Genomic DNA, 144,179 nt, shown 5'->3' with positions numbered 1-144,179 from the left:
TGGACATCAAGTTGATCATGAACCATTAATGTGCCGTGGTTGAAAGGAAAACCAATAGTGTCCTGGGCTGCATTAAGAGGATTGTTGCCTTCAAGTTGAGGGAGTTGTTCTTTCGCCTCTCTTCAGCACTGGTGAGGCCACACCTGGAGTACTGTGTTCAGTTCTGGGCTCTCCAGCACAAAATACATATGGATATATGATGAAGGAACTGGAGCATCTCTCCTATGAGTAAAGGCTCAGAGAGCTGGGACTGTTCAGCCTGGAGCACAGAAGGCTCATGGGGGTATCATTGTGTACAAATACCTGAAGGGAGAGTGTAAAGTGCCCAGTGACAGGACCTGAGGCAATGGCACAAACTGAAACATGGGAGGTTCCCTCTGAATATCAGGAAACATTTTTTCCACAGTGCAGGCAACTGAGCACTGGAACAGGTTGCTCAGGATTGTTGTGGAGTCTCCATCCTGGAAATGTTCGAAAGCCATCTGGACAAGGTCTTTCTCAATTAGATCCAGGTGACCCTGCTTGGGCATGCAGTTCAGCAAAGTGACCTCCAGAGATCCCTTCCAACCTTGACCATTTTGTGATACTGTTCCCAGATCCATTTAATATATTGTATATATATATGGCTGATATAACAGAAAATCAGAAGTGTGACTGAATCTTACAATATAATTGAAACTTGTCATAGTCTTAATCTGATGTAATTGCTTTTGGACTCTATTTTAGTATCCATGGACAAAACATCTGTGGATGTTGCAAGCGTCAAGATTAGGATATGCGTAAAAACCTTGTTATCTGCCGCTATTGTTACTAAGACTTTCTATCTTAATGATGCAGTGGGGTAATGTTATCGTATATGATCTAACACTCACTTAACACTCATTGATTTTAGTGTGCGGAGGGAGTACACTAGCCTGAAAAATCTAATTGTTATTCATGCAAAAAGATGCACTTTTGTGCAAAAATCATGGGAAAAGAAAATATTACATTGTTATTGGTAAAGGTAAGCTCACCTGAATGGTGGACCTAGGCTGGATGTACAGGTGACTCCCAGGCAAACCCAGGAATGTCATTCTCCAAAAACCCTGATCCCTCCAAGAGTTTGCTCAGCCATCAGAGTGGCACTATGGAGCTGTCACCAGGCACATCACACAGCCCCAGCCTGGGAACCTTGCTTGAACCCATTCATCAGCTGCATACAACTCAAAATTCACTTGCTGGCCACCCTTGCAGCATATGAAGAGAGTTTTGAAAACATGCAGCCAGAAAGTGGCTGAGCAGTTATATGTCAAAGAGGACTGGAGAACATGTCAGTTTCATTTGGAAAGTGTTTCCTTTGGCTGATTATTGTGTCAGAACCTACTTGGAATACCCAAAGAAGCAGGAAAAGAAGTATTATTTTTTTTAATGTTGTATAAAATCAAAATGATTCATTGGAACTTTGCTCCAAAGATTTTAACCAAAATATGTCTACTATTCTCCTTTTTTATTTTATTTTTCCTGAACTGAATCTTAATTTGAACAAGTAAATATATTGAAAAGAGAGGTAAAGCTTTAGTGAAATATGTACCATGGAAAATGTTCTTAAGTCAAACCTTTGCAGAAAAAGGATAATTTTCAATCTCTGAGTGACTGGAAGTATGACTACAAGTCGCACTGCACTGCGCTACACTAGGGAGCGTGAGGCAGACACGTTTCCTTTAACAAGTGTCAGATCAGCGAGCCCTCCCACCACAGAACAGTTCTGTGGATGTCTCTGGAGCTGCCTTCCCATGGTGCCATCACCAAGCATAGGCCCATAACACAGACTAGTCAGTTCCAGCTTCTTGACCCTCAGGGTGCATGAAAATCTCTTAAATACTCTGGAGAATGCCAGTCAAATACTTCTGAAAATACTACTTTCTGTCTGCCATTTATCATGGAAAGCTTTGTTTTTGGGAAAAAAAGTCAGCATGCAATGGAAAAAACGTGTGTTTGTAAACAAGAGATGGGAAAAATCTTTAGGCTAGGCTTGGAGCTATGTTGATAGACAGCTATCTAAGAATCTAGTCCTTCGAATTTGTTTGCTTTTAGAAACGACTTGCAGTGGGTTAGTGCAGCATAGGTCAGATATGAAATGACAGTACTAGCTTGGCATATAGCTGCATATTTACTTCAAATACACATGCTTCTTTTGAATATGAGTAGGATCAAAATTGGATGCAAGAAAGAGATACAGAAAGTTATTTTTATGCCTGGATGGCACTACATACCCCTAAAACATTGTAGGCAAGTTTTCCAGCCAGATTTTTAGATCACTGATGTTGAAATAGATGCACGTATCTTGATTTTATCTTCTCACCAGATCATTTCTGTGAATTCACAAAAGTGATCCTTTCCACTAGATAGGAAAATTCACAACAGAAATTTGATTTTTAACTCAAAAAATTCTAAGAATTAAATGTCCCATAGATGGAATTTAGTGATCACTCTGTGAACATCCTGCAGCCTAATGGTCTGATTTCACTGTATATTTTAACTGACTCGTGCTCGCTCTCCACCATCTCTTTTAACTTGCCAGACCCATACGTGAATAGATGCAGCACATTAAACTGTCAGAAAACTATTGCTCTCTCTTTTTACTGGTTTATTTTTCTGCCAGTTAGATGAACTGAACCTGTTTGCAGTGGGGTCAAAAGGATATCAGGACCACTGAGCTTCCTGACCAAGGGGAGCAGGACTACCTCTTTTTTGGTGGTAAAGAGCTATTAAGTCAACTCAACAGTTCCATGGTGCATATCTTACCCAATTTGTGGAGTGAGCGGCCTTTTAGGTTTTGACAAATTTCTAAATACATACAATGTATACAAATGGCCTTTATCTATGAATCAAATACAACTGAGATCAATCAAATTAATTCTAGCTATATGGCAGTGGCCCCACAACAGTGTGTTTCTGTGAGTTTATTTTAAACAGTACTGTCCCTGTATGCTGTGTCAATGTGTTATTGGTCAAGAAGGCCGAAATGTATGTCTTGTTATTTCACAGCCACTATTGTTTTGGGACTTGACTCCATCTGGTTACTGGAGGTGCTTTGGAAGGCAACAGGCAGAGAAGCACACAGCAGTACAACATGCTCAAGACAGAGATGCAGCACAGGAGCAGTCAGCTGGACGGAGATGCTGAGGGCCAACCTGCCATGCTTCATAAACCTCTGCAGGTGTAGGTGCATAATCAGTGATTTCCTGAACCTTGGCCTTTGCTTCTGAACATATTTGTGCACTCTCAGTCCTTGTCAGGAAGGAGGCCACCCTTCAGAGGCTCTTCTCGACTGCAGCGACTACAATGGTCGCACAAGGCCAAGTAGCAATTTTCTGCATGCCACTGATAGCAGGGCTTCCTCTTGGAAGTATTTTCCCTGGCAGGAAAGCCAAAGTCATGGCAAGGTCACCCTATTGGAGCTGGATCAGAATGATTCAGTGCAGTACTGGAATCTGGGCCACTGTTTTTAATGAGAACACATTTAAATTTCTTTGATATTTCTTTGTGGTACAGTATTAAAGCCCCCAGGGTGCAACATATTCCATCTTAGTTACACTAGCTTTGTTAAATAAGCAAATAATCAGTTACCTGTAAGCAAAAGAAATGGATTGTCTACGTGCCATGCATTACCACCTTTGCTTTAGAAATAAGTAGCTTTTTCTGCCTATGATCGTTTTATATTAGACAATTAGATATACTGAATAAATGTAAAAAATATAGTTATTATGAAAATATGTTATGGCTGCACATGTAAATGACTTCAGCTTTGTTTTAAGCGAGTGCACAGAATTTCTATCTTGTTTTAAGAAGAATAAAGATGATAAAAGCATGATTTTACCCTGCACCCTGCAATCTATGGGACATAAATATGTATTGCAATGTACAAAGAAATGGAGTCTGGGCACAGGATACCTTGTAAATGTCTAACTTGAAGATTAGAAGGAGGAGAACTCTTGAAGTGGAGGAAAAAATACAACAGTTCTGAAATAAATTACCATAATTTTGTTGCAGAGTCGCTGAGGCAAGCAGCTTCAACATAGTAGAGCTAAAACATAGAGAATGCCTTTGTTCTTGGGCCAAGAGCTGCTTCACCTGCTTGTAGTCCCAATACACAGAAAGGGATCATTGTAGAGAGTTATCCAGGCCGTATCCTTAAAATGACTCTAGACTTATGCAGAAACAGGTCACATCTTCAGGAGTTCAGAAAACTAGTTACTAGCAAAACAAACCTTTTAAAGGATTTGCCCAGCAAGAAAGCCAGTGTCAGAAAGGCCCGAACACCTTCACAGATTGTCTGATCTCTATGTTGGGAGAGATAACTGACTTATACATTCAAGACTTTGACATGCTTTGATTACTGGTGCTATAGGAGTGCACTAAACCAGGGCAATCAGAAGGAAGACTATTATGAAGAATAATAAATAAACTAATGCATGTTTTCTTTCCCTGCCTTTGCCCTTCTCTTTTTCTTTCCCTCATTTCAGGGTAGATAGGCAAAAACACCGGGGAAAAGTGAAGTATTCCTGCTGGACTTGCTCACCCTTCAAACCACACAGTTCAACGTACAGGGCTTATTGCTGAAAGTCATCAGTGAGGTTAGGTGTCAGTACAGAGCTGGTAACGTTCAAAGCTGCCATACCTAGGGAAGATCAAAGGTGGCAGAACTGTGATTGGGATAGCATCCTACAGAGAGATTAGTGTTCTTCTTCTTAGCCTGTTCTTCCCCGCAGTGCCTCTTAAAACTTTTCCCCAAAATACTTATCTCTTATACCTTTAGAAAATAAGCAGATTTTAAAAAATCTAATCAAATTTCAATAAAACAGACATACAAACCCCAACAAAAATCAATCACATACAATATAGTAACTAGCCAGGGGTTTAAACAAAGAGAAACAGTGGTTAATATAGGCTCTTTCATGCCCTATTACTTGTCTGCAGACTGCCAAGCAGGGCCCCAATTCATCAATGGCTAATAATGCCCATTTTTAAGCATACACAAATTAATGTTTTAACTCTGCAGTGTTGTCTATGAAGTTGTTGTCATTATAACAACAACATTCTTAGCAATGAGAATATTTTAAAATTAATAATTCAGACAAAATGGATATTACAACATGCTCATAATTCTACTGACTTTATTTATTCAGTTTTTCACTACAGCTATTTTGTGAGAAGAAATCCAGATATTTCCCTCAAGGTGTTCTTGTCTCATAAATACTTTATTAGGGAAGCAGACAGTGAATAGGTAAAGGTGCTTCCTACCTGGACAGCCTTTCATAAAACATGTTCATAAATCAAAGTATCAAAGACAAACAAAGATGTCAGGCTGATGTAGGTAACAATATTCAGGTTTGTGCTTATGAATACAGGATACACAATCTAGTGACTAAAGAATGTCACAGAGCTGAAGTTATTTACAAACTGTGTCTGGAAGCACTTAAAAATCACTTTACCAATTCAGGACCTACAGAACAGGTGACATATTGTTGATGCAAATGAGCAGAAGAATGCCATAAATAGGAGCGAGACAGTAAGCCCTGGTTTGAGAAAGAGTTGTTTGAAATCCGTTAGAATCCACTTGCTTATTCTGCTTGAAATGTACCCGTCATGGACAGTCAGATTGCCCTGAGAAGGCAGGATCTTTTTTGTCCATATCAGTATGCAGCAGTGGAATGTTACAGCCTGGAATATTTGCTGAAAGGGATGCCACTTCTTTGGTTCCTAGAAATCTTGAGTTATAAATGTGTATGCACACGTAGGGAGACATTCTGCTTTCCTAAATTTCCTCTCTTAATGTAACATACAATGAGACAAAGGGGAAGAATAAGAGGCATTGTGGGAACAGAAAGCAGTCTATAAACAAAGACAAGTCCAAATGACGTATGCAGTACTGAGCTCACTGTATTTTTTTCGTGTATTCAAACTGTTTAGTGTCATGCAACTGAAAGCAGATTTATGCCTTTTAAGAGATGACATATACGTCTGAAAAATGGCAGCACATTTCCCCATCAGCTGTGATGTGCTCATTTGGCACTCTGCAACACTGCTGCTGCCTGCAGCGCACATGGCTCCCTTGACCTTCCACCCTCTCTCTGATCCTGCTTGGGAACTGCTGCTCTGTGAACTCCGAGATACGCATGGACGCTGAAGGACTCAGGTGGCATTTTGTTCTGCACTCCCTGACAGACCAAATTTTCCTTTTCTTTGCCAGATTCCCCATAATTGTCTCTTTCTCTCCTACCCTTCACTGCCCTCAACTTTCTCCACTTTCTGGCCCACTGTAATTCCCAAGGTGGCCAGTGCGTGAGCTTGGCAAATAGGCAGTCCTGGTACCCATTTGGTTTGTTCTGCTGCAGTGGAGGCTTCTGCATCAATATCTGACCTTCTCTGGCCCTGCCATGGGCTGTACAGCACAAAACCCCCTTTTCCTATTTATAACAAAACTAATTCAAAATGGAAGATAATTTCCAAGTTAAAAATGAAGGCCTAACCGTATCCTATACTCGCTGAAGACAAACTGCTCCAGTACCACAGAGTATGCTTGCACTGATGTCACTTTCAATATATATCAGCTCGTCAGGTAATGAGATTGCTGCATTCTATTCTTTTACAGTGTATTTTGCAGTCTGAACTGTCTGATGTATAGAAGAACCTTTCATCTGTCCATTTTCTTCTAGAAGTAGGATGGTGTGAATTGTTAACATACCCTCATACCCTAACAGGGCGCAGACAAAAAGCTGCATGGAAGTCCAGGATAAGACTCAGACTGTGGCCAGATAAGCACGCACATTTCTAGTGCTTTTCTGGACCCTTAAAGAAAATGTGACCATAGAAACTAAAGAAAAAGAAATTCAATCTCTCTTCTCAAACTTGCACTTTCCTGTTCAGATTATCATGGCACACAGTTCATACATTTGGTAGTAAGAAGGAAGAATTTTTTTTTGTTTTTTTTTACTTCTGCTACCACTTTAAATTGAAATATCAATTCAGAATTCAGCTGATGTCCAGTGATTGTATACATTTCAAATGAGAATATGTGAAAATTCTACACTATACTGGAATGATTTACAGCATTCATATTCAGTACTTGGTTGTACGTACATATAACCAGTTCCTATTTGATGCATTGCACAGTTAAGTCCCATGCAACAGACCAGGGTATTTATTATGCCCCTTAATGAAACAGTACAGGCAAGGTATATAAAATGAGGGACTTTAATTAAAAAATGCAAGCTCAGAAAGCAGGAACAAGTTCTGAGCACCATCTACACATTACAGAAGTTATTTGAAAATATGTCCATTATTGCTCCTATCAAACTTTAAGACAGCTCTTATTAATAGAGCTTTGAAAGAAGCAAAAGGCATGCTTTAAAGTGATTGGTCCAGAATGCCTCACTGTTCTAAATTAAAATTTTATTTTTAAGATTGTGCTATGATCTTTATTGACATAGTTATGAGAATACTTCCAAAATGTGATCTCTTCACTGGGGAGGAAATACAGGCCTGTCAAGAGAGGTCTGCAGCTTGAAGTCTGATTTGGAGAGAATATATATAAAAGATTCTTTCAACTTACATATTATGGTAAATACTGTGGTGAAGACCTATGGGATTTTCAACCATGCATTCTCTCTGCTCCTTCAACTTTCATTTTTTATAATGTGTTAGTGCTCATTTCTTAAGGTGCTTTTGCTAAGAAGGTTCAACAGGAACAAACACAGGAACAAACCTAATTACTTTTTTTTTTTTTTTTTGACATTCATTGACTGGGCTGAGTTATCTACATTTTTTAGGAATAGTCCCTTAAGGAAGCATAAAAACATCTTTGTGGACAATGCTGAGAGGACCACTCTACGATTGTTCACTGACTTCTGTCCCCATCACTTCAGTCTAGAACTTTTCACAGGTTCTTAACTGAAAGAAAATATGAGTTAGGGAGAAAACCAGTAGAAGATAAAAAATTCCTGCTTTGGTTCAGACTGGGAGGGTTCGTTCTGTTTAGTCTTCATTTTTTGACTCAAGTTTTCGACCTTGACTTTTTTGCTTATTTGGTACAAAAGTTATTTTGTACCTCCATAATCATGACAACAGCAGCATGACACAAAGCTCCAACAAACTTATTTTCTGTCACAGGTGGTTTTATTTTTTTTTAGTTTTCCCTTACAGAAAGGAACTCTCAAACCTTATATCAGATGCAACTGCTAGACTGGAAACCAAATAGCCAGTCTTTCTGTGTCTTGCACAGAAGTCTCATCTCTTCCACAGATAATCCTCCATTACCATACGGAAAACCTTCTCAGCTTTGGTAATAATTATGACTCTACCAACACTTGAACTTCATTTCAGGAGATAAGCAGCTGTCTTCCTCATCCTGCTTTCTTCAGAAGAGAAATATTAGAGCCCCACTACCTGTGAACCTCAACATACTTCAATAACTTTCCTTTCTGTGCAAGGGGAATATCAGCACACATCCCAGCATGGAATCTAAATTAAGTCAGAGTCACTTTTTTTTTTTTTTCAATTATAAACCAAAACCATAAAAAACCCAGCAAACAAACAAATAAAATAAAATCCAAACCAAAAACAACCCCCCCCCAAAAAAAAAAAAAAAAACCCAACAAAAAGCTACAAACCAAAAAACTACATAACAGCAGAAAACCTACAGCTTCATTGAAATAATCCACTTGACACTTCTTTGTAGGTAGATCAGATGGGGAATACCCTTAGTAATTGTAAACCTGGTATTTCCTGGGCTCTAACCCTTGCAAACACCCTTACCTCATTAGCTGTCTTAAAAAGAGGCTCTGATAGATAAAACCAAACCATGCAGTCTGTGCCAAACATAATTCTCATCAAAGCAAGTAAGGAAGCCAACACATCACCTTTCTCATGTGAAATGGGCAGAAAGAATTAAATAACCCAGATTAGCCTCAGATTTCTGTATTTGTGACATGTACCTCTCTGTTCCACGCAAGTAGCCTTTAACTGGAACCAGTAATGCAGCTGACAAAATAATGTACATAATAACAGAAATTTATTGCAAATACCTTTCAGTCACAAATTTTGTGAACAAAAAAAGCATATTTTAAGTAATGATTTTGTTTTATGGTGTTGTTTGACCTTTAGAAGTGACAGAGGGATGATGTATCATTTAGCATTCTCAGGTACTGATTAGTTATAAATATATTTTTGACTTTATAACTATGAAGTGTCTTTAAGATAAAGATATATTAACAAATATTTAAGGGAGAATGCTTTAGGAGGACAGATATAGAAAAAAAATCCACATATCTGTCTATGTGCCACAATAATTTCTCAGATCTAAGAGGTCAAAAGGAGGAGAGAATTCACAAAGCTGTTCTTCATTGACTGTTTGCAAAGAAGATATTAAGTGTTCCTTGAATCTTCCTTTATTTTGTCAGAACTACAACAACAAAGTACATTGGTACTGTTATACCATATTTCTTTGGATGCTCCAGGTCACAGATTTAATGCAAAGGGCCAATTTGTGATTTTGTGTATTTCGGCAGGCCAAGGACAGACAGAGCTTAAAGGCAATATCAGAAATTGTCTTGTTTAATTCTTTTTTACTGAACTAAAAGTCTTTTTCTGATGATAAGGAGTTATGTTCCCAAGCCATCTACAGTCATAAATGGTTCAAGGTTTTCCCCCAAAATACTGAACTAGGTTTGAATCCTACAGTAGTTGACTTCAATGAAATTCCTTTTATTGTGTGGTCTAAATTCAGACAGTATGAATCCAGATGTAATTTTATAGGTTTTTGAGGTTTTCTGTTTTTTTTTTTTTTTTTTAAAGTAGAAAATAAGTGGGAACTTACCAGTATTACTGCAAATCAGATAAAATAGTATAATAACCAGCTTTTTCATCTAGGAACATCTTTCAAAATTGATTGCTTCAGCAATCAATACTAGCTTCTGTTTCTGTTGCATGACTAGATACTACTGTAATGGAGTTTGCACTGGAAGAACAGTGGAAGATCAACAAGTAGATTCAATAACATATACTATGAAAAGAGCTCAAAAAGACTCAGAAGAATCCCTCCTGTTGAATGGAACCTTTTTAATTGTCCAACTTTGAGACTATTTTAATTCCAAGATAAACTATAACATTTTATATGGTACAGGAATTTCTTCCAGTGAAAAAAACCTGGAATATCTAAACGCACTTCTTATTTTAATCTGGGAAATTAGCTCTGCCTATAACAAAGCAGTATATTTTGAACCACAACTGCTGAAAGCTTGAAAGAATTAACAAAACCAGCCTTTATTATTTGAAAACATTTATGTACCCCATGAGCCTTGCCAAGACCTATTGCACAGTCCCACCAGTTGACCCTCAAGGGGCCAGTAAGGTCCATTCTACCTTTGGAGAGATGAGTGCAGTTAATAAGTACTTCGTTGCTGTTTCAGAGAATCTGGCCTTCAGGTGACTGATGAGACTGTTAGAGTTTTTGGACTTGTTTCTTTTCCACTTATTTTCGATGCATGTACACCCATAAAAATTTCTGCAAAAGTTATACTACTTGTAAGAAGAGGCAGCTGATTTTCACTCCTTAGATATGTGAACACAGAAAGATACAAATGATTATTTTTCGTATTGGAGATCTCAAGATTGATCCTATTTAAAAAGAAAACTTTTTGAATATCTGCCATAAAAGCTTCAGTATCAAGGTTGTAGCATCCATGCCATGCCATGCCATACCATAAAATAACAGCTTTTCTGAGATTCCTGAAAGACAGAAAAACATCATAGATAAACTCCTTCTTTTGAAGACAGAAAATATCTTCAAATTTTCATATTCTAAATGATATAAAATTTGGCTTTAAATCATTCTTTAAAAAAATGTGGCCTGCTTTAAATGCACTTACCTTCCCAGTATTTGATTTTATGTAAAGTATAGATTCAAACCCACACATGGCTTCAAATACCATCCCCTCTCAAATGCCATGCAAAACTGTTCCTAAAGTTTGCATCATTCTCTGATTTACATCTCCAGTGCTGCCTGTAAAAAAAAGAGTGAGAGTTACACACATACCAATTCCTAACTGTACTAGCATTCCCTTTTTTACAAATTTCTCTCTGCTGCTCAGTGGTGTTGCCTCCTCCTGCCTCCAAGCCATTCATATAGCTCTGTCTTGCTTATTCTGCTCGGGTAATGATAATTGACATTTGATGTTACGAAAATTCATATTTTGGATGCAAATGCTGGAGCCATTTCTTTCTGATCTCCCTCTCGTGAACTCTTCCAAAGCGAAAGCAGCAGCAGCAATCACAACAATATTTACCTGCCCCATCCTGCTCCTGCACAACTCACATTGTGACCCTCAAGTGCACAGTAGGATTGAAGAGAGGAAATTAAATGAGCTGGTAGGGAGAGGAAGGCAAGCAAAGAATAATGCTCCTTGAGATGCTGCTGACTGTTGAGAGATTTGCAGCAATGGCAGTGAATTCTGTGGGTCTTCTACGATCGTTAAAGGTCTTGGGGCAGGTGCCCAAATAGCAACACAATATCAAAAATTGCAGGAATTGTCTTGGAGAAGGTTTTCTTCATTTGCTTCTCACAGTGACAATTTGAAGAAATACAGATTGGTCTTTTGGATTGTTTGCTCTCAACATTCATTAATCATGGTGTTTCTACATACGTGCTACTGAACAAGCATATTCAGTTGATGCACCTGCATACCCACAAACATAAATCATAGAATCATAGAACATCCTGAGTTGGCAGGGACCCACAAGGGTCATTGAGACCAACTCCTGTCCCTGCATAGGACAAAAGATTATCCAAAAAAGGTTAAATGATCTACAGAAAGAACTTCTGCAATAAATATATATGTCCCCTAAAATCTTGTCTGAAAAGTCAAAACTTAAATACAGGATGAGATGAAATTAGTTTTTAAGTTATTTTGGTATATTTCAGTTTTAGAAGTGATTTAACACATTTTTATTAAAAAATTGGTGACTGCTACTTTTGCAGTCTTGACTTTTTCTGTGTAATATTGGCTATATTTAATGCTGAAAAGAGATGGTAGATGAAGGTGCCTTTTTCATCTGTTCCCTTAAACAAACCCCAGTGGTTGCTGCAGTTCTTCATGTGGAAATTACTGTTTTGTTGCCAGCTAGAATTAAGAGGTAACCCTCAGTTTGGAGACACAAATTTTTTTCTAGACTCCTTAGAGTACTCATCAGCTTTTAAGTGCCAAGCAATGCCAGATGACCACATAACATGGGTAGAGTGAGAAGCCATGGTGAAATAGAAATGGCCAAGGGAAGATGTTCCACACAGCTGTGCTGTCTACTGGACTGGAGCTGCTGCTCCAGAAAAATTGCATTTTTGAATTTTCTGAGTGGCAGCAGATCTTATACCTGCATTGGCTACATATCTTCTAGTTTCAAAAGCTGGCTACATAACATACAATAATACATTTCTATCATCAATTTTCGAATAATACAGACATTCAAAAAAAAAAAAACCAGAAAGCAGTTGAGAACACAAAAAATAGTAATGTTTTTTTAAAACCAAGATTTTACTATCGTTTCTAAATATTATCACCTCTGAACTCATATATTATTGCTGTAAGTTTTTGTGTGTTGTTTTCATAGCTTTTTAATCTGCTTTTATTTTGCTACCAGAAAACTAAAGACTTTCCTTAGGCTGGTAGGAATCAAAGTTACCTCTGCCTTTAATCAACAAATTCTGCAGATGAATTATCCACAAATAAGCACAGCTCCTTCCTAGTAAAATTTTATACTAAGACACTTTTGTGCTAATTCTCTAAATACCCAAGAATTTCCTAAGACAGATGGAGTTATGTTCTATCCTTTCAGCCACATTTTCCAGTATGTCATACTATGCTTCCCTCTGAGTTTTGATGTATGCCAGAGCTTCATTAGAGTGTATATGTATTATCCTACTTAGTAGGATTATTAGTGTAATTAGCATTGTTGTTGCACTGCTGTTGCTATCGCTAAGCAAGAGTGTCTGAACAGAGGTCTGGGAATTTGTTTCTTGTTGTGATGTGTGCTGACACTAGATAACTTTCAAAAAGTTCTTAATCCTCACTACAAGGGAAGTTTCTCGGTGCATCCTTTTGATTATTACTCAATATTGCTGGAAATTGACATTCTGCTCCTAGTCTGTTGGAGAAAAAGCCAATTGGATCAGACTGTAACAATACAAAAAAAATCATTCCCACAGACTGCCACTTGCTTCATTAAATTGGTACTGAAGTTAATTTAGTGCCAACTTCTCACTGAGGACTTCTGCAGTCAGGATTGCAAGCCGCATTACTGGCCTTGATTGTTGGTCTGGGAAACAATATTGCTTTAATAGAATGTTACAGTAAGGAGTAAGAATATGTCTAGACATCAGTTGCTTTGTCCTATATTATGAGTAACAATTTGTATTAAACAAAGCACTTTTAATCTCACAAGTTAAAGATGAGTCTTCATCCATGAAAACAGCTCAGCAACAGTATTTGATGGTTCCTTATATACTAACTACTGAGAACCACAGACATATCCTATTTATATTTCCCTTCATTTATGCAACTCTGTACTTATGAACTATGTGATTATTATTTTAATGATTGCTGAAAAGACCCCAGAAATTATAGTAATACTTTTATATCCATTCCAAATGAAAAATTTAATCTGAGGAATGTTGTGAAGAATTTGAAAGCAGTCCATACAAACTGATCCTAAGCAAAACAAAACAAAAAGTTATTTCAGCCTAAACCATGGGGACATAGTGCTACAGCATAGTGTAATGTGAATAAATCATGCATGATTATTAACAGCTCATAAAGAATCCCGAATCCTGGAATAACTTATGTTCAGAAGATCTTAAGGTTGTCATCTGGTCTAATCCTTTACTCAGAGCAGGAGCAACTTAGATCAGGTTGTGTTTTGAATATCTGCAAGGATGAAGACTTATTCATTTGTTTTTACAAGGACAGAAATAAAATTCCTTTTATTTGAGTAGGACAGTTTGTGTGTAAACCTTCATTATCTAGCAATTTGCAATAGTGAAGTGTCCAAATATGTATTTTCTGCGAGTTTCCTGAAATCTGAAAGCAACCAGCAGGACTTACATTGTTTTTCACTTTCTTTTGAAATTTAAAGTAAGTCCATCAGATTTTCAGTCTCAGATGTGAATGTCAAATAAACATTAAATTCTTTTACCATATCATTAAAAAATAAAAATGAACAATGGTTGATGTTGTGAACATGAATGTTTGTGCAAGCATGTTATACTCTTTTTTTGTTTGTTTATGAAGTGTGTAAAGGCATTTTCTACTATAATTACATATTTTAGTGACATGGCTAGTTTAATGAAACATTTACACATAATTAACTGTACATAACATTTAACCGATTTGGCTACATTGAAAAAACCTGGAAGAAGTCACAATGAAAGTGTCATGAGAAGGGTGATAAGGCTGAAAGGAGGCTTAGAACTGATGACAATTCAGAAGAATAACCTTTCTTCACCTTGCCACTACACAGTGAAGTTCTTGCAGACTCTACAGAAGGTGCCTTATTTTATCCTGGTGTATTTTAAATCACCTTTTGCAAACATCTTGCTATGATGAACTTGACTCTGATGTTTTCAACATTGATATGGTATTGGTTTTGTGGATTACATAAATGAAGTTTTTAAACCACTAGTGCAGCACCCTTAATTTCTTATTCAGCTATATTACACCATCAGTATCTTTGAAAAAATTATCTTTCAGAAGTTCTTAAAAAATGCAAATATATAAAGAGATTTTGAGTAAACTGTGTTCTTGAAAGGTGAAAAACAGAAACAAGGGAATACTGGCTTCCCACATACAACCTTGCTTGACAGAAGCTTTCACAGTAAACCTATCTATGCTAACCTCAAACCACATGCTGAACTTGAAGAGATTATTCTTTTGCAGGGGATATACTAGATGACTGTCTCTGGCAAATTGAGCTTTTGCTTAGGTGTTATAAAACCAGTTACAAAACTATCATGTCTGGAGAGCTATTTTGTATACAGAATGCTCTTTCCAACAAGAGGTGCAAAAATCCTCAAAGATATAGTCAGTAACTGGTCCATATGGGAAACCTCATCTTAAACTGGAAGTAGTAGTGGGTTTTATCACTCCTTCATGTTTCAACTATTCTCATTGTGCTATAAAAGTTCTTTTTTTTCATTGTAACCCTCAAATATTTTTATTTATCTATCAATCAGAATTGTTCTCAGTGAAGTCTTGTAGCTATGAGCTATATTTCAATAAAACATCAAGATAAGCATATTTATTTTTTCATCTGTTTGTCTCAAAACAAAACAAACATACGTCTTTATCTGTGGAAGCTTCTGGATGTTTTTTGGTATTTCTGGGTTCTTTCTGTTTCTGCCTTTTCCAATTTTCTTTAGCTGTTCAGAAAGGTAACACATCAACACATACACTAATTTCAGTAAGAATTTTTATTCTGTAAAATATCAAATTAAATTTTATCTAACACATTTACTTTGACAAAAAAGATAAACTTACAGAGAAGCTTATTTTTACCTAAAGCATTTCTAGTTTTTAGCACACATGATCTCACATAAGTCTTAATCATTTCAGTAGAATTCAGCCATGATAATTTTATGCCAGCACCTTGATTATTTCACTCAGATAACTGAGTAGCTAATTATGAGTTTGAATCTGATGACCTTCCTTTTAAAGTAATTTTTTTTTGTTTTGTTTTGGTTTTTTTGTTTGTTTGGTTTTTTTGAGTGAAGTAATGGTTTGATACTTCATTTTACATCAAAGAACAGAAGATGAACTTTAGTTACTCTTTTACTTCAAGCTTTGGAGGCAGGATTCAAAACTGATTTATACCTGAATGCGTGTGTTAAAAATAGTTGCACTAGACTTTTAATCAGTATGCTTTAGAACCACTCTTATTAGTTCATCTGCTATTTGAAACAGAAGCTGATAATCAAAATGTTAATCTACACTTTCTCTTCATAATCTAGTTGTTTTTAAAATGACAAAAAAGTTATTTGTTAACTTTTTAAAAATATCCCTTGCATTTCTGCTATTAGTAAGAAATAAATAAAAGACTTTCAAATGTCTGTTGTAAAACTAAGTCCTATCTCCTTGTGTTCTTCTCTCATAAATCCTACCAAACAGATGTATATGCTTGTTGTCAGCTGTATTTGTCACTGTACAAGCTGTCTCTTGCCAGTTTTTCAGCATGTTGTTAAACATGATTTATTGTGTGCTGTCAGTCCTGCAGTTTCTTTACAGAGAAGCAAAACTGACTACCATTCCTGAATGAAGAAGTCATCGAAATAGTAGTCAGAAGAGTATAGCACTTATCTGATCATCTGCGACTTGATATTTACTTAGTCTCTTGGTTTTCCATTGTAGCCCATTTTGGATGGGCGAAAAAAAAAAAAAAAAAGAACAACTTATACTATATTCTCAAGTGAAAAATAATCACACATTTATACAAATACTCTCATATTCTATATACTTTTAAACAAAAGGCTGTGTTTTTCCTGTGGTTCTTAATGTCCTTTATTTCACTGGAAGCTAATCTCCTTAGGCTATCAGAGTGCTGAGTTATTGGCCAATTATCTCATCATAAAACTGTTCACAAGAGATAATACATGGACAGTGCATAAATCTTAAGATTGTATTCACCATCACTTCATAAATCTATATCGGGCAGAATTAATCATAATAATCTAGTTGTCCATTAACATATCTGCAATGGAAAACTGTATTCCTTTCACACATGCACATTTACACATCTTTGACAAACTGATATAACTCAGTCATACAGACAGTGATTTATACTGGACCAATGACTTACAACAAGAAAAGAATGTGGTATTTACATTAAAAAAAATCATTTACTGAAAATACCTACAGTCCCCACTTCAAGAATTTATCAGCTGTGGCAAAAGATACATGACGCTGTACAAGGTCCACTTTCTCTTCAATGTTTTTCTATACTCAGTATTCAGTGATACCAATCCACTCCAAATAGTTCTAAGTAATGCTTATAACTTTGGAATGTAAAATAGCTACGCTCTACAACACACATCGCCTTATGAAAGAGAATTAATAAGCATTACCGTTTATAAGCTGTTAATACTGTCCTTTCAAACTGTACATTGTGAACTTACTTTGTGTGTGACAGATTCTACTGCTATTGTCAGAAACATACGGGTTTTTAAGGTGAAAGCAGCAATAAACAATAAAAATGTCAGTTAGACACTTCCAAGTGTTCATAATTGTTTTGCAGAGAAGTTTCTGGCCGTATAAAATCTACTAATGTTGTTTCATCAAATTAATTCAACATTGATGGATGCTATTTTCTCCCTTCCAAGTATACTCACAAAGCCTTTGAAACCCGAACACTCCCATTTCTTTCTGAATGTACCCAGATACATCTCACTCTACCAGTCTTCTGAAGCAGGGAAAAAACAAATGACAGTGTTTTGTCACACTGTCACTTGTTCTTACTGCCTTACTCCATTCATGTCATAGAGCCTAACTTCTTGGGGAGCACAGCTCTCTGCTGCTAATATACCCAAATAAGAGTTACACCTGAGATGAAGATTCATCCAGGAATTGTAATATATCCAGTACAGCTGGTGTTGCTGTCCATGGAGAAGATATCCTGCATTTTTTCACGTACAATAACCTACCTTTGTCTGTTCAAAGCCTTAATCATCATTAATCATTCAGAGTAAAACATCGCTGCATGCATTCTGAGACTGGGATAGCTAATTTGGCTAGCCTGTGGTAAAAGTAATAATAATCATAAGGAAATGACTGAAAAAATAATTACTTTGCAGATCTTGGATTTGAGCCATGGGTGTCCTTTTCTTCAGGAAAGCAACAGTTGCTGTTTCCATGAAAAATACCATGAAAATTTCACCTAAGTTTTAGCCTCTGAAAAATTCTGTTTTGCATGTTTGGAGAAGATGCAATAGAGCTTTGTCAGAGTTTTACCTCCTCAGCTGGAACTGTGAGGCATAAGAGGCTGCCTCTCACCTCCCAAGGTTGCACTGGTGCAGAAGATGAGTCTAGATCCACCGACATCTGAAGTATTAACAGGCTGAGCATGGCAAAATGTAAATTTCCTCACATTATTTTTCCCTAGATATAGTCTCTAAGTACAATGCTTGGCAAGAGCAGAATTCACATGGAACAATCAACTCAATAAAAACAAGCTGCACTGGCATATGCCTGAACTAGCCATTAAAAATAGATAAAGGGAAGTTTAGGTTAAAATGCGTCCATCTCTCTTGGATTTCAGCATCATCCTTGTGATATTCCCGCTTGGAGTTTGGAGGCACAACCTGACACACTTGCCTTGAGTTATGAGACTCAGCTAGCACTCCTCATAAAACAAATGCAGAAGAGACAGTGGCCATGCTTCCTTCTTCTTTATATACCAAGGTTCAGTGAACAGAACATTTATTCTCTTCCTACAAAATCTGTGTGTAATTCTGTCTAAAAGCAGGTGAATACATAGATGTCACACCTTACAGGGAGGACGCTTATGTCCTTTATGTTGAAACAGTTTCAGCGTTAAAATAAAGAGGTTTTATTTAGACAGTGGAAGAAAGGGGATCATTCCATTGATTATTTATCAGATTCAATTGCTCAGTGTTCTCATATGCTCCAAAAACCACAAAGGAAGTTATTTCATTATTAAATACTACAATGTATTCTTGTGTGCTAATTTATCAGCTCTCTTTGAGGAATCCTGAACAATCTGGTCAATGGGTTTTTGACCATTGACTTGAAAGGAGTTGAGATTCTGCAGAAAGTGCTAACTTGCAGAAAATTATCCCAAACAAAGAAAAAACTGGGTTGTTTTCTGCATTTCTGACACCTGTCACTGAAATATATTCTCTTCGTGCAATTTAAAATTACATAAACTAGTGTTGTGGAGCAATTTTTCTTAGATAAGTCCAAGAGGCTTCATCTTTATCATGCCAAGAAAAACAAGTAGGTGAAGACGAATTTTCAAAGGGACGAATTAGGTGAACAAATAGCACTGCTATGAAGTCCCTGTATAGCAGTCATAAATTAGTCTTATCACTTAGCCTAGGTGCCTTCTTCCAAGAATCCCTGGTCTCTGATGAAAACAAAACAAAACTTTCATCCTTTTTAGTTTGTTTTTGAGTATTTTGGATTCTGAATGCTGTATAACTTTCCTGCATACAAAATAACATTACTTAATATATTTAAAAGGTCCTGTCAGATCTGATACTGTTGCTATTTTAAAGTCTTCCAGGAATTTTTTTTTGAAGTTTTATGATGCTAACTTAAAAGACTGCCAACAACAAGCTAATGAGCTTCATTCATGTAATCCTAGGAAATGAAAAGAAGCTGAAGTATATTTTCACGAGTGTCAAGTACAGTATCCAACTGCACATATGCAATCTCAATAGCTTTGGCAAAATTAAAGAAAAAATATGCATGACCAAAGTGACTCAAGTGGCAAGTGTGTGGCAAATGCAAGAGAAATAGGATTTTGGTATGCAGAGAAAAGGAAGCCTACAGATGATTGACTAGACACTGCAGCTTGCAGCACACATGGCTTGCTGCACTGACAAGAAGTTTTCTGATGTGTGTCTCCTTAATTTTGTAAATTTTTACAGAAGGAAGAAAAGCTGAAGCTGCATTTTCCCAGGTATAATTATGAGTTTCTGAAGACACCAAAATGTGAGAGATTATTAAGCTTTCACTGAACTCTATTGTATAACTTGTGTACACATGATACTTTTCTGTCCCATTGGAGAAACATGGTCATCTTCCTCTAGTTTGACTGTAGGTCTTTGCCTTCATGTCAGTGAAATTATATTGACCTAAACTGGTGAATATCTGACCTATGGTGCATATCTCCTCATATGGTATTGTTTTAGGAAATAAGCACCAGCAAATCTGGTGTTTCCAATCTCTACGTCGTTTTTTTTTTTTTTTTTTTTTTTCCCTCTCCATATCCACTCCTGTTTTCTGGGACCACATTTCAATAGTCAGTCAATAGTGCTGCTGCTCCAACACATCTCACTTTAAGGCAGTGTTTCCCTATGGTTAATTCTTGTAAAACTTGGAGTAGTCTTCCACTGCAAAACTCCAGTTCACTTCTACAAGTGTATTGGTAGGGCACAGATTTTCATAGGGTGAGAATAAGAATAATGCCTTGGGATTTTTCTCCTCCTATCTTTATATATTTTAATAAAGGAAGTTTGTGCAAAATAATGCTACTGCTTGAACAAAATGCCAATAAGCCTGTGAATAAAATAGGAATAATTCCCTAAACCTATCCCAGTGCTTTTCATGTATATCCATGGATAATTTATTTCACTTTGCCAGAGGTAACATACAACCATGACCTAATACAGACAATGAAACATTCCATGTTGTGAGTTTAAAAGAATGTTGTATAAAGAACAAAGTACAAGGTGAGATTCTGTGCAAAAGCGTATTTACTTTCTCATAAGAATGATATTGCAGGGGAAAAAAAAAAAAGAGTTTTCAGGGAAACGTTATGTTTACTGGATGAAGAAAGCAAAAAGGATGGACAAAACAGATTAAGAAATTCATACCAGTCTGAACCTAAACACTGACAGTAAAAGTCTCTTAAGCATGCTGCCAAAGTCAAGAAAAGCTGTTTTTTTTTATAACAAAGAAGCAATCAAAGACTTTAAAAAAAAAATGACAAGTGTTTACAAAGTCTGGAAGAAAGCTGAATAAATGTCTCTGTTCTCAAGACAGTCTTATATACTGAGAAGAAACTGTGAGCAAATAAGTGCATAGATTTGCCTGCTACAAGAAGAGACATTGGTACTGAAGTATGGGTTTAAGCCAGGTCCTTTTTAATGATAGTCCAATGGGTGCAGTGAGGTGGTAAAATGGTATGAAAATAATGGAAGTACTCACTCATAAAGCTGTGGAACCAGGCTGTGGTCTATGCCTCGCACTGTCATCTTATTGAATGACATCAGTGAAGACAGGGATGTTAGCTGCTGGCATTTTGTTTGAAGAAATAGAGAAATATGGAATACTTGTGCTGATGACAAGGTTACTGGTGCATTGTATATGTACAGCAAAAAAGAAAACCAGAGACACTTCTGTGATACAGGAAGCTGGGGGTTACCGTTTCACAAGAGTATTTCTGTATGTGTCTTTGATAGGACAGGCATTGTATTTCAGGAAGATTAATTCAGTGTCCCCTGAGGACAATGCCACACCCTGTAGAAGAGTGGGTGATACTTTCTGAAAATGTTAGTCTGAGGTTGCCTTTCATTTAAAGGGTTGTTAGGCATTGGAAAAGTCAACCCAGGAAAGTGGTTGAGTCACCATCCCTGGGTAGATGAGGTTCTCACGGACATGGTTCAGAGGAGGATTTGACAGTGCTAGGTTAACTGTTGGACTTGATGATCTTAAAGGTCTTTTCCAACCAAAATGATTCTATGATTCTATCCTTTTTTTTGTATTTCTTTTTTTTTTTCACTTCAAATCCCCTGCTGTGATTAATAGTTTGCTATCAATATCAAAGCTAGATAAGCTAAACCTTTCCCATAGAAGTGTTTATAATACTGCAGTCACAATAGAATGAAATATGAGCAAGTAAGTTAATTACCAGTTTTTTGTTGCCCACTTCTTGCCCACTCCAGCCTAAGCCCTAGGAGAAGCAGAGAGGAAAATGTATGATGCTTTGATGCTGTGCAAGCAAGGTTCAGCAATAGCTAAAACACTGACGAGTTAGCCAGTCTGGTTTGCTCACAAATTTAAAGCACAACACCCTAAGGAAAATTAACTCCATCTCAGCTAGACCCAGTGCAATAGGAAAAGGAAGCACATGTCTAATCCTCCAATAAAAATGACCAGTGTGGCAAAATAGTCCTTCAAGTAATTAAGACAGACCAAAAAAACCATTAAAACACAAAATCAAAAAACATTCCAGGAGAAACAGCTTATGTAGGTTGAAACAAAGTCCTGTGAAGTCTGGTCTGCTTCTTCCTTCCTCTCGTCTTCTTTGGAGGCTAGATATCTTTCACTTTTGATTTAATTGTTCAGAACATAACAGCACAATAAAAGTTTTTTTATCAAAATTTCTCACAGTAACACCATCAATCATTTTTCCAACTCGTGCACCGTCTTAAGCCCCTGAGCCTCAAAGATTTCTTTTCTATGGAGCTTACTTGTTAATTTAGCACTGATCAAAGGCTAAAACATTTATCATGCTTATTAGTGAATAAACCTAGCAGCAGGTATCCCAAGTGAGGAAGCAAATCCTCATTTCCTGCAAGAATGAATTGGAAATTATCCAAAGTGCTTGCAAACATTTTTCAGGAGTGACGAATTGTCAAAAAGAAAGCAGCTGCTAGATGTGGCAGCTCTAGGGTTAGGAGGAATGAAAAAAAAAAAAGAAAAACATCTTGCAAAGGTATCCTCAGACTACCCCATGGGGATATTCTACAGTTTCATTTACTGTAATTGCCTCTGAAATCCTGTATCAGCTGACCTTATAACTAAGTTACAAAGTATTTGTATAAACTATTGTGGCTGTTAATATTCAGATAAATGGGAAATACTTCACACTTGCTCCTCTAGAGCCCGAATGTTTTTTAAGTCCAAAAAATGCATGCTGATGTCTTGGAGACAGTTCTCTAAAGAATCATCTATACAAACCTTCTCCAATTTGACCTCAGGAGAAGCAGTAAACCCTGAGGCATGTGGACCTACCTTTTCTAATAAGTGGCAGGGGGAAACGAGGACTGCATTGTGCTCAGCTCCACCACTAAAGGTTTGGATTCAGTTGCAAATAGGGGAATAGGGCCACAAAATTTTATTGAGGAGCTGGGTACTTGATAAACCTGCTGAGCTAAAACTCAAAAGTAAGAAGGGACTTTCTCTATCTGATGAAGGCAATTCCCCCAATAGCTTTTGATTTGTCCCACTTGGTATCTAACCCAAAGCTCGTGTTTCACATCTTATTCATTGTTCTATGCTCTCTCGCTTGCTTATTATCACTTCAGTTGGACACAGTTTGGTCTTGCTTCATCTTCTACCCAGATTCCAACCTGTCTTGCTCCTTTGTCTCGGTTTCATTGAAAGCTGTGGGCTTCTAAATACTTCAGTGTTTTCTCTCTGCATTTATCCTTGGACTCCAGTGCTGTGACTTAGCTAACTACGTATTCATCTTGATGTGTGGACCAGGAGAGTAAAGAATGTGGAATGATTGCAGTATTTACCTGTCAAGTTTAAGAGTACATTGCTGCTTTATAGTAAAAATACATTACTGAATGCCTACTTTTTCAGCTGCTGAACAATCCTTACAAAACAAGAAAGATATATGTACACGTCTACACATTGCGTAAGATAGGAAAACTACCATATGGAGGAACCAGCATGTGTTCTGGTTTCATATAGCTGCTTTTGGTGAAGTGGTTTTGTGTATTGATAACTTTTTGTGTATCGATAATTTTTTTGTGGATTGATTTTGTGTATCTGATAATAAGTGATAATAAGTCGTGAAACTAAGAAACTGTACAGCATACTGACTGCCACAGACAGAACTATGGCTTTAAACCATTCTTACTAGTGGATTACTTTATGGTATTAAAAAAAAAATTCCTTTTACTTCATTGCAATATGAGCTCAACAGTGTTCTGTGCACCAGCTCACTCATGCGAGATGCTTCAGTCTCTCAGTCCCCAGTGAGAGTTTGCTCTGGAGAAGTTTTTTGCTTAGAATTGACAGGTATGAAAGATCCTTGTTGCTGTCCATGTTGGCCAGTATCCCCAAAGGCAGGAACTTGTGCTGTTTGAACATACTTTTCTGTGTTAAATCAAGTTTATTGGTGAGAATATAGTTATTATTTTCTATAATAAATATTAGAAAACCCATAGAAATTAGATTATGCATATCTCTCCCTCAGCAGACAGTAAACTACCCGCAGCCAAATTTTCTCATATTTGTGGTTATTTTATTTTTCTCTTACTATTCAGTGCCTACTTTCAAACCAAGGTGGGAAAAGGCAGGGAAAACACAAGAGTTTCAGTTTTTCTGCTGAATGTCCTATGTAGTCCTGAGCAGCAAGTATGTCCAGGAATAGTGTAGGTGAATTCAAAAGCTATGATACATTAGTTCAGAGGTAGGATTTAAATGGCAAATTCCTCAAATGTCTCCACATTGTCAAAAGTTCATGGGTTTAACTATGGACTTTCATCAGTTACAAGAAGAGTCTTAATCATACAGACAAACATGACAGCTAAAAAACAGACAAGAAAAGATTAGTTTAAAACACATGGAATTTTCTATTATTTATACAGCGGATTGTAACTCCTGTTGAAGAGAAGTGTGGTTGTAATTTGAAAATGTGTTGCTTTGTCTTCTATTTTATATTCTCTTAAAGAGAAAACAAGAAGTCACATGAAACAAAATCAAGTCTATTTCCTCTGCTGTCATCAGAGCTCCTCCCTGGTAAGGATTCTCTAAGAAATACAGATAATCTGATTGAAAATATGTGAGGTAACAGCCATTTACTCAAAAAAAAATCCCAACAACAAACTTGAGAAATCATGTTTAATGTTCCTACCTCACTTTCTATTTCTATTGTCACGTACATCAGTACAAATTGAAATGTTAGATATTAGAAGCTAACAATAAAAACTATTAATGTCTGAAAAATAGTACTATGGATATTAATTCCACAAAATGCAGCATTTTGGATTTATTGAAACTGATATAATATTTGCTCCCTCTGTTTCTTAAAAATCAGATAACTTTGCACAAACTAAGGCAGAAATTCTATAATAACTATTAATTCTTAGGTAGGAATATGAAATTTTGGAGATTATTAATGCCTAGGTGAGGCCAGAACAAATTCATATAATTCATTACTTTTCTTGAGTATTTTTTGAGTACAAACAGAGGCAGAGCAGAGGTATTTCAGTGCTGTAAGCCAAGTAGTTCACATCCTAGTTTTAAGTTTAGAAAATGAGTATACAACATATCTGATATTGTTACTTAAAATGCATATTGAAATACTATTGTTATTATGGTCTGCTAAACAGATAAATAAAAATGTGCAAATATGCATTTTGACAATTTAATAGAATAAAAACCACAAACTTGACAGTGAGCACTATTCAGATGTGAAATGATCTCCCTTGGGAAATGGTGGAAAAAAAGCTCCATCTCTAGGAATATTTACAATTCTACTACACAAAGCATGGGAAAATATACTGTGGGAAGCAATCTTGTACTGACAGCAGCCTGGACTAATGTGCCATTTGCTTTCTGCAACTTCTATAATTTCTACAAAGCATGTGTTTCAGTTACTCAATCTTAAATTCTGCTTTGGATCTCCCATAACCTACCACAGACCTTGATTGCAGCATACATTCTAGTGATCAAGAATATGGACTTTGAAAACAAGGAGTTGTATAGTAACCTGAAAAATAATGTAAGCAATGCTGAACTATAACCATGGCAAATGAACTAAGTTTCTTTCAGGCCTATCAAACATGATTGCACATTTATCTGAACATGATATGAGTCATTCATATAGCATTCCCCTCCTTTCAACAAGTACCATGGTCTACCAGTTAAAAACAATATGACATTATACGAGTTATTCCTGCCTTGTGAATTACTGTTGCAAATATAATAAGGGAAGTATGAAAATGCCTTAAAAAATGACTATCCATTGCCCCCTCCAAAAGAGACAAATATTTTTGTTCCACAGAAATCAAATATACACTTCGTAAATTGTATTTTTCTGGGAAAAGTTCTCAGTTTCTCCCCAAGTTTTTGTGCAGTTACTAGTTCTTTCCCCAAACTCAGCTTCTTAGCTGGTTTTGAAATTGCAGTATTTTGTACCTTTATGTCATTCCTGTGTGTGATTAAAAGGACAGATTACAGAAGAGATTCCAGATTAGCCACCAGTGTACGCCTAAATGCTATCCCATCTGGGGAAGTGTTGAAGGCAGTCATTCTGCATTTCAAATACCTGTAGGTTTCTGTTAACCCATCCTTAATTTCCTTGATGGACTAATAAGATGGGCTGTAACATTGGTTTCATCCCCAGTCTCTTTCTCCTTTTTACTTTGCCCTCACATTTCTGTATATTTCTGAGTAACCATTTTATTTTCAGCTACTGCAGCCCATCACAGTGAAGAATCAAGAGCTGAGTCCTCCCAGAGCTAGGTCTAGATTCCACAAAAGCCAGTGGATCATTCCAGTCATGTCAGCTGCAGCTATATCAGGCTCCAAGGAGGAATCAACTTTTGTTGTTACCTACTATTTCATCTGTTATTAAGGAAATTATTTTATGATATGCACTTAAAATCAAATAACAAGAAGAAGAATAATTTCAGCATCAGTGACTTGTTTTTCACGGGAAACCTGTTGTTTTTTGGGTCAGTACCTGGTAGGCACAGATATGAGAGTGGTTTTTCTACCTTACTCATTGTAGCCGTTGATTACAATTAGTTGGAGCTTATTAAGGACAAGTACATATTGTGCAGCAGTATAATAATTTGTCTTGGGGAAAAGCCATCTAATTGGTGCTCTTTTGGTGGAAGAGGACTTATGACAAATAAATAATTAGTACTCCATAGACCAGTGCTTCAGGGCACTGAGGCCACAATGTATTGATCTTTGAGATATGTCTTTATGTTTTCCTCATCTGTTAATGACAGAATAAAACAGAAGAAGGTGTGTTTATCGAACCAGCTAAGGGCTAGGGTTTTTGTAGAAATCTTTGGAAAATAATAAACAGTCATATGGAGGTGGAAGGCTTGGTGTTTTAGTGAACCAGATTATATCAATAATAGTAGCATCTGAGCCCTTGCTAGCCACAGTCAAGCAATGGGGCAGCTGATAGACTGAGTAACTTTGGCAAAAGAGGCTAAATATCATGTCCTTAAATACCAATTGCATTACTCATGCAGTCACTGCATTGTCACTGGTCACTGGTTTTCACTTCCAATGTCACTTTCTTGTCCGAAAGGCTGAGATAACATTACCATCCTTTTCTTCAAGAATATGCCAGGCAAAGGATTGGGAAACTCAGTTGCATTTTTGAATTTTTTTCCAAGTTACCCTAGGGTTCAGTTAGTATTTTTTTCTTTCCTTCTTTTTGTTTGTTTGGTTTTATTCTCTGCTCAATAGCAGTACTAATATCAGAGAAAAAGCCTGCGCAAACAGCTTATGGCTGTTCCTCATCTGATGTCATAATTCAGAATGTTTTTATGTCATTACAGATTTGTTATCATAAAGATGAGCAAACAAGCAGAAGCCGTTGAGACTTCTTGTTATGTAGCTAGGAGAAATGTAAAGAGATATATAAAGTGGAACATGTTTTGTCTATGTGCATCTGAACATTAACCACTCTTCATTCACATGGGATAACTGACAATAGGTGAGAGATCTGATTAATTTGAGTCATGGCTTTGCTTTTTACTTAATTGTATCAGCTTAGAAGAAGTGTAAAATACTGTCTTGTGAAATTCAGCTGGAAGTCCTAGTAGGAGAGAATGCAGAGATATTTCAGCTGTGCAGATAAAAATAAGGTAGACAGAAAGACACAGGGGTCCTCACAGCAGATCCAGTTTAAGGAGAGTCACTAAACAAGTGCCTGAGCCTAGTTTTTGGAGAAGTATGAGGGTGCAAAACTAAGCTTACTATTGCAAATTAATTAGTGTGCTTGCAAAAAGCAAAGGAGAAAAATCTCTCTGCTGTCATGGGGAAGGTCTCAAGTAAAATTTTGATTACACTCATAAAAGGCCAGATCCATATTACAAATCTGTTGAGAGAGATCCAACAATTTGATATTGGAGCAGTTAAGTCCTTGTATTCACACAGATGTCCAAGACAGCAAAGTAACTTCTACAATGATCTTTCAAGATTATTTTTCTCTTTAGAAATATATGTTTCTTCTCATTGAGTTTGATTCTTCTCTCTGAAATCAATAGGAGCTTCTCTTTTGACATGAGAGGATGGGCTTTGTGTGGTCTCTTTTACTGTGGCTGTACCAGAAGTCACACATGCTGCTCTCACTCCTCAGACTCAAGAACTGGGTCATGCACATTAGTGTAGTACCCAAAAACTACATCAGGAGTTTCTGTTACAGGAACTATGGTAAACGTACTTTTTAATATTTCTGTGTCTTCTTTCTTCAGATTCCTTGAGACCTGGTAGATCTACTTCTTGCTCTGGAGTTTTCCCTGTTACATTGAATTTATGGTGTTCCTGTTTGCATCCTTCCCTTGAAACCTTCTCTTACATAGATGAGTGAATTATTCATGGTGCAAGTTGAATAGGTTGAGACTCAGGGTCAGTGAATTTTAGGGATCAAAAATAAAAAATTATCAGTGGTGAAAAACTATAATCAACATTAAAAGGGAACCTGAACTTGAAATAGCTGAGACTCAGTTTGTGCAAAGTCTGTGCCAATGCTAAGGGACTCTTTTAAACCCTGTTAAGTAAAACAGAATTATAGTTGAAGAATGGCTTGAGGCAAATAATTAATGAAAAAACTACCCTGTTGTGAAACCCAGAAAATTAGGAGCTACAAAATGGGTATTATATTTAGAAATGTTAAAGCTGTTTTGAGTTTTTAGATTTCAGAAGGGGAGGTAAGATGTACTCAATAGAGTACATCTGTTACCAGTTAGCTTAAAATAGTCAACACATTGCTGACCTTGAAAAATGTCCAAGGAAAAAAACAAAAGAAATTAGTATAGTGGGAAGGTAAGTGAAAGTTCTGACCTCAAAATAATTAAATGAAAGTTATTCTGTTGGCTGATATGATTTTCAGTGTCCTAGAGCCTTTTGCTCCCTAGATTGTTTCAGAAAAGTTAAAGTTGCTATTGCTCAGGGAGATTACATATTCTAATGAGAATGACTTTTAAACAAGCACTTTCAAAATCAATCAAAACTGTCAACCCTTAACACTCGAATTATGTTTTTATTTACTAATTTAGATATTATTTTTCATAAGTTCAGCACTTCCGTGAAGAAGAGGCATTCATTTTGTGTTTCTTCTTTCAGGCAGAAGAAAGAGAGAGGTATCTGGCAAAGCTCCTGTGATTTGGTGCTCAAGTAGAGCAGGGTCAGTAAGTGGTTAGTGGTGTGCAACATTCAGCAAATGTCAGAAGCAATTAGAAGGAGAGGGCAAAAACACACTGCAAGAAGGAACAGGAATCGGCTGTTCACATCTGCAGTCATCAGCTCTAGAAAAAAACATGGAGACCTTCATTCAGTTACAATGTCAGAAAAGAAACTTGAATGCAAGACATCTGTACTTATCAATATATGCTGGTATTATAATAGCAAAACACTACATTAGAAAAAAATAACCCTGTCAGCTGCCCAGGATATAGTGAACAGAATGCAGATTTAAAATTTTATGCAGAAAAAAGGGAAGGTGATCAATGTAAACTCCAACAGCAATGATCTTTATATACATACAGTGCAGGTGAGCACTGATGAATGGATATTGAGCCAATATGAGTTGCCATACTTCCATGTAAGTCAGTGGTGATGAGCAGGGAAGTCACTAATGTTAATGAGTCTGTCCTATTGTCTAGCAGTGTACACACCACACCAAGTTATGCACACCCAAATGAACATGGCCAAGTGTGCCTGTCCAGATGAGGCACGTGCCTAGACGGATGAGGCATGAAGATTCATTATAATCACATGTACTTTAGCGCACAATGAAAGCAAAAAACCTTTAAATATGATGAAACACATCAATTACCTTTATACTGCTTACCTTGGGCACTTGAAGTATCACTACATTCAAGTCAAAAAACAGCTAAACTGAACAAGTTTTATCTTAAGTTCTTGGAAGGCAACTAGGACAGAGCAGGCTAGGTTTTCTTTTTATATAGTTTAGTCTGAAGTAAGACCCTAGCATGTGCTACAACATTAAAGACTCTTTGGCAGGTTTGCATCCCTTTTGAAAAAATGCTGACAGATAGATATCATAGAATTGTTGCTTTCATATGCAAATCTGAGCTTTTGCGCCTGGATCCCATCAACAATTCAGAAAATAAATTGCAGACTTTTTTAATTAAAATGTTTTAACAATAAATCCTGAGAAAAGCAGTCCTGAAGTCTCTTTGATGTAATAGAAGATAAAATACAGTGACAATTTTGCTAATGGATGTGAAAGGTGCCATTTTTTTCCTTTTCCAATAATTGAGATTATGTCAAATCACAGATCAGTTCATTATCAGTCAGGGCTAGAGGCAACATCACCCACTTGAGTGTATTTTGAACTGAGGTGTAAATCTGAGGTGGGTTTGAATGGTCATGTTTTTCAGATAGTCTCAGGCAGTAAATCAGACACTTCACTTAGAAACAGATTTATTTGAATGGTGTAACAAGCAGACATTGATAAATAAACTTTTCTTTGTCAGGAGGAATAATTGCTGAGAACCTGAGTTTTAACACGAGGCAGGAGCTTGATCACTGAGGTAATTTATTTAATCAAGGAATGTTCCTGAGACAAAACTACTGAATTTTGAACGTAGGGCATTCAGAAAAGGTTACAGAAGGATGCGTAAAACTTAAAGTATCTGAAGTGAATTCGGCAGCAAATCTAAATAGAAACTTGACACAGGATAGTGGAATATGAATTTTATGTGTTAGCTAAATGTATCCAAAATCTTATTAGGTTCTGATCCAAAAATGCCATTTTTCACCAGGCAAAGGGTTGATAAGTCAGTAAATTCTGAGAAAGGGAAAGCAGCTTGACAAGAAAGTCTTGCAGCTCTATTCAAAGACTATGTATGAGCAGGGCTGGTGTTCTAAATGTTTAGTTATAGTTCCTTCTAGCAAAATGTAAGATATAAAGTTAGCTCAAGAGATTTTACTGCATGTGACAAATTGAGACCATATAACCTTCCCAGTTTTCAGTTACTCCACATTTTGATGCCACTACTATTTTCCAATGCTTCCTAGCTTATGAAAAGGATTCAAAATAAAACTGGATGCTTTTACCACATGAACAGCAAGCAAAAATATCTTCCCCTGCTCTCTATGAATTTATAAACACAAATTTGTTACACAAAGCAGCATGGGGAAGCAACAGGTCTAAGCTAAGTGTCATTCATTTCTACATATTAGTATTCTTTGAGATAATCAATCAAGACAAGTAAAGGAAATAGTTGAAGTGCCAAGAGGAGCAAACACAAGACATGTACCAAAAAAACCCCATAAACCCTGTTAAGCAAGTGAAATATCTGTTACCCTTTGGTCATGCACTCCATGGTGAATAAAAGAGGAAAAATGGGAAAGCAACAAGAGGATTCATTTTTGTGCAGATATGAACTCCACACAGGACTTGTACACAGCCTCCACCAGAGTCCTGTCTGAACAATTAACTGTTGTCTTCACTCATATCTGCTGTGTTTCCTGAAGCTGATGGTGGCAGCTGCTCTTCACAGCAAATCCAGCCAAGGGCAGGAGTAGTGGCATTCACTCAACCACCTTTGCTCAATTGACACGAACTCTACCAAAGGACAGCAACGTTAATCTACAGGGCCACAAGTTCCTGGAGGTCATCTACATTCCCTTCAGTGCATGAGCTGAACTTCTCCATCCCTTCTCATTCTTTTTTTTCTGATGTATTCTACGATAAAGGTGTTGAGAGAATTGTTAGACTTCTGTCTGTTTTTTCTGTCTGTTCACTTGGTCGTAGTTTTCACAAAGTGCCTTTGTCAGAGAAATTCTCAACAAATTGATGGCAGTATCCAAAACGCTTGGTGGAGGGATATGTCTAATAAATACCAGTCCTATGATGAAAAATTAAGTAAAAATTTGTGCAGGAGTGGAGTATAAGGCAAGATAGTCAAAGCTGTTGCCTGTGAGATCATGACTCAGTGCATCAGTAGTATTGCAACTACTACCTGATTCAAAATAAAGAGCATGGTGAAAACTCTTGTCACACAATCACCTAGAGAACTAGACATTAGAGAAATAAGTTAAGCAATTAAAAACATGTTTGTTGCCTTAGGCATGTTTCACGTCATTGTTTGTCAGCTCCATTGCTCTGTCTGTTCCACTTAATGGTTCATTTGTCTGAATTTAGGACCAAAAAGAAAGAAACAAATACACTGTACAAAAGAGAAAATTGTTATGTTTTCTCAGGGTATGCTGGTTGGAGGTCGGAAGTCCTAAGGTGACAACTACCACTATGCTGTCATATTTAGTATATGGAGACATATAGATTTGGGGAAACATTTTATATCTAGTATTCTGGTCACATTTACTTTAGAATATGGTTAAAAAATCTCAAAGGCAAATGGAGAGTATATTAGATCTCATTAGCAGTTGAATTTTAAGTCTGGGCCTTTTGTCACATAGGTTTTAATAAAGATACTCTGTTGTCAGCAACATGAGAGAGCAATAAAGCTCTACATATTTTACTTTTGTCCACTTTACACAAGAGCTACTCTATGGAATCAGATGAAATATCTCCCTGGCACAATATCCTGCCTCTGATAATGGCCAGTGGTAGGCACTTAGGAAAGAAACAAGCTCATGTCTAGCTAATCTTTGACCTGATATACTCCACCTTTAACATATCAGCAGTTTGGAGACTAATGTCTAGATTGTCTAGTTTACATGACCTTGATGGAGTTATTCTCCCTGAAGTTATCCACCCTCATTCATCTCTCATCACAAATGTGTTTTGGTTTCAACGTTTCCAATAGTCCAGGTAAAAGAGGAATGAGTTTACACTCTACTTGTAAAGCTTAAGATGTTTTCTTTATTTTGACTTTATTACAGCCACCAGTCAGTAGAAGGTACCATCAATTTCAGTTGAAAATGAGATCAAAAGTGGATTCCCCAGCTTTCTGATGTACCACAAATTCAGTTATCTACTTTCATTTAGAAATAGGTACCCCAACTTTGCTATGCCTCTGACCATCTCAGTAGTCCCATGAGGGTCAACATACTATAGTAGCATCCGAATCTTCTAGGATTCCCATCATGAGTACACAGAGAACTATTACAAATCTCAAGTCAAAATCCATTCTCATGAGACATATGATTTTAGTTTAGAGACCAAAGAGAACTGCTCCAAAACCAAAATTTTAGCAGTTTTCCACAAAGATCGACTGAAATTATATTTTTCTTTTTCATTACTTTACTGTTCCTTTCCCCTGCTAAATGAATGCCACAGCATTTAGTTCTATTGAGAGAAAAAGATATTTATTGCCTAATTTGAAAAGGCAAAAGTTCGTGAAATAGATGATTCTGTAAGGCTTTTTATTGTTTTTGTTTTGCTGTAATTAATGCAGCTGTTGTGCATTCTAATCAAACAAATATATAATTTGGAATCTCAAAAATTGTTATGAAGTTATTCAGACATCTGCATACCTACGTCAGTGTAATAAACCAGGAAAATAAAATTGCTGTCCAATAAAGCATGTTTCTGCAGTATTATTAACTCTGTTGCAGAGTTCCTGTTATGTGAAAGATGATTTACAGATGCCTGAGGAGACAAACTCCCTTTCCAAACACTTGAGAAGATTAGAATGGGTATGAAAGAGGATGTTGTACGGGAAATTCATGGGAAAAATATTCAGTCTCAGACAGAATTCCTTGGACTGGAAATGTTATTAGGCATAGCAACTCCTTGCTTTAGTAAAGACACACACCATTTCATTCCTAGCTAGTGCCTATGGACACAGCAGAATCAAGTCCTACCTTTTTTAACCGCATGCATTGCTCTTTCTCAGCCAGTTCATACTTCCTGGGGGATAGCCACAATGTGATAACCCCCATAGAAACAAACCAAATGAGATGGTTTTTGTTTCATCATTTTTAAGAGTTGTATGGAGTATGTCCCTGATGGCAATCAGGATGAAGGACTTGCCATGTAGCTAGTTGCTGCATGCTGCGAAGTCCTGTTTAAAGTCTTGCAGCCCTGATGATGCTGAACTAATTCATTTCAGATGGTGGACATTCCAAAATTATGTCCTGAGCCTGTTTGGTCTTACAGCTAAAGTGTGATGATTTTATTCCCTCAAAAGGTATGAAAATCTCATACTGACATTTGTAAAATGCACACATAGGTGTAAATTTTATAATACAGGATAGGTAGTTAGGCTGGACAAAAGTCATCTCTAAACATGGGCCAGAGGGTCTTTTTGCGTGTGGAAGGTTAGGCAGCAGGAGCATTCATATAAGGGGTTATTGTTTCACAGCAGCTGAACACAAACTGTACTTAGACTCTTTGCCATTTGGTCCACCTCTTTGTTCCCCAGCCCTACACCTCTGTACCCAGTCATACACCTTATGGTGTATGGTACAATATATGGTACAATTCACTAGGTGCAAAAATTGATCTTTCAGGGAGAGTTTTCTCTTGGTCCACATGGTCAGGTTACAATCTATACCATGAGAAAGAAGCAGGAGGAACTGCACCTGACAGTGGTTAAATATATGTTCTTATAATCCATAGAGAATCTAATGCTAGGAAGTTGAACTCAAAGGGAGGAAGAAGGATGTAATGTAAAAGCACCGGGATTGAGGTTTTATGTACAACACACTTTATCTGATTTCTGGGTTTCACTAACTATTTTTTCAAAGTCACTTAGTTATTTTCAGTTTTCAAACTACAATTTGTGCTAAATGAAAAGACATACATGTTTGTTTCTAGTAAGATTTATTTTAATATAAATGATTTTATGTAGATCTAGGGGCCTTAGGCTCAGAGTACAAGAGAAGAGGAATTAGGAAAACATTAAAAAAGGTGAATGAGACTTGAGAAAAGCTTGTCAATGTAAATTTTAAAGAGATCTGCAGGTTTCCCAGTGGAAAAGGAAAACAGGAGGAAAAGGAAAAATTTTGAGGATGGGGAGAAAGAGGATTGTGTAGGAAGATCTGAAAAGCGAACATCAAATAGTTATAGAAGATACAGATATTGATAACATAGGTGAAACCAGGCATTGTTTAGTTGTGACTGAAATGAGGTGGAATTTAAACAATGGATGCCATGACATCAGTTATTCTCTTTTGAAATACATTTTCAGTTTTTTTCTTTTGATAAAAATGCCTTACTTCTGAATGTAAACCTGAATATTATTTATTGAAAGTGTATCTTGATTGTTTATAACTGAATACTTCAAAATTACTGTCCTTTGAAAATAACTGATCATAGAAATCAAAGTTGTCCCTCCATTAATATATTTCAGATGTACATTTTTTTAGTTGCATATTCATACAACATTACACTTTCCTAAAATAATGAATTGTTTTCATGTAGTATACAAAGTCTTCAAGACTTTCATATTCCTAACAGTATCTATTGATTCAAATTGTTCTTCAGTACGTAGAGTGGAAACTGTTAGTTTAACACAAGCACTCATTATACTATTTAGGGCTGACTTAATGCTTAAATAATGTACACTCTTCCTAAATAATGTACACTCTTCCTACCTACTCAATTATATGCTTTCCACAAAATGATTAACTGTTTCAGATAACCAGTTCGTCACCCAAAGATAAGACAAATTTGTATTTGAAGTCCTTACCAAAATCAGACTGATAATTTTGTAAATAATCCATCTCAGTGGCAAATTCAGGACTGGTTTCAATTTTTGGTACCGTTCTATATGGAATGATAGCTTAGTATTATTCTAGTGTCTCCACAGGCATTCACTTACAGGCTGGAAGAGAGTGGGAGACATGTAATAGATGCTTATCTTTGATACGTTTTTCAGTGCTGCTAGCAGGAGGGCTCCTCAGGTAGCCAGCTGAGAACCCAGCTCTCTCTGATCTCCTCTCAGGTTATACGGCTTCAGGGAAGTGACTTGCTGTTGCTGATGGGGCCCTGGCATTAACTTCTGAGGTCATCCACTGACCGACTTTTTTTCACTGAAACCAGCCCAGGACTGCTCTGTACACTAGTGGCATTTTGTACATTATTCCTTTTTCGGTCACAGAAGTTTAATATTTCATAAATGTGGGAAGACTCTATTTGCTGTTCAACAGGGTTAGATAGGTACCTAGTCATTTTAGGGCAGTTCATGCCTCTGCAGTTCTGGTTTGGGGGTAATTAAAAAATAATCTTTTTCAGTCTATCAAGTTTGATTTATTGTTGTTGTTATTATTATTATTTTGCAGAATGACAAGTTTGGGGAGGTAGAGATGAATTTTGCTTTAGTCATTCCAACACATATTTTTTCTAGATTATTTCTAACATTTAAGATACTTGGATTCTGTTTGCTCCTTGTACCACCTCACACCCTCCCACTTCCCAGATACAGGCAAGCATTTAGGATTTTAACTGTGGGGTAAACTGCCATCTCACAAGAAAATAGTAGAATGGAGAATTCTTTGAAGATAAAGCATTGCAAGATTCCCTTCAGAGAATCATTCTTAAATCTCACGATGGTGTAATCTGTTCTGCTTAACCCATCTCTGATGAACAGTGTTACTACATGAAGACAGGAGAGGCAAGTTAATACCTGTCCTTCCAGTTGTATTCCATCTTTGCTGTTGTTACGATTTATCAGCAACTGTAGGATGTGGACATTCTTCTTTAGCCTCATATGTAGCTTCATCCCATTCTTTAATTCAGTTGTGATTTCTTCTGCATATTGCTATCACATTCATTCCAGCTACTGGCTACATAAAACAGGGAGAGATTTTCATTTTCATATAGATGCATTAAAAGCATGAGCACCATAAAAGCCTAAGCAGACCATACTAGGATCTGACACTGCATTTTGTTCAGAATTCTGAAATTAAAAATAATTAATTTAATCAGAAAATTAATGGTGAATAATTCTGTGCATATGAGTTCTCTCTGTCAAAATAATGTCATTATTTGCAGGCAAGTAGGAAGTTTGATGAACCTCAGAACCTATGTGTACGGCATTTTTGAATACCAGTTTTGGGACCAGACAGGCTTTTGTGGAGCAACCAAGTCTCAAAATACCACCAGGACCTAAAAGCTACTGAGGAGTCAGTGATCTAAGGCTGTCTAGGAACAATCGTGTAGTCCCAGAAACCCAAAGCCCAAAGTTGCAAGCTATTTGGGCAGTTTTCTACCAGTAACTTTGCCTGCTGTTGGAAATATCCACTGAAAGATTTTAGTTTAATATAGCTGGCATTCTCTTTCAGTAAATAAGCTTCTAACCATCCACTGCACATTTTTAATACAGAATTAGGACTTATCCACCTGAATACAATCTCACCAGAAAATCCACAAACTGATTGCAATTAGTACAACCACAAATACTGAAACAGGCTTAAAAATATGAGCATGGTATACAATAAAATTTAAAAAAGTAAGCATAGATCTCTTATTTTAGATCAGAAACATCAGAATTAAAAGGTGTTGTTTGGTTGTTTTTGTTGTTGTTTTCCCTTGAAGTCCTTGCTCTTTCTCTAGAGAAATGTGTCAAAAAGATGGAGGAGCTTCCTTGTCCCGTAATTTTTTCTTGGTAGTTTCAGTGGCAATCCATTAGACTGAAAGGAAATTTTTCAAAATTGTGCACAGGGATTGTGCTATGCTGGGATCCTGGAGGCTAAACCTCCCCCAGCTTTGAAAATATATCCTAAACTATCAGTAATTTCCATTTATCTGTGCTTGAATTAGCTGGATGATCCATAATATTTCATTTCTTAAATACTATGATTACACTTTTGAGTACCAATACAAGTGTGTTTAAATGATATAAGTGCATTGTGAAAATCCAAAGCAAGCTCTATTTCCTTTGTCATGTAGTAAGCTAATAAATACACAACATGTACATTTTTCATTAATTATATTAACTAATTATCACAAAATAAATGACAGAGAAATTGCAGTCATAGAAAGGATCATTCCTTTTTTCTGCATGAATTGCTAGCTTCTAAAGGAAATAGTTGTCATGAGCTAATGTGAAACCTTGACAAACTAATAAAACTAATAGATATTAATTATAATACCATGTAAACCATTATTGGTAGTTCTGAAAAGTTATTGCAAATACAGGTGCAAAAATATCTCTAGAATTCATTGAAAGAAACGTTGTAAGCAGTACTAAAATTGAAGAATTAATGTGATTAGTTCAGAACGATAAGCTGTGGAGCTGGGCAAGTTGGTAGTCCGCAACATAACACTTACATGTATTGAGAGTGTGTCAGCCAACGTAGATGTAAGTGGTCTTGGAATACGAAGCCTATAAACACCCTGTTTTCTCACTTGCAAATGTTTATTTGACTTTTATTACCAGTGTTTGACTGAAACTGATGGGTTACTTGAGCACACTGTGAGAAACAATCTTTTCATATGCATCTTCACCCTGTAAACACATTACTCTGATAAATACAAGCCTAAAAGGTGATTTGTGAAAGTCTTGCATAACTCTGAAATGTAAGGGGCAAAAGTATGATACATGAGCAGGATTACATTATATTAATTTCCTTATATGTCTCTTTGTACTGACTTAGACTTTAAAGATTCCTTCACATATCTTAAAATAAGGTTTTGATTAGAATCACACTACATTCAGAAGGAAGATGGATGTCAAAAAGTTCAGTTAAACTGATTTATTATCAACTTTAGATCCAAGGATGATTTCAAACCAGAGCCAGAATCATAATAACCCTATAGTTATAGAAGCCTTGAATCCTAATCTGGGTCCAATATTTGTGAGCTGGTTAGTTTGTTTGTTTGTTATGCTTTCCAGTTGTGAAGTTTACATGAGATAAAGGCTAAAATCCACTATCTGTCTCCTACTTCCCAAGGATATACATGTACAAAATAAAAATATTATCATCAATGTAACTTCAAAGGGACAGATTCACAAAAAATGAAAGCCATTTTTCTAGTAATCAAGGGGTTTATTCTGGATGTAATAATCCTCAAAAAATCTAAATTCCATCAATATTCTGAAACATTTTGGCAGAATCAAAGGAAAGGGAAGCCAGCAGAAAAACAGAAGCAGTATCCCACTTTCTCACAGCTGGAAGTAAATATGAAGCTGATCATAAAAAAAAAAAAAAAAAAAAAAAGAAGAAAAATGGGCACAAGGAATCTACTAGAGCCAAATGCCAGAAAGAATAATTTTTCAGTTTTTAATGCCTGAGTTTCTGTGATTAAAAACAAAAAGAAATGGGAAAAAGATAGTGGGTGTCAAAAACCATGCTAAATTCCCCAGTGCAGCCATGTTTTAAAAGGCCACACAAACTAAGGGGACAAATCAGCATCACATACCTAGAATGAACATAATCTTGTTTAACTTATATGGTAGCACAAAGATGCAGCTGCAAATGGTCACCCAGGTGTCCCGTCCCAACAGATGGGATGAGGGATGAGTTAACTCTAAACGGGACACGCGCCCTGACCCAACAGATGAGATCAGGTGCGAGTTAACTCCAGGTAATTCTGCGCGGCAATGCGAAGTGAATGACGAGAATCACTCCAGGGGTCCAATTATGAATTTACTAAAAGCACATGGTGGTATACAAATTACAGCCATTAGTGGCTTGGCAAAAGTATGTTATAGTAACACGAAATTTATCAATACATTGACAGCAAAAGCCCTTCTAAAAACGGTAGATTGGCAACAGTTAGTAACTGTAATGCAAAACTTAACAAGACTTAACTTAAAATGGGAATCAGAGTGGGGAAACCAGGTGTCTGAAGTCAGAAACAAACAACATGGTCACTGGATTCTTCTTGCTTGCATATATGCTAGAGTTCTTAGAGGGACTGAAAGGGGGTCATCATGCCAGCAGAAATCCTTAGAAATGTGTTTTTACAACTCTGTTACAACATACCATAAAGTATGAGCTACTAACACTGTCATGTAACTTAAGATCTTCCTCACTCTATTTTAACAGTAACTTGATATGTACTCCAGGAATATCAAAAAGTGTTAGATATAACTCAATTGCAGAGAAGGTCACCTTCTTGAATTTGTTAAGAGCTGGTTTAAATAAAAGCAGTGTACCTGAGTACCTTTAAAATCTGAATTTTCCTTCCCTGTCTTTATAAGCCTAAAAAGTCAAAAATAGCACAGTGCAGTACCTGCTTCAGCACAGGTGTTCAGATTTGCAGTAGCTGTTACTATAATACAGATCTCTCAGCAACCTTAACAGACTCCATAATATAGCTACTGTCTGAAGTTAAGGAAATTTCTTTTAAGTATACTGTAAATAGTAGAGACATCTGCTTACACAGATGCCTACCAGAATCATCTCTCGGACCTTTTATTTCTTGACCCTTGTGTCTCCTATTTAGCCATTGCTCACACATAGATATTTGTCAGGTGGAATAATTCTGCTCTGTGTGTTCACTGTGCTGCTGATCTCAGTTTATCTTGGTCAGGTAAGATGAATCCTGCTCATGTATAACACCAGTTGGTGTGTCTCATCCTCTGTAATGAATTTCCTATTACTTGCACTTTGCATGCCAAGATGACAATCCGATAACAGGGACAATGCAAAAACTCAATTTGCTTGTGTGGGTTTCAAGTTCAAGTCCGTGAAGAGAAAGCTGGAAATGTGTAAGAAGCCAGCCGGTCTTATAAGTTGTTTTCCCCAATTTTCCCCTTGGGTGCCACTAAAAAAGAAGCAAGTTGAGTTAAACTTAGTTGAACATCCTTCTTCTCCAATACCCTTTTTCTTTCTACAAGTCTCCATGTCCCTTCTCCCAGGTTTTACTTACCTGATGACGAAAGGGGAAAAAAAAAATGTTAGTAAGTAGCAAGTGACTTACTGTTACCTGGAATGATCATTTGCATACTATGAGATACAGAAATACAATATGAGTCAGAGCGTCTACAGCTCTGGTCCTGTCACTCTGGAGACAAAAGTAAGTACAAATTAACTGTTACTTTTTCTCTAGCATTTATCTGCCTTCTACTGTATTTCATTTCTCTCCTCTTCCAAAGAAAACCAAAACCAAACACTGCCTCCACCCCATAGCCCCAGTAAAATCAAATCAGCAGAAAACCTCAACTGCCTCAATCCCAAGGTATTTCATTTTGTGGCTGGATGTTCCATGTTAAAAAAAATAATATGTTGATATTGGAATTAGAAAAATCTATTTGACCTACACAGGAATGACACAGGGCATGCTTTTGGCATATCCAGAAAATGAGATACAAGTGTTAAAAAGTTTCTTAGAAATTAATGTTTGGTAGTAACACTTTCTCCACTCCACCCATTTACAACATGGATAACAACCGTCTTTTCCCCAGAGGAGGCATCCAGATATACTCTGGATTGGATTCTGAAATGTCAAGTTTTGTAACATTTTTCCACTATTTTTCCAAAGAAGAGGCAAGACCAAAAATATCCAGAGAATTTTGAAGTTCTTATTTTCTTGGTTTTGACTGGGATAGTGTTAATTTTTTCCACAGTAGCTTGTACGGGACTATGTTTTGGATTTATGCTGAATACAAAGCTGGTAATATAGAGATATTTTCGATATTGCTGAGCAATGCTTCTGTAGAGTCAAAGCCTTATCTGCTTCTCACACCACCCCACCAGCAAGTGGTCTCAGGGAACACAAGAATTTGTGAGGGGACACAGCTGGTACAGTTGACCTCAAGTGACAAAAGGCATCACAGAATCATGGAATGGTTGGGATTGAAAGGGACCTCTGGAGATCATCTAGTCCATTCCACTTCCTAAAGCAGGTTCACCCAGAGCAGATCGCACAGGAATGCATCCAGACAGGTTTTGAATGTCTCCAGAGAAGGAGACTCCACAACCTCTCTGGGCAGCCTGTTCCAGTGCTCTGGCACCCTCAAAGTAAAGAAGTTTCTCCTCATATTCAAATGGAACCTCCTTTGCTTCAGTCTGTGCCTGTTGCCCTTCATCCTATTGTTGGGCACCACTGAAAAGAGTCTGGTCTCATCCTCTTGACATCCACCCTTGAGAGATTTATAAACATTGACGAGATTCTATTCTTCAGGCTGAACAGACCCTGCTTAGTTGCCCACTGGGGTTTAGCCATGACACCTATACAGCTGAAATATAAACAACAAAGAGTACAGTTTTTAAAATTTGGACCTAAACCTGTCTGTTAGACATTTTTCATGAGCTTTTAGGCACGACTTTTGAGACCTGCAATCTTTCATCTATTGAGATTAAAATCAAGTAATCTGTTCAAGATAATGACATATCCTCATTCCCAGACTGTAAGCAGCATCACAATTTATAGAAGGTTTAAGACTTTGACATAACCTTTATGAACTCTGGTATTTCCCTCTTGTGTATTTTTTAACTTGGCTGCTTCAATTCTATATCATGCAAAAAGCAATAAGTAAATCTACTTTTTTCTTACTGACTTCATATTTTAAGAGAGTCCCATCATGTTGGCTTGAAGTTGCAGCCCAGCTATGATTCTTAAGGAGTTCTTCTTGGAGGAAGGAAAATGTTTATTATTGTGACAAACATTCTTTATTGTCAAATGTAATGAGTGCCCAGACATTTAGGCCCCCCTTTAATTTTTTAATGAAATTTGCTTGTATCAAAACTTAAAAAGGATGAAACAGCTCACACAGGTCTAGGAACAAGAGCCCTGTAGCACCAGAGTGACACCCTCAGCTATTTCTTTGCTTTTTTCAGTCAGCTTCTGTTACTGAAATACCGTGAAAATAAATGTCCCTTTCCCTATTTTTTTTCACCAAATAGAATGATAGTTCTCATACAGAAGGGGATGAATCACTCTCAGACTTTGAGCCATATTTGTGTCTCAAACTGTGCCTTTTGTACACAAAAATTATGACTGAAAGGTCTGAGAATAGATTTCTAAAACAGGAGATGGACGTAGCTCACATGGCTTCTTTTATTTTATTTCACTCATATCCCTTTATATATGGCATCCTTCACGGAATCATAAGATATGTAGTAGAAAACGTAGCTCTTTTCACATAGGACATACCTGATTTGCCAAAATGACATGATACTGTTGCATTAGTAAGATGAAAGGCTTTTATCTTGCTCAGAGACACACATACTGTAGTCATTTCAATAGATGAAATGTCAAAATGCTTGGGAGTATCAGTTGTGACATACAGACAAGTAACTGCCTTGGGAAGCTCTGAGGTAGTGAGTCAAAGATACAGAAGGATGCAGATCTGACTAATGCAGATGCTGCATTTTACACCTTGTGGGGAGTTTGAGGAAAAAAAAGAAAGCCCTAGCAATTTCTGTGAGAAATAAAGTACAACTGTAGGTATTTAAAAACTAAAATACCTTCACATTTAATCACAGACCTCCCTCACACTCATCCTTGTGAGATTGGTCCCACTTGTAAATATTTTATCAGTTACTATGGATATGTCAGTCCTTATTCTTGCACAGTCCTTCGACTGACCAAGAGAACACAGTTGTGTTACATATGACATGGACTGACCTATTACAGTTTCATAAAATGGAGTAAAAATAACATAAATTTAAAATGTATATTATCCTAAAATATTACTTCAAATAGTTTTTCTGAAATAAAATTTTAAACATGAATATTTTAAACGTAAAAGCTTAGCCCTAAGATATAAATATATTGAACATACTTTCCATACAGCGTGAAATACGCTAAATATTTACATTAAAACTTGGACTGATGCATCGCATTAAAAAAAGTACTTATTTACTAGATATATATTTATAGACACAGATGATTTCAGTATTGATACCTGTGATTAAGCCTTTTGCTCCAAAGTTTGTTTTATTTAAGATGTTTCTGTGTAGAATCTGTGCCCTTAGTTTGCCTTAATTTCTCCAGGAGGCCTCATGCTAAACAACGTGGTAGAAATCAATACAGTTTTTGCAAACTACTTGATTAACTTTTATTGACCTATGATAGAAATGTCAGACTTGTTTTTTTGTTGTTGTGGGGTTTTTTGTTTGTTTAGTTTTTTTGTTTGTTTTTGGTTTTTTTTTCCCTTCTCCTTTTATAATCAACAGTCCTTAAAAAATGGCTATAACAAATGCTAGGATGCAAGTACAAAAGATCATTTGTTTCAAGAATCTCAGATCAAAAGAGCATTAAACTGGTTTAAAATCTATGAAAAAGGGTTAATGACTTTTTGGTAATCTCTGATATAGTGGTATAAAAGTAAAATAAAAACCAAAACCTATGATTTTTTTTAGCATTCTAATTAAATAGAATTTTTGGTTGTGAGTATTAGACAGTGACACATGCTTTTGTTGGTATTTTGTTTGGAGTGACTTCTCATTAAGAAACCTAAGTAGATAAAATATGTTAGTTACATTGATAAGCCTGTAAAATTCAGGACTTCATAATATAAAAGCTTTGTATTCAACTTCAGCTCTATCACTTATGTTATGAAAAATTTTTTAGTGCTTATAAAACAGTCCTAGTCATGACTATAGCTAAGTTATAATAATTTTACTCGTTCTTCAGCTGACTGCAATTACAACTCAGTTGAAAATCAACTCTGAAGTGTACGTTCTGAATATTAATAAAAATAAATTATACGAGTTTATTCTTTAAAATATTAGAAACAAACAGATCCCTAAACATTTTTTTTTTAAATTTATCGTTTCAAAAAGTTCAGACAAGAGTAGCCAACATCATAAGCTAATTTAACTTTATCAACCTTCCCATTTGTGAAGCTTCGATACCTGCAAAATAGGATTTTACTAAAGCTTATTATTTGAGTCTTCAACATCTACTAAAGCTGAATGACTCTAGTATGACCATCTTTTTTCATCCTCATTAATTCTCATTCAGGATTTTTAAAAATTTTTGCAAACAGAGATATGAATCTTCCTGCACGTTAATTAGTTTAACCATACTGAGATCTAAGTCCCATTTATAAACAACTTGGTAAAATAAATAAACTCAGATTTAGAAATATTTCAAACAATATTCTAAATTCACCTGATGCAAATCAAATCAACCAGGTCAGCTAAATCAATAATCAACTATTTTGTCCTTGATAACCTTGCCAAATTAATTTCCGACCAATCACACTAAGGTTATCACAGGTCTACTTCAGCTGCAATCAAGAGTTAAGGTTTTCTAATCTGATAGAGCATGTGACCAAGGTTGTCCTAAAGTACTACCTGAGGGAAAAACCTGTTCCTCAAACATGCTGATTTAGAACCTAAATTATATAACTTTATGAAGTTATATGAGGTTACCTGGGTTTCATTATAAAAACAATAGGTCGTTTACATCATCTTCACGTTGACAGCATCATTATTCTCCCATTACTTCAGAGATAAAAATGGCCTCATACAGCTACTCCAAAATATTTTACTGAAACTGAGTCCAGCTTCAGAAGTTTCAGCTTAAAATATTTTCTGTCAGTTTATGCACGTCTTGCTGGCCAACATTGTAATCCAACAAATTAACGTATCGCAAGGCTTTATTGCCTATTTTCTGAGCAGTAAATTCCAAATATCCTTTTCTGTAAAAGGTAATAACTTCTACAGTTTCCTCATAAATTCACAAGCAGCACTCAAAGTCCAAGTATTTGTACCACAATTGTCAAAGTCTTATGATAGTCAATAATACCTTCAAAGTAAACATTTAAGTACTCTTTTACCTTATGATTATTAATGTAATCTCAACAGAAGACTGGAAGTTAAAGAAAGTATTTTGGAAGTTTTTACTTGTATGAGAGTCACTCTTCTATTTGTTTGAGAGATGTTTCCTGTGTGTGTTTCCTATGTGTAAAGTAGACACTGGACTAGAAGGTACGAATACCCACACAGTGGGGTGATTTTTCTCTTAATTCTGGTGACAATATCACATAACTGGATGGGAAAATTGCTCAGTTATATGATAAAAATGTGCTCTCCAGTTACCTACAGAGCAAAACAGGGAGGTAATGACAGGTGGAAGACCCTGAATAATACTCTGCGCTTCCTTGTTCTACATCTACCATAGGAGCCATCAGCCTCTGGACACCGCAGTGAGTCAGCTGGAACTGCTCCTCAGGTCACTTTCAGGACTGAGAGAAGTCACTGCCTGGAGGTAGGGGACACACTATTGGATGCAGAGGAAGAGCCTCTTGGGACTGTATAAGACTTACTACAGTATGTCTTGGAGAACCAACAATAGGGAAATTGTGGTCCCTGGGGAGGAACAAGGGTGGCAAAAAAGAGACAAAACTGGATAAAAGAGGCCGGTCATGTGTGAAGGGGTCAGTAAGCTTGTTTGGCTTGCCCTACACCTGATCAGCACAGCCTGTTCTATCTTCTTATTTAATTCCATTTCTAACTCTTTCCTAGGTGACAGCTTTCTATTCTGAGTGCATGTGTGTCTATGGGATCTGAGCACAGCGGCTATTGTCAAAGTACAGGTTGGAGGGCCTGTGTGTTCATGGTACCAGGAAATGGAGCAATTGTGGGTGTGCAACTGTGATCACTAGTGAAGATCAAGCTTCACCAGCTGGTGAGCAGGTGAAGTAGTGTGGGAACAAAGGTTTGAGTGGGTCTTCAATAGTGAAACCATGAAGAATTGGCTACTGGGGGACTATGGGTGTGCCAGAGAGTTTGGTTGGAGGGGGTTGTGTGTTCGTGTAAGTGTATGTATATGCACTTGCCTGTGTGTGTGTGCATGCATGTGCACATACGCATGTAAGTGATGTGGTCTGTACCTGCACCTGGAGCAGTGCCATGGTCTCAGGGGCTGGTACACTCAGGTGCCAATCACAGACAATACTGGGATCCAGTGGCAGCTCCTGGATGCACCAAGTGTTTAAGGCCCACTACTGACAGGGTCTGCATTGCACATATGTATATATACATTTTCACCAGTGGACCTCCATCCTGCTCATTCAAGAGAGGAACAGAATGATGATGCTATTGTTGTTTGTGTTTCCGTGAGTGCTTTACATGTCTGTCTAATATGCGTGGCCAGCCATGTACATCTGTATACCTGTCGTGTACACCTGTGCCTCAGCCTTACCACTGGGGTCATGGATACGTAACATCCTTGCCCCTGTTGGGCTACTAGGCTTGTCAACCTCTAACAAATACAAGCTAATGTTAAAAATTATCAAAAAAGTGGCACACCTTCTTGCAAAGAAGTGATTTTACCCTTTAATCTAGAGAAATTAAGGAAAAAAGCAGAAAGAAAGCATAAATATAGAGTATGTAATTCTGTGTATTTTTTTAGCATCCTTACCCCTTCTTTCTAACCTCAGGACTGTCACTCCTGAATATCTCTCTTCCTTTCTTTTTCTGCATGTTTTTTCTCCCTCCTTTGCCTTAAAGAATGTAAACCATCTTTCACATACCTTTTTTCCTTACTAATCCTAGGGACAAAGTCAAGCATCTTTGATACTAGATATTAATATATATTAAGAACTATCTAAACATAACTCTTTTAAAGAACCATCGTGCATGTGTTCCTTCTATTCTCTTTTGTGATGTCTCCTTATAAAACTTCTCTTATAATACTGCAGCTTCTCAGAATTTGGCCACTGAACTACTATTTGTGACACTTTGTGCTACGTCATGCAAGTGTCCCACCAGTCTCACAGGCTTCCACAGATTTTTATCTTGCAGAAGGTTTCAAATATGAAGTTCAATGAGATTCAAAACACACTTTGTTTAAGAAGAAGCTCATTATTCTAATTTCAAAGAAATCTTAAAGGAGGATATTTTAAATATTTTTAGTTGGTGAATATGTCTGATCTGCTTTATATTAAAAAATAATAATAATAATTTAGTAAATAAAATTAAAACTAGTCCATAGACAATGAGAAAAACACAGCAGGTCCAATGGAAGTAATACAGAAGGAAAATCCCAAACCAGAAAGTTTGACCCTAAAACTGGAAGCTTTCTGGTTTTACCCTAAAGTTTGCTGCATTTTAATGCTCTAGATGAATGACTTGAATCTGGCATGCTGCAGCTGAACTTCAAAAACATAGTTTGGGACGAGGCTTAAGTCTTTTCAAGGTCATATTTCAAAAGAAAAAGGAGAGTGTATAGAGTCAAAGCTAAGGGATTTTGTTGATACCTTTGATTAAATCACACTGATTTCTCCTGATTAAAGAAAGTAAAAACTAAGCATATAAAAATCATCTCCACTCAGAAATGGTGTATTATAATATATTCTAATTCCATAGTGTAAAAAGATATATAAGTTTTCTTATTTAAATCAAAAAACCTTGACATTATCTAGTAAAAAACAAAATCAAAAACAATCAAGCAAGGTCAACTACGTCTTACTACTTTGAGTAGATTTTTCAGTATAATATAATATAATATAATATAATATAATATAATATAATATAATATAATATAATATAATACAATATAATATAATACAATACAATATAATATAATACAATATAATATAATATAATATAATATAATACAATACAATATAATATAACATAACATCAAATTTTTGCCAAGTATTATATGCAACAATTATTATCTTACCAGTAACTTTTTCTCTGACAATAATATTCTTGGCACTTGAGAAGGAGGAGGTGGATTAGATTATATCAGGAGGTCTATTCCAATCTAATTATTCTCTGATAAATAAGATGAAGTTCCTAGATTACCAAATACACATTGCAAGAGATAGTTAATCTACTTATTTACTGGAAAACACGAAAGCTGCAGTAAAGCAGGAAAGACATTTTGATTACATATTTGTCACTAGAAGCAGTTGTATGTAAGTGCAAAGAGTCGTTTGTTCTCCAGGGAAAGGATATCTTCTCTAGCATGACTGAGCCAGAGCATTGTTTGCATTCCTCTCTTGTGTTTTTTTTGTCTTCTTTGCTTCATATAATAAACCTTGCAATAGTTAACTTGCTATTTATCTTTTTTTCTATATCTTTGCAGACATGGAAAATCATTTGCTAATGATCATTCTACCACAGTAGAGAAAACACAAATAAAAATATTCCTAATTTGATTAAAAGCTTTTTTTTTCTTCTTCTATATGTACTCCACATACTTTCATTCTAGAATTCACTGATCTCAGAACTTTTCTCTGGGATTTTCATTTAATACTAAATGCTGGTTTAGTATTGTGCTTACTGTTAAGTTCTACCTAGTCAGAGTTTCTTCTTAAAAAAAAAAAAAGAAAACATTATCATTGTGTTTAAGATTCCTCTGACTTTAATTTACACATATGATAGTTGCTTTTTCTGCCTTGTCTTCCTTTACAGTACTTTGCACCACTTGAGACTTCACCCTACATTAAGATAGGTATTTGCATTAATTGCATGGTCAGTTGAAGGGTTCTATAATGAGCTTAGAATTAGATAAATAACTTTGTTGTTGTTAAATTTAATGTGAATATGACACCCTTTGTATCGCTGTGAAACTTTGAACTCAGCCTGTTGCTGAAAAGATACAATTATTTGTGTTTGCCCAACACTGTCAAGTCAGCCCCTAAAATATCCCAGCTTTTTTTAATTATTATTTTTTTCCCTAAAGAAAATAATAATAACAAGAGGACCAGGTAACTTACACTTTTGAGAAAGGAAAGGTCTTCAAACAGGCGGTGACTCGAAATGTTTGTGAAAGCAAGGAGGAAATATTCCCATCTCCCAGCCACTTTTGCCTCCTTTTGTCTTTAGTGAGAAATAAATGTCGGCAATGTCTCCATGAAACTCCTGATTACAGTCTATGTATAAGTATCCAGAAATATATCAAAGGCCTCCTACTAGTTTTAAATTAGTGAGTTCTGTCTTTGTCCTAGAAGGACTGTAAGAGAAAAGTGGATTCACTTACTCAGTGGTGACACTCTATTATAACACACTATGGATTAGTAGTCGGGGCAAATCTATTTTTGAGGATGAAACCCTTCACAATGCAGTTGACATTTACCTTGAATTCACAGAATTTAAAGATTAAAGTGAGAGAGAGGAAGATGGAAGCTCCATTAGCTTAACCAACTCACCTTCTGCCCACAAATTGTGCTTCTTACAAACACATTTTCTGGTATATTGTGCAGCCTATTTTAAAAATGTGCCAAAGTGCCGGAGCTTATGTCACTCCTTTGGGATCTCTCAGTGCTGCTAATTGGCTTATGGCTTACAAGAGCCAATACTGTAGAACTAAAAAGCTGGAAGGCAAAGTTTAATTTCTGACCTTTAATTTTATTTCTGTAGTTCAAACTGACTTCACTGCAGTAAGACTTAGTGAAATTTTTCAACTTACATTCAGTCTCACCATATTCCCATCAACTTCTAACAAAGTATGCTGTAGCAAAAGTCTGTAGGCCTGCAAATATAAACTTCTACTTCTTAAAAATTGCTGCAAGTACTTTAAATAATTGTCACCTCAAAGACAAAGGGATTGTCAAAAATATGGAAAACCTGTCAAAAGAAGAAATAAAAGCATGAAGAATAAGAACACATGAGGAATCTTTGTACTTCTCAAAAAATTATCTAAATCTCCCATTGGATTCAGTTTACCAATGCTACTTTTACACACAGTGCATTGCTTTGAGCAAGCATTCAGTTTCACTGGAGAATTGTCTTGAGCTTTCAGAAATGAGTTTTCTCTTGCATTAAATCAGAAATGTTTCTGTAATTTAACTTCACTAGAAAAATTTGGTGCATAAGAATCATAATTTGTAATGACACTGTCAAAAGTTTAGCAAGTAAACAGTGGGAATTTTAACCAAAAAGGGTGGCCAGCTCTCCTTTTGCCTCAAACAACTAAAGAGCTTTCTTGGGATCTGTGGTAACACCAAATCAGTTATCTACTCTATCCAATCACAGTAAGAATGTGTCTTCCACACCATGGGCAGATCATCATCTGTTATCCAATTATTCACCTTTTATGCAAAAGCATACATTAAAATAAACATGGAACAAGCCTACCAGAAAGTCTACATGGATCTCTGTCAGTGAAAATGAGCTGAACCAAAGCCATAGTCTACATACAGAAAAAAACAGCTTTCTTCTCAAGGCAGAAATGCTGACCACCCGTTTTTTCCTTGTTGCCTATGGACAGTCAGGATCGCTGATGCTGTCTTTGAACCACAGGATTTTTGGGCTGTATCCTTCCAAACAGCTGGGACAGTTACTTGAAGTGTGTAAACAGATGTACTTGTTGGACCCAACACAGTCTTATTTATTCCTGTCTGTAGAGTAGACAACTATCATATGATCCTCCAGTGCTATCAGTGGTAAAAGAGATGATAAGATTGAAATATTCTCTCCAATGCCAAATGTTTCCACATTCCTATGTCTCAATTCATCAGCTGTTCTGAAGGCAATTATCTGGGTTTGGATTATACCTACACTTAAGCTTCTCTCACCTGAATACTCAGCTCCAGGTAAATCTTAGTCCATTCCAGCTGGAGACTTTTTTTTTTTTTTTTTTTTTTAAAATAAGAGCGTAAAACCTGTTTAAGGAAACCTGCTAAGGAAAGCTCCGTTTGCAAGAGTCTTGTGGGAAAAGTTTTCTGTTCCCCTGGGTCAGTGTGTCTAGTATAGAACGAGATCTAGAAACGTCTCATCTGTTAAACAGTTGAATCTGGCACACAGATGCTTATATTGCACTTACATTCGCACACTTCCATGTCTATAAGGAGTTTCCTTTCTGCCCACTAAAAAGAGTTCAATACTTGTTAAGAAGCCATTTTGAAATAAATTCTTAGAAAAAAACAGCATGCAGGTTTAAAGGAGAGTAGCAAAATGCTCACTGATGCTAGAAAAGGTCTGTTTCTGCCAGTTCAATGCCTTTTTTAGGAGATGAAAGTCTCTGAGTGAATAATTGCTTTGGGAAAAGTTGTGCATAGTCAGCTTTGGATTTTAGAATGAAGGCAAGATGGAATTTGCATGATTTGCTGCACAAATAATTTCCCTTCTTTTAATACTCTATTTTTGAGGTTGTAGATTGTCATAAATAGTTATTAAAATTTATTACTGGGTAATATTGAAACGTTGCTGGAAAATCACTCAGTACTACCATAATATCAGCTCATTAACATAAGCTTGGTAATATTTGTTTATAAGGGAAGACAATATAAACATTTTTAATGACTTGTATCCTAAAAAACTCACAGATGAGTTCCTGTGAATAGTTCCTTTTGGCTCAAGAAAAGGAGACAACCCAGCAAGACGAAATACGAACTGGAAACATGGGTATTTTTAATGATTAGGGTGTTCATTTTGTATTTCTGCAGTAATAAGCCAATTAGCAGAAGGTGGCCTGGACAGGGGTATATGTCTGTGTCTCTTTTCTCACCCATCAAAAAGAGTGTTTCCCATTCCTACTTGTATTTATGTGCACATGCGCATATCTTCATCTGTTTGACTGCCCTGCAGTGATTTAAAATACCACAGGTGCACTAGAGAGCTAACAGTGCATCTAATCCCGCAGCCATATTTCAGAGATTATTAATAAATACAAGTTGAAAGCACGATTGTGCATGAGACAAAATAATGAAATACCATATTAGGAAGCAGGCCCACAGAAGATGGAGAAAAACATTAGCTGAATTCTGTGTGCCCTTCGTTCTAGCAGCGTTAAAAATTGCTAATTTGCTGAGAACAGAAAAGACATATACACTATTCCTGCCTGAAATTAGCATTTATACAGGCACATAGCATCAGGTATATGCTCACAAGGTCTGTGTAACTATAAAAAATAGAGCCTCTCTGTTTATCTGAAAATGGCCCCTACAACCTAGGAAGCACTGGAAAAGCTTTGTGTATTGTAGCTTGATCTTTTCCTAGATCTATTCCTAGAATGGACTGGAGTAGGACTGCTCCTCCTGTACATGTGGACCTGATCATGATAGCACGATTAAAGAAAATCTGGTTCTGATTCATAACTGAAGGTATGACACTGACATTTATTCATCCAGTTTGCTGCTTTCTGGCACTTTGGGGTCACAGCAACAACTCATTATTTTCTGAGAGAAAAGCTGCATCAGAGGAATGAATATGCCAAATCTGTTCCTAACCTTTGTTAAACTGTCTGTTCTTTACAGTCTCCTACAGCATCAACATCACCAAGGTAGTTCCTAGGGCCTTTGATGAACAGATGTATACAAACCATGTGTCTCTGATTCACTGGTGCACAAATAATTTCTTAGTGACTTGCTTCCCTTTGAGAATGCTGTTAACAAGCTGCTTCTGCTTACTTGATCCCTGACCTTGTAGCAGCTTTGGACTTCTTGCTTTCCTTTCCGCTTGTGTCTATAATGGTTTCGTTAGTTACAGGGTTAAAAAGGCAGGTGTGGAGGGATATAGAATTGATCACCTATTACAAGGAATGCCAGCAAACAAGCATGGAGTACTAAAATAAGGTAATATCTCAGTCCAACCAAGCTCGTAATTGATTTCATTGTTAGGGAAGCATTTGAATTTTCCAGAGGTCATAAGCTACATGTTTGCATAAAGGCATCTTTGTCTCTAGGTGTCTGACCGGATGTTTAACCCTAAACCAATATTTTGCTGCAGCAAATTATTTTCATTGTCCTAAAGACTTTTCTAAAAATGGTTGTATAAAGACATTTCTGACAATGATATAGTCACACAAGCTAGAAACAGAAGAAATAAGTGCCTGACTACATCTTTGAGTTAAACAAACCTTCAGTTGATATCTGGTTCCTGCTTAGACCACAGTGCATTTATTGTTGTGCTTATGTGATAATCATTATTAGAACCTATGAGCTCTAGTATAAGTAATGCCAGGCATTGGCCAAATATGCTTATACCTCTTATTAAACACACAAACTGCTGATTTAGATCGATATGTACTCTGATAGCTCAAGTGTCATATTTATCCTGGAGCCTAGCAGATTTTGGCTCTACTGATATATTACCATTCATATTCTCTCAGTGAGTGCTTCAGAAGCGTGGACAAGTGACAGGACTGAGGGAGATGTCTGTATTTACATATACAACTCTTTTTGAATATCATACGAAATGAGGACCCCACAGATATAGAAGAATATGAAGTGTAACTGCAAAAAACACCCACTGTAGTAATTCTTGGCGGATCAACATACATACTGCTATTCAGAAAGATGAAAGATGTAAGGTAATAATGGTTGTATTCTGATTGAAATACAAATTTAGACTAACTCTCCTTATAAAGACTGAAGTACCATCTTTGACATCAATATTTAGCAATTATCACTCTCAATTAGATGGTCGGTTTCTTCCCACCAGGAAATTATAGCATTGAGTGTCATTGGTCACCTGGCAGGGCTTCAATTATGGAAAAGTTAAATCCCTTTGCACCTACTTACATTGTGCCTATGTGTTCACCTCTCTTCAAGAGATTATTTCTGTAAGAGTGGAAAAAATTTTAGGAGGCACTGAACAACAAACAATGCTGAGACCTCCATGGGTTTTTGCAGAATCAAGTCCCGTGCTATTACAGAGTAAAAAGGGAGTAAGGTTATTGCTTGTTAAGTATCAAAGTGGTTGTGTTTACCACTATATGGAGTCATGCACAGCTGTCTGTTGTTCCTGGAGTCATTACAGGAAGAAATAATGAGCAGAGTTAAATGAAACATCACTTTGTTCTCCAGTAGGCCTTGTAGTCTCATTTTTGTCCCAGTAGCTATTGCTGAGGTGCCCTACGTAGGCATCAAGTAAGAGGACTAAGAAATTATTTTCGTACAAATGCAACCTTTTGATTTTACCTTATTGACTATCCCAAAGGGAACTTGGTGAAGATGACAGCAGAGTGGGAAAAACAAATGACTGTGTCATTAGGAGGAGCTGTCTGAAGTATCAGAGAAGATAAAACATTATAGATAATAATGGAGATCCAAGTTCAACCTCAGACTCTCCACATTCTTCAAATCAGGCTGCTAACTTGAGGTTCTCTTTCAACCCTGTCTGTCCTCAGTGGGAAAAGGAAATGCAATATAAAGTTAGTCATTACCATAGGACTCTCCCTACTTCTACTGCTCCTTCACTTCTTCAAATAAATTATTTTTCTGGGATTTCTGACTCATGGGAGCTCTGCCTCTGAGGAGAGAACAACGATTCCATAGGGATACAGGAGGCAAAATGGGAGCAGTTTTGTTTCTTTTAGAGTTCATTAACCAGTGTCTTGTGCTACTATCCCTTTCCATTATTATTACTCCTAAAATTTTTACTCAAGTTGCTAATTTGTTATTGCCAACCTAGGGTCTGTGCAAAAAGCGGCAGACGGAGAACTCTCTTCTAATTTTGATGTGATATCCCAGATGATATTGAGTTCTGTTTTCCAGTTGCCATACAACAGCAGATCCCAGTAAAAAGGCATGAGAAATGCTTTTAAGAATCATCAGATTTAGCAGCAGTAAAGATACCTTCAGATTAAATGTGACTCAAGATTTACGGTTTTGGACAAGAAAATATAAGAAGCAAAGATGAAGTTTAAAACACTGTAAAAAACTCTGAGAAAAACTTATTTAAACCCTTTGCAGTTAACAAATTGTTGTATTGGGCAGGTACATAAAAGCAGTCCTGAAATAAGCTATTGTAAATAAAACATAAGTTTAACAAGAAGCAAAATACTAATAAACTAATCATCATAGGCTGGTAGTTAAAATATTTTCATTTTTTTACAGGTTCTGGTTATCACTCCAATTCAAATATTCAGGATTAGGGATCAGGATTGCAGAAATGCCTTAAAGATGGTTTTTTTTGTTTGAATTTATAAAAAGAAGAATTGTCCATTTTACATGAGGTATTACTGTATAGGAGTTAGAAAAAAGCTTTTCTAAAACATACATAAACCCCAAAACTTTTTGAAAAATAAAACATTAATAGAGGGGAAATTTTCAGTGATAAAGACAAGGAATTGCACAAATAGCCTTATTCTAACTCTACTGTCCAAACAGAAACGTACCACCCAGTCTGTGTGAAAAGAGGGAGGAAGGAAGTATTAAGAATAAAGACAAACATCCTATGTGTAATTAATTATTTGTCCTAAATGGACTATCTCTGAACATGTTTCAGCATTCTTTGGTATCTTTGAATTTGTGCTGCTTAATTTTTGCAATCTTTTGTCTATTTCAGGTGCAGTATCAATCTATATGAGTGCTAGCGGAAGGATCCACAATCTTATACAGTTTTTTATCATTCAAAAAAATCACAGCCTGATTTTAGAACAGCTGAGGTAGAGAAATGTGCTCCATGGAGCCCTATGGGTTTGTGGGGTTCTTTCTGGCGATTTTATTGTCAATTAAATAAGGCCATGAACAGTCAGATTTCAACTGTCCTTTATCTGAGTGAGACGTTATACAAAGTTACCTTCAGAGGTTCCTTCCAACTTAGAGTTCGTTAAAGCTGTCTTCTTCTGGGACCACACAGAACTCCTTACTTCCATAGGCTTTTTCCCATCATATTCTCCAAGCCACCACAACAGTTAGAATCAGTGAGGGTACATGAACTTTAGGGCTTTGGGTTTGGGGTTTCCCAGAGAAATAGCAAATCTCACAGTCAGTTTTGATATTCCCTTTGGAATTAATTTGCTTTGATAAGTTGCTCAGAAGTCAAAGGCAATTTAAACATTGCACAGACTCAGGCAGATTGAAACACCAAGATATGTGAGGGAATGTTCAAAAGCATAACAAAAAGTCAGAAAACAGTACTGTATAAATTTCTTTAACCCTTCAGAGTCAGAACCTATCTTTAGATAAAGAGGTGATTTCATATCTTTTATAGCAGCAGATAGAGTTGACAGTGCTTGATGTCAGTACTAGTTCTGTTTGTAAGCCTCAAACCTAAACTGGTCCCCTTTAAGGTTACACTCAAAGCAGAGTGTATTGGGTATGCAGGTAATCCCTTATACAACAGCTGCATTCAATAGTAACTAAATGCACAAAAGCAGATTCATGACATGATTCTGTTTCCTAGTAGCCCAGGATAAGTCTATGCAGTTACTGTTCTAGGCCATGTGAACAGTTCAACAGCATTCTAGTTTTTTAATGAAGACTTTTTGCCAAAGTGCCTTGGTTTATTTGAACGTTACAGACAAATAATTTGAGATGTGTCTGGACCTAGTGCTATCCTGTCACTAAGCTAGCTAGAATAGCTAGAATTAACAGGCTAAATCATTAACAGGTGAAAAACTTTAAAAAATTGAAATAATTATCTATTATATGGTTTAGCTCTGAAGTACCCAAGACCACCATCATTTTGAGAAGCAGAGACCGTAACTCTTTAATAACTCCAGTGTCTTAACTTTTAAGAAGAGTCAGCACTCAAGTAGAAGTCAAAATCTAATATTAGGGATGCTCCCTTCATAAACTGGTAGATTGTTTAGAAATAATATGAAATTTCTTAAGATTAAGAATAAAATATGTTAGATAGATTTAAATTAATGCTGGTGCTCATCATTCAGCACTTTTAATAATGAAGCCACTTTCTTCAACTAGACATGGAATTAAGAGTCTAACTTAAGGCATTTGCTTTTCAAAAAGAAAAAAAAAAAGACAGAAAGTTTATTCAGAAAGCCATGGGGAAAGAAAAAAGATCTGGTGAGATTTTTGGGATTCACAAAGGACTTTTTTGTTGAACCTTTTATTTCAGCAGTGTCTAACAGCTAGATTTGAAAGAGCATTTTAATTACACCTTGCAATCCAAGCATGATTCCTGTAGAAACATGCAAGAAATTGCAAAATTCTTTGCTGAAGAGAAAGTATATTTTCTATATTCCACCATTTTCTTTTTATTTGTAGTACTAGAGGAAAAGAAATTTACTAAGTCCAACTAAAGAAACTGTTACACTAATATCTATTTTTAAAGGGTCAATGGTTTAAGAAACAGAAAGATGTAGTCTGAATCTGCATTCAAGCCTCATGAAGCCCTTGAAAAAAGGAAGAGATATTTGAAAGATCAACCAAAACTTTGCAGATTTACAATACGGCTCCCTTTTGGCTTGTAAGCATTTGCCTCCAGAGATTAGCATTCCAGTTTGTATCACTGATAGTCAAGATGTTGCTTTACTTTTAACAAGCTAAACTATGATAATAAAGAGGAATTTAGCTTTTATATACTAAAGAACTTATAATCTGGAAAATTTTAATTGTGCTGAATCCTCAATATACCTTAAAGAAGATTTTCCTTGTCCAACTACTTTTGGACACTAGGAAGCATGAGCACAACAGATTCATTAGAAACAAACAGATCTCGATTTTTTTGGTAGTACAGAAAATACTTTCACATTTGCTTTAAATGTAAAGCAACTCCAGGTAACTTCACTGAACAAAGCAGGATGAAAACACTGAGCCTAATTAATTATTTTCCATCCTCATCCAGGAATTATCAGAAGCAACTAGAAGTTTCAGTTTACTTTCTCAGACGAATCAACAAGACAAAAAAGGCAACCTTCTTTCATGTATCCAGCCCTGAAAGTTTAGTTTCAGCAATAGCAAGGCAATAGTGACAGGAATATGCAACATTCTGACACAGAAATCAGTGTTCCTAACAGACCATCCTACGAACAACACTCAAGCTCTGCTTCTTCTCCCTTAGATCTATACAAGTCGAGCAGTGTAGGGGAAAGGGACCTGGGGGTCTTGGTGGACAGCAGGATGACCATGAGCCAGCACTGTGCCCTTGTGGCCAGGAAGGCCAATGGCATCCCGGGGTGTATTAGAAGGGAGGTGGTTAGTAGGTCAAGAGAGGTTCTCCTTCCCCTCTACTCTGCCCTGGTGAGACGACATCTGGAATATTGTGTCCGGTTCTGGGCTCCCCAGTTCAAGAAGGACAGGGAACTGCTTGATTGAGTCTGGTGCAGGGCAACAAAGATGATTAAGGCAGTGGAGCATCTCCGTTATGAGGAGAGGCTGAGGGAGCTGGGTCTCTTTAGTCTGGAGAAGAGGAGACTGAGGGGACACCTCATTAATGTTTATAAATATATAAAGGGTGAGTGTCAGGAGGATGAAGCCAGGCTCTTCTCGGTGACAACCAATGATAAGACAAGGGGTAATGGGTGCAAACTGGAACACAAGAAGTTCCACTTAAATATGAGAAGAAACTTCTCAGTGAGGGTGACAGAAGACTGGAACAGGCTGCGCAGGGAGGTTGTGGAGTCTCCTTCTCTGGAGACATTCAAAACCCACCCGGACACCTTCCTGTGTAACCTCATCTGGGTGTTCCTGCTCCAGCAGGGGGATTGGACTAGATGATCTTTTGAGGTCCCTTCCAATCCCTAACATTCTGTGATTCTGTGATTCTGTGAAGTCCAGGAGAAGGGCAGACAGGAAGGTATGCATGAATACTGAACTTCACTTCATGTCAAGTAGAAGTCCTTTAGCTTGTGGAAAAGGGGACAGCCTAAGAAAAGTAATAACAGATTTTTGCTGAAGTAAAAGGCAGCCTAAGGTCCCGAATTCTGATAATTCTTTTTTTTAATGCAAAATATTTTTCTTCTAATATGTTTTAGCTATAGGATGCCTCTGACATATATTTTTTTTTCTTAAAGACAGCACTGGAAAATTGGCATTTTCTATGTCTGTTTTAAAATTCCAAATTCTTTCACACCTTCAGAGTTTTAATAGAAAAATACATTGCTTCTTATATTATGTACCTTTGTGTATGCTTTTCAAATAATTTAACCTTCCAGTTTTTCAGGAGAGGAAAATCTTTGTTTTACTAACCCAGGTGCTATAGAAGATCTGCTCCTCAGGTGCCAGGTGGTCTGGGAGAGACTGTGTTAGTGCAAACGCATTTTATACTAACATATCATCAAAGAGTTCAAGAGAGCAAAGAAGTAATTTACTTTAAATGTCCGTGAACACCTATGGAGAAACATATGACATCTCTGAATACCAAATGAAATCATTATGATCAGAGATACACTAATGAATACCAAATGAATCTGTAATGAGAAGACCCTAGGCATTATTTTGATCAATTACATCACAATACTATGGGTCTATACCAACAGTATTTGTAGGGTGTAAGCTCTACTCTGACTTTTAACTCTATATAACTCTATAATATTTAACTATATTATTAATATACAAATATTTTTTTTCTGTAATGGAAAAGAGGTGCAGAAATTACTATGTATTTGATAACTATTCATACCAAGACGCAACTCCTTCATTCTGATCACTCTTTCACTTGCTTGAGACATATGATCCTTTAAAATAGAGGAAGAAAAGGTAAAAATAGCGTGAACATATGAATAACATTCAGTTTTTCCATCAGAAGGTACAAGAAGATTGTCAGTTGGATACAGAAACTAGGACTGAAAAGAAGGATCTGTCAAGACATAGTGTGTTACATCTATCAAATAATAAACATCCCATTAGTACGCATGTGTGTCACCTTCCAAACTCAAGATCAGTCGCTGTTTGGAAATTAAACAGATAAGCTTTATCTTTCTTTAGGTCAGATGAGTGCTTTTCATGTGTGCTGTCTCTATCTCCTCCACCAAATTCCTTGACAACTTAGAATGGGAACATCTTTGCTAAATGTGAAAGCTATATACTTAACTCATAGTCACAAATACATTTTTCCATAACCCTTTAAGTATTGAGATTACAAAAAATAAACCAGACAATGTCTGCCCTGTGGCTAAAGAAATCACATGTATTTCCAGTTGTGCCATGACCAGTGTAGCTAGTGGAACTAATATATTTGAGTGTTTTTTGCTAGTCTTAGCAGAGGTGCTTTACCTTTCTAGTAGAATTGCTTCAAACTATATTTATTTTTTTTCTTAAGCTGAAAGGCAAAGTGAACTTTCCTATCATTATCTACAGAAGACTGAGATTGAATTCATGGAGCTGTATATCTGCAACACCTACTGACTTGGTTTATGCTTAAATACTCTGTGCTTCTGAAAACCAGACTTCTGAATGTTTAAGAGAAAAAGCCCTAAAATGCAGCTTCTTAATGTAGCTTAATTGCACAAGACAATTCAGGTGCATTTGAAAAGGGAGTGAGCTGAGGGAAGAACAAACTTTGATAATGTTCACATCAGTAGATTTATTGCAGCAAAGCCAAACGCAATAGAGTCAGAGTATCATTAGGGACCATCCAGTAGGCTTGTTGCAAAGATCATCCAAAAGAGACTTTCAATAGAATTACATAATGAAGAATAGATTTAGCTTATAATCTGTTATTCATGTTGAAGTTTATCACTGAGAATTTGACTTCCCGTTTCTCTGATTAGTTTGCCAAACTTTGTCATAAAATGTGTCCCTTTGAAACAAGTTTTAAGTCAATGACATCAGTCATTTGCTATTTTTCTGCCTGCACAGTAAAAAAACCTCAAGTAGCTAGTTATAATTTTGCAACAGATATTTTCAGCAATGATGCTCTGATAATTATGGTAAAAAATAAAGCTATAGACACCACCAGGCATTAACTTGTTGATGACACAAGCAAGAGATTTTTCAAGAGAAACCATGTGTTCAACAACACATTTTGTAAGACATTGAAAACTGAGACACTGGCTTTCTTAACAGCATTCAGCCTTGCTTTTCACTTCTGATTATCTGCTTTTCTTACTTTTTCATTCTTCAGTACAGTATCCATTATCTTCCTTTTTTCAGTTCTTATTCACATTCTACTCTATGCTAGTGCCAGATCAAAGTTCTAATTCTTCTGAAATCTCTCTTTATACTAACCCGCATTAAATACATTTTCTATTCTACTGTTAAAAAAGCAAGAGGATATTGAGGAAAACAAAATCACAAATGAATGAAATTGCATACATAATAGTGAATATTTCATGCACAAATTAGTACCCTTCTCCAAGTCTCACTGTTCCTCTTGCCTTAAACTTCCCTTATTCTTTATCAGCTGGTCCTCTAAATCCATACACAGTGCAGCAGCATGAGGACACCACAAAAGTAATTCTGAAAGTTATCCAAATCAGTCAATCAAAATCAATTAAAATCTGCAAATGTACATCAATTCAGGCACTAACTTTATGCTCTGTAAACTAGACACATATTTCGACCACTGTCTTTGGAGAAAGCTTTTGAAGATGTCTTGTGTTTTAATGCTATTTTCTTGGCATTGTTGATCTTCCCCAGCCTTTCCATATGTACATAAATATCAAGTTTGAGGAAGCAAACTAATGCCTGTTTTCACATTTTTTCCCTTTTCTTATTGTTATTTCAGAATTTTAAAGTTCTACAAAGGAAATTTTTAAAAAGTCATTTGAAGTTCACAACAACGAAACATCTCAAAAAAAAATCCATCAAAGAAATCCCACACCTCATATTCTGTATAGTAGCACAGTATCTTGAACCTTGCAGGTTTTTTGTAATCCATTGCTTATTCTGAGGAACATCTAAAATAGAGGTTTTCCTGAAGTTGCATAGCAGCCAGAATTTTTATGTTCTTAACCTGTATGAAGAAGGACTTCTACAAAAGTGCAAAGAAATGGCCTTTACGTAGAGCTTTTTCAGGAGTTTCTAATACTAGTCACTTGCACTATTTTTTTTCCCAAGACGTTGCGACTTAAATTTAATCCTTTGGTTTTAATGGCCAATGTCACATGCAGGTCTTTAGGAATTTTTCTTTCAAAAAGCAAGAAGATAGAAAAAAAAAAAAAGCAAGCAGGGAAAGACTGAACTGACAGATTCCTCCATGCCCAGTAGCATTATAACATACTTCTGCAGAAAGACACTGATCAGCTACTGATTTCCACCAGCTTCCCCATGAGGCAGGCAGTCTCTCTGCACTTCATACAATCATTGCATTCCCATCTATGAGCTCTTTGGGACATGGGTCAGGTCATAAGCAGTCAAATCATATTCCTTTCTTCTCCCCGAGACACAGTCAGCTATGATGAGTTGAAAGCACCTGTTTGCTACTCACAAAGGCTGTAGTGTAGCTGCATTAGCAATTCCCTCCTTTAGTTTACTCAATCACTCTATTCACCAGGTGCATCAAGGAATCATTCCCCCTCTGGGCCAGTGCAAAGTATAGATTAATTATGCTAATCATCCACTCTAGGCAGCAAATGTACAAAACATCCACCCTGTCTATTCCTTCAGTCAATCTTTTCCATCTACATTTCTTACTTCTGGGTCTTCCCAGTGTGCCTGACTCAATGCACATCCAGGATTTGGAGACAGATTCCAAGATTTTCTGTAGTCATCCGCTGATGTCAAAGCACATTAAAAAGCTTTGCTTCTTTTAACTACTTTGGATATTTGTAGACTTCTTGGTTTTTCTACTTTGTCTTAATAAATACTCCTAGTACTTGTGCATCATTTCTTTTCAAACTAGTTCCTTGCTATGCTACTTTTCTAAACCTTCCATACTATTAAAGTTCAAGATTTGGATGCTTTCTAGAGTCTTCTCCTTGTTTATCAAGTAGCTTTTATTTCCCTTCTAGTAAACTATAAACCAGTGTATTGTTTTCTGCAAGGTTCATGTTTAAAAAGCTCTGAGTAACTCCACTCTTTTTTTTTTTCTAAAGCCAATCAGGTTTACACATCCAATACCAAGCTACACGGCACATGGTATGTGCATTTCACTTCACAAAATACAGTATTTCTTGAAATTCTAAATATCATTGAAAAAAAAAAAGTAGTATATGGATAAAAATGAGTTCTAATTGTTTATTTGTGGGGTTTAATTATTTTTTAATTCTTTTTTCATGGATGGTTTTAATGTCTCTAAAATTTTCAACACAACTCCACAGTGGAAAGTTTTTTCCAGAAATCCTGTTCCTTGTTGCAAAATTTTGTGTCAGAATGATGTCATCTGTTAAAAACAATGAAATTTCTCCCATTTGGTGTTGGAAGAACATCTATAGCAAACTGAACAAAGATGATAGACTGGATTGTGAACAGATTTCCTAATTATGATAATTTAAAGATCAATTTTGTTGACTATTTGCATAGTGGCTGTTTTAGCAGAAGCTTTTAACTTCTCACTTTTGACTGGGTTTCCCAGTTATAGGAAGTCTCACTAGCCAGCTCCACAATGAATAGTGTATTCCCACCTCTTTATAGAAGAGTTCACATGTGGTCAGTATAAATCTCCTCTGGATACTAAGGTCTGGGAGACATATAACTTGAACTCAAGTGAAGGAAAAATAAAACTAAACCTACTTCCAGGTGCTTTCATTTCTGTGTTTGACTCAAAACCCACACATTTTTTAGATATAAATGAAACTGACAGAGAAATGCCAGGCTGTCACACCCCAGCACAACAAAACCCAGGCATCTTGCCATCAAAACTGTTCTCTTTGCTAGGGCATTGTCCGGAATAGATGTTTGAAAATATATAATGTTAAATAGAGTTTAAAAGGAAAATATACAGAGAATGTGTTTGTCTGAAAACTGAATATAATTCTTTTAACACTGGACTTTGGATTCACTTAATTCAATGAATTAACTGGTGAACAGCACAATAATTAAGGTACTGGCGTCATTTTGTACATGTTTGTTCAGATCAAATATTGGCAGATTTTGAATCAAGTGACTTTCTTTAACCCTCATACCCTGCTAAGCTGGGGACAAAGTGAAGAATCAAGGTCATTTTTCAGCCTATGTTAACTAGAATGTCAATTACTCTTTTGCTGTGCCACAAAGCAGTCACAGAGAGTTAGTGCACAGGCTCAGATGTGAGCACGTAGAGAGGGACAGCCTCAAGATATACACAGTCTGCTGATGTCAATGTTTGTCTTTCTAACCCTGTTGACAGTCAATTTGCCATTCAGTGCTTGATTCACTTTTCAGGCTTTGAATAGTTAATTCAAACACACTCATCTGTACTTCCTTTTTAATTGGATTATTTCCCAAACCTTTTTAAGGAATTTTGTGCAGTTAAAATATGGCTCTTACTTTTCTCAGAATCATGGAGCCACAGAATGGTTGAGGTTGGAAGGGGACCTTTGAAGGTCCTCTTGTCCTACCCACTCTTGCTCAAGAAGAGTCACCTGGAGTAAGTTGCAAAGGACTATGTCCAGATGGCTTTTGAATATCTTCCGGGATGGAGCCTCCAGTGCCCCTCTGGGTAACCTGTGCCAGTGCTCAGTCACCCTCATGGTGAAAAAGTGTTTTCTGATGTGTGAATGGAACCCCTTGTGTTTCAGTTTGTGCCCATTGCCTTTTGTTCTGTCACTGGCAACCACTGAAAAGAGCCTGGCTCCACCTCCTTTACACCTTCCCTTCATGAGATTACCCTGACCTTTCTCTGCTTCAGGTTGAACAGTCCCAGTCCTTCAGTCTTTCCCCTATGAGAGGTATTTCCACCCATTGATCATGATAGTGGTCCTTCGCTGGGCTGTCTCTAGTAGCTGCATATCTTTCTTGCACTGGGAAGCCCAGAACTGGAACCAGTACTCCCAAGTGTTGTCTCACTTCTCCTTTAAATTAGTATCCTTAAGGGCATTAATAATATATACGAGACCCTCTCATTCAAGTGCTGTATCCTACTTACTGTGTAACCACGGCTAAATTGACACAGTCAAAATTTCTATTGCGAGATGGATGCATCTAAAATATGTCCCATTCTGGTACGTAACCAGACTAAGCTGTTCAATGCAAATTAAAGTGAAAGTGAGAAAGGTAATGACTACAGGGTCTAGGCCACTGGGGCACTGTGTGAACAAGTGGTATCAGGAAACTACACTCTGGCATATAGCTGCAGAGAGAAAATCAGTGGGAACAGTCGGGGAGATTTGCAAAGCACTGGTTCACAGGCAAAACATCCTCTTCTGGAGTTCCTCTTTGGTCCAGGTTGAGAAAGGTTGTCATTCATTTAAATTACTGTAAGGTTACCTCGATGTTTTCCACACCACATGCAAGGTAGTCAGGTTGGTAGCACTGTGTGGTCTCTAGCAAGACAAAGTAACACACACATTGGCTGACTCCTCTAATCACTAGTTAACATTTTGAAGGCCTCATGTAGTTCACAGTGAAGAGCTTTGTTTTCTGAAATCCCATCCTAGAACATTTTAATTAAGTTGCAGCATTAAAAGAACTCCATTCCCTCTTATCACATTTTGTTTGTGGTGACAATCACACCAAGATGGAATTATTGTCCCAGATTAGGAAACTTTGAGTTCTGAGGTCAAGTCACCATATCAATATCAAGAAAACTACTTAACAGCTAAGCTATAGACAAATAAAATTATTTTTTCTAGATTAATTTAATATTTAAAAACTACCAGGAGTTGATGAAGGATATATTCTAGAGGAGCTTGGATGCTACCAACAATTTATTTCTGATGCTGCTCTGTAGGGATCTGATTTCTTACCTCCAATCCCACACAGCCTTTGACTTGCTAGGCAACTACACTTATCATCTTCAAGGGAAACCAAAAGAGTCAAAAAAAAAGATTATTGCATCTGTTATTACCTTGTTCCAAAACTTGCCACACAACATTAAACCCTGCTGACTACATACAAAATTCATTACACAGACTTGGAGACTCTTTTATCAGTTTGTGAACTTCTTGATGTAAGCTGGGCTAATGAAAACATACCCTGTTAGTCATGGTGATGAGAGGTAAAGACACGTACTTGTTGAAGCAACTGACATTTCTGACCAGGAGCTCTGGGCTCACTACTGGAGTTATATGAAACGTGTGACTTGAAGCATAGCACAGAAAGACATAAAAAGTCTGTGTGGGTCACTTTCACCCGCATCTGGTGACCAAGAATGGATTATTACAGCTATTTTTATATCTATATGTATTAAGGTAATCAGTTAACAGCTTTCATGGGGCCATTTTCTCTGTCTAAGTATCCACATTATTCTGCGGGAGCAAGTAGTTGCTAAATTAGAATATTTGGAGTGCCTCCCAGGAAATTTAAATAGTTTTTGCTACCCAGACACAATCACCCCATTTTACCCCTCCTTTCAATGTTCGCTCTCCTCAATAAATGTACATGTCCATTCGTGGACTCCCACAGGCTCTGTTTGAACTTTACAGTGCTTCTCAGTACTTGGTCCAAGTTTATTCTCCAGGTCGATCTTGCCACCATGTCAGGGTGAAACCTGCGTTTCACCCAGAGAAACTGTCTTGAGAGGCTTGATTTTTCTGGGGAAGAAACCTTGGCAGATGAATTAGAAGAAAGATAGTCTTATGGGCTAGTACCCACTCTGGACAATCAGGAATACATGCAGCCGAGATCCACAACAAAGTGTATCCATGAAGTCTGGTCTCCATCAGGAAGACTATATTAAGACATGGTGAAGTCCAGTTTATTTAAAACCAAAATTTTGAAATAATGGAATATTGCTGAAGAAAGAGTTTGAAGTCATCTTTTATCAGATGTAATAGTAACTTCAAATATGTAGTATTTTGAAATAACTGAAATAAGAGAAAAAGAAAAAGCTATATGCACCTATTATACCTTCAGAGAACACTCACTAGTTTTCATTAGAAATGCTGTTTTCACCTGATCTTTCCTTTGCATACTTTAAAATTTTACCTTTGCTTCAGATATGTCATTTCACATTACACTGTAAACATAACATGTTCATGTGTATCGGCACTGCCATTCTATGCAGTGGCATTGAAATAATGTGTACAATCTCTAAAATATAAGATAAAATTAAGGTTTACCTGTTTTTTGTTCACCTTTTGCACAAACATTATGAATATGAATTCACTTTTCTTAAATTATTTATTATTAATAACATACTACCTATAAAAATTGAGATGAAATGACCGTGGACTACATGGGAAAACATTTAGAATTGGATTCAGATGGAATTAACTATGATACACAAAACTAGATTAAAAAAAAATAAACTCATCTTTGAACAGGGATCTTGGTTTAACCTTTGGATAACATATTTTATTTCGGTGTTAGTGTCTCACCTAGTATCTCTTTAGTTAGTTTCTGTGTGCTGGAACAATTTAAATAGAAAGTACAAGGATACATTTCTTCCTTCTGCTTTCCCCTAATCCTCACAAAAGTATCCCAGGTATAAGTGTTCAGTGAGGTCGTCTTAGACAGTTTTAGACATTTCTATCAGAAGATTAAAATAATCAGTCTTCCACATTCTCTGTAGAGTGTCTAAGATTTTGAAGGAAGACCCATAGGTAGTGATACTGTAAAAGAAAACAGGAGTTGCTTGCTTTTTGAGATAAAAGAGATTTGAATCTGTCCTCAGAGCAGCTTCCCAGCCTGTTAATGGTGGATACCTGGACATGTCTCCTGGAGCCAGTAGTCAAAAGGCTGATGCCCATGGCAAGGTGTATGAGAATCATCTTCTTGCCTCTTCATCCTCCTCAGGAGGCTACCTGCTCTGCCCAGGCTGAGTTTCTGTGGTTCACTGTTTTTGAGACTGGTCTGGACATCACTTTAAGGCACCTAGCTTCCCCCAGGCAAAAGGAAGGTCTGCAAAGGTTTTTAGACTGGAATCTAGGAAACCTGGTGCCACAGAGTAATGTATTTCAACATCTACCAACCTTATTACCTCTCTGTATTTTGTCCTGAGGCCTTTTCTTCTCTGAAGGTCTGCCTTCGGTTGCAGACAAATTTGTGAGCTGATGTCCGATTCAGCATGGTTTCAAACATTTCATGGGTACAAATCACACCTTTCCTGGGAAATATCAGGAGTTGCTGAGAGTATGGTGGAATGGCTGGTGAAAGGAGCTGGGAACTGAGTACCCTGGTCTCATGGGGACCTGGAGTAGGCCTTAAAGACTGAAATGTCTCACTGGACATCTTGAAAATTTCCATCACATGTTTATCCCACCAGTGAGTTTGCATTGTGTCCCAAGACTAATTTTTAAAGCATCTCTTAACAGCAGCATTTTTATTCCCCAATTAAAATAGTAAATCATGATTATAATATTGTCGGAAAAATTGCTGCTCCCTGAAGTCTGAAAGGAAGCTTGTAGTAAGAATCCATTTTCTAATTCAATGCACTTCATTTGTGATTATTGTATGCAGGTTTTTTTTCCTTTTTTTGAACAATTTCTTACCATATCCCATAAGGCAATGATTAAAACTTGAAAGTTATAAAAGAGAAAATAACTACTCAAGAAACACATAGAACAGTTTAGCCAAGTGCTTTGGGCTCTGGCTGCCTTGTTCTCCCCGCTCTCTCTTCCCTCAAATGTTCTTTCTCAAAGTCTGTTCTTCCTCAAGACCAACTATTCCTGTCAGACTGCCTTAAAAGAAAAACCTCATCCAAGATAGGGGTGTATTTTATTTCAATAATGTGAATAAAATTGCATGCTTGTTGCCAGAATTTTTACTCTGCCTTCAATGCACCCTTTTATTTGTAATGTCACAAAAAGCATTGGGAGAAATTGTTATAACATTGGTAAAATTATGATGGTGAAATTTTCATTGGTTTCCACTAGTGGAGATCTTTAGACAGCGGGCCTTATTCTGCAAACTCTCTGATACTTGAATAGTTCCACTGAATTTTGTTATACTGTGCGCATGTGACAAATCATTCTCATGCATAAATATTTATGAGATTTTGGCCTGAATTTAAAGTGTTGGAGTTTAAAGAAAATATAATTTACAAAGAACACATTCCCATGAGCTGCCCAGCAGTTCCTACAAAGTACTGGGTATCCTCAACTCAATAACTTCAAAAGAAACTGAAGACAAGTGACATGAAGCAAGATTAAGCATCAAAATTCCATCTAATATACTTTTCTTTTTGACAACAACCAAAAGCGAGTCTGATACAGTCTGTTCAGCTCAGGATTTTTGTGAAGCCCAAGACTGTTTTTGTCTCTTTACAAGTGACTGTATCATTGATTCCAAAGATTAGTTAAAATATAATTATTTAATAATGATACATAGTGTTTAAGAATCATTCTGAAGTTAGTGTTCACATATAGAGATAAAACAGATCTCAAAGGCATTTTTAGAAAACTTGTAATTTTCAGATCCTAAAAAAACCTCACCTTTGCAAGTATATTTAAGGGAAAGGAAAAAAAAGTATAAATGTATATGCATATGTGTATAAATGTGTATGAATATTTATGTGTGCGTGGAGATGTACTTTTTCCTTTCACCTCACCTTTACTTCATCTATGATTATATATATAAAAGACTCCCCTTTATGAAGAACTATGCGCTTAAGTATCAGTCACATTTTCTTGAATCTAATATTTGTAAAGTTTTTAGTTTTCTTCAAACTACCAGGACTACCTAGACAGAAATCAGATTCTCAAAGCTCTACCTACTTCAGTTTCAGGTCATTTTCAAAATCAGAATGGGCCTATTTTCTACACCTAATTTGCATGCAAACAAAATCCTATGGGAACAGCTGAACTCAGAAAAATTCACTTCCAAATTGCAGAAATTATCCTTATTATCATTATTATTGCTGTCATTTACACACCCATTAATGTGTAATCTGGAAGTACTTTAAATGGTTGAAAATGTGAGAAACTGATATTAAGCAAATAGGATAATAAAAAACTTAATTTTACAATCCCCATGCGCATGCCCACACACAGAACTCGATGCTCACACACACATGCAAGCACAGACTTCGAAAATAAGAAAATGAAAAAAAAAATTATTATGATAATATTAAATCCAGAAATTGTGGTTAGTGAAAATCTAGGAACAAGACACATACATATTGCTACTGGCTTTAAAAAGGACCAAACTCAATCTCGAATAGATATCTGGTGGGAGGGAATTCCACAGTTGAAGGAGTAAGTAATGATACAGCTCTACTTCTGCCAGCACATGAAGGACATAAACATTCCTGAGGAATGGAGACAGTACAACCTATACCAAGCATGAGCCTCAACTCTTAACTCAACTTCTACAAACCTGTGCTTCGTGGATTGTGGTGGGAATTATGAATTGTGCAAGAACAAATAGACATATACTGTAAAATGCTGAAATACTGTCACATCCTCACCTCAGAAGCAATTATTTGATTACTGGATTAGTCAGAAGTTTCTACTATCATTTGAGCGTAGCTCTATGGTAGAAGTGAGTCCAACAGAGATGTAACTATGCAGTTAAGATGATGCCGTTTCTATGTATCAGAAAAATGCAGACAATCTTTGGCCATGGCATGTCTTAACAAGGTATCTGAATGCTTACACAATCTGAGTATCTAAGTGTAATATGAACTAAGTCCAAATTCCCTGCTACTTCTTCTATCACTCAGTCTCAGGACTGTTATGTTCATTATTTACCTGTTACAGACATATGAAGCAACTTGTTTTTTATCTACAAAAAATATTTCCTAGGTTTATAGTGGAACAATACAGCAAATGAGACACGGCAGAGGAGACAGGTGCTGTATGGCACTATGCCAGTAGTGAAGAACTACATCTCATTAGTTTGCAGGTAGATTTACTCAAATCATGAGCACAATGCAGAGTAGTGCAAAGCCCTCCCAAAGAGGGACTACTCTGAAAAATGATCAGACAAAATCCAGGTCCCTTTTTTTTTCTTTCTATATTTGACCAAATTTTCCTGTGTATTTCTCAACATATTATAATACTATCCATTTTGAGATATACTTCATTCTCTACCAAAATGATATTCTTATTTTTAGTAAAATCAAGAATGAAAATGAATGTACAAACACACAATGCCGGAGAAGTCATCAGGCAGTAAAACTCTTGTCTAGGGTTGTGGAAGGGATCTTCCTCTTAGCACAATACTCTCCTGCACCAAACTCCATGCAGGAGCCTTCCGCGGGCAGAGGTGTCACTCAGGAGGGTTGTAGGTAGACTGCTTAGCTCACCTTGTAAGTGGCCTAAAATTTTATGTCCACAGCAAAATGGAAAGTACTTGTAGATTTACTAGGTTTATCTAGCTAGGAGAAGTGAAAACTCTAGTGAAAAGGCTGTGGTACAGCATTTAGGTATCTTTAGACTTTATCTGTCAAATTTAGGTATCTTCATTGCCCTTGCTAACATGATATAAAGACACATCTTCATATTAACTGTTGAGAAGCAGCCTAGCGGGGAGCCATATGCTTGTTCATTCACATTTGCTCAGTGATGTGGCAGTGATATCTACATACATAAGTCCCACTCTGACTATTTAGATTGTGGAGCACCTGCGTGCAGGGAACCTATTCTCTCTTGCCACATTATGTTTTGTTTTTAAAGTAAAAATGGAACAATCCCTAAATGCAGCCTTGCAATGGTACACTTTGACTTTATTTGACACTAATTTCATAACGCAAAGTTTTTCCTCTTTCTCTTAAATGTTAATGATGTCTGCAGTCAGAGAGTTATTAGTAAACATCAAGGTCCAGAGTATCTTCTACATTTAAAATTATTATTGCAGGACATGTTAAATTTTAATTGATAGGTAAGATTTATGAAACTGACAGTTTAAATAGGACAGCCTGGAGCCTGTTTCTGGATCCAGAGGTTTGAAAGCTGAATGAATACAGAAAAATTACCACTGTGGTTTGCATGTTTTTTGGAGGAGAGTGAACTTTATTATGAGGTGGGAAATAATTTATTTTTGGCACAGTTTTGGTGAACAAGAGTTATGGTAACAAAATTCCCCAGCTGTCTTGTGTATTCCCCATCTATGACTAATGGTGGCTATTGCTTATGAATTTCTTCTTTTTGGCCCAGAGGGGTTTGTGCCAGCAGAGAACACTTGAAGAACAAGACATTTCTCCTTTTACTTGCTACAGCATCCCCAGAGGCCCCATGTGTTACAGTACCTTGCCCTAGCAGTGAGTTAGAGAAATGCTTCTTCAGCTTTGTAGACAGAGACCCCCATGGACATAATTTGGACTATAATTAGTAGCTGCAATTTTCAGGCTCCATTACCCAGTACAATTCCATGCTATAGTTAGTCTTCTCTGATTTTTAGATTCACTTCAAGTCAATTGTCTTCTTCCCTCTTCCACATATTCCGTTTTAGTGAAAAGGCTTTAATTTTGCCTGCAATGCACAAATGCCACTGAGCAGCATTCTTGGATTTAAAAGTAGAAAAAGATGCAATATGACACTGATTCCAGCTCTGACAAAGTGATAAAGGTGATCTTTAGAGATAATGTTGACAGTCAGGGACAAATTCAAACTTTATTACGTAAAGGTAATTGAGGGCATAATTTTGTCCTTAAAACTATACTCTCCCTTAGCTTCCCAATGACTTTAATAGGACTACAGGTATAAATTGAGCAAGGATAAATTCTTAAAAACCAAACACATTTTAAAGCGAAGTCATGTGGTTTTGTCCCTTGTTTAGTTTTAAAATAAAGATTTAAAAATTTTCTATTTGTTTTTTTAGTCCTACTTTTAAAAAAGTTTTTTGTGTTGTTCTTTTCCTTTTCTTATATTTCCCTCCAACAGGTATTGGAATTAAATATACATCTTCATATATTGATCAGAAAAAAAAGGTAACAAATTTAGAAGTGGAAAGAAAAAGATAGGAAAGATTTCTGAGACACAGCTCTGTGCCAGGAAGATTAAATACAGCTAAAGAGAGAACAATTTTTTTTCTTTAACTGGGGTCAGTATTAAAAGCTACTTTTCAAGCTCTTTTAGAACATTCCACTTTAAGAAATTTTCTATTTTAAGAGAATATTGTGCTGCAAGGTCCAGGCTCAATTAAAATGATTTTTTGGCTTTTCTGTGAAATACTGTTTAATCTCTGTGGCACTGTGCTGACCTGTGCAGAGAAAGATGGCAAAGCTACCTCTTAGCTTCAATGTCTGTTCCTGTAACACAGCCTCAGCAGTCAGTTTCTAACAGCTTCTCTGACAGCAAAACCTCTTACAGAATACTTTATCATTTAATAGCCAAAATAGGAAAGAAGAAAGGACATTCCCTCAGTCCGAACCTCACCACAGCAGTTCTGAATGATGCCTACACTTGTGTCTTCCGTATTGGAAAGGAGAACTTTAATGGGACAGTAAATTTGAAACATAATTTTATTATCCAAAGGAAGTTTCTATAGAACTGTCCTGTTCTAGCTGATATTGTTATTGATACTTGCATATAAATAATAGCTTTCTGCATCAAAACCAATTTTGTGAATATTTTAAGTGGAGTTACTGTTGCAATAGTTCTAGGAAGCTCAGAAATAGAGTGGCTATCTAAAAATATTATATCTTCTTGAGGAAGTTTGGGCTAATTAAGTTGTATTGAAAAGGAAGGCCACTCTGAAACTATAGGACTCTAAGTCTATAGGACTCAGCACTGGAAGGACCCTCCTCAACCATCCAGTTCTGCCTTCTGCAATTGCAAACAGGCATGTCTCGTGAGCTTTTTCATTAATGATGCTTCACCAAAAAATGACTGTGTTTTCTCTTTATGCTGTTTTAAATATGAGCATTATAGAACACACTAATCTGAGATTTTATGATACGAACTTTCCTCTACTGTGCTAAACAAATTCATAGCCAGTGACCTATTTGTGCTTGTGCCACATAAGCCCTGCTATATTAGCCTCCTCTCAGATGGTATTTTTGCATTCAATTGATCTTCATTACTTTCCCCAAATTCACAGTGATTCTGTTATTTAATAGTACAAGAACGTGTCTGTGATCCTTGTTAATAATATTTTAGATGGGTCTCTCCAGCTTCTTGTGCTGTGTTGTTAATAGTTTTCTACGACCATATGATAATGGGATGGCCTACACAACACCGGGTTTGCTGGCATTGAATGGAATTCACCTTTCTCAAAGCAGGAACAGGGTCTTTGCGCATGAGCTGGCAGGGCTTGTTGACAGAGCTTTAAACTAGACATGATGGGGAAGGGTGATGATGTAAGGCTTGCCAGCACCAAGCTGTGGGATGAAATGCCAAGGATAGAGAGGTGGGGTGCTAGTGAGGACCCTCAGAATGTGTCCTTGAGACATGTTGGCCTTGCTGGAGAACACTTGAAGTCTTATGGAGATGAGCCAGGGACTCTTAGATAATAGAGACCAACAGGAAAACACCAGTGAAATACTTCAAAGGAATTAGGGGGTGTTCCTCTAAGAAGATTATACAGCCAACAGCCCAGCTGAAGTGTCTCTGCACCAATGCATGCAGAACAGGCAACAGACAGGAGGAGCTGGAAGCTACTGTGCTGCTAGAAGGCTATGGACCTATGGCCATTACTGAAACTTGCTGGGGGAGGAAGGGATAGAGAGCAGCCCTGCAGAGAAGGACTTGGATGTACTGGTGGATGGAAGATTAGACTTGAGCTGGCAATGTGCGCTTGCAGCCAGGAGGCCAATCATATCTTGGGCTGCATCAAAAGGAGCATGGCCAGCAGGCCAAAAGAGGTGATTCTGTCCCTCTGCTCTGGTGAGACGCCATCTATAGCACTGTGTCCAGCTCTGGAGCCCTCAGTACAGGAAAGACATGGACCTGTTGGAGAGGGGCCAAAAGAGGGCCATCAAGACGACCAGAAGGATGAAATACCTCTCCTATAAGGACAGGCTGAGAGAGTTCAGGTTGTTCAGCCTGGAGAAGAGAAGGCTCTGGGGAGGCCTTTTTGTGGCCTTTCAGTACTTAAAAGGAGCCTGTAAGAAAGATGGGGACAGACTTTTAGCAGGGCCTGTTGCGACAGGAGAAGGGGTAATGGTTTTAAACTAGAGAATGTATATTCAGGCTAGACATGAGGAAGAGCTTTTTCACAATGAAGGTGGTGAGACAATGGCATAGGTTGCCCAGCAAGGTGGTAGATGCCTCGTCGCTGGAAACATTCAAGGCTAGTCTGGATGGGGCTCTGAGCAACCTGATCTAGTTGAAGATGTCCCTGCTCATTGCAGGGACATTGGATTAGATGATCTTTGAAAGTCCCTTCCAATCCAAACTATTCTATGATTCATGTCTTCACAGAGATATGTTACCCACATCTTTTTAAGATCACATTTACATTATCCACAGCAACATACTCACAGTTCACAGTCATTCTGCAACTGATCACAGCTGTTGTTTTTGGCTGGTTGGGTTGCAATTTATTATAGAAATATTGGTAGCTAGAACATCACTTTGCACTTGTTACTATATATTTAAATTCTGTTGATCCTTCTTATGTTCTATTCTGGGTGTCTCCTGTAGACATCACACAATCTGAAGATTTTCACTTTCTTTTTTTTTTCCTAATGTCATTGATGCAAATATTAAAATGGTTGCCTCAAGATTCAACATTGAGAATCATCACTAAGAAGCTTCTTTGAGCAAATATCTGCCATTTCAGCATCATTTTTTAGGTAAGTTCTTTCCAGGTCATCTACTAAAGCCCATTATTCATGTTTCATTACCAATTGTGTTTGTGATGTTATTTTAAATGCTTAATCAAACTTAAATATGTTATATCTACTGGAATCCTATTGTCTACAAGACATCAAAGCAAAATATCAGGTTAATATAGCACAATTTAGCTACATAACATATAAATGTTTACCTTCGTGCCACCCAAAGTCTTTAATGAACTTCCCCTCAAAATTTGCATAAAATTTCTGAAGACCTTTGAGATCAGGCTAACAGACTTGTATCTTTTTGGATCTTTTCTTTCTCTTGTCTTAACCACAGGTGCTACATGGCCTTTTCCTTGTACATTATTCTGACTACTTAGATTAATTTTTTTAAAAAAAGCTATTTGACAGTCATATGCTACATATTCAGGGTCCAGCGATGTAGCTTCAAACTCACTCACACCTTAATGCATTAAATTCCTTGAGATTTTCTTCTAATTCAGTCCTAGTAACTCCCATTTTCAGAACACCAGTTTCATTTGCCGGCCCACCTTTACTCGCTCTTCTCCATGATGCTAAAACTAAGAAAAACTAAGGCAATTTTCTATGTATACTACATAGAATTTTTAGTATAAAAATATATGTATAATTCTATTTTATGTGAAGCTTTTAAATTTTATATTTAATAGAGGCATTTTTAGTATATTTCCTTGATTTCTGAGACTAAGCATTTGGCGTCTACCACATCCTCACCGCATAGCACCACCTGCCTGAAGAACATTTTGCTTTTGCATGAATATAATTTTCCAAACATGTATCAGTTCCACTTTTGCAATAGTTTCCTATGATTCTTGAATTTTAAGGTATGACCTTATTTTCTGCTTTTTTCCCCCTATGTCTTTTTATGGTCTATTTTTTTTTTTTTTTTGCAAGTATCACTTCAGTTAACTGGTCAGTCTTCTGAAGAGATGTAGACTCCTTTTCTGTACATTTTTCTTGATTGGGAGACAAATTTCAGATATTTTTGCAATTTAAATTTAAATAAATGTTAAACTAACTTTACATTAAAATGCTTAACTCATTAGACTCATTACTTCTGATTAGAATAAATGCTACTCAGTAGTAATGGTTTTGGGGCTTATTTAACCCCGACTTTTAATTTATCTGTGTAGACATGTCTGATGTCATTTCCACAGATTTCCAACTTCATAAATGTTTACATGTGCCATAAGCCCATTTTTCTGAGCAAATATTGTATTTCCCTCATCTTCCCAGAGCAATAAGGCTGACAAGGACAGCTCATCATTCCTTCGTCCAAAGCTATAATCATAACTTCTTGCATAGTCACAGAAGGCAGGAGATCGGCACTGTGCAGCTAAGTCTCTCTCCAGCTCACAACACTTAGGACCCAAGTAAGCTCAACAAGTCACAGCCAGTCCATAGACCCACCGAGTTACAAACTAAAGCAAACCAAGTGAGCAATCAACAGGCAAACCCAACCCTTCCAACCACCCCATACTTAATTTGAAAATATTCCTGACAAATACTGTTGGCTTCTTGATCGTTAAGTGCAAACCATTAAGGTAATTAAATGACAACAACAACAACAATAATAATAACAGAGAAAATAAATTGAAAAAAAATAGATAAATAACCTTCAAAAGGCATTGTAATACATCCTCTCTCATTTCAACTAAGTCTCCGTAATGGAAAGTTTGGAAAATTAAGAAGTGAAAAAAAAGCAATGCGCAGTGGGAATAAAAATATATTGAATGTGAATTTGCTATGAGAATTAATGGTAGGAGCTACCTTTCCTGGGAAGAGAACCATTTCTTGAACATGATTTTGTTCAGCCATCATCCATCCAGCCTATTTTGTTACTGTGTTAATGACAAAGGATTCCTTCCCTGAGCTGAAAGACTGTGGTTATTGTCTTATATCCAAAAGCATTGACTTTAGCTTATTTTATGCAATGAAAACTACCATAAAATATAAAATCAGTAATAAGACTAATTTTGTTAATCTTCCACAATGTTGAACTTAATTACCTCCTTCAGCAGTGAATTTGTCTTTGAATTATTCAGATTCTGTATATTAGGTCATTTATTAGTTCATTTGTTTGTTCTTACCCTACCAAGCACTAGTTTAAAGTTAACAACTTTGTTTATTTCTGTGATGGAACTGATGGATTATGCTAGGATGTACATTTTTTTATATTCACAAATGAGGAAATACAAACTAATGGAAGTGTTTCTGCAAATAACCCAACAGTTCCCCAGACAAGATCTAGCTAGCCTCTTCTGCTTCCAGATAAACCTGTTGAAAAACCAAATATTCAAAGTATACCTGAGAAACTAAATTAGTATCGAATTTATGACCATTTATCTCACTCCCCTCAGCTGGCAGCACTGTAATTAAAAATACTGATCAGCTCGTGTTACCTTTGTTGCTTAAAAAATCTTACATGAGGATGGTATTTCTGGAATAAAAGAGACTGATTATACATCATCGGAGAATAAGCACTGAACAGATTAATAGATAAAACACTCAGTTTTCACTGATAGAGTAAAAATTGTCAATACTAACTAAAGAACAGATCATAAGTGAGATAGATGGTGGTGTCTGATCAGCCAGCAGTCAATAAGTCTTTTGAAAACAATAAGCTATCTCTTGAAATAATCAGTCTAACAGGAAATATCTTTTTAGGTGACGGTAAATAACGGATGATCAAGTTTGAAAATATTACTTGCAGTGTTGGACCTGATTGGTCAAGCTATTTATTGACAAGAACAAAACTCAGCAAGATGCTAAACAACCTTCTCAAGAAAGCAAGAGCGTTATGGCACCTGTAATTTTAAAATAGTAGTTTGAGTCTAACCAACCATAAGGTGATACACACAAAGGGAAACAAGCACATAAGTGCAGAATGCGTGGCTGTTACATCAGATGGCTTGATAAATGTATGGATAAATTAGACATCAGTTTGGAAAACACATAAACTAGGAACCAGAAAATTATGAGATGAACAAATTAAGTATCTATTTCATTTTCATCTAAAACCTGCATTAAAATGTTTTAATGTTTGTAAGAGGGGGGCTGAATTTTATAATCTTCTTAGTTTCAAAAGATGCAACCTCAAAACCTTTGAATATCTGGGGAACAGAAAGTAAATAGCAGACAAGAGTCTAAAAGTACTGTTTTGAGGCCTAGGGGTAGAACACGATCCTTTGGTGCTAAAAGAGCACCAAATTCACAAGCCACACAAGCAACATAAATCTTCAATTTACGTAACATATGCCAGGATGAGCTACAGCAGGAAGCATAACACACATTATGGACCCACACAATGAGATATAAACCTCTTATAGCGTACTACAGATTTATATTAAAATAAATGTACATGTTCCGCATAAGTGATTTATAAAAGATAAAGAACCACGCTATCCCTGTGTTTTCACAGAGTAGTGTCATCTCTGTACAGGAGGGAACCAACCTACACCTGCAGGCAGAACTAAATAAATTAATAGCTCTTTTCAGAAGCTAATCTCCTAGCTGAATTGAGTCCTGGTGTGAAGAATAGTAAGTCATTCATTGAACATAAAGCCATCATGAAGAACTGTAAGAGGAAAAATAATACTGAGAAGCTCACAATCTTTCAGAATTTAGTAGATGGAACAAACTTCACAAAGTAACATGACTGAAAGAAAAGACAAAAATCATTAGCAAGAAAAGTATTTAACAGGATCACAGAAAACAAGCGCTTTCTCCCCAGATTGAGCTTACTCCGGAACAATTCATAAATTTTAGAGTCTCTGTCACAGCGGCAAAACTCTAAGGGAATTTGATAGCTGAATAGCTACAAGGTTACATTTTGTGTTTTCAAAATGCAAAATTAAAATATATTTTGACTTTTCATGGCCAAATACAGAGCTGGCATATATTTAGCTAAGGTCATATAAAAAGCACCAAGAAACAACGAAAAAGGGCAAATTTGGCCTGCTACCTTTGACAAGGTTGTTGGTTTTCCCCTGCCCAGTATGACCTTTCGAGATTCCCAAAACTCCCACTGCTGTTTTGCTGCTGAAAGGAAAGGTGGTCTGGTAGGTATCCAGAACACAATATCTCTTTGTATACACATAGTAATTATAACTGACAAAATTTAAAATTTTTTGAAGCAGGTTGCATCTGGCATACTTCTGCTAGCATATAACTGTAGGCTGCAGTATCCTGTATCCTACCAGAGATATGACAGCTAAAATTTAAACCTTACAATGCAAAGGAAGCAGTAACCATTCCACTGAATGGAAACAGCACAATTTATAGGTGGAAGAACTGACTGTTTTAAAGCTAAATGAAAATTCTATTTTGACTGGGTTTGTTTGTTTGTTTTCTGACTGAATGAGGGATTAATCTTTTCAGCAGTGTTTGTCTTGAACTGAGTTTTGTTTGCATTCGTGGAAAAAAATACTTCTATACATGAAATATATTTCAGCTATTGGAACTCAGATACAAAAATGTTTAGTATCTGTCCCCACACCTCAACCCTGCCCCAATCCAAACCTCATACCTTCTAGGAAAAGACTTAATGGCAACTGAAATGGGAAAGTATTTCCATTGATTACTGTTAAGGAGAGAGTATTACCCTGGCCTTTTTTTTGCAACACATACAAATGTTGTTGAGCATAGATTTGATAATGAATCCAGGCGAGATTGTTTTCCTGGTCCCCATTACCATGCTTAAATGCAATTCATTATGCCCCAGAGGAACCAAAGAGCAACACGGGGGAAAATCTTAGAAAACAGGAGAACTTTACTGGCCAGATTTTGGGGCTCAATCGCCTTAATTTTGGAATTTTATCAGGCATGGTTAAAGGCATATTCATTATATCAATGCCTGGAGATAACTGTCATCAGAATGTCTTGGGAGGATTGGAAAATTAAGTGACTGCAATTTTGAGAGAGACAAAACAGTACATTTTCCTGTTACCTCACATTCAGAAAAAAAAATCACTATTTAAAGGAAAAAAAAGGAAGCATAAATGTGCACATGCACATTTAAATGCAAATACTTACATTTTGCAACATTATAAATATTGAAAATAATTTCTTACAATAGGAAAATATTGGGCACTTTGCTAAACCACTTTATCTGGAGAATGTTTTAGCACACTCACGTAAGACAGCAGTGTTTGTACATTTTAGATGTCAACAACAATCTTAAAGAAGAAAATTATTCTTAGTGGGCCTGTATCTTTCACATTGTTTTTTCTTTGATATTCAGAGATATTGTAAGCCAATAGGAAATCAGCAAATTAATTAACTTATCTCACAGCCTACTATGTCTGTGTCTATGTGAATGAAGTCCACAAAGAACCAACAACCAAAAATATACAGAACCCTGAAACTTTCTTAACATGTTTTTAACAGTATTCAACTCCCCTGTAGAAGACTCCTGTAAATGTAAGTTTGTGCATGTCTCTAGAACTTCAGGTAATTGCATTATTTCATGCATTAACATTTCAGACCTAAGGTTTAATATGTCATTCCCGGGACGGGCTTCTGTCAGTATATCCCAGCTGAATATCCATTCACAGGAAATGAAAAAGTAAAGGAGGAAAAAAAGCAAATTAAAAGTTCACTCGCTTCATGTCAGCCTGTCTTTGCAATCGTTGACCTTAACGGAGAATCATGCTTCCAATTACTTTGATAAATCTACTTTACCTTTGTAGAATTATAACCATAGCAACATTATCTCTTCATAACAGGGAAAAATTTCCATTTTCGTGCCTATAAGGGTAAGGAATGGTGACAAAATAGTGAGAAGGCTAGTTTTACTCAGCTTTGATCTCACAGTCTAGAAGACATACGGGAATGTAAATAGTGATTCATTATCAACAGAGCTGTGTTCAGAATTAAAATCACTAAACTTTTTAAAACTGTGGACTGTACTGAAGGTAACTACCGTAACAATTGAACTGCACAATAAAGTTTGTGGAATGGTAGTTGTTTTCCTAGGTCCATTTTCATTTGAATGGTTTTTTTTCTTTTCCTAGACCAATGGTATCAGTGCTAGAATTTTGTGAAGAACTGTGTTTGTTCCCCTTTGCAATAAGTACTAATTCCAGAGAAAACAACAGTTGAAGTCTGGGTGTCTCTGAAGCCAATGACTTTGGCTGTTAACTTTAATATGACTCAAATATCATCCAGTATCACTGATAGACCTTCTAACATTAAATTTTTCTGCTTTGAAACACATTGAATTGGTGGCATTGGTATGGATGGGCTCTACTTTTTGCTGTTAAGAACAGTGAATATTCTTTTTCTAGAAACAGACATTGAACATAACTTCCTGGGGAGGGAGGGAAGGATGGAAGGAATGCAGGAAGGCAGGAAGGCAGGAAGGCAGGAAGGCAGGAAGGCAGGAAGGAAGGAAGGAAGGAAGGAAGGAAGGAAGGAAGGAAGGAAGGAAGGAAATTGCTTTGATACCATGGAGCTCGTACTGGCAGTTCAAACACAGCTGACTGATTGCCATGCTCTATTTAATTCCAGCATCAGTTTTAAAATAATCATATATTTCACATTGCAAAGACAAACCTGGAAGTGATCTCCTATTTAGTAAGTTTCACCCACTTTTATGACCTGTTCCATTAGTCCTCAAGACTTTGTGGTATTCTGATCTCCAGTGCATCTATAAAGCTTCCCTACAGCATGGTATCCAGGCAATTTACTAGTGTCATGCCTTAGTCGTTACTGGGTCTATTAAACAAGATGAATCCCAAGATAAACACCTAACAATTCTGCCTCAAAGTCCTAACTTCTGTGATCTACCCATTCTGCATCCTCTTCAGACTGTTCCTATGTCCTCTAGTTTTTCTGCAAATCCTCTCCTTCATTTTACTACGTATTTTCCCATAGTTCACTGTATTAAATGTTTCACAAAAATCTACGTGAATGATATTATATAGAAATCAAGCTAACCTTACCAAAGAAGATAGCAGACTAATCTGTCACATTCTTTTTTTGGAATGTTATGGTACATTTTATGTTATGGACATTTTTTGTAACACTGTCGTATTTTTGTCAACACAAAAACACAAACAGAAAAACATTGCAAGAAAGAGAGGTGGACAAGATCCTGTTCTACACATCATGCAGGTGGGGTTTCATAGTGAGAAGAATGATGTTCATCATATCCAGATATGTAACATGCGTCATGTGACCAGCCACAGCTAAACACTTAAAAGCCATGAAGTAATGAAAAGCAGGAGAAAAATGCTGATATAAAAAAAAAATCTCAAAAAGAATTTCAGTTAGTCCATTGCACAGAGGAAACTGCTTTGCATATTGCTATTATGGAGGTTGGGAAAAATATGTGTTGACTCCATAGAATACTTCTCCTAAATTAGTATCTCAAATTCTAGCTGATATAACTTCTTATTCAAGTTTCCTCCACCTGAGAAATTTTACCTTTTGCATGGACCAGACTTTAGTTTCTAAATGAACATACAGCGTGTTTCCTTTAGGTTTATTATTTTATTAGCTTGGGCTGTTATGTTGTTGTGTTAAGGCTGCTTGTCTGTTTGTTTTGGTTTGGTTCTTGCCCATAGTTTTAATCTAGTGGTGTAAAAGAACAGCATACCTCTGTAAGAAATAGTCAGAAAAAAGAGGGAGATGAAACATTAAGGATCTGATGAGAGGCATGTGAGTTCTAAAGAGACCACATAAACATACCAACACGGCGCCTATGAAACCATTCTCATAAGTGTAGCTACACAGTATGCTAAGTCAAAATGCCTGCCTACTTTTGATTTTACAGATTGCAAACTGACTGTCTTGCCCTTAAGCACTATTCCTGTACGTACCATATAAGACTGGTAAATAAAAGTATACTTCTATAAAGACAGAAAGATTTTGGGTAGAAAAGGAGCTTTAAGGCTTGCAATGCAAAGTTCTTCCAAGTATGTATTCCTACAGTATCCAACTTCAGAAGGTTAAACCAGAAACCTCTAGCACGTCTCAGAGTCCTTTTATATTTTATAATTTAATAAAAACGAGGCTCAGGGGCAGGGAGGGGGGAGGTGGGAAATGATTAAAATTGGTATCAAATAAAACAACACCATGATTAAAATCTCTTTTTTGCAGGGTCTTGTCTTTCCTTGTCTTTAGATAACTAGAGTAATAGCCGCCTTCAGCAAAGTGGTAATAACCGTTTCAGTACTAGAATTCTCAACAGCAGGAGCTGTGCCTTGACAAACGAATATGGAGATCTGAGTAGAAACTTATTCAGATCTTGAAAAGAGCATTGTAGCATGGCAAGAACGTGGCTGCCAGGCTTTTTTTTTGCCTTTTTTTTTTCTCCCCATGCTATTTTGCCCTCCCAGCTTCCCCCTCCCCCCAAAACTGAAGGCATATGAGTGCAATTGGCACTAGAAATGCTGAAATGTTCATTTCTGAGCCAGGACTTTCTCTGGGCTATATCCAGAGTTCTGTTGCTCAAACAGAGAATCCACAGTTTCAGGGTGGAAAAGAACAGTAATTTGTGTATTTACCATTCTCTATCTCTTCTTTCACTACTGCAAAATGTCATATTTTTGGTTTCTTAAATGTTATCTGTGAAGAGAAAGCCTGGTGGCATTTACAGCCTCAAAGTAATGATTTGTCTTTTACATTTGTATTTTGTATGTCGAATAAATTTGTGAATTTTACCCATTAAATGTTAATAAAATGGACACATGTCTAAAATGCTAAATATATGTGATGATGTTTTCATTCCAATTCAGCCTGTTTGATGCCTGAAGAAGCTCAGGACATTAATGCACAGTGTGTAGAAGTTTATATCCCCCAGGTAATCAGAAGGATAAGGTAGAAATAATTGGTTGATGCAGTACAAACATTGAAAAATACATTACATGCTGAGGTAGAATTTTGGACATGGAAAAGAAGGTATGAGAGCTGTATGTATGACGACCTGTGAAACACTCAAATACTGTGATAATGGGCATTGAATGAGGTTTCCACACTATACACACTCTCTATCTCCAGATAAAACAACAAAATACCCACTTCCTTTTCTTTTTCATCGTGAGAAAATTCCATGAAAGCTAAACTGTTGAAAAGATTTAAATTGAGGGAATGTTGAGGGTGTTATGGATTTTGACCCTGCCTTCCTCCCTGCTGTTTTGTGTTGGGATGAAGAAAAAGGGCAAGTAAAAAAATTGCTGTAGAAGATCAGCTGAAATAGTTTACTTCTATTTCTTTCACAGGGTGGCCATTCTCTGCCTGCTTGAGCCTGCTAATTCACTTCAAACCATAATGAAGGCCAAATTTTGCTACCTTGTAGCCTCATCCATTTATCCTAGTTTAAATGAAGCCATAATTTCATTGAATACTTACTCTGCAATAGGCAAAAGGCAAAACAGACATAAAATATTAGGTGCAATTAAAAAGTATGGGGAATAGGAAAAAACTGTAAGTATACACAAACCCCTCTGGTAGACAGTAAGTAAATTTACAAGAAAAAGAGATGTAGTCATGATTACCTGGTATTCCCTAAGAACTATCACGTAGCGATACTGAAGATACCGCTCCTTTTCCTTCTTTTTAGAACAGGCATTATCTTTAGAATTTCACAAATTGTGGCAATAACTTCTGGACACTGCAAGATTTATTTTTAAAAAGGACTTCGTCCACTCAGGGAACTAAGGCCAGACTCAACACTTTGCTGATGGCTTTCCACTCTATGTACAGCTGAGTGCACACAGATGGGATCCATCACTATACTGTATTACTGTTGGAGCTGGGACAGGAAGACACAGTTTTAACTCTGGTCAGTGACAAAGAATATCCTCTCTCTCTGCTCCTGCAAGATAAGGACAAGATATTTTCTCTTTCAGCCAGCCACGGCTTTGATTAGCAATCTCAAACTATAAAAGAAGTGAAGAAGACTATCCACTGTATGCTGCCTTTGCTTGACTTGGATTGCAAGAGAAGAGTTGCTACAGCACTAATATTGAGGCTCAGAGTCATTTGTGGATACCTAAATGAACACCAATTTTTGGCAAAAAAAATCCTGACGAGAAGTATTGGTAGTAGTATCAAGAAGGAATCAAAAGCATGAGACCTTCATGGCAGTGGGAGTAGAGGGAGGGGGATCAGGCAAATAGATCCTGGTGACAGAGAGGAAACCTGTAGTGTGGACTAACACACAGGGGACTTCGGGAAGGAGAGCTGCTGAAGTAGACTTCCCTTCATATTACATGCACTCTAATCAACACAGGAGGTGAGGGACACAGAGACACCTTGGGTTTGTTTCACTTTTTTCAAAGAAACCCCCTCAGGTTATATATCTGAAAATGCAGTGCTGTAGAAAATAGATTATCTTTAAAACCTTATGTTTAATTCTGCTGTGTGCAATGCCTTCAGCCAAGACACACTTCAAACAATAGGTCCTCTCACCTATACTTTTTCAGCAGAAACTCTAACATGGAGTTCCAGTGTTGGGAATATCTGTTATGCATGAACAAGAAAATTAGGGCTGTGATTGGCTGTATCACGTCTTTGAGTATCCTCAAAGAGTGCAGTGCTGCTGCACATTTAAAAACATATGGCACATTCTTAAAAGCTATATTGATATGAATAGATGAGAATTTATCATCAGAGCATTTTAGCTCTGTGAACTGATTTCTGATGAAAATGCATTATTATTATCATAAAAAGGAGGATTAGAAAATTATGCACATTCACTTTTTTTAAAAAAAAAAGAAAAAATATTTTGCATTATTTTATTTGAGAACAAATATATGATCCTACCATCAAAGAGGCAGTTCATTGCAAAGCAGAGAGTACTACATCGTTATGTAGGATGCCTCAGTTGCCCTGGCAGTACAACTCTTCTCTGCCTGCCCCACAGGAAACCTCTGCAGCCCCCAGAGAGCCACCATCCCTGAAAGGGAGTTTGGGCAGGGGCTGACAGCCTCAGGCTGAGCTGAGGTGGAGCCCTGTGGCCTTTGAGCAGGGTGAGGCAGAAGGCCCCAAGACAGGCTGGTCAGGTCCATTGTTTGTGCCACCAGAAGTCTGGCACTATGTGTCTTTGGGCTTCCCACTTCGCTTTCTGTCAGTGTCTTTCTTATAAAGTTTGAAGGTCCTTCCAGAAACAGTATGGCATCAGCAACATACAGATCAGCAGCCTGATCGTTAGCAAGATGACATTCACTCAAGTAGAATGAAATGTGATGTTTTACAGCTACAGCAGACTTGATCTATTAGTGATTCCTACATTTGAGTGCTTACATGCACAATTTTAATATATTACTAAGATACATTTCGAACCAAATACAGGTTTCTCCCAACAAACAAACGAAGTGTCAGGAGCATGCCTCTATCTTAGAGTTCAGCACAGTGAGCTGAGACTCTGTCCCCACTTAGACTGTTTTATATCTGATTTGGGATTAACAACAGAGGTATGGATTGGAACAAAATACTGCATAGCTAACTGCAGTCCCTTTCTAATCTTACAGCTCAAATGTACACCCATTTAGCATCTCACTGCTATTTCACTATCCCTTGTTTCTTTCCTGCCCTGTGCGTCCTACATTTACTATCCCCACCACACTCAAGATATCATATTTTTTGCACATATATAGACAGAAAAGATTTTTAATAACAGACATCAAATGAAACTTAAAATATCTACCAATATCATTAGGAAAATTTTATTGCTGGTCAGTATTTTATTTCAGCTCTGTGAGGCAGCTCTGTCAGTGTGCTGATGATTATAAAATGCTTTAGTTATGACATACCAGACAGTAATGCAAATAGACTCTTGATCTCCTGGCATCCAAGCAGCATCCCCACCTTACACCAGTTCATTTTTTGCATGTTGTAATCATTCTACTGTAGCCTGACGTACATTTCTGCAAATATTATATGTTAACAAGGCTTTTTAGTTTTATTTATTAATATTTTAAGCTCCTAGCATAAATAAATCACACAGATTTTCATGAGCCACTTCTTTAAAAACTATGGAAAGGCTCTTTGATCTTTTGACGGTCACTCTTCTTTTACTATGTTTTCAATAATAACTTTCCTTGTCATTGCTTTTGGCTTTTAGAAACATGTTTGATTTTTATGAATTTTGATGCTGAAATACAGAGTAATATTTTATATTTAAAAAGCTACAATTACATTAGAATAAAGGCATGAATCACTGGGATTGACTTCTTTTACTCTAAATAAAAGAAAACTGTACCACAGTTGGCAGATGAAAAACATCAGTTACACGATGAGATAAAAATTTCTGAAATGTCACCTTAAGAATGTTGGTTTCACTGCAAGCTTAATCCACAGAACACGGTATCAATCAGTACTTGGTTGGTAACATCAGTTAGTGTTTCAGCTCTCCATGGAAAGTAACCAGCCCTCAGAGTAATGAACAGGCTATAATATTTAAGAAGCTGAATCCTGAAAAGCAGTTCATGAAAAATTGATTTCCTTAATTTTTAATTTTTATGTTCTGGGAAACCCGCTGACATGAGAACTTTTTCTACTTCTTTTCTCTGTCTCTTCCTCTTTCCTCTCCATTCCTTTTGTTGTTGTTGTTGTTGATGATGTTTTTTGATAAGAAAGTAGTCAGGGCTGCCAGGCCACACAAAAAACCAGACAGAACTAACCCTTTCCTGCCTTACCTCAAATTCACAGTCACAGTGTAAAAACTGATGTATAGGGTACCAAAAACAGTGTCGATGACTTAAGACCTAATAATAGACATTATTGAGGAATTCTTTGATGCCAGTTGTACTGCCAGACAGGATTATTATATCCAAAAACAGTGCCATAAAATGCAATTAGATGCTCAGTCCATTGGAAAGCAGTGAAAGTTGGTTGCCTATCTGCATTCCGTTCTTTGAAAATTGCCCTCAAGCTTTCTAAGAGAAGGATGTTGTCTTTTCGATTTGTGTTTGTAAAATGAGTTGCAATACAGCAGATCAATAAGTGGCCAGGCAGGCTGAGCAGAAAGATGTGGAAGCCAGAAATGCACACCATTTGCTAGAAAGTAAAAGCAGACTGTTCCTCTCTAAATGAGGTAAATTTTAAAAGCTGGTGGTATATAAGCTATTTCAAAGGAGTGCAAAAAAGCAAACAAACAAAAAAAATCCATCCTTTGCCTCTCCCTTGGAGGGGATCAGTAATGGAGGGATGTGGCAGTAGCTGTGCAGACTCCTCAGTAAACCCAGGAATAGCTGCTTTTTAAAATGGCAACACTTAATTCTGTGAAGGAGAGAACAGCACAGGGAGAACAGCACGTGTGCACCTGCACAAGCTGTCTGGGCTGGAACTGACAGCAAACATTACAGCCTTGGCACAACCAAACCCCTTTGGAGATACTCTCCTTGAGCCTTCTTTGCCAGTACAGAATAAATAACTGAGTAAGCAAGAAGTTACTGGAAAGGAAGAAAAAAATAAACAGTCATGTTTCATCTGCCACATCCTCATCAGCAGAAGTGTTCAGCTTGAGCTGGTTGCACCCAACAGCAGTAACTCTTGAATAAATGGCAACAGATGTTTGCTATCTATCTATCTATCTATCTATCTATCTATCTATCTATCTATCTATCTATCTATCTACCTATCTATCTATCTATCTACCTATTTATTTTTCTTTTTTTGCTGCTGACATGAAACTACCCTGAGACCTTTCAAACTTTACCTTATTTCTGCTTCTGGATAGGAAGTCTTAAGAAGTTTTTCTCTGTCTGACTATATAGGCTCATGTCTGTTAGGCTCACCTGAAATACAAATTTGACAACAAATACTCACACTAAGTTTCTGTTTTCTGTGCACAATATTGCAGAAGTTCCTAAAAACATTTAGCATTCTTAAGTATTTGTCTACTGGAATAGATAATTTTCCATATTCATCACTAGGTGCTGGGAAGATTCACTAAATTTGTTTTAGTTTTCACTGCATTTGAAAGATAAATGAGTCTATGATGGAGAAGATAGAGGAAAGAACTAGTTGAGGTTGTACTTCAGCTCTGCTAATTAAATACCCATTGAAGATTATCATCTGTGTTATGTGTGGGTGTACACACTTCTGTGAACCTATAACCATCGTGAGTCCAAAGAGCAGCCTTACCATCTTCTCTCAACATACCAATATATATGTTGTTTGTTAGCCTAGCAAAAATCATATATTCAGGACCAAACAGGACTATAATATATTTTAATTAATCACAACTCCTAACAAGAATATCTCTCTCCTATTGTAGTGTGCTATTAGAATCGCTTAAAATGAGATCTGAAAATAGAGCATAGCCTTGATAGTTCCAGCTGTGGACAAGCATCATGCTGTAGAGCCCTCTGCTGTTCAGCTGTTTAGCCTTGCTGGTGGCTTTCCAGTGGCAAACAGAGGGATGGGTTTTGGTGGCTCAATAGACAAAGTCAAAGAGGAAGGAAGACATCATGGAACAGCAAGGCTCTAACAGGCACACTATGAGACTAATGAAGTTATGTGATTTAAGTCTTCAATAGCTTAGGAAAAACAAGATATTATAGCAAAAAAAAAGTGAAAAGCGGTATGAAAGAAAAACATTTCATTCTTTAGTGTATATTAACAGTTAACATTGTTCCAAGAGTCTGGCAATGGAAGAATTAAGTATGACAAAAAGTTTTACCCCTATCCCCTAACCTGTATAATTTATGGAGTAGAATAATTAATGTGGAAAAGTTTCACAGACTAGTATATAAAGAAAGGTGGAAGTATATTTGTGTATGTTCGTGTATGTTTGTAAAAATACTCTTTTAGGTCATTTGAAAGAGAAAAAAAACAGTCTTAAAACAACATTGCATGTTGTCTTAAAATTTCACAACATTTTATTTTGTCTTAAAAGAAATTTCACATTTTGAACCAAACAAAAATTATAAACAGTATTTTAGACTTTTCTCACTTTAATTGTTTGACTGACCAAATCTCACTGAAAGTCCTTGTAAGTAAATAAAAATATAAACAAAAAATAAAAACTATGTTGCTCACAATTAGTAGTGAAACAATACACTTGCTGACCACTCAGACCACCAGGATCACTTATGTAAAAAATAATACCTTACAATGTGTAACAAAAATAAATGTAATGGACCCTGTTTCAGACTATAATGAACATTAAATTTCATACTTATCAGAGGTCGTCAACACTGAAAAAAATATGAAGCTAAATCTTGATTTCGCAAATAGATGTTTGTATCTCTTGCATGTCTGAGTGATTGCAATGAACAGATGTGCATGCAGAAGACAAACCTGGTAGCCTGTTAGGCTATGTAAAATGTACATTTTCATTGAAGTTTTGCAAATGTAGATTTAATGCAAGTATCATCCCGCTTAGCCTTCCCTTGCACAACTTGCATTATTAGAGTCTTTGAAATTTAGGAAATCCTTGCTTGGAAACATTTGTAAGAATTTCCACTCTTGGTGCATGCTTCTTGTAGATAAATTAACGGCATTTTATATGACAGATTTTTCAGCCTCTGCCTCATATAGCTGTGCAACATCACTTTTTGTTTATCAGGTCAGAAAATTGTCCTCTCTTAGGCTGATCTACCAAACACAGTTTTCTTTCATGTCGAGTTCCCAGTACCTTCAGAATCTCTCAACAGCACCGACCTTCAGATCTTTCAAAGAGGTTCATTTTCTCCAAAAGGATACTTTCCCACAGTGTCTTAACTGATTTCATCAAAGTGTCTCTGATGAATTTTTTCTTCTGAATGAATGTCATGGTGGAGAGGACCTCAATGGACAGCTCAGTCGCTTCATTGAATCCATTTTGATTGCCATATGAAATGTCAACTAATTTCAAGACTTTGGTTTGCAGTCACTGATCATCCATGTCAGAAAGCCTTAATTTATCTTTTAATTCAGTTATTTTACTTAAAACTAGACCAGCTAGGTACTCTCATTACCAGGAAGAAACATCCACACAAGTATTTCAGTTGCTTTCCCTCAAGTTTCAGAATTGAAGCACCAAGGTTCAATTAAACACTATCACCATTGTAGCACAAGAGCAACCAGAGTTTGAAGTTCAGGTTACATGTTTCTGAATTCAGTGAACACTGCTTATGTATCTGCAGAGCTCACACCTCTCCAAAACCAATCTTCATAGTACTGAAGTTTTCTGGAAATGTTCTGCTTAAAAGGTTCAGCTTCTTGATCCATGCAAGAAAATGACTTCGAGGAGAGTACTGCCTGATCTTTGTCATGATATGCCATTGTAACTACCATCCAGAGCTCTTTTCCTACTAGAAACAAGGTTATTCCATTCTGCTTGAATTCTGGTAGTGACATTAAAGAGGCATTAAACATGTTTTAGTGCTTTGAGTCAGTATGTTCACATTTTATCTGAGAGCTACCTGTATTAATGTGTTGCCTTCCAACAGGTAGATAACTGGTTGTCACAATTGTTCTCCAGATTCAAATGACTCAGATGTACCTGGTGCACTAGTTCATTAACTCCTGTTTTTTCTCTGGTGTAATCCATATTTGTTAGGACACATAGTTTAAACCCCTTCTGATCAGCTGCCTTTTCAACCTTCAACCGTTAGGGAAGAGCACATGATTCCACACACTTTGTGTGATGGTATGTGTTGCAAATTACAGCACTTCACTGTTATATAAGCATTGTGAGTGAGGTCGTGATGGAAATGTCTTTAAACCTGAAAGGTATCTGAATATTATGGATATTTCCGTTAGATTTATTATTTGGTCTTTTATTCACAAATAGAGAAAAAATTGTCTGCATTTCTGAGGATCACAGTCTCATCTAGAATAAATCATTAGAGAGTTATTGAGTTATTGCTTTCAATTTAGCTTTGCGCTTTACACTACACTACACTACACGTTAAAAAAAAATCAGCTGAAGTGCAATACAGAATGCACTCAAGAAAATCAACAAGTGGGAAAGAGATATTAATCTGTCAGTAAAGCAGCTATAGTATTTTTTAAGAACAGCTGGTGGGTTTTTTTTTTCATTTTATGAAAAATATTAGTGTTTCCAATTGGTCTTATATTCCTTATCATAGCAAATATAAAGTCTTGCATTTTTAATGCAAAAATCCCATCTTTCTCTGAATAAACAAGCAAACAAAATTATGGGAGAAAGGCTTGTAGGCATGATACTATAAAAAGGAAGGGGGAATGAGAATAAAGTAAAAAAAAAAAAAAATCCACCCTTTTGCCAGAACAGATTTCATTTACAAGAAATGAGACTCAACTCCAGTTAATTGTCTGCATAATAATGCTCAACCCTCCCATTTCAGACACGTATTAGGACCTTAGCTATGATGAAATATGCTGTTGGATCGCCTGCTTAATCTTCCTTATCAAAGCCTGGACCAAGGACTCTAATCTCTGTCTCAAACCTCAGAGATAAAGCCTAAATAATGAAAACTGCTAGGACCAAACAAATACTATTTTGAGAGTCAACATATTTTTCTTCTCAGATGTGATCCCAATTATTATAAATGGAACAAGAGGTGGAAACTGGATCGTACAGAGAAAATTTCCTGCTGTGAGGGTAGGCACCACACTGCTACTCTTTGTGAAAGTGAGAGTAATCCGTGACCACAAAATATATTCTACAGCAGTCGACACCCTTAATAATCAAACAACCCTGAATAATAGCAGCTAAAAAGCCAAGGACACCACGATACTTGACTACATGCTGTGGGTCATGACATGAGAAGATCAAATACTTATTTAGATAAACTGGGACCAAATAACTAACTGTTGAGTTGTCTGGGGACCTTCAGCTATGATGACAAAGTCACAAAGTGGCTTTGTTACTTTGACATTATGAAGTTCCTTACTCTTTGTGTCCTCCTGATTTCCATATGAAATACAATTAGTTTAAGTAAAAGGATATGTCCTCCTTCCCTATCACTGATATACACATTCCCTAGCCTCTGGCAATCACTATCTTGCTTGCCACTGGTAATAAGAGGGATTTTGCAGGCCAGTTTTTATTTCCACGTATACCTTTAAAGCCCAATGTCTAAATATCATAACTCTGTGCTTAGTACTGAGAATCTTTGAAGGTCTACTTTGGCTACCAAAACCTCTCTAACCTACAATAATGTAGCATGAAGACACTTGGGAGATTTTGGGGTTCACAGTGGCTAGAGTGACTAACATTAAGAAGAGAATGAAAACTACATTTACATTTACAAATTGCTAAAGTGGTATGGAAGTCATCAAGTCATAGATACCTCATAGTTAAACAGTTTTTTCTCTCAATAGAAATGCATATAAATATACTGTTCTCATTTACTAGGCACCAAAATCTAATTGTCTTTGGTAGTTCAAATTGCATTATAAAAAAGCCTTTTCAAAATAAATCACTGACTAATTTGTTTCCTGTCCCATCTTTACTTCTTTTTCTATCAATCTTTACCTATATGTCTCTATCAATCTTTACCTATATGTCATTTTAGAATTCAAGCATTGTTGAGTAATTTGGTTATCTGAAGGCACCTATTCTGTTACATACAGAAATGAATTTAAAAAAATGTTTTATGAGATCTCTAGGAAATGTTTAATTATTTCCCTTTAAAGGCAAGCATTTTACATTCTATTAAATCACAGGTGCTATCTTAGTTAATGGCTATTCCATATTGAGTTTTACAAGTCATTTCTCCTCTCCTTGAAAACATGATGCAAATATCTCATGAGAAATCACAATAACAGCTATTTTTTAATGTGAGGATCAGTAGTGGCAAAGATTGTACACTTCATTGATTATGGCTCCAAAGATTTCAAGTGTTATTGACAGGATCTTTTGTCCATGAGACCTCAGGCATGCCAAAAAGATGGTTCTCATTCACTAAACAGTTGTTTTTTGTTACTTGCATAGATTAGTCCACTGTTAACAGAGACCAAGGGAAAACATTTAAATGAGGCAATATGAAGCTATATAACTTCTGAGAATGGAAGTCTTTCATGGGTCCACCATTGTGTATAATTTCCATGTTCTGCTTTAAGTGTCTCACCGAAGGGACATTTATACGGTAGCAGATATTGGGGATCACACTCTGGAGCTGATATTTTCTGATTCCATATGAATATGGGTACACACAGAAAAACCCAATGATTTAGTTCTGCTTAAGGAGTTAAGCTAGTATTTCAAAATTAAACAGTTTTAAATCATCCAGTGACTTATCAACTCAATGGACTGAGCATAAGTAGTAGTAGTATATAAATATTGTGAGAATGAGAAAATGGGAAGTGATTTTACTTAATTGTTCTTTACTGTAACTTTCACCCTATGACATTAAACATATGCTCTTTTTGAAAATAGTCATTAACCTTTCACATGATGTATAACTAGCTTTATCACTCCGGAAAAAAAATTCCACTTTGAGTTCTGAAAAGAAGATCCACTGGGAGACACACAAATGGTAAACCACAAGGAAGGACACAAAAAGGCCCATAAAACATCAGTAGGGTTATAAAGGTCTATGGATTTTAATTGCTGTGTGCCATTGGGCCTTTACAAAGCAATCAAGCAGGCAATCTCCGAAGACAGCCCTGCCATAATACATTTAACAATAGAGTTCTCACCCCATCAGCAGACTAGGGTTTATGAAGGTCCCAATAGCAATTAATGACCTTGTACACTGAAAGAAAAAGACAAAATTACTTAAATCGACTATCTTTTTTGGATACATACCTTAAGTGTCAGAAAGTGTAATTTCCAGACAAGGAATTCGAAAGTTTTGATGATAGAAAAAGCATTCTCATCAATCTGATATTCCTATTAAAGGTACAGAAATTCGTCTTTCTGTTATTATGAAGGGGATGCTCTGAAAAACACAGTGTAATGCTACTGCATGGAGGATTTTATTTATTTTGGGTGGTATGTTGTAATATTTTAACTACATGACTTCATTCTTCTCAAGAAGCTGGAAATTCTATAGATATTGAGGTTGAATTCAAGTTTTAAACCAACTCTAGTAGCAATAAACAGGGTTACATGTATAATATTGTTAATTTTGAGCAATAATAAGTGGAAACTTTTCTTTGGTTTTTTTGGTTATTTTAATATATAATACATATGCCTTCTTGTTACATGTGTTTTCAAACACATATGTAATTGTAAAAGGCTGAAAAATCAGTCGTAGTGGACACCATGCAAAATAGTAATCAATACATGAAGGTACCCACTACAGACTGAAGATATGCAAATCCCATAATTAAAGCTGGATATGAAGATGGAGAAAAATAAAGTCAGTCCATGGAAAGAGGATATATAACAACTTCTACACAGAATTTTATTAAGTGAGCATTTAAGAGATTTTACATTGTATCAGAGGAAAATGTGATGCTGTTTTTCTTCTGATGTGAGATGAACATTCTTTTGTGCTTGAGAAATTAGATCACCTCTGTGAATGAGGAGCAACTATTTGATTATTTTCATAATTTTTGTTTTTGTGGGGGAAATAATCCAGACATATATAGTTAACTAAATAATTTACTTCGTTCTTCTAATTTTCTTCTTCATTTTAAATAACTTACCGTTCTTTATAGTAACACCCCAGGACCTAACCCATGTAAGGATGGTTACAAAATTAATAATTTTCTGGAGTTTTCATCTACAGTCTGATTTACTCTTTCTGTCTGGAACTCGGTTTAATCAAACTTGAATACATAAAGAAACATTCTGCTATTATGGAACTACTATAATGTTATTTTTAAAGGTAGGCAAATAATGTGAATTGTGACCAAAAATGCAATAAAATATTTCATCATCCAAAGAAGGTACATACACAAATGCCATATCTGTGCTTAGCTGACAAAAAGCACTTGCAGGAACTAGAATATATGGTGTCATACTGACAGTATTCCAGGAAAACTTCACTTTATACATGCTGCCACTTGTTCTGTACATTTTGGGAAGCCCTTATCTTTCTATTCCTTTGTCTGTGTGCTTAGAAACAGATCCAACTGTAGCTGAATAGTTAGAACACTAAATAAGATATGAAACAAATCTGAGCCTAAACAGTCTATTTCTTCTCTATATGTTCTTTCCCCTAGTATACATAGTTGTCATTAGCATAAAGCTTTGGCAAGCAAAAGATATTTGACTGAGGAATATTTAGAATCTAATATTTTACTGATAGTTGTATCTTTTTTCTAATTTTATTTGCATAACTCTTACCCTAAGAAAGAACAATCTAGCTCCATTTCTGAATGTTTTTATTTTTAATTGAAAAGGCAAAATGTATTGCAGTCTTCAAGACTTGTCTTCTAGCTGTAGCTGGTAGGATAGATGAGTTTCAGAACAGAGTGAGCATGGCTAATGATAAACTTGCTCATTTAAAATCTGTTCAAGAATGTGGGGAAAATACATCTGGCCCTTTCTCACACATGCACTCAGTTATAATAAAAACAAGTAGTATATATGCTTGCAGAGTAGAATGTGTGTGCTTTGGAAGTGCCAAATAACACCACCTATACATCTTTTCTAGATTGAATTTATGTTGCCCTCCACCTTTTCTAACACCCTGGTTGCTCAAGACTTCTAATCAAAGTCTAAAGTGGTAAAACCCAAACCAACCAACCAACCAAAAACCACACCAAAACCAAACCACAACAAATAAACCCTGACTGGGATACAGTGGAAGAGAAAGTGCAGGAAATATGGGGACGAGGAGATCTTCATTTGAAAAAGCATCATGACTTCGTGTTTGTGTCCAAAAAACATACTAAGGTTGGGCTGATTGCAATTCTAGCATTGGGCTTAGCTTATACTTGGACCTATTTGCTCTGTGGTCACATGATGAGGAATGAAACCTTCCAATAACTGTTGGTCTGAGTTTGCACTTAGGCCTTCAGGGGTGAAAATGTGTGCTGATATGTGTGGGTACTGCTGTAGACTCTGTTGTCATTGTGGGACATTGTGGCTATTTTTAGGCAGTGAATTCAGGAGGGTCTTTCTGCCATTGCACAGAACCAATACAGAAAAGATATAGAACATCCTGGAAAAAAAAAATCTTCACAGAAAAAAACAAGACAAAACAAACAAACAACAACAGAACATCCCCCCCCCCCAAAAAACCACAAAAAACCCAAACAAACAAAAAACCAAAAGCAACCAACCAACCAAAAAACAAAACCAGAAACTCTTCAGAGTTCAATAACCTCAGTAATGACAACAAAGATTCAAAAGGAGACTGGTGCAAGTAGTAAAACTGATTAAATTTTATATCTGTAAAATGGTGAACTCCCTGGATTGAAGGCACTGGCAAAATAAGAGTGAACATAGACAAATGGAATATATTTAAAAGTTTCTGAGTTTTGGGGAGATCAGATTGTACTGTCTTGTGGTGAAAAACAAGCTGAACACGGAGTCTTCTATATTTGGTTGACAAAGGTCTTTCAACAGAATGCTAGGCTGAAGAAAACTGAAGGACCCAAGCATTTTGCAAATGGAACGAAAAAGTATGCCAGAAAGAAAAAGGAAATATATGAAGAAGAGAGTTAGAGAAAAGAATACAAAACTGCTTTAAAGGAAACATTCAAAGGGGAAGGTTGAATTAGAGGGATAAAAATTATTTTTAAGAGGCACCTTTTATTTTGGGCCTAACTGGAAGTAAAAATCCATTACTCTGTTACTTTTTTAGTGAAAAATGTATAAATGCAAGTCTAAGTCAACTGACACAGAAGATATTTGTTTAAACATCCTTTACAGTATTTTAATAAAACTCCTTTTATGGGAAAAAAAAGGAACAAACAAGGGCTGCATGCTGCCTTCATAGCAGATTCCGATAACACAGTTTAATTTAATTGTTAATACGGGATTTAAGAGAGTATTTGCATCCCTCGACTTTAGATACTGATCTATGCTAGTTAAATTAGCTGGCTATGGTCACAAGGCTGCTTCTCAAGTTGAAGAGAGAGGATTCTCCAGAGAGCCACCCACAGCAGGAGATAGCTCAGGTGTTCTCTCTGGCCTCTGTTTGCAGGCAGTTCTGTGTTAAAAAAAACCCCACCACAAACACTTCAAAGAAAATTTGTAGTCCTAATCGATAATTCCTAAAGAATAAAAATAAATCTAGTAGATAATGCCACTTTACTCCAAACATTAGGGTGATGTCTGTGAACATAACTTATTTTCTCATCCATTGGGGGAGGGTAATAGCAGCAGGGGATGGTTGCTCTAAAATAGATTGGGGAATTTGTTCCCTCTGCCGCTTTGATTTTATGTTTTGTCTTACCTGATGGAACGGTCTTGCTATAATATGATTACTGGGTTTTTTTGGTTTTTGTTTTTATGATTTTTTTATCTTTTAATCAAGCTCCAGGCACTCAAAGTACTAATGTAATGTCCTTCTATAATTTGGAAAGAAAAAAAAATGTATAGGCTGTTTTATAGCTCTCTGTGTTCCAAAACACATTTATCTACTTCTCCGCATGACATTGTGTTAAAGAGTCCTGCAAAGACTGATGTGTCATAGCTTGTAAACTTTTATTTTTCTACATTGTTGACCCTAATTGGCTGAGATTTTAAGGTCTGCATTATAACTATATATCTTTTTGATTATTGCAATAAAGTCAAAAATACGTTTTCTTTGAAAATGCAGTTCACATAGCATAAATTAAGCTATGACATGCTTCAGTTGCAAGACTGGGAAGTTCTAGTTCTGATATCAATGCGTGTAGACAGACAAACTCTTACCATTGCCACCCATGGCCCACTGAAATACAACAATGGTATATCTGGTAAATTCCTCTAAGCTGCAAGTGCAACTAATGCTTTTTCTTACATGGGAGTGAACTTAGTGTTGCCACTATTCTCAGAAATCAAGGAGGAAAAACTTCTGTTTTAGGGCAAGAGATTCTTTGTAAATATCCATAGAAAGTAATTAAAATATTTTCTACTGAAAATGGAAGGGAAAATGTATTCCTTTGGAAGTGCATATACACCTTAGGAGGGCAAATTATCTTAAAAGTTCATAGGGTATCGCTTCCCTGCTAGCATGTAGAGGGGTTCATGGCACATATACCACATTGACTTGAACAATAATACATTTTATCATGGAGTAGTTTGTTTGCAAATAAGGTTTATTCTGCCCAAATATTCTTGTTCAGATAGCAATTTTAGGTGATATAGTTCCAAGTATGGTTGCAGTTGTCCCTATGGTAAGGTTTGCTTTGTTTGTTCATAGTTATTGTATTACTGTAACTCTGTAACATATGCTGCTTGGAAGTCTCTACCATGGTCATAGCAGATCAAACCATTTCATCCTACATTGTGCTTCAAAGAATGATCATTGTAAACAGTTTAAGATTTTCAGCAGAGACTGTTTTGAATAAATTCATGCTGAGAAAGTGATTCAAATGGTAGAACAATTTCTCACAATCTGCATGCTAAGAGCTGCACTGGAAACATCAAATACCAAACTACTTGTCTTCTGAACCTGCTTCCATTTCTTGTAGTTTATTTCAATGATTGTGTTCAGGGTATCATGGTACCATAATTTATCTTCCCAGTATATCCACCTATTTTTGCCTCAAACACGTTGTTTTGATGAGTTATCCACCTTTTAGAGCTGCACTTTTCAGTTTTCTTCTGTACTTGTTACTATTTCCTAATTGCCTTTTTTATATCTTTATATTCTTCTTTTGCCCTCTCACCTTCCCACGTTTCTTGCTGTATACACCAAATTTACCTAGAGCAGCTTCTCAGCCTCCCAGTGTTTGGTATATGGTGCTTTAACATAGTTTTGTCTTCATCTGTTTTTCAAAAAAATTTTGAACACAAATCTAGTGTTTACACACTCATGGTGGTTAAAAAACAAAACCTAACAAAACATGGGTTTAGCAAAATTTTGTAGTCTAGCAGATTAGTTTTTTGATAGTGTTGAATCCACTGCCTCCAGTCACTAAACATATAATCTTTCTAAGTGTCCAGTATTTCTCTTTAAGTACAGATGTCTTCCTCTATTCCCATTATGAATTCCATAGGCTCCTGTCTGAGTACCTAGGCTCTGATTTCTTCCCCAAACGATTTTTGTTGCATGGGCTCTTTGGCCTTTGAGGTAGAATCCTCTGCCTTGGAGTCTGTGTGATGTATTGATCTAAAATCCCTGTTTCTAACCAAAGACTTTTTAGTGATGTAATTACTGAATTTCAGAATTGCAGTAGCAAATTTTTAACTGAAATGAGGTTAACTGAGCTGTATTAAAAATATTTCAAGGAATATTATGTCTATTAAAATTAAAATTTTAAAGAATTTTAAATATCTCACCAATAAGTTAACAATACAGAGCATATGTTGGAGTTTGGTGGCCTTAGCAATGACAAGTTACATCTGTTTGATTAAATGAGCTATATTATCTTGTTTATTGCTGTAAAATGCAAATCAATTTATTTTCTATTGCTTAGAAGGAAAATATCCCCAGAAGGAAAAAAAGAGTAAGTGAAGCAGACAGAGCACATGGACAGGTGTGAAGAATATATAATGAAGATGGTTCATGTGTGAAAAGTGGGTTGAAATTTCACTGAAGGTAGGATTTATATCCTTATCTTTTATACCCGGATATTCTAATTTAGCTTCAAAATTCAACATAGTTGTACTACAAAGGCAAGTTAATATACCACAACATTTTTCTGGTCAAACGTAATAACTTTACTAGAGGGAACACATAAAAACAAATGCCCTGTTAAATATTTATTGAGATGCTACTGATCTATATCGATATTTTCAGTTAGTAGAAACACCTAATATCCTGTATATAGATGTGTATGCTTCATATAGCATTTCAGATTTAAAGAAATATCTGAAACTTTAATATAAAAAATATTATTTCATTTGATGTTCAACCTTTCACAAGTGATCCTAAAGGAGGGACTGGCTGACATCTCACCTTGCGTTGACAGATTTCTCAAGTCACCTCTCTGTACAAGTGCTATCACAGCTTCTCCCAAACACCTTTAACTATGCAGCCAGAAGAAAATAAGCTAGGCAAAGTTAATGAGACTTGTGCAGATATTTGTTCAAGCTTCGAACAATGTTGCAATGGCAGGAGTGAACTAGGTTCTTCATAGAGGGATGCTGAAAGACTTTAGAGCTGGGAGCAAATATTAATAGTTCTTGGAAGAGAGAAGCTGAAACAGAGACATTAAGTGGTAAGGTCACCAGAGGAAGCTTCAGTACTGCAAACTGCTGCCCTCTAATTTATCAAAGCCATCTTTTAAATGTCACATTGCAAAGCCAGTCTTATTCCCTTTCTGTAACTAGAGGGGATATCTTCTCACATAGATTTTGGTTATTCCTGCTTACCTCTTTCTCTCTCTTTTTTTTTTTTTTTTAATTTCTATGACAGGTGTCTGGAAAACCTGGTGGACATCCATTTTCTCTACATTAGAAATAGACAAAATAGTAATGATATCAAAGTTGCAGTCTTCCATGTGCTTTTTCGAATATGAGAAGATAGTACAGCTTGTGATGACCAGAAAGTGGAGAGTAGTTAAACTAAAGACTCTGGAAAATTTTATGACTCCTGCAATCAAAAATGTCACAGTATCACCAAATACCATGCTATTATTAAACTTTTGGGACAAAGATCAATGACATTTCAAGGCACCATAGGTAGGAACTAGGTTCTCATTGTCTTTACTCACTCATTTTCAACATTTAGTTTATCTGATGTCCCAAGCTTAGGACTTCATGCTGGAATTAATAGTAAAATTATGCTCCTGGAAATCTCTGTTCTTCCTTACATCCTCAATTTAGTTCCCTAGTACAACCTAATGCTGGGACACATAGATTTTGAAAAGGCACTTGCCAGCTACAGCAAACCAAAGGGAGGCAGAGTGTCAATTGTCTCCCTCCATTCCCCTTCTCTCTTATACAAAACAGTAGATAAATAGGGCTGACCAGAGCTGGCAAGAATGATTGACAGCAGAGGTAAAAGTGCAGTGGAGCCAGGAACTGCAGACCAGGGTCCGGTCAGGGGAACTAGAAAGGGTATATTGCTCGGTCTGAGAGACTTCAATAACAAAGTGGAACCTAAGAATATAGGAATTTATTACAGGTGTGTGCCAAATGGTAAATATGGACTAAAGGTGTACGGAGGTAACAAGTTTGTAAAAATCACATAGGAGAAATTGTGCAGGATGTCCTAGGGAAGAACCAGGGAAAAATAATACAGGCTATGCACAGTGGAAATGACAGAACTCAAATACAAAAAGAAATGCTCTTCAAAATATTTTTTTTCACTACAACTTTATCTGCTAAAAAGGCTGTTCTAGGTCCAAACCAGATTTCTACCGTATAGAATTTTCACTGGGCTGTTAGGACAACAGTTATTTCTTTTATACCTCATATTGTTCAAATCCAGGGAGAAGGCAGCTAATGAAGGGAAAAGTTTTTCTTGCTGTGAAGTGCTTGTTTTCTAAAACTGGCAGGAAGGAGGAAGAAAGAAAATGCAAAATACTATTATGAAGGCAGGAGACAAGGACCAAGCTTGTCTACATAGCAAAGATTATTAGTGACTTCAGGTCTACATTCGAATTTCTCATAGTATCACAGAATCATTGTGATTGGAAGAGACTCTCAGGATCATCGAGTCCAAACATAACTCTAGCAGTAAACCATATCTCTAAGAACCTCATCTATATGCCTTTTAAACACCTCCAAGGATAGTGACTCCACCACTTCCCTGGGGAGCCTGTTCTAACGCCTGACCACCCTTTCCATGAATTTTTTTTTCCTAATATCCAATCTAAACCTCCCCTGGTGCAACTTGAGGCCATATCCCCTTATCATATCACTTGCTACTTGGTAGAAGATACTAACATCCTCCATTCTATGACCTTCTTTCAGGTAGTTGTAGACAGTGATAAGGTCTCCCCTCAGCTTCCTTTTCTCCAGGCTAAACAGCCCCAGTTGCCTCAACCGCTCTTCATCAGACTTGTGCTCCAGGTCCCTCACCAGCTTTGTCACCCTCCTCTGCACCTACTCCAGCACCTCAACATTTTCCTTATGACGAGGGGCCAAAAATTGAACACAGGATTCAAGGTGCACCTCACCAGTGCCAAGTAGAGTGGCACGATCACTCCTCTAGTCCTGCTGGCCACACTATTCCTGATACAAGCCAGCTTGTTGGCTTTTTTGGCCACCTGGGCATGCTGCTGGCTCATATTAAGTCAGCTATCCATCAACACCCCCAGGTCCTTTTCTGCCAGGCAGCTTTCCAGCCACTCTTCCTTGAGTCTGTACTGCTGCCTGGGGCTGTTGTGACCCAAGTGCAGGACCCGGCACTTGGCCGTGTTGAACCTCATACAATTGGCCTCAGCCCAATGATCCAGCTGGTCCAGATCTCTCTGTATGGCCTTCCTACCCTCCAGCAGATCAACACTCCCACCCAACTTGGTGTCATCTGCAAACTTGCTAAGGGTGCACTCAATACCCCTGTCCAGATAATTGATAAAGAGATTAAACAGAACTGTCCCCCATAATGAGCGCTGGGGAACACCACTTGTGAGCGGCTGCCAACTGGATTTGGCTCCATTCACCACAACTTCTTGGGCCCGGCCATCCAGCCAGTTCTTTATCCATCGAAGAGTATCCCCATTTAGGCCATGACCTGCCAGCTTCTCTGGGAGAATGCTGTGGGATACAGTGTGAAATGCTTTACTGAAGTCTAAGTACACAACACCCACAGCCTTTCCCTCCTCTTGTAGGTGGGTCACCTGGTCATAGAAGGAGATCAAGTTGGTCAAAGAGGACCTGCCTTTCATAAACCCATGTTGAATGTGCCTGACCACATAGTTTTCTTGTATGTGCTGTGTGGTGTCGCTCAGGATGATCCGCTCCATAATCTTCCCCAGCACTGAGGTCAGACTGACAGGTCTGTAGTTCCTCAGATCCTCCTTCTGGCCCCTCTTGTAGATAGGTGTCACTTTTTGAAACTTCCAAGTTGGAAATTTGCCAACTTCTCAAGTCAGTCAGCCTGCAGGATCATTAAAAGTAAATCTCAGATGGAATTTCTTCTACTTTTTTTTTTTAATATAATTAGTCTGTCATGCTTTTGTTCAGGTTTCTGTAGCAGAATATGTAATGGATTAAGCCATTTCTCTTTGAACTGGCAAGTGTATGTTTCTGTTCACTGTCCCGTGAATTCACTCCAAACTTGAAATCATTTTTCTCTTCCCTTCCAACAAAAACAACTCTGCTCTTATCAGGAAAATGTCTTCATTTTCAAAGCAGAATATTACAGATAAGAAGTAAATGGAAATGAGTATAATAAGAGTATATGTAAACAAACTAAAACATTATATTAGAGTACAGCTATAAAGAACATTTGTATTATTTATGTTTTGAAAAATATATACTTTTACTGAACCTTGATTTATATATGTGTATGTAAATAAATTCTTGATGAATACATGAAGAGATTTATTAATATAATGTATACAAATTAGTGGTTTTGTGACAGCTATATCTGATCTTCTAAAATTCCCTTTTTATTTTTTCCTTTTTGTTTTTGGTGAGGAACATGTAGGGTGGAAAGAATAGGAGAAAATAAATAATAAAGGGAAGTAATTATTTTGATAAATACATGAGAAAAAGCTTTTTGCTTTTTTTTTTTCCCCTCTTTTGCAGGATACACTGACCACATGCAAAGGGCCACTGCTTACTTCCACTGATTCACTTTCCAATACACATTTCATTTGGAGTGCTCTGTCCAAGAATATGCTTTAGATGAAACGATTGTCCTGCATAGCCAGTCTACAGTCCCTTTCCACGGAATCCACACAGCAACCCTTCTGAAGACAGGTTTTAGAACCATTAAATGGGGACTAAGCCTCACAGAAGTCATTAAAAAAACAAGACACATAATTCCTTAATGCTACTGAACAGTTGCCAGAAAATGTCTTCATTATAAATGTAACAAACTTGCAATATTAAATGCTTACAAACATCATAAAAAAATGTTTTCTGGGGAGTAAACATGGGTCTACCAACTGTTTAAGAAAGAATATCACACTGTGCAGATTTTTTATATTTATTTTCTGTTTCAATGAAACATCAGTCTTCTTCATTTATTGTTTTTGCAACTGCCAATAGATTTTTTTTTTCTTTCACTTCTTAGGATTTCAATGACAAAAATGAGGTGTTTGTTCAGCTGTTCCTTTCCCCCTCTTTCTTTTTTTTTTTTTTTTTCCATATATCTTCAATGGAAAAGCATGTTTAGAAAAAATGGTGCAATTACTATTTTTTTCCTTCTTCTGTTGTTATTTTATGATTTCTGCATGGAGAAAGAATGTTCCAAGGAAGTGTTCCACAGGATACAGCTCTTTATGTTCTTTTCTTCTTCTCCAGAACAAAATGAAACAAAAGATCTTACTGAATGCAAAATTTTACTAGTCCATTTATTTCACTATCACAGAAATATTGATTTAGATGCAGAGAAGAAACATCTCCCTTCCCCATTGAAAAGGCCTGTTGATGAGCAAACTGCTGCTAATGAAGTATTAAACACTTATGCTACGAAGAAGAAGAGGAAGCAGAAGGATACGTAAGAAATATTACTGAAGTATTAAACAATTTTCTCTTAACTGTTTTCTTCCAAAGATAACTGAAGAAATCTTCATCTGTCTCAGGTCTCCAGTTACTGGATCAACTCTTAGAATGTAAAAATTCAATCCTACAGGCATTTGTATGAGGAATAAAACAAACCTTTAAACGCAACTTGGTGCATCATGTTGACATAACAAATGTGGACATTAATTAAAGAGCAGCAGAATCCAACAGAGAAGTTTGCCCTCCATCTGCTTGACCTGAGGTAATAACAATGTTTGTTTAACTAGAACTGACAGATTTTCTTGTGTTAGTCTTGAATCACTAAAGTTGCCACCCTCAGTATGAATAACCATAACCATATGTGTGACATCATACAGAACAGGCAAACCACAGTTAACTACTCATTTAGTTTGCTGTCTTCTGCTTAGTTGTTTTTCTTCTGTGTTACTAAAGTTCAGGCAAACAGTTCTGGTGCAGTGAGATTCTGAACCTTATGTATGTACACAAAACCTTTAAAAAATTCCTACGTCTTTGGATTCTGAGTGGTGCTACATCAAAACCTACACACTTGTACACTGTCAGTTACAAGCAAGATGCCCAACATGTGGTAAATTCTTCAGTCGATTAATAGATAATGTTTCTATCCTCATCTCCTTTTCTTTCTAGAAGTAAATAAAAAATAATTCACTAATAAAAAGACTTCTGTGGAATGCTGAAGGGTGAACCATACAAGTCTAACTCTACAAAGATACTGGAGGTCACTGGGATTCCTGTACCTAGGAAGTATAAAGACCTGTCCTTCAATATCTGGTAGGCAGGGTATGTGAAGTCAGGTGAAAACCTTCCATGAGAATTCTGCTTTAGTAAATCAAGAACAAAGAAACCTTTAGTAAGAACGATTTTCATTAGAATTTGCCCTGCAAAACTATGTATGTATTTTCTACTATCATGTTAGATTCTTCATATTTTTGAATGAAAACTTTGCCTAGCAACTCAAAGATCATTGCAGAAACTGATGAATTGCGTATGGTCAAAGGCAATTAATAATATTTAATGAGAAAACTTCCATTTGAACAACATGAACATCCTAATGTTTCACTATTGATTTTTAACCCTAACTAATTCCATGGTGACTGTAAGACAAGAATGGAAGGTAAACATAACAAAACCAAACCATATAAAAATGATCAAGAGTCATTCGTGTGGCTAATCTTAGTCTTCAGAGCAAACTATGGTGGGATTATCAGCCATGTTACATTTGCTGGTATGACAAGACCAACTGGTCTCTCACAAATCAGAAACTGGTAAATATCAATACTACAATGAAACAAAGGAAGCTCAACCATCCTGTTCACTCATCAAGCAATCAGAAAGATTGTTTTATCTTCTGCTTCATTATGGACTCAATGTAAGTTGATTTTTACTAGAAACAGACAACCTGAAGCATTTTTGCTTTGTCACATCACATTGTGCAAAACTCATCTGAGAGAAGAATTTAGTTTGTTTAAAAGCAAAAAAACCCCAAAAAACCAAAAAAAATCAAAAAACTTCCACAATTATTTGGTTTGATTTGGTTTGTTTTTCTTGCTTCTTTTTTTTCTTTCCCTGCTTGGAATTGTTTCCTCACTGTGATAAATAACATTCCTTTAAGTTATCTAAGTTCCTCAAACTCCTTTTGTTGATCCATATGACAAGAGGGCAGCCTCACAAGTTCAAGATTGTAAATCTAAAGATTACAAGCATGGAGCAAAATTCATGAGAAAGGCTTGAACTCGTGGCATCCCTTTCACAAACTCAGACTGGATGTCAGCACCCTTTTGACAAGTACAGATGGGTATCATATAACATTAAAAAAAATACACATCTTTAAACCTCATTCTCCTCTGCCCACTTCAAAGCATCAACTATCAAGTTCAAACAGGAGATGCACATAGATCTTGACCTTAGTGGGCAGGAACAACAGATTACACATTTAGGTGGATTGGAATTGTAGTTCCTAGCCCACTGGTGACTCCAAACTGACATGCAGTGCTGTATCAAAGCAACATAAACAGTCTTCATTGTTAAATTTAGGCAGGAAATTACTTCAATATTATCTGGTTTGGGTATTCTAAAATTAAAAAAAAATAAATCTTTTTCATGTTAATACAGAAGTTCTGCTTTTTGTTGTGTTTTCTGAGTTCTTCGTGCTGTCCTTGCACTGAACAGTTCTTTCAGTTGAAAGGAGAGAACGAGAACAAAATGTGTACACTGAAGATTTTAGAACTTTCTTTTAATAAACAAACATTATAGTTTAGTGTTCTTAAGTCTTCCTGGGAACTTATTCACATTCCAAGCCTTAATTAATTAATTTTTTTAATAGTTTAAATTATTAAATCTTTAGAGACCTCCTTGGAAGCAAAAAATGAAATAGTATCCCATACCTGCATGTTTTGATACAACATTACATAGGAAATTAAAACATTGTTTTCGTTGCTGGAATTGGCTGAGGAACAGACAGCATTTTTCTTGGTCTGGAACTCTGATGTCAATATGAGTTAAAATATTCTCTCTGTCTCCCTGATCACTGCTGCTTCTGCCTATCTCCTTACAAAGATTATGCTTATGCTTAGTAAATAAAGAAAGGAATTAGTGATGCTCCTCTCATTTCCTGTCTTCCCACAGATGGTGATAAATTCAAATTCAGACTCCATTAAACCTGAGTAGAGAAACCCAGCAGGTGGCTACACTAATGGAAAATCCTGGCCTTGGAATAATGGGAATTGCAACCGACAGCTCTTCTACACCACAAAAAAGATGATGTATTCCTATTGACAGTGTTGCATTTGAGTCCAGAAGGCTGATCTGATAGTTCAGGCCGGGCACAAGGGAAGCAGAAAGCCCCATGGGTATTTTTCTTGGCTATAACACTGTAATTTTTGTCATCTGAACCTTCTATTACAATTCATTGTACAAATCTCATATAAGTTGGAGGGAGAAAAAAAAAAGACAAAAAACCAACCTTCTGCATTTGGCCTACAGGCATACATTTGTTCTTTTTTCTTGGTTTAAAGGACAAATAAAGGTTGACACACAACAGCATTTCCAGCCACTTCTGTATTTTTAATGCTGACATTCTTGGCCCAAGTGCTTTTAGTGTTTCCAGACAAGCCCATCTGAGTTTGTGTTAAAAAGATGCATAGATTGCCCTGAAGGTTTAATGCCTGATGTTCAGCTATAATTTGTGCAGGAATACTGTATTCATGGTGCTTTTTTTCCTCTATATTTTTCCCCTTCATTTAAATCCAGGGACTATATTAGCAGCAGCTCTGTGAAACTCATTTCAGAAAGTGATTGGATAGACCTATAGACATAATCTTAAATTTAAACTACATTTTGGAATTTGAGGAGATTTTTTTTTTAATATGCATTGTTTCTATTTATTTTAATGAATCACCAGCAATTTTTTTGTGAAATATATTCTAGTCATTTATCTTAGTATATGCAATTTCCCAAGCTTTTAAACATTGAGTTAGTAAAATGGAGGAACAGCCAAGCAAAGGAAAATTTAAAATGCCTGCACGTTTGCATTATTAATCACATGATTGTTTGTGTTACACTTATTTGTTCACAGAACTCAGATTTGTAGCAATTAAAAAAAAACTGTAATAATAATTGTAGGGTGTAATAAAACTAATGTCTGTAGTAAGTTTAAATCATTCTAAAAATTATTTTGAGCATTATTTCAGAGAAAACTCAAAGTACTGTACTGTAAATCTCCATTCCAAACTAGGAGTTTCTTCTGCAATACAATGCTTGGAGTGTTCTGAATGGTATTTATGAAACATATGATTTGCATAAAATGTATTATTAACATACAAATTCTAGAAATCCCTCAGTACATTTCAAGTAGTGTCTCTGTAATGGTATTTCCAAAGCCCATGGGGTTTTTTGTGTGTTTTTTATTTTTTTTCCTGCTTTTAACACATAGGATTATTTATTTCACTGATTGTAAATACAAAATACAAATAGAAAAGGAACTCTTTTTTCATGCCTTTTTTTTTTTTTACTGTCCAGCAATTGTTCCTGCTTCTTTAGCCTCCTCTTGATACAATATATGCTCTTTGTATATTTTCTGAGTTGTTTGTCCAGACATTTCACTACTTTCTTCTGAATTCTGTCCCAGTTCATATATTGACTATGGCAAAATTAAAAACCAAAATGTTCTTTTCATTGCTTACAAAAGGCTTTAAATGGGATTGCTTTCTTTTCTAAACTATTAACTTCCCACATCTTAATCTCTGACTATTATCATCCAGATTTATGATTTTCATTGCCTGTATTTCTTTCAATTTCTTCCAGTTCATTTCGCTATGAGTATTTTTCAAAAAAATATGCATAATAGTGACTTCTAGGTGGAAATTTTCTTCAGCTCTTGATTTGCTAGTTCCTATTATATCGATATTTTTCCTTGAAACTTACGTATACCTTCCCAACATTAGTTTTAGGACTTAGCATGGAAAAAAACCCCTAACAAAACAGTAAAATAAACAAGAAATGCAATTAATATGGTTAATCTATCCAACTTTCATAATGTTTCATGCATGAGAGAATCATCAACAATTCCTACTTAGCATATGCCATTTTTACCTCACATGAAGCCCAAATGCTTCAGTTAGACTGAAGTATTTCAGTCCTTTGGAAACTAAATTTGTTGTCTTAAGAGGAAAATAGAAGAAATTAAATTTGAACTGATGGCCTCACATTAAAGCAAATTTCTAGGCTGATATAAAACTTGTCCTCAGAACTTTCGCCAGTATCACCTGAAGGTTTTTGCAGATGGCCCTTTTCATTCAAAACTTGGAGGTACAAATCCCAGTCCTGGAAGAGACTTGTTGTCAATCTGCTTGTAAGTGTACCATAATGGTCCCAAAATATGGAGTCTTTGCCATTTTAACTTTCTTCTAATATCACACTATCAAGGCTGAGTAAATCTAACATCACCAAACCACCAGTGCATTGTGTCATGCCTTTGCTGAAAAGAATGAGAAATACACCATGGGATATCTTCTTCAATAGGAGCACCCCTCTTTTCCTCAAAGTCTTTGTTTAACATCTTAAATAAAAATATGTATGCATAATGGAGCTGGGGGTGGGGACACTGCTGCAATCTTTTTCTGTACCTAACATTAGTAGAATGTTTAAAAGTTAATTGTTTTGTGTGAGGTACTCACTGACTGCACCATTGCAGGGAGCAGGCAATGCTCTGTGCTTGCAGAAAAACAGGGTGAAAGTAAGTCTAGGGCTAGAGCACAGGACAGCACTATCTCACTTTTGTAACCCTAAAGGGAGGGGAAATTCTGCATAACTGTGAATATATCACTCTTATGAGAGACCTTGTTTATAAATGATAAAAAATGTCTGACAGTATTGAAGATAAGCCAAATGGCAATGCTTGTATTCTGATATGAATATCTTATCAAAGTAGCAATCATTCATATTCCCATATTAGTTATATACCCTGTTATGATGGCTGACTGTATCTTGGCTTAGACAAAGTGTTGTCTGATAAATAGGCTTAATGCATAAATGTCTGTCGGGAACGTGCAACAGCAAAATGGAGACAGATGTTTGGCTGTCTTTGGAGCTCATCAGCACAGTTCAACTGCTTTATCTGTCAGATGGGTTAAGCCCTAAGTCCAGATACAGAGAAGCTTGGTATTTTGAGACTGACTAGAGTTAAGTGAATAATTTGTAGCAGATAATATACTCAAGAAAATGTAGCCTTCTGCTCAGAAAATATCGATGAGTAAATCATGCTTTTGCTCATATTCATCAAACAAATGTGTTCAAAAGCTACCTTTGGAAATATGTTATTCTGTGAAGCAATCAAATATGCAGATTTTCAAATGTGTGGTTTTGTTCTTTGTTTTGTGTGTGTGTATGTGTGTGTGGTTTGTTGTTGTTTGTTTGTTTGTTTGTTTGTTGGTTTGTTTGTTTTCCCCAAGTCAGAGAAGGCAGGGGGTGAAACTGTGGTCACTAAAATTCAAGAATGTCAGCATGTGTACGGGAAACACCTGCTGTGTATTCAAGCATGTGAAAATTTCAGGTTTGGTTGTTATATGTGGAGTTTTGGAGTAAAGACCTTACATATGGGGCTACAGTGTGAGGTGAGAGGACAAGAACATAGCCTGAGTTTGCTACTTCTCTCAAATGTATCAAGGAAAAAACGTTCTCCCCAGAGGTGCTGGCACACAGTTTCCACTTTCCAAGTCTCTAGGGAAACTTCATGGTGCCCTTTCTCACATGACTCATTCTGCCTTCAGGAAAATTCTAAGTTTAGATCAGGTTTTGGTTATGCAAAAATTCTCGATTGTCACTGACTTTTTATAATTTTTATTTCCTAGGAGATGAGAATTAGAAATTGGAAAGATCTTGGGTCATCTGGTTCATTCCTCTGCAAGTGAAAGATTACTCCCTACAGTTAGATTTTTTAAATTATTAATTGCTCATAATTTATTTGATTAATTAGAACCTTTTGCATAAAATAAATGATTCAGATCTATTCATTATCTGACCAGTTTTGCAGGTGAGTATATAATATTCTGAAAATAGTGTGCAGATTATTCTGAAGTATTACCTTAATGTCCCAGGCAGGATCAAAGAACTACTGTGCTAGGTCCTGCACATACATATACAGAAAAACATAGTCCTTGACATGATATCTTTATAGTCCAATTAAAGACAAGTGATTAAACCACACAGTAGGAGAGAAGGAAAGATGGTGATAACAGTGCAATTTGTGAAACTTCAGAGGATTGCTGCATGTGTGCTCTACTTATTCTGAATTATGGGTATTTTAAACTTGAGTTTTCCTTCCTATCACATTTATGTAAACATTACTGTTTCTCTTGCCTAAAGCCTGTCCAACTTCTTAAAGGTATCAAAGTACATGTTTACCACAACATATTTTGAGGTTCAAATCACATACATACACACACAATCTTGCAACATTTTTCAGTCCTCTTCCCTGAAACTCCTCATGTCAGGTATTTCCACTTGACAAAGTAATGTGCCTTTGTGAAATAAGTCATCTACTTCAGACCAGGAGGTAAGAAATTCTTGATACAAAATCCTTTGAAACCAATGATTTTCCTTTATTTGTATCAGATCCTAGGCTTTCATTCTGCAAAAACTGTGAGGGGCACATCTTTAAGCCAAATTCAATGTCTACAGAAAATATTTCCTCCTGAAAGGAAGTTGTATGCAGCTTTGTTAATCTTTGGGTACAAATCTTATTTTGTGTGTGCTTTTGGATGAGCTCTCAAGAATTTCTGAAGCTCTTCTGCACCACTTCTGTGGTTTTTACCATAAATCATTAGCTTCCCACTCCTGATGTCACAGTTCTGTAACAGCTCTCTAGTGCCTACCTCCACCTAACCTTAAAATAGATCACGCCTTCTGGCAAGGGACAGGAGCAAGAGTTTTACTGAAAGGCTGTGTTTATGCACAATGGGTGAAGACCTGCTGCAGTGTTTCTGCTGAAGGGGAGGTGAGAATGTCATGCACATACTGAAGATCAGGGACAGCAAGTTTGATCTAAATAGGCTTCATGTTCTGTTTGGAAGGGCAGTGGATATGCAGCTTTCACAGAAAATTCCCTTCCTTACTCTTTTGCCAAACAGTTTCAGTCATCTTTATTATTGACTTCCATTTCAGTTTACAAATGTAGAAGAGCCAGAACAGCAGGGCTATTCAGTTGGAAGAGAAAATAGCAGAATATAAAATGAATTCACATTTGAAAGTAGTGCTAATCGCAACACTGGGGGAAAAAAGGCCTGTTGTCTAGCAATAATAGTATTTTACACTTGTTATGCAGTACACAGTGTCTTTCATTGAAAAAATCCCCAAACGCTTGGCATGCACTACCATAGCTTTTGTCACTGAGATGAACAGAGAAATAATACAGTTTTATTATACCTCTTAAAGGTGTTTTTAATTGCGTAAGCCACTTAAGTGTCAGGAAGACAAGTAAAGATAGAATACCTAAATATGCAATGAGTCTACATACAAAATTGTACATATTCTGCATTTAGAAGACATTTTGGTAAAGGACAAAGAGCAGTACTGTATGCATTCCTCCCTCCAAAAACTGCCCTGAGACCTTCAGTGTTCAGAAAAAGCAGAAGCAGCCCTGGAGGATGCCTACTGAATAAAAGGAAAACTTACAGTTTTGAAAGGTGAGGTAAAATTTGTGAATATTAATTTCAGATCTGATTATTTCCTCTGAACTGAACACCATGATTTAGATGATAGGGCTTAGACAAATTAGTAATTTATATATTTTTTTTGTTATTTTTAGGTAATATTTCTAGAATTCTAGTGTGTCTAAGTTATGTTAACTTAACCTCAGCTTGTCTGTCTGCTACCATTTCTTCTCTTTTGTGTCTTTCTCTTTTTCCTTTCTTCTTCAAACCAGCCTTCTCTTGGTCTCTCATCCTTAGCAATCACAGATTTTATTTTTACTCTTCTGTTTGAGGACGGTAAGGTTTACACATTAGCTCTCTGTGACAGATCCTGGGAAACTAAATTGGGATCCTTGTTTCTCACTTAATATGTTTCATTCTAGAGGTTGACCAGGATTTTAGTTTGTAATGGATTAGTATTTTGAGGGTACATTGACACAGAGAAGATCTAGCCAGACATTTGAGAGAGCTCCAGGGAAAGCCTTCCAGATTGGCAAATACAGCAAGAAAAGCAGTTGGATAATGGTGTTTTCCACCTTCTAATGTTTGTGAGGAGGTGCAGCAATTCTGGATTAATATAAGCTTTTTAAATGTCAGAATGCCTCTGCCTAACTCTGTTAATCCTGTCTAAAAATAGATCATAAAAGAAGATGGAACAATACATAGATTGTCATATGCTTTTGTCCTCTGTTCCTTTATGGGTTTATTGTCGATCAATGATCAGAGTTGAAGAACCTTGTAGCAATAACTGCTTCATCTGGATGCATCTCCAAGATCATATAACGATAATAGATCTAACTATAATATTATAACTTGTATGTACTATCAGATTTACTCACATACAACCAGTACGTAAGCAAGCTCTTGGATTAAGAGGAACATACATAGCCACATGCTTTACCAGCATGCTGTTTTCAGGGCCTCCATTGTTACAATGTTGAGTTAAGCTAACACTTTCCTAAAGCAGATCGTCAACTCTGCCACACTATGATTGCAGTATCTACAGTCTGTGGCAAAGATAACATATATTGTAATTATTTTTTTTTTCATAGTCTCTATTTTCAAACTCTCTGTAGTATTTTACTCGTGAAAAACAGATTAGAATTCTCTTAAGTGCCAGGGGAGTTAAGTACTACAGGTCAAAAGGAGCTGGGCAGATAAACAGCAGTGGTTGCTTTAAAAACCATACCCTAAATGTCTTTGCTTATGTCAAATGCTAAATTTATCCCCATTGAGAACTAGGTTGATGGGAAGATGCCTGTTTAAATTAAACAGCTTTTTTTTTTTTTTTTTTTTTTTTTAATTAGACAAGCATAAAATTATCCTAATTTTCATGTATATGGTTTGGTGTTCACAAAAATTCTGTGAAATTAAATTTCCGCTTCCTGGAATATCTATCTTTGGCTTGAACTGCCCAAAATTTTAGAACAGTTTGTTGATAAATAAGAGCAAGTTCAAGATTCGAAGTAAAATCTTTGACTTCGATACCTGCAATATTATTCTGTACTGTTAGCTGAAGCAAAAGGGAATCTTTCAACGTGGGCTGGACAAAAACTTTGTATGATTCAGATAAAATTCATTTCTGTGTACTTTATTTACATCACTTTTACCACTTCTGGAAGGGAACATTTTCTCTAAAGAAAGCATTTCTGACTGCTTTCTTCAAAGCTGCTTCTATTTTCCTAATGCAAATGCTTCACATGGTCTTTGGAAAAGAGACAAGGGCGATTATAGGGTCTTAAAGGATCCTGCCCTGAGAGCCTTTGTATATATTCTGTGGAGTTTTTTCTCATTAGCTCTTATTGCCCAGGCTGTGGACTATATTGAGACTTTCCCACCACAGTCGACAAGGACTGCCAAGGGGTGATGTGTACCCTCCTCATCTTGCCCTAAGGAGGAGTTAGGGTGCAGCTGCAGATGATAGCTGTGGAAAACACCACAAAATCACCTTCAGCCTCAGTACAGGCACAGCCAAGGAGACCTTCCATTCAGTCAGTTGTGATGTGGCCTCTTCTACGTTAGCAACCCTCCATGCATAGGCATCAGTAGCTGGAGGAATAATCGTTGAACACCCACTCACCCACTCTGAAAAAGAAACAAAAACATCCACTGTCATCTATAAGGGAAAGGAGGCCAGAAAGCTGGTGCTACAGTAAGTAAAATACTATTTGTACTGGCTTGACCACTAGAATTTGTCCCATACATGAGTGATACACTCATAGCTTATATATCACATAAGTAAATAGGAGACTTTGCAAAAATTGCTCATCAGTCATTAGATCCTCCTTCCACTGTTCATGTTCTTTCCTGCAGTGCTAATGCTTTCAGTGCTAGGAGCTTACATATAGTTCTTATGAAATGACAGTACTGGAACCCCATTGAATATGATTGGTTCAGCACATATCTGGGCAGCTTGAAAATACCCTTTCAGTTTGCATTAGTATATTTCCAGTCTGAATTTTCTTTTAATTTTAAAAAAAGACTTTCAAAAAGAAGAAGAAAGTTCGATGTTTCCTAAAGCAACATTCAAAGCAATTAAATGAAACCTTTTTAACAGCATGATCTTTTTCATTTTCACTATCACCTCCTTAGCCTTAAGTCAAAACCAAAAGAGACCTTTGAAAAATGATGATTTTTTTTATTTAATATGTGATCGTTTCATGTTTCTGCTGTTGTATGCTTTTGAGCTGTCTAACAACGGTGGATATGTAGCCGGCAGAAGGGCAAACTTGTCTCATATCCTGTGAAGAGGTGACTACCTGAAGTGTGGGTATGAAAGAAAGTATAAGAATTCTCTGAAAGGTTTTACTACAGACAATATAAGGCTGAGACCTTCATCTAACCCTGGATGCACATTATTCTTAATAATGCATATCTGTACAGTTTTTGCAGACTTTAAGTAGTGGGCTTACTAAAATTGATGATATTTTACAGAAACAGGAAAAAAAAAAAAAGTCATGTTTCCTGTATCATTCACAGTTCTTTAATTTGCGACATATCACTTTTATCTCTTCTTGCTTTAACACCAGATTTGGTTTAATTAAATTTATGTCAAACGCATACATGAAACGAAAGGAAAATCAGAAAGCCTGCAGTTGCCCATTAGTGAGTCAGTAACTGCACAGTGAAAGGCTTTTGAAGCCTGGCTTACTGCCAGAACAAGCTTGCAATGATGCTCAGAGACACCCATGATGCTTTGAAGGAAAGGACTCAGATGACCTGAACCTGCTCTGTGGAATCAGTCCAAATCCTCATGGGCTGGATGTAAAATCTGTAGTAAGTCTTCTGTCTTCAACCATTTACCTGTCAAGTGAAAAGGAGGTGTGAAACTATAACACCTGTACATAATTAGAATAGATTATTCTTTATTTTGTATATGCTTACCTCTCTTCCCCTCCACATAATTCCAAGCATTTTTAACCCATAAGATAACACTTCTTTTTTTTAAAATGGGTCTGCAAGTCTTTAAAATATGAAATATCACTTCCTTACTTTGTATGCAGTGGAAGTGAGGTGTGCAGACCATGAAGTAGTCTGTCAGAACTTGTCCCTCTGAGATCGTGAGAATCAGGGTCCAAATCTGGTAAAGTGTAGCAGCATACAACTAAAGTACATTGTGGGCCTGGTTTGATGACAGTCAGCATTTTTGAGATGGGTACCACTGTGTAGCTGCCATCAGAGAAAAACAAGGCTGACACAGGCTGGAGAGATTGCTAAGGAGGTGCAGACTTCTAGGTCTGTGTCTTAACAATAAAGCCTGTCTTTAGGTGGAAACTATTGTAAAGTACGGTAGGCTACAACTCTATTTATTTTGTATTAACTCCAGATATAACCCACGATGAAAAAGTCTTTGCATGATCAGCTTAATCCGCTATCAAATGGACAAGAAAAGGCACTAGTTTCAGAATTAAAGCCCCTGTACAAACAGCTGGATTGAATACCTACTAAGAAACAGGTATTCTCTATTCCCTTTCCACACTCTTCTCTTATAGACAAGGCCTTATAAATATAAAAATATAAAAATAATATAAAAATATAAAAACATAAAATATATAAATATGTAAATATATAAATATGTAAATATATAAATATATAAATATATAAATATATAAATATATAAATATATAAATATATGACGTGAGCTTAGACTATTTGCTATTTAAATGTAATCATCTTCATGCTGGGCAACTTTCAGATATATACCACACATGATTCACACAATAGAATAGACTATAATGTTATATGTTAATTTAATAGAGTTTCATTGCCAGCTAGTAGTGAAACAAAGAATTCTCACTGCAATTATTTTGTTACTGTCATGCTAAAGTGTCAGTTTGTATCCAGTTTAGCAGCTGCTAACTCTTGATCCATATCTCACAGTGTAAGGCATTAAATTAAGTCCTGGAATTTCAGCACCTCAAAACATCGATATTTTGTTGACTTATTTCAATCTGAATCACTTTAGCTGAATCTGAAGTAAAACAACTAAGTTATATATATACTGTGTAAATAAATGAAGCAAGATGCCAATATATATTTATCTTGTATTATTTTAAATATTAGGTTGTTTTCTTGGTAGTTCTCTGATCTGAAAGTTCTAAAACCACACTTCATTGTTATTAACTCTGTATATAAATCTAGTAGCCGCAAGAAAGTACTGTTAATCACATCACACTGATTTCAAAGCCATTGAGATTTGTGACCTTTCTTTGCAATGCCAGACACTTTGCATCTTGTGACTTGCAATAAGATCAGAGTCCATAATTCTAGTCAGTCTGACTCAGTGAGACACACATCTTGAAATGACAGAGTTACTGATTCCCAAACCAGGGCTTGGATTTTGGCAGATTTAAGAATTGGGGTTGGAACTGGAAATAGAAAAATTAAACCTAGTAAACACATAAATTTGATTTGAAATAAGACTTTTTCATATCTGAACAGAACTATAACAACCAAGATTGCGAATATCTAGGGGGGGAGGGGGGAAAAGAAAAAGAAAAAAACAAACAAACAAAAAAATTATACTGTGTAGAACAGTCCTTCTTGGTAGGTCCAGCTCATAATCACATTCATCCTTCTAATTCATATTGAAGTATACATGCTGCATCATTTAAAATTGGGGAAAAAAATTATGATAATAAAAAAGCCTTAACCCCAAATCATACCAAAACTCTCAGACCTCCAGTGAAGAATTTTAGAATTTTTCAAGAGCACATCAACATTACATAAGTATTTCATTGATGTCTAGTAGCTGTCACTTGCCTCCGCATTCCAATGTTAGAGAGTATATTTTTTGAAAGAACAAATTTGGAATACTTGCACATGCTGAAAGGAGAAAAAAAAAAGTAAATATTTAGATGCTACAAAAGAAGACCGTCATACTAATATCAGAATATTTTATTTTGGAGGACCCAAAACATGGTTATGTGTAGGCTAAACTGCAAACATGGTTTTATTTTAGCTTCCTTTTTGACTTACTGAGTCCTTGCAGCACCATATCTGCTAACTGATAGAAACACATAGATTGTGTATCCCTCCCTGCTTAACATTTATGAACCATAAAAAATAAAAAAAAAATACTTCTCATAAATTGATTATGTTTTCTTAACCTCTGACCAACCAAAGCTCAGAATTTTGCTTTGGAAGGATTATAAGGGTTAAAGAAGTTTGAATCCATATCTGTAAGTGTAATATTTTCGATGTTTCTGCTTTTCACATTCTGTTTTGCTAAACAGGATTTTGTGCATTAAGAGAACGTATTTTCAATTTTACTCTCAGCAAAGTAGCATAACTCAAAACAGTATATAAAGATGTTAAAAACTGCATTCGTTTGCATGATAGCAAAGCCATGACATGAGGCACCACTGGAAAAGATTTGGATGTGGGGGGGTGTGTGTGTGTGAGTGAGAGCCTCCCTTCTTAAAAAACACACCTGCTTCTTGTACTGAAAAAAACCCATATCATAGTGATCCTTAAAAGAGTAATTTAAAAAACTGGATACTTCACCAGAGAAAAGTTCTGATGTGAGTCAGCCATGTTTTATATCATCAGTGCTTGACACCAACAGTGTGATAAAAATACTTTTGTCATGCAAAGTGCCAGTTTCCACTTTACATGTGCAACTTCTAATTTTGCTACACAGATTTACATAACCACTCAAAAAGTAGATTATTTCCAGTGGAAGTGGTCCAAACCCAGGAAAACAATACAAAAAATAACTTGGAACAGAAGATAGCAGGAGGCAGCAGTAATATGAGGTTGTGCCAGTGGCAAGAGGTGCTTCCTGTACTGCTGACTAACCTACCCACCAGGCAATGAGGATGGCCAGACTAGTTGAGATATTGGTAATTTCTGAAGCTGCTTCAAGAATTTTGGATTATTTTTTCCTTACCAAACATAAAATAAAAGCAATTTCTGCACCTTTCATCCCTATTTTTCTTCTAGTCATAGCATTAGTGATATTTTTGTCATTAGAAGAAAATGTTTCTTATTTTTGTTTTAAATGTTAAAGAAAAAGGAAAGCGCTTGACTATAAAATTTATGTTTATCTGCACTACTTAGAGAAAGATGGAGCTACCACTGTGATCCTTTGCAGATATTCAAATCAGTATTGTAGTTTCCTATTAGAAACTACTGATTGTTTTTTCAAGTTTCTCTTTCACCCATACTTGTGGTCTTCGAATTGAAAGATTCCTTAGAATGGATGTTTTATTGTCTTTCTGGATTCCATTATGTTTAACAATTTAATTTCCTTATTATGGATGGCATTTCTGAGCTTGCTTACTAATTGCGTTCAGGAGTATCCCATTCCCTTTTGGAAAATAATAATAATAAAAACAACAAACGTGGGAAAATGATGGGAACATAATTACAGTTTCTGTCAAAGTACCATATTTATAGAAAATAGGAAATAAGCCTCTGTATCAAGAACAGTCTAATCAGAATATATCATCACCTGTCAGACAAGGCAAAAAATACCTGCCCTGTTTGAAATCAATCTCTTACATAAATTTGATAGATAGAGTTTCACAGCTGAATGAAAACTTGAATTGAGGAATCATCCAATTATCACTTTTTAAAATTATATTTCTACAGCTTTATTTTTTTTCTTAAAAAAAATGTTTAGTTAGGCAATGTATATTGTAACAAAATTAATGTAGTAAACTGATAAATGCATGCAGAATATTCTAAATTCAAGTTGTTTTTTTTAATTAAATAATGTTTTCATATCATAACTTGTGACACTGGGACAACTGCTTTTTAACAACCTGGTTCTATTGGAATGTTTGGATGGAAGTCTAGATTAGAACACAATCTTACAACACCCAATGCATCTTTACAGGACAGAGAATCTTCTTGAAATTAAAATTAATTGATGACCCATTTAAAAATATTCATATCTATGCCTTTTTTTCAAATGGAAGAAATTTAATCTGTGCAAATCAACACAGATGGTTGTTAAAACTGCAGCCATTGTTAAACATCCTGAACTAGAGAAGTGATCATTGCTACAAGAGACTGAGCACATATTTTTGATGATCAGAGAGAAAATTTCTCATAAAATCTTGTACTAAAGGTTAGTAAGTGAATCAGTGTCCTTCCCAGTGTTTGTTCTGTCAGGACTTTTGTTTTGCTTTCAGATATACGAAGATACATAAATTAAGACAAGGAAAACCACAGATTCTGCTGAAATTAAAACCCCTTCTGCATAATCCATGTGGTCATTTCTGTGGCTTTACGCAGGAATTAAACAATGGCATCAACAAATATTGATGCTATAAATGCTTTCATATACATTTTACAGATCAAAGAGTATTTCTGTTAGTGAATCTTTTCTTTGTAAACTCTTATTTTCTTTAAACATGCTTTGTGACAGAATTACAAACCAAAATAAACATCTTCTTCTCCAAAAAATACATTTTAAACTTCTAGTCAATTTATGGCTTACAGAACAACTCTGTAACTATCCGTTTATATACTTCATAGTGTTCCTGAAACAGCTGCTGCCTCAGTTTATAGTAACATTATAAAAGGAGTATCTTTTGGTATGTGTTGTTCTTTAACACAGTTATTTCAGCAGAAGTGCCTTACGCATATAGAATTAAGTGGGGGAGGGAAGAATCCTCAGCACATTAATTTTCTTTGCAACACCTAATAGGTTGTTTAGTTCAGAAAATGCTGCTCTCTGGGTTAGAAGAAGCAGCAAGCAAGGTGTCTCCTGAGAGAGAAAGAGAGAAAGAGAGAGAGAGAGAGAGAGAGAGAGAGAGAGAAAGAGAGAATTACACGCTGGTAAAGAACAGGCAGTGAATCTATGTTCCTGATTTTACATACACTATTTAATAGCAAGGGGATGAGAAAGAGAAATCTGCCAGTGTAGTCACTTAGAGTTTTCAATTCAGTTGTCATGTTGAAACTTACTAGCCAAATGTGGTATGAATAATACCTGGCTTGATATTAAACTGGAAAGGTGAACTTTGCAACTGCTTATGCATAGTTAAGTGCCTGTGATTGCTATTTTTTGTGCACCACTTCAGAAAACAAACAAAAAAATATTCAGAGGTAACTGTAATGATGGCAAAATTTTGCCTTTCTGTACAGTTTTTGTTGTCTGCTTGTATTTGTCTTTCTATATGAACACATATTTTTGCATACATTTTGTTTATGTGTGAGCCTTGGCATTTTAGCCATCTCCTGAAGAGGCCCCTTAGTACCATATGCTTCTGTTTTTCTTCATTGTGTGATGTGATCTCTTCTGACTGTTACATGCACGTGAAAGGACAGTGGGCTTTTGGGGGAGAAGAAACCATGCTTTAAGAGAGCACACGTCAGTTGGTCTTCAGTCGTTTGGAGCTGATTGGATCTGACAAGTGTTGTAGCTACTCATCGTAATGGATGTCTCTGCTTTAGCAGAGGAGAGGTGAAAAGGATGTAATTCCCATTGGAAGAAGGCAACATGAACTATTGTTTAATTACAGGCTAATATAAAAATCCCTTGGAATCCCTTGTTGGTTTGCCTCTTCCTCTCTCTACAAGGCAACAATCAGGGCTTTTAATGGAGCCCAGACAGCTATGCCTGTTAGGAAAACAGTTCCTAAAAGACAAAATGTGCTCATTCCTTTATCTTATGAAGTACAGAAGTCTGCGTAGATGTGCCATCAGTTCTTGAAATCTAGAACTCATGTTTTTGTCCTGCTTAAAATATTTTTTTTTCTTAATGCACAGCTTGAAATAACAATTCCACATTCAACAGCAACTTTGTCTGATATCCGGATGTTGCTTTATTCACCAGGAAGGCTTGATTACTTCTCTGACTGAATCCTTGCACCTTGTTTCTATTCGAGCAGTAATGTTTTGATTCAGTTCAAAACACACTTGGCCCATTTCTCTGTGAAACTGAAATTCACTTTTTTTTCTCATCTGGAGAAAAAAAATCCTTTGTTTGCTATGGTTGCTTTGGAAAAAAACAGGCTTATGATCATTTGCTTTCTCTCCATTATGAGCTTCACACTCTGAATTAAACTGGAAATGCAATTAAGATTTAATAAATGAAAAAGAATTAAAAAAAAAATTAAAAAACAACCCAACAAAACAAAACAAAAAGACCCCAACCAACCAACCAAACTCCCAAAAATCCTAACTAGATACTTCACAAGATAAATACAGCATGGAGCCAAAGGTTTAGGGCCACATTAGACCCAGCTGCTACAGACAAAGATATACATTCCTGCACATTTCTGGGTTTAGGCATTTTTGTTGATATGTTTCATATTGTCTTTAACTAGTGTAAAAAAAACTGTAGGTATTCCATTATTGCTAGGATTGACATATGAATATTAAAATGCTATTAAAATCTTGTAACCCTAAGATTTATCCTAAACATAAGGTTTTGGAAGACTCACCATAAGACAAATAAATCAGAAATAAAGAAATAAAGCTCTATGGAACACAAAAGAATGTGAGCAATTGAAATAGAATTTTACTCTTCCTGCATAAATGGTTCTTTTTTTCACAAGCTGCTGCATAGGAAAATTTGCATGTTGAAATTTATTAACTGCCTCAATACAAGTATCTAGATTCCCACCCAAAGTGCAATCTACGAAATTAGCAACACCATACCACAGATAATTATTGAGTTTGTACAACTTTTCAGACACAGCAATTCATAAAATATGAAACATTCATCACAAGCTTATTGACTTGGTGCTGAGTTTAGCACTTTACAGAATTAAAAAAGTGCTGAGACCATTTTGTAAATATAATTGTTTTGAAAACTTGCTTTAATGAGGAAAGGAAGATAAAGTGATTTGCCAGTTAAAGAGTGGCATATCTGGAATTCAAGCTTCCCTCTTCAGGTTGTGCTGCCCCTGTTCTCTGTAAAGCCTGAAGTGACACCAGTTCCAAGTTATCTCCAATATTAGTTCATCAGGTAAAACACAACTTCTGTTTTGGTAACCCTTCCGCACATTAATGTTTGATATTTGAAAGGCTCAGCATGTGACTTTCAAAAAAAACCCGCAACTTTCTTATGTATGTTTGCCAGCATTGACACCAATATGCGTTGTCCTGAAACTTTGGCTTTTGTTTTAATAACACTATTAACCCAGTTGAAACTGACAGGAATAAGTTCAGGACTGAGTATCTGCCATGTAAAAGACCTCTGAGACTCAATGGAAACCAAACATTATGAGCTTCTTTTTGGAGTTATAATGTGACAGTTTTCCAGTTGTGCATTTTATGATGCATTTTTCAACTTTGATACATAATAGAGGCTGTTATATATGGATATTTTACCTTTTCAAATTCAGTTTGCAGAAACAGCCATATGAACTAATCACATGAATACTTTGCTATATAATGTCCTCCAACAATTGTCCATTCACTTAAAGATGCAAATTTCTTCATTGTTCCTGAAATTTTCAAAAGTAGAAAGCTTTTCTCTCTTCTTTCTCATCATCTGCTGTTTAAACCTCAGGATAGGAGGTGGTCTAATGTCTTGCTGTGTGTAAAGTTATCTGACTCAGAAAAGTGACACAGAAGAGTTTTCCATACTCATACTGTCAATTAATGGCAAATATTGAGTGTAAAAAGCTGACTGCTGCGGTATGGTTTCCCAGAGTCTTCGGACCTGAATATGTTCCCTGAGAGGTTTCAAATCTGATTCTAATTTTATCAATAGACACAACTTTTCTCCCCAAATTGCAGCTGATTGTAGAGATGAATGCTATCCTGTCTCAAATAGAGATAGTAAAAGATGGGCAGCTTGTGTTAGAGAACTTGGCCAGAAAAACTTATTTGCCACACATCTGAAAACTAGGTTGAAGATCTCTTGTGAACTGAAGCAACAGTCACAGGACATTGATAAGAGCTCACACTTTGGCTGACATTATTTGGGCCATGAGAAGAATAAAGTGATAACAGCAAAAGGGTGAGGAAATCAGGAGAACCAAAAGAGGCAGAGCTGGACTTTACACAGAAGGTAAAAAGTGACAATAAAGCATTTGGAAAGAATGAAGTGTAATTTAGGTATACTTTCAAGTTCTTAACTTCAACACTACATTTCTGTTTTTAGGCAGCGTCTATGTTCAGAGTGAGCCTAAAAAAAAAAAAAGAGCTAGGAGAAGCTTGCCTTCTTTCACTCAAAAAATGTTACTGTTAATTTTATATATTAATTACAACAATTTATCACCCCTCAATCAACATGCACAATAGGAATGGCTAACTCAGTTTTAAGGCAGTGAACATGGCTGAGAAATTTGGCCAAAACTGGGCAAAAAAAGGAGAAAAATTATTAAAAGAAAATTGCATGTTCTTTCTCATCCATGGCATAGAGAAACAGCACACCCCGTTGTCTCAGAGACAGAACCACAGTGCCAGGCCTGCAGTCACCTCTCAGGGGACCGGGTGTCTCTCAGCTGGCTATTGGGGAAAACAGAAGCAAGAAGTGCAAGGATATCAGCATCCAATTTGTCACTGAGGGAGTACTACAAAGGTCAGTATCCCTGTGGGCCAGTTCTGGAGGGTGGGATGTGGAAAGCATTCCCTGCAGGTACATTCATCTGTTAATATTGCTCATGTTTTCTTGGCTGCCAACTGTCTAGCACATAATTTGAAGATGCCTATGGCTGCTTCAGCCCTGGGCTACACGCATGGCATAAGAGTACACATTGGCCAGGCTCCTGTGGGTACACTGCCTTTGTCAAAGGAAGTACCCCCCACTTTTCCATGATAGCACATTCTCAGTGCCCTCTGCAGCACACACCAGTGCAGTGCTGCTTGCATAGGAGGAAGCATAAGGATGGACAATATTTTGCACTTCTTCCTACCATTTTGCACAGATGGCAAGTGTTTATGCCTTTCCACATGGCTGCATGTTGGACAAGATGATCAAGACAGATGATTTATAATGGAGCTCATTGGAGATGAAATTCAGTCTACAGTGACTTGATTTCACAGGGATGCCCATGAATAGAAGACGTTCTTTGTGGCTGGATAACAACATCTCTTTGAAACAGCTTTGAGCCAGCCACCATGTAGCATATGTAGATTACAGACACATCTTTTATTGTTGTTGAGGGACTATGAACACTTCAGCACTGTTTACATGCCTTTAGAGTTAGACCTGTGTGTGGATTACTGCTTTTATTTTATTTTTTTTTCCTCCACTGTCAGTTATTCAAAGATATCAAATGTACAAGTTATTAGGCAGGAGGGCTTGCCTGTCCCAAGGAACAAGGCACATGGAGCACTGAGGATAGTAACAGGAGGGGAAAGGATGCTGTAAGCCCTGGGTAGAGAGCAACCAACTTCTTCCTACAAAAGCCTAGAGCTGGACATCCTAGTGTAATCTCTAAAGACTTTAGAAGAAAGTATGCAATTGAAGGCTGAAGGCTTGAGCACAAATCCAGAAGAAAACCTCTGAGATTTACCAACTGCTCTTCTTAATCATGAAGCAAGGGGGTCCTTTCTTCATTTGTGGGTCCACTCACACTGGAATCTGAACAAATCTGAAACCATTACAACGCATGGCAGTTGGTCGATAGTGTGGAAAAACCTCATTTACTGACTGACCAGACAGTTTTAAAACCTTCAGATTTTTCTAAGTCTAGGTTATTAACTGTCTGACTGTAATCACATCTTCACCATAGGGAGCTTCAAAAGCTTTTCATTTGCATTGAATCAGTTGCCTTACTCCCTGTCTTTTTCCCCCTGGAAATAAGCTTAAATAATTCAACAAACTGCACACATGGCTAGTGATTATTGAACCATTCTGAAACACTCGAGGCAAATGAACCATTATGTAGTGGGAATTAAAACTTTCCTTGCAGTCATTGGAAGAAAGATGTATACATATATATGTATAATCCTTCTCTCTATCTCTTTAAAGTGTATGTGCGTGTGTGTGTGACAGTGTATGTGGACAGGGATATTTATAAACATTCCCTTCTCACACAGATCTTGTGATAAACCAGAAAAAAATGTTTGAAAGAGTGTTCAAAGACTGTATTAGAAATGACCCATGACATATTATGGTGAGTATAGAGTGCTCATTGTGAAGGTAGCAAGAGATTCTCTCTTTTAACACTACATCTTTTCACACTGAAAGAGCGTAGCCTTTATCTTTCATACTACATGTTTTGTATGCAGGAGTCATAAGATTTTGCTGAATAACTCTGTAAGCTACAGAACGTACTAACTTATATCCCTGCATACCTATGTTATGAAGGGAGTATATGAAAAAAAAAGTGAATAACAAATTATGAGTTTAATTAATTAATTTTGCACTTTTTTTTTTTTAGTGGATAACATGAGTAAAAAGATCAAACTGAACTATTTAGGGTAAGCAAAGAAGTAGAGATAGCAAGAAAACCTCAGCTCAAAAATAAAACAAGACAGGTTTTCACTACCTAAAATTTCATGGCTGTATACAATATTTCTAAACTAAACTGAGTGCTTCACTCATCCTTTTTGCTTTCCTCCATTTCAGTACGGGTCTCAACATCACTACTCTGCAGGCACAGGTCATCAGACCACTATTCTCTCAGTGTTTGGGTTTTTGGCTCCCATGACTGGCCAGCTTTATTTATTTATTTAAATTATTTTAAAATTTTTTTTAGTGGGAAATCTGTGAAAGTGGTATATCAGTTGTTGCCTAAGCAGATGAAAATAAACAAACAAACCAACCCAAATCTAACTCACAAAACTCCAAATATTAGTTTCTGTGATATTATCAAAATTTGTAATAGATAACAGGAAAACAGGCATGGAGAGAGGGCTGCATAAGACAAATGACAACATCAGCACTAGATTTTAAACTAGTTACATCTTTTTATCCAAGTAAAGAGAAACCAATGTATGGTGGCACAGAACTCTTCCTACATTCTAAGCACAAATAATACACTGGTTCCCTTGCTGCATGTCATGCTGACATCAGTTATATGAGCACATATGTAGGCAAAATGGATAAGAAATAATGCTCAGAGACTCAGGGTATAAGGTCATATTTGATTAGTAGCTCTCCATGTCATGCTAACTAGAACAGAAATGCTAGTTGCACAAATTCTGAAATCCAGGCAAAACTCCTTGGCGCAATTCAACTTCTCCATAATACAGGGGAACACAAGGCAAACATGGCATACTACAACTAGTGTTCACTGTGAATACCCTAATAAATTTTATTAATTTTAATGAAAATAAGATTTTTCATAAGACTTTTAATATAATTTATTTTCCCTAATAATTTTCTTCCTTAATTTCTTATTTCTTCCTTTGAATAGCTGATCACTGTTCAGTCTTAATAGCTTAAAGAAGAGTAAAATTTGACTGTTAAGAACCTGTCGTATGCCATGTTATTATGGAATAATATCTTGTAAATACCCTCAACTGAATATCTACAATGTATTTTCTCCATAAATCCTATCCTTATAGGTTTTGGAACATCTCTAGAGAAAATGAGAAGATCTCATAACCTCTCACAAAAATCTTGTCTTTTGGACTGTGTGAAGAACCCATTAAAGAATTGTCTTCAGAATCCTTCTGACCTTTCCAGTCATGGACAAGGCAGGAGCACTGAATTGGCTGTAGTGAAAATCTTAAGAGTATTGTATACCCTTGTCCATCTGCAAGTCTTGCTGATACCATTGGAAACTTTGCCTAGGTACTTAGTAACAACAGACCATTTAGAAAAGAAAGTACGCATAATCGTCTTTCTCTTGGTCACCTAGTTATGTGTCTAGTTATGCTGGTATCAAATACTTCGGTTAAGTTTTTTCCTATACTAAAGACTGAGAGACATCAGAAACAGGCAGAGGGATCTCCTGCTGAGTAAATTAATCTTTCCCTCTCACTCAGTTGGGAAAATGGGAGAGAGAGATAAGTGTGTGAAGTCTGGGACACAAAAACCTTGTCTTCCAATCATCAGTTTTCTAAATATATGTGCACTACTAGTTGTGATACTAGAATTTGTAAAGAAAAGTAAGACTGGGAACCAACAATAGCTTTTTGCTGGTGTCTGTTTTTTGCATTAAATGTTTTATAAAATTTAGCTCTGGCTATGAACATCTACGTAATGTAACTGAAATTATAGGAAACAATTTATATCATGCCTATTTTAACTTTAACATGTTTTGTATTCCTGGGCATGTGAAATTAATTGCTTGCCCATTTCTGCTGTTGAACAATGCTGCTTGCTGATCACTAGAAATAAAACCTGTAATATTAATTTTGAAGCACCACTTTTCTTTGATTGATGTATGGAATACATCCAAAAAGTGAGCACTTGGCTGAGAGTCTTCTCCATTGGTGAGATTCTTCCATATGAGTGGTTGCTTTGCAAAGCAGCTCAATGCAATATGCAATTAAAGTGCTTTTAAAGTGCACTTTACCAACCTATTGAAGATCAACCCAACATAGTTATCAATAGCCTGGGCCTGACGATGGCTCTAGTATAGCAAGGAAAAGGGAATTCAGACAGAGAAAAAAAGAGACGTGACAGAGGACACTGCCCCTGTGTTACTGTAATAAATAAAAGTCACGCTAATTTTAGTGTCAAGATTACATTTCATCATTGCCAGTTGGCTGACTGGCCTTTCAGAGCTAACACCATCATGTGAAATGACGGTGGAATCTAAATCTTTGTTATTTATACAGTGAGTTTGTTAAGAAAACACTAGAACCACTGTTATTCTACAGATATTCCTGGATTTGAATCGGGCAGGTTCAAAGGCAAAGGAAAGAATAATAAAAATTTACAAGAATACAAATACTGAATAGGAAGATGGAGAAAACAGAATAATAGATTTGTACCAAAATTCCTGGCAAATCTGTATTAGCAGAAGTTAGGAAGAAGTAACAAGAATTTACTGTCACACTGAAAATAAAAATATGGGCTCCAGCACTGCTATCTCTTGAAATTTAGGTTTCAGCACTTACTATGTTGCTATTCTGCTCATCCCCAAAGAACTGGGAGACCTAAATGAAATCAGGAGGGCTAATTTTCCCTTTATGTATTTCTTCTGACACTCCTTCATACTTATGTGCAGTTGTGGTGGGTTGATCCTGGCCAGAAGCTAGGTGCTCACCAAGCTGCTCTGTCACTCCTCAACTGGACAGGGCAAAGAAAATACAATGAAAGTCACATGGGTCGAGATAAGGACTAGGAGATCACTCAGCAATTACCATCATGGGCAAAACAGACTCCACTTGTAGAAATTAGTGTAATTCGTTACCAATCAAATCAGAATAGGATAACGAGAAATAAACCCAAATCTTAAAAACACCTTCTCCTCATCCCTGCTTTCTTCCTGGACTTAATTTTGCTCCCAATTTTCTCTATGTCCTCACCTCCTTGGCAGCGCAGGGGGACAGGAAATGGTGGTTGTGGTCATTTCATCACACATTGTCTCTGCTGCTCCTTCCTCCTCAGTGGGAGGACTCCTCACACTCTTCCCCTGCTCCAACATGATGTCTCTCCCACAGGAGACAGTTGTCCATGAACTTCTCCAGCATGGGTCCTTCCCAAGGGCCTCAGTTCTTCACAGACTGCTCCAGCAAGGTTCCCTGCTATGGGGTACAGTCCTTCAGGAACAGACTGCTCCAGCCTGGGTCCCTCACAGGGTCACAAGTCCTGCCAGCAAACCTGCTCCAGTGGGGACTCTCTTCATGGGTCCACAGGTCCTGCCAGGGGCATGCTCCAGTCACACCTTCTCTCAGGCATCTACCTGCTCTGGCATAAGGTCCTCCATGGGCTGCAGGTGGATCTCTGCTCCATCATGAACATCAATGGGCTGCAAGGGAATGTCTGCTCTGGCACCTGGAGCACCTCCTGCTCTCCTTCCTCACTGACCTTAGTGTCTGCAGAGTTGTTTCTCTCGCATATTCTCTTTTGTCTCTTCAGCTGCATCTGCACAGGTTTTTTTTCTCCTGTCTTAAATATGTTATCCCAGATGTGCTATCAGAGTCACCGATGGGCTCAGCCTTGGCCAGCAACAGGTCTGTCGTGGTTTGATTGCGGGGAGACAATAAAAAACCGCAGAAGATGTATTTTCCTTAACCCTCTTCCCTCCTCCCGTTTTAAGAGGAAAGGAAAAGAAGAACAGAGAGAAGAAAGCTGGAAAATTTGAAAACATTTTACTAATGCTACTAAATAAATATAGAGAAAAATAAAGCAGAACAAATATTCTAGAGCCAGTCTTGCAATTCCCAGCAGCTAGACCTGCAGGATCCTGCAGCCAGCCGGAACTAGATTCAGTCTGTCACGAGGCCTCAGCTTGCAGGGACAGCAGAAAATTGCAGAGACGAAGCAAAGCAGCAGGAGACCCAGCAGAAGAGAGAGAGAGAGAGTCCTTTGGGTCCACCTTTTATATCCAGGAAGTTTGTGGAAGTGTAATATAATCAATCTGCCAAGCCTCTCCATACTTATACTTTAACCATTGCCCCCCATACCATACAGGCTTTAACCTTTTAGCTTGTTTGATTTTGGCGCAAGTTTCACATTTATGAATAACCTGTGAAATAGTGTCCATAGTTAAGTCCACCCCTCGATCACGAGCCCATTTATAGGTTGCATCCCTACCTCGATGCCCTGAAGCATCGCGGGCCCACTTTGCTAAGAAGAGTTCACCTTTATGTTGCCAGTCCAAATCCACTTCAGCTACTTGAATCTTAGCAGCTTGATCCACTTGTTGGTTGTTTCGATGTTCCTCAGTGGCTCGACTTTCAGGCACATGAGCATCTACATGATGAACTTTCACAGTCAGGCTCTCTAGCCAAGCAGCAATGTCTTGCCACAGTGTGGCGGTCCAAATGGGTTTACCTCTGCATTGCCAGCTGTTTTTCTTCCATTGCTGTAGCCACCCCCACAAGGCATTTGCCACCATCCATGAGTCAGTATAAAGATAAAGTATTGGCCACTCTTCTCATTCAGCAATGTCCAAGGCCAACTGGATGGCTTTCACTTCTGCAAATTGACTAGATTCACCCTGTCCTTCAGTGGCTTCTGTGACTCGTTGTGTGGGACTCCACACAGCAGCTTTCTACCTTCGATGTTTACCTACAAGACGGCAGGATCCATCTGTGAACAGGGCATACAGCTTTTCAGTCTCTGAAAGGGTATTCTACGGTGGTGCTTCTTCAGCACATGTTACTTCCTCCTTCTCTGGGGACATCCCAAAGTCTTTACTTTCTGGCCAGTCTGTAATCACTTCTAAGATCCCTGGGCAATTGGGACTCCCAATTCGAGCTCGTTGCGTGATCAATGCAATCCATTTACTCCACGTAGCATCGGTTGCATGATGCGTGGAGGGAACCTTCCCTTTAAACATCCAGCTCAGCACCAGCAGTCGAGGTGCCAGGAGGAGCTGTGCTTCAGTACCAATCACTTCTGAAGCTGCTTGGACTCTCCCTCATAAGCTGCAAGTATTTCTTTTCAGTTGGAGTATAATTGACCTCCGATCCTTTGCATCCTTGACTCCAAAAACCTAAGGGTCGACCTCGGGTTTCTCCTGGTGCCTTCTGCCAGAGGCTCCAGGTAGGACCATTATCTCCGGCCGCAGTGTAGAGCACATTTTTAACATCTAGTCCAGTCCGAACTGGTCCAAGGGCCACCACATGAGTTATCTCATGCTTAATTTGTTCAAAGGCTTGTCGCTGTTCTGGTCCCCACTCAAACTGGTTCTTTTTACGAGTCACTCGATAGAGAGGGCTCACAATCTGGCTGTAGTCGGGAATATGCATTCTCCAAAAACCTACAACACCCAAGAAAGTCTGTGTCTCCTTCTTATTAGGAGGTGGAGACACAGCTGAAATTTTGTTGATCACCCCCATTGGGATCTGACACCGACCATCTTGCCATTTTACTCCTAAAAACTGGATCTCTTGTGCAGGTCCCTTGACCTTGCTACGTTTTATGGCAAAACCAGCATCCAAAAGAACATGAATTATTCCCTCACCTTTCTCAAAGACTTCTTTCTCTGTGTCGCCCCATACGATGATGTCATCAACATACTGCAAGTGTTCTGGAGCTTTACCTTCTTCCAGCGTGGTTTGGATCAGTCCATGGCAGATGGTAGGACTGTGTTTCCACCCCTGGGGCAAGCGATTCCACGTGTACTGGATGACCCTCCAGGTGAAAGCAAACTGCGGCCTGCATTCTGCTGCTAAAGGGATAGAGAAAAATGCATTAGCAATGTCAGTGGTGGCATACCACTTAGCTGCCTTTGACTCCAGTTCAAATCGCAGTTCTAGCATATCAGGTACAGCAGCACTCAACGGTGGTGTAACCTCATTCAGGCCATGACAGTCTACAGTTAGTCTCCACTCATCACTAGACTTACACACTGGCCAAATTGGGCTGTTAAAAGGTGAGCGAGTCTTACTGATCACACCCTGGCTTTCTAGTTGATGAGTCAATTTCTGAATAGGAACCAAAGAGTCCCGATTGGTGCGATACTGTCAACGATGCACCGTTGTGGTAGCAACTGACACCTGCTGATCATCAGCCATCAGCAGTTCTACAACAGAAGAGTTGTCTGAAAGACCAGGCAAATCAGACAGCTGTTCAATTTTCTCAGTGTCCACAGATGCTATACCAAATGCCCACCCATACCCTTTTGGGTCCTTAAAATACCCTCTTCTGAGGTAGTCTATGCCAAGGATGCACGCAGCATCTGGGCCAGTCACAATGGGATGCTTTTGCCACTTTTTTCCAGTTAGGCTCATTTCAGCCTCTACAACAGTCAGTTCCTGGGATCCCCCAGTCACTCTAAAGATATTGATGGATTGTGTTCATTTATAATCTGAAGGAATTATTGTGCACTGAGCACCAGTGTCCACCAAAGCCTTGTACTCCTGGGTGTCCGTTGTACCAGGCCATCGTATCTGTACAGTCCAATAAACTATGTTATCCCTTTCCTCCACCTGGCTGGAGGCAGGGCACCTCTAATCTCTGTCTTGCATAGTCTCTGAGTGCAAATTAGAGGTTCCTTCACAAGCATCAGAATCTCTTCTGTCCCTGCTGTAGACTGGGGCAACCCTTTTACTAGGAGTTTTCCTTTTTAACTCATGTACTCGTTCTTGAAGTTCTGAAGTAGGTCTTTTATGCCACTTATTCATATCTTCTCCCTGCTCACATAGGAAGGACCACAGTGAACTTCTGGTGCTGATCTGCCTCTGTTCTCTCTCCGGAGATTGGAAACACCTTCTCTTAATAGCTGCAACATTGGTTCGTGAATCATGTATGTCTTTTCTGAGTGCTTTGATTTCTTGCAATAGCTTTTCAAACCGGTCATCAGATTTTTCACACAGTTTCTCCACAGCAGAGGCACAAGCCCATAGAGAACCAGCAAGGCTATCCTCAAATTCCTGGAGCTGCTCAGTCATGTCAGAAACACTTTGTCTACCACTAGGTGACAAGACCATTCCTGCCAATGACTTAGCATATGCAGGTGGTGCACTTTGCACTAATCTGTGCCACATAGATCGTGTACACTCAATTCTATCTGGGTCTATCCCCTCTTGGCTGTTTGGCCCAAAATAGATGATCTCTCACACAGCTAATTCTCTCAGGAACTGGACACCTCTCTCCATAGTATTCCATTTCCCTGATGTGCATTGACAATTGTCCTTGTGACGAAATCTTGTTTTCATAGCTGTCAGGAGTCGGGTCCATAGGGTAGCGGAGTTGTGCTCACTTGAAATTGCCCTATCAAAGGTGGAATCCTTTGATAGAGATCCCAGCTGTTTTGCTTCTCCACCCTTCAGTTCTATCTTTTCAGCCCCATTATCCCAGCATTGGAGCATCCAGGTTACAATATTCTCGCCATCACGACGTCTATAGTCTTTTCGCAGATCTCTCAGCTCACCTGGAGAAAAGGACCGAGTAGTGGTCACTTCCTCCCTTGATGATGCCCCTTGGGATGAGTCTGGCCTGTTGCCATCATCTGCAGTACGAGTAGCCTTCTAGTGACTTTCTTACAACCGGCAACTGATGCTGATATGGGCTCGCCATTGTCACAGGCTTATTATTGTTACAACAGCAACCATGCCCCATGTTTGAGGAAGGAGGGGCCCTGTTAGCCCTTGGACAAACGACATCATCCGCAGTCAAAGAAGCAGCTTGAGCCTGTGTAGCCATGGTGTCTGCAACTGGGGACGCGGTGGCTGTGGCTGCAGCTTCAGCTGCCCTTCCAGCTTCAACATATACCGTGCAACTCTCTTTGCTCAAAAGGGACATAAACTTCTGATCTAATCTAATTTCTCTTAACACTAGTATTAATACTAGCAAATTCATCACAGCAGAGAACACTGTTATAGTTCTATCAAAACTCCACGGATATTCAAAGCACTCAAAAACGTTGGTAATCTGCTCAAACGAGAAGGTGAAAGTATGGTTAGTCAACCCTTCTAAAGATTCACTAGCCCATTTAGCAAACACATAGCTGGATTTTATCTCTCTCGGAGGTTTCTCAAAGTAAAGCAGAAACGAATAGAAACTCATTATGGGTTGCAATATCATAAAGTAAGCCAATGCCAAACCACACAGTACAATCATAAGCATTGTCCAGTTCTTTGTTGTGATATAAGAGTCTATTCCCAAGCAACGGCCAACATAAATAGAGTATTGCATTCCATAAAGCAGAAAATAACTGATACAAATTATACCACAACATTTTCAAACCAATGTAATTCACTTCTGCCTCAATACCACTAAATAATACCCTAAGCACCCAAACCCACAAGTTTTATAGCTCTATGAGTTGGCACCGTAACAAGAAAATTGAAAGGTACGTCTGCCCACTTTTCAGAGCAAAAGATCTCCAAATTTCACGCCGAGCCAAGCCTCAACACGTGGTTGTGTCGAGCTGAGGTGCACACAAAGAAACAGCAGGCAGCGCCACCTCGTGGCCGCGCCGTGCAACGCTGAGCACAAACACATGGCCACCAGACAAAGAGAAACGCACGAGGCACGGGCGGCCCCACCCCATTTTAATGCCAAAATATTAACTATTTCTTGAGCCCCAGTTTTGCCCGCATTCTCCACCAATTATCTGTCATGGTTTGATCGTGGGGAGACAATCAAAAACCGCAGCAGATGTATTTTCCTTAACCCTCTTCCCTGCTCCTGTTTTCCACCCCCCCGTCCTCACCCTTTTTCACTAAGGACAGGTGATTTTGAGAGGAAAGGAAAAAGAAGAACAGAGAGAAGAAAGCTGGAAAATTTGAAAACATTTTACTAACGCTACTAAATAAATATAGAGAAAAATAAAGCAGAACAAATACTATAGAACCAGTATTGCAATTCCCAGCAGCTAGTCTGGCAGGATCCTTCAGCCAACCAGAACTAGATTCAGTCTGTCTCGAGGCCTCAGATTGCAGGGACAGCAGAAGGACACAGAGACAAAACAAACCAGCAGGAGATCCAGCAGAAGAGAGAGAGAGAGAGTCCTTCGGGTCCACCTTTTATATCCAGGGAGTCGTGAATGGGATGGAATACTCCAATTGGTCAATTCGTGGTCACCTGACTCAGACACCTCTCGTTGCTCCCCACAATGATCCAGGACAAGGTCCCTCTTGGAGACAGCTGGCATTGGCTGTATTGGACATAGGGAGAGCTTCTAGCAGCTTCTCACAGAAGCCACCTGTGTAGCCCCTCTTCTACAAAACTATGCCATGCAAACCTTATACAGAAGTATCAGGTTGCCCTGCCAGTCATCCTCTTCAATCCCTTCACTACAAGCCTCCTCCCTGTCCCTCACTCCTTTTCTTTTGTGCACTCAGCTTGGATCTAAGTGGAGTCAGATTCAACTTGTGGTATAGCACAAGAAGAAATTAATGGCGCTAAAACTATTTTGATGTTTATACTGAGCTTAAGACCACTAAACTTGAAGACTAACCTGATCCAAAGACTAGGAGTACACCATATCCGGGGAGACACTGCTAATACATGCTTGATGTGAGAGCACAACTGTTATCAAGATCTACAGGCTACGCGAATTCCAACTGCCTTGTTTTTAATGAGATTGCCTGGACGTAAGACCAGAATTTGACTTCCATGTTTTACCTCGTGTACCAGTCTGCTAAAAGAAATGTCTGAAACAGGTTGTAAATAGTGACAATGCCCCAAGACATCACACAAACTCTAGAAAGGCCCAAAGTTTGGAAATTCAGGAAAGTTAAATTGATTTTGCTTCCTCCCTCATCATTTCTTATTTTTGCAGTCTTTTGCCAGAAATATAAAACCAAAGATTATTATATTAAAAAAAAGAGGAAAGAATCTAGTCTAGTGTTGCAGAGTAAAGAGGTTAACATTTTTCAGTTAAGTACCTGAATTTACATGTGAACCCAAATTGCAACAGATTAATATTCTTCTCACATTAGTCAGTAGCACATGCCGTGTTGTGAAATACTGGTTAAAATGTATGCATTGCCTGTTGGCCTTATGAAGTGGAATTATACCTTGGGCACTGGCAGCTGAGATTTTCCAATAATAAGCAGTAATGCAAATTGCTAATCCCACCTCATTTTGTCATGGGGTTCAAATTATGCAGACCCACACATTTTGCTGTACTCAGCAGTTTGACACAGTACTTGTAATACTACTAAGATGGAAGAATAAAATGTGTCTCTGTGCTCTAATGTGGGAAGCAATGTGACTTCAGGAAGCAATATTACGCCATTCACAAATACACTTCTCTGAATTGTACCCCTGCCATTACACAGCTCCAAGATCTGATGATCAGACAACATTCAAGATTCAGACATTCTTTATCTAAACTGCAACTAATTGACCACTGGAAACAAGCACCGATCTTAGAATCCTAGCTCTGGTTTCAGTTTCCCTGGAAATTTAAGGCAAACCTTCTGAAGCCTATGAGGTATGAAGAAGTTCTGATTGGCATGAAAAAGTTCCTCAGTTTCTAGATTGAAGGTTTGGTACGCAGCTTCTGGAATGCTTAGGCTTTCTATATCTTTCTCTGCTCACTCAGACTCAGTTTTGGAGTTTGCTTTATAGCATTTTAGCAAAGAAGGGTTTAATCAGATTATATGTTAGGCCCAGTTGATTAATTACTCTGTTATTGAAGTAGGATTGTGCAGGGTTTTAATGCTAAGCATCAGCTTCCCTAGTCCTACCTCCTGCCATCATCTGTCAGATTATGCTTCATTACTAGTCCATTCATTTTCCAGATAGCTCAGACAAATAGGGAGCCAGGTTACCAAACAATGCTTTTCATTTTGCTAATTATGGAATAAAGCATTGCCAAAAAGCAACAATTTCCTGTCCTCTTATGCTACAGTGTAAAAAGAGACAACACTCACAATTCTCACTTAGCAACAATTTCATACACAGCATAAATTAATAAACTGAGATTTGGTCAGTCTTTAGCAGTCTTGGAAAAATGTGTGTGAAGAAAGGCACAGAGATTGTGGTTTTCTAATTTACTTAACTCTATTTCATGGTATGGTGTAGCTTTGTGTTGTGTCATATGGAAATGTAGAAGTTTCGTTGCATATTCAAATAACAGAAACAGAATCAGGTCAAAAAAATGCTGCTGTTTGTCACAGAAAAATCACTAACCTTCCACAATAAGAAGGATGGTTTGTTAAAAGTCTCTCTCAAATTGTTTGAAAACCTGCATGATTGTCTTTGTATTTCCCTGTTACAAGCTAACGTCCTCAGACATCTCTTGGAAGATGGTTATTGGTATTGGAAGTATTTCCTTAAAGAATGTCTAAATGATGAAATTTCAACAATTTTAAAGATATATCACTGTTTCTACCATGCGGTAGTGCAGTATTGAAAGCTAAATAATCTATATATATAGAAATAAATGTATTTTCTTTCAGTTAATTGGACGTTTGTCTGCTTAACTGTTTTCCAGCAGTGCACTTCTCGATATGAAGGATGATAGTAAAAGTAAAGAAAAACAGGTTAGTTATGTATGCTAGAAAATAAATCAGCTGGAAAAGGATTTGTCACAGAGAACATTAAGCTCCTTTAACTGTTTCTCTGCTTCTTCATTTTGAACATAAAAATTAGAAAATTGAATGTTCTTTTTTGTAGAGATGATATTTCAAAATTAGAAGCCTGGAGCACATACCTAATTTGTAAAAGTGCTGATCATCTGAAAGAGCCATTGCCCTCAGATGTTGTGTTTTGATATCACCTGAGACTTTGATGCAGTGATGATTTGCACTTTGCATACTGCAAGAGTAATCAAAATGTACTAGTTATCAAAATCATATCAGGACACACAGCAAACCAAATCACAAAAGGATAATCACATCCAATTGGATTATTCTCATTTTGCAACATTTTTTTTTACCTTTTGCTGTCTCTATAATATTGTTTCTATAAACATGGAGGTTCCAGAAAGAAACATTAACACTTCCGAATTTTCCTTAAAGCAAAATATTTTTAATATTTCAAAATGCTGGTTTTAAACTCTTTCTCTCTCCATCTTTTTGCCATCAAATGTGATAATGTTTAGCAATTAGCTTTATACCATCCTTTTTTTGAAAGAAAAGGTTTTTTTTTTCAGTATTTTCCCAGAACATGCTAAGTCAAGAAAATATAACAGCAGTCTATGTGACAACAAAATTGCTTTTAACAATTTTTTCATAAATAATATTTTGAAATCCTGCTTTTGCAGACAGTTACGTTTTCATGGGGTTTGGTTGGGTTTTTTGGACAAGATCTGCACATAATGAGAAGCTAGCATTTTTTGTTCTAAATTTACCTCGTGGCCTTTGCTGTCTGAATTGTTGAGTTAACATCATAGAGACAATAGTTTTCGGTATTTAGGTAGACAAGACCATGCAAAAGGTAGGTATAAAGGAACCAGAGTATAGATCCGAAGGCATTGGGAGGGAATGAAGGGAGATAAGATTTGTCCACAAGAAATACCTGAGAAAGAGGAGAGACAGATAGATGTACTGGTGAAAGCCCTAAAGGGCATTGTTTCACAAATAAATATATGATCAAATTTGTCAAAAGCAATTGAACAGGTACAGATGAAGACAGACTAGAGGTCTTGATTCATCTAAGAGGGAGTAAAAGTCTTTAACAAAAGCAAATACAACAAAATACCTGAGGATGGGCATGATGAGAAAGATCCAGAAAGAAAGTTAATGGGTAAATGGCCTTCCTGGTTACATCAGTGAAATAGATGCTGTGACTAAGGAGAGAAAGCAAGGAAGAAACTGCAGAATGGAAGAGAATGACAAGATATTGCAGGGCAAATGAAACAGAAAGTAAGGAGCAATAAGAGATCTCTGATCATTTAGGAATTCATGTGCTGTTATTCTTCTAGAGGTAGATCTCTAGTGCAAGGAAGAGATATATGCATACAAGGATCTTGTCTGATGATGAAGAACAAACTGCTGCTGTTGGAGTTAATATCTTCAGGAAGAAGTCAAAATAGAAAGATGACAGATCATACATATGAATTCTGTCATGATTTGCAGTGTGTGATAAACATGAATCAGAATAATCAAAGAGGGATTTCCTATCATCTTACCGTGTTCTATATCTGTAGAACCCCACAGAAAAAATAACATCCCCTTAATCTTTTATGGCCTTTGGATAAACAGAAAAAACCCTCTAATCTCTGCTTCTAATCCTTCCCTGTTTCCACTGACACATTCACCAAATAATGAGGATTGTGGGCAGCAAGAAAAGGGAAAATGCTGAAAGCTTGGCAGAGGCACATACTGTAGGCCTTTGCCATGAGAGGGAGACAAAACACTACAGGCTACATGTAAAGGGCACTAGGAAAGATTGGAAATTATTTTTTTCTTTATTTTCTATGCAGCACAAATGATCAGTGAGCCCATGAAAATCAGTGGTGCTCCCAGGAGCATCTTACATGCATAAGGCCACTACTACATAGGACCAGATGTTCCTTCTGCTCAGAGGCTCCCACAGAAAGCAGAAAGGAGACATGTAGACTATTTTCTTCTCCATCCTATGGACACTTGGGCTCATCTTTCCCATACTTTCCCTTGTCCAAATGAATCTAGTCCATTCTGAAATGAAATAGTGCTGGAAATACAAACGAACAAACAAAGACAATGAAAAATTCTCTTTTATTTCTTAAATAGTTAATGAATTGAAAAAGTTTCAGAACATGACCAGGCACTTCTCTACATTCCAGATTATTTGTGACCAAGTTAGTTTTCACTAAATATGCATCTTACTCATTCTTTGTCAAAGAAAATATCAGAATTTCTATCATTTAGCAACAGTGAAAATGCCAAAAAGCATATAACTGTGTTGTGATTACAATAATCTGTGAAATAAGCTATTTGAGTTAATTGGACAAGGTATAGATGCAAATGATTACTATAATTCATATGGCACAAGGGCTACAAAATCAATTATTCAGCACATTTTTCTTGACAGCTCCCCAGGGGCCTGACTTTTCACCTTGGATTTATTTCAGTCCTGCACCTGTTTAGCTATTGAGTCCTTTCACCTCTCCATTATGATCTTCGTATCTTTTCAATACATCCTTTTACTGCTCTATTCAGTGACGTGAGTAACTCAGCATTATACAAGAACTGGGGTAGAAATGCACTTGCTGGAAAGCTCTGCCATAAATATGCCACACAACAAGTGTTTTCAATCTAGATTACTTTTAATTTGAAGACATGATAGTAGCAGCTAAACAGTGAACATAGCGTAATGTCCCCCTTAGAGAGAATTAAGTATGCAATTGATTCCTTCAGATTCACTATTCTGAGTTTCTTCACAGCCCCATCAGGAAGAGCAGCTGTAGGAAGAATGAATACAGATAAGTCTAAACTGTGAATTTCAAAGTATTTAGTTATAATTTTTCCAAGTACTATTTCACAAAACTGAAATGAATATCGTTACAAATATCTTTCTTCCAAAGGTAGCTTTGCATTTTAATATATGGGTGCATGATATTGAGTAATTGCAACCGAAGGAAAAATTATCAAAGAATTGGATAAGATGTTATCCAAAATAGCAGTCTTTTCTACTACCAAGGAGTAATGCAAAATGATAAGTCTTTATTAGAGAGACAGGGGAAGCTTACATAAATGGAAAAAGAGGGTCTGTAGAAGTGTAGAGGAATATCTTCCCACTCATTGTTGAGAGGAAGGGATTAGGTTTGTTTATTTTCTGAAGAGGCTTGATGGGATTTGAGAGAAGGAGGACAGAAGAGACAAAGATGACACCAAAGTTGACCTGGATATTGAAAGAACAATGATATCCAAGGTGACTCAAAAAGGAAGAGGTGATTTGGTAGAAAATATTATTAAAATATTCATTTGAAACTGCATACAGTATTTGCAAATTTCAATTACTAATTAAGCATACACATAACACATTTGGAGACATATTCTCCTATTATTCTTTCCTCTGCCCAGAAACACCTTTTGTTCCGTATGAATATGTATTTCAGTGAAGATACAGAATATTTAAAACTTATTAATAATCCCTGAAAACCAATTTAAATGTGAGCATTATTAAGCCATTCTTTAACACAAGAGTGCATTACATGTCTGGCATAAGAGACGAATCAGATGAGCTCTTAGCAGCTTCAATGCTGTCAAACTCTTTTGTGAGAGCAATGTTACTGAATTGACTCTACACAATTTTTGTAATAATACAATACAAGTGTAGATTTAATAGGCAATTTTATTAGCAGAAGAGAATCTTTTTGACTGTAACAAAAACAAATGTCTTCCTTTTGCCAATCACAGTACTTTTTTTCTTAAAACTGCATGAAGATCTGTGTTTTGTTACTCACCTCCCATTGAAAGAAGATTTAAGATACTCTACCTATTCAGAGTTATATCATTAGGAATTCAATAATGGTAGATGAAATAAAACCATTGTACAAT

The sequence above is a fragment of the Caloenas nicobarica genome, chromosome Z, assembly GCF_036013445.1.
Source record: "Caloenas nicobarica isolate bCalNic1 chromosome Z, bCalNic1.hap1, whole genome shotgun sequence".
NCBI classification, from domain to species: domain Eukaryota; kingdom Metazoa; phylum Chordata; class Aves; order Columbiformes; family Columbidae; genus Caloenas; species Caloenas nicobarica.
This window is presented reverse-complemented; position numbering follows the sequence as displayed.